At 37.6% G+C, this 136,544-nt stretch overlaps 6 protein-coding genes across 18 annotated transcripts; 2 read left to right on the forward strand and 4 right to left on the reverse strand.

The window, feature by feature from the left end:
* Positions 1-3,165: 3,165 nt before the first annotated feature.
* On the reverse strand, positions 3,166-14,296 carry LOC306853873 (zinc finger FYVE domain-containing protein 1-like). Its single transcript, XM_079391537.1, has 11 exons — positions 14,078-14,296; positions 12,152-12,656; positions 10,560-10,777; positions 9,230-9,336; positions 8,743-8,851; positions 7,718-7,815; positions 7,518-7,635; positions 7,266-7,436; positions 6,932-7,121; positions 3,693-3,791; positions 3,166-3,587 (listed from the first exon to the last, which is right to left on the reverse strand). The coding sequence occupies exons 1-11, from the start codon at positions 14,192-14,194 to the stop codon at positions 3,355-3,357; spliced, it is 1,965 nt and encodes a 654-aa protein (XP_079247663.1). The 5' UTR covers positions 14,195-14,296; the 3' UTR covers positions 3,166-3,354.
* Positions 14,297-15,503: 1,207 nt separating this feature from the next.
* Positions 15,504-70,833, forward strand: dpf1 (double PHD fingers 1). The gene is made up of 12 exons (XM_079392031.1): positions 15,504-15,622; positions 34,473-34,502; positions 40,890-41,050; positions 41,154-41,261; positions 42,690-42,817; positions 45,424-45,513; positions 47,006-47,084; positions 48,761-48,892; positions 64,843-64,962; positions 65,048-65,160; positions 65,295-65,376; positions 65,834-70,833. Exons 1-12 carry the CDS (start codon positions 15,513-15,515, stop codon positions 65,902-65,904), a joined length of 1,224 nt encoding a protein of 407 aa, XP_079248157.1. The 5' UTR covers positions 15,504-15,512; the 3' UTR covers positions 65,905-70,833.
* A 3,703-nt stretch (positions 70,834-74,536) lies between these two features.
* On the reverse strand, positions 74,537-82,670 carry LOC306853741 (TRPM8 channel-associated factor homolog). 3 transcript variants are annotated; one of them, XM_079391380.1, is made up of 8 exons: positions 82,125-82,615; positions 79,203-79,951; positions 78,127-79,118; positions 77,948-78,042; positions 77,596-77,809; positions 77,259-77,498; positions 76,783-77,120; positions 74,537-76,435 (listed from the first exon to the last, which is right to left on the reverse strand). In XM_079391380.1, the coding sequence occupies exons 2-8, from the start codon at positions 79,823-79,825 to the stop codon at positions 76,193-76,195; spliced, it is 2,745 nt and encodes a 914-aa protein (XP_079247506.1). In that variant the 5' UTR covers positions 79,826-79,951; positions 82,125-82,615; the 3' UTR covers positions 74,537-76,192. The 3 variants fall into 3 exon arrangements, with proteins under 3 accessions (XP_079247506.1, XP_079247505.1, XP_079247507.1); XM_079391379.1 differs by having other exon boundaries at positions 74,544-76,435; positions 82,553-82,670; XM_079391381.1 differs by having other exon boundaries at positions 74,544-76,435; positions 79,203-79,837; positions 82,553-82,650.
* Positions 81,652-93,216, forward strand: LOC306853744 (bifunctional polynucleotide phosphatase/kinase-like). 7 transcript variants are annotated; one of them, XR_013782769.1, is made up of 20 exons: positions 81,661-81,792; positions 82,136-82,278; positions 82,384-82,430; positions 82,571-82,834; positions 84,521-84,787; positions 84,887-84,966; positions 85,069-85,126; positions 85,227-85,334; positions 85,877-85,948; positions 86,096-86,144; positions 86,527-86,597; positions 86,856-86,948; positions 87,557-87,653; positions 87,748-87,809; positions 87,912-88,021; positions 88,098-88,185; positions 88,353-88,420; positions 88,543-88,730; positions 91,773-91,859; positions 92,069-92,938. XR_013782769.1 is itself a non-coding variant. In XM_079391387.1 (18 exons), the coding sequence occupies exons 2-18, from the start codon at positions 82,152-82,154 to the stop codon at positions 88,661-88,663; spliced, it is 1,782 nt and encodes a 593-aa protein (XP_079247513.1). In that variant the 5' UTR covers positions 81,652-82,001; positions 82,136-82,151; the 3' UTR covers positions 88,664-89,999. The 7 variants fall into 7 exon arrangements, 2 of the variants coding, with proteins under 2 accessions (XP_079247513.1, XP_079247512.1); XR_013782766.1 differs by having other exon boundaries at positions 81,652-82,001; positions 91,773-92,939; XR_013782767.1 differs by lacking the exons at positions 91,773-91,859; positions 92,069-92,938 and adding an exon at positions 89,734-90,806 and having other exon boundaries at positions 81,652-82,001; positions 88,543-89,396.
* On the reverse strand, positions 91,109-96,414 carry LOC306853742 (calcium-activated chloride channel regulator 4-like). The gene is made up of 14 exons (XM_079391382.1): positions 96,187-96,414; positions 95,865-96,002; positions 95,615-95,765; positions 95,420-95,525; positions 95,175-95,334; positions 94,836-95,063; positions 94,471-94,695; positions 94,180-94,360; positions 93,275-93,381; positions 92,967-93,182; positions 92,616-92,880; positions 92,365-92,529; positions 92,053-92,277; positions 91,109-91,952 (listed from the first exon to the last, which is right to left on the reverse strand). The coding sequence occupies exons 1-14, from the start codon at positions 96,334-96,336 to the stop codon at positions 91,570-91,572; spliced, it is 2,700 nt and encodes an 899-aa protein (XP_079247508.1). The 5' UTR covers positions 96,337-96,414; the 3' UTR covers positions 91,109-91,569.
* An 11,937-nt stretch (positions 96,415-108,351) lies between these two features.
* LOC306853917 (calcium-activated chloride channel regulator 1-like) lies at positions 108,352-125,119 on the reverse strand. 5 transcript variants are annotated; one of them, XM_079391614.1, is made up of 16 exons: positions 125,046-125,119; positions 124,879-124,940; positions 121,964-122,115; positions 121,586-121,723; positions 121,338-121,488; positions 121,111-121,216; positions 120,859-121,027; positions 112,640-112,870; positions 112,265-112,489; positions 111,993-112,173; positions 111,788-111,894; positions 111,469-111,684; positions 110,971-111,235; positions 110,703-110,867; positions 109,391-109,612; positions 108,352-109,250 (listed from the first exon to the last, which is right to left on the reverse strand). In XM_079391614.1, the coding sequence occupies exons 2-16, from the start codon at positions 124,892-124,894 to the stop codon at positions 108,865-108,867; spliced, it is 2,730 nt and encodes a 909-aa protein (XP_079247740.1). In that variant the 5' UTR covers positions 124,895-124,940; positions 125,046-125,119; the 3' UTR covers positions 108,352-108,864. The 5 variants fall into 5 exon arrangements, with proteins under 5 accessions (XP_079247740.1, XP_079247741.1, XP_079247742.1 ...); XM_079391615.1 differs by having other exon boundaries at positions 112,640-112,729; positions 125,027-125,116; XM_079391616.1 differs by having other exon boundaries at positions 109,391-109,468; positions 125,027-125,116.
* Positions 125,120-136,544: the final 11,425 nt, after the last annotated feature.

The raw sequence follows: 136,544 nt of genomic DNA on the forward strand, positions 1-136,544 counted from the left end.
TAACTGCATCAAGCCTGTGACCCAATGACATCACCAAACTTTTGCATTCTTCTTTTGTGATGCTTTTCCAGGCTTTCACCGCAGCCTCTTTCAGTTTTGGGGGGTTACTCCCTTCAGTTTCTTCTTTAGCAGGTAAAATGCATAATCTACAGGGTTTAAGTGTGGAGATTGACTTCTTGACTTCACTTCTTGCCCCTGATGAACTCCTTTGTTGTTTTGGCACTATGTTCTGGGTCATTATCTTGCTGCATGATGAAGGATCTCCCAATCAGTTTGGTTGCATATTTCTGTAAATTGTCAGACAAAATATTTCTGTAGACTTCTGAGTTAATTTTGCTGCTGCCATCATGTGTTACATCATTAATGAAGATTAATGAGCCTGTCCCAGAAGAAGCGATGAAAACCCAAGCCATTATTACTTGTGTAATGTGTACTATAATGTACACCTGTGTACACTGTGTTCAGATGAGCTTGTATGTTTGGGATCATGAGCAGATCCTTTCTTTCTCCAAACTTTAGCCTTTCCATATAAAATCAGTCCATAAAACCTTGTCCCAGAATGTTTGAGGCTCGTCTCCTATTCTTCTTGCTAATGAGTGGTTTGCATCTTCTGATGTAGCCTCTGTACTTTTGTTCATGAAGTCTTCTGCGAAGAGTAGATTGTGTTACCTTCACTCCTGCCCTCTGGAGGTTGTTGCTGATGTCACTAACAGTTGTTTTAGGGTCTTTCTTTACAGCTGTCACAATGTTTCTGTCATCAACTGCAGATGTTTTCCTTGATCTACCCGTTTGAGGTGTTACTTAGTACACCAGTGGTTTCTTTCTTCCTCAGGAGATTCCATATGGTTGTACTTGCTATTACCAGTGTTTGTGCAATGGTTTGATTGATTTTTCATCTTCTCTCAGCTTAACAATTGCTAATTTTTCACCCATAGACACCGGTTTTCATGTTGGTTACACGTCTAACTAACTATAAATGCAGTCTGCACGGATCTGAAACTGAGTGCAGACATTCAGTGCTATTTATTGTTTGAGGACACACCAGGGCAACAAAACACACCTGTCAGTCACATGTTCCAATACTTTTGGTAACATGAAAAATGGGTGGGTTCATAAAGGTGCTAGGATGTTAGCAGCCCTGCACTCTAGATACCAGTATCAGCAACTTAAAAACGCATGTTGTTGATCCCTAAAAGGACTGACATAAGAGAACTAGGCCAGTTATTGGGTATTATCACAGTCCCAACAGTTACCTGACCCCATTAGCAGCCCTGTTTTACAGTGTGTGTGATGTTCTTAATGACATTCACACAAGTGCTGACATTACAATCAGTAAATCTCTCAAGACAGTTTCCTGTAGCTGTTTGCCAGACAGTAATGTTATAATGGAGGAAATGTGAGTACAACCTCCATGATTTAAATCAGATTTTGGGTCCCTTTCATCTATTTAAGGCCCTTGAGCAGGAAATCTAGACCTCTACCTCCAGATGACCTCGAGTTTGTTCACTTACAGAGCTAGAGCCCATTATTTTCCATAGATGTCTGTTATCTTGTGAATCAAGAGGGCACGCTGTTTTGAAATAACTTTAATGTTCTGATGAGAAGCCTAAAAAACAGTACCGGCCAATCAAAACAAAGATTGCAGGATTGTCAAATGCAGGTTCAATTATATAAAATTAAAACCATTGCTTTGGTTAAATCCCTTCATAGAAGACTACAATGTTCTATTCCAGATAAAAATACAAAGAGTAGAAGCAGAATAGTAAAAAAAAAAAAAGTATAGTTCATCCAAATATGAAAATTCTGTCATTATTTACTCATAGAAGATATTTTGAAGAAAGTTGGTAACCCAACAGCTGACGGTAGCCATTGACTTCCATAACATGAAAAAAATTACTATGGATATAAGGGTGAGTAAATGATAGATTCGTCATTTTTGGGTGAATTATCCCTTTAAGAAATTCCACATGGATTCTCTCCAATCAAATATGAATAAAGTGCCTTATTAAGCCATTTTCTAAACTGTACACATGTTAGGAAACTACAGAGAGATCCTGTTGTGATGGCTCAACATTCAGTCATCTGCATTGAGTTTAGTGTGAGCCTGTATTAAACGTCAAACACCCACACTGTGAAATCATCCTGTTTTATGCGAGATAGTGGTTGAGGTCCATTAGGCACTGTAAATGCTGTAGAATAATTCCATTTTCATTAAATATGTACAGATTGCATCTTATGTATTAGATTATATGCTCTCAACTGAAGTTGACCATGATAGTAAATATTTGATAAAGCGCAGTCGTTATTTCAGAAAAGAACAATGCTGATAAAAAATACAATGAGATATGAACTGACAAGATCAACTGCATTGCCTGAACTGGAATGTGTATTCTAGGCTTAACTTGTCTACTTCTGTTGCTGGAATAAAATATAAAACTGTACCAATAAAGGTAAGGCTGCAAATGTTTCTTAATTAGATATCTGAGAACCTACATATCTCTAAGTGATAATTTACTGTGTATTAGATATGTTAATATTTACTGTTCTTGCTCTCTCTGTTTTAGACTGTTATGGAGATTACATCTTTGGGATAGAAACATTAAGATGTTTAATCAACAAATTATTTACAGAAATGCACTTTTAGAAGGAAATTCATTTCAGTGCCAGCACTATAGTCAATAGCTAGAATCTATCAAAATCTATTAAAATTAGTATTTTCTATTTTCCTCTTTTTAATTTCCGTAGCAAAACTCACAAAGAATAGAAAATTTCTGGGTTGTTTATTCATCCCAAAGTCAAAAGAAGAAAAATAAATGTGTGTATATATATATATGCACATGCACACACATATTTTCGTGCTGTCAAACTATTAATCTTAATTAATCACATTCAAAATAAAAGGTTTTGTTTACATAGTATGTGTGTGTACTGTGTATATTTATTATGCATTTATATATACGTAATAAATATACACAGTACACACAGATATATTATGTAAATAAAACTTTATTTTGGATGCGATTAATAGTTTGACAGCACTAATAAATTATATATATATATATATATATATATATATATATATATATATATATATATATATATATCCACAAATTAACAAATTATTTTCATTATGCAACATATCTAGTCTTTTTCTCTTTTGATTTTGAGATGAATTATAACCCAGATATCATAACTCTCTAATGCTTTGAAGAGGCCTGAGTGTTTGTCTACGCAACTGCAGTGGGTTTCATCTTCCTCCCAGACCCGATTACACCGGCTAAGGATGAAAACTGCCAACAACCTGCATCTGAGCACGAAGCTGTATTGGAGCGGCACTACAGAGGCACAGCAAGTTCACAGGGAATCCCTGCTGTCAGCGCAGCCGTCACACACTCGCACAGGGTGGTCCCAGCCACGAGAGGGCACTGGCCTGGTCTTCATCGAGCAGTTCCCGCACACTCCCTGACCACACGCCCGGCAGTGGTGCTTGGACATGCTGGGGGTGAAGGGTTTAGTGCAGCTGTGGCACTGGGTGATCTCATGGTCTGGGATCCAATAGTCTGGTTTCGCAACTCCCTTTACGAAACCTGAAGAGAGGACAAGATGTTTTAAAAAAACCTGACTCGCTCTGCATAAACAATATAATTCTCTAGTGTAAGTTCAGACACTACGAGTGTTTTGGTAACACTCACATAGGGGGTAGTCCACTGCGGTGGAGACCATATCCAGAGTGGACTGAGCCACTTCTGTCATTCTGCGGGCGACTAGTGTCCGGGGTTCTGTAACAGCCACTGCAGGGGAGAGAATGTAATGTCTCAGCTCAGCAAACCAGTCAACATCCCACACTGAGACCATTAAAAACTGTTTTGGAAAACACAACTGAACTCAATAACCCTGGAGAATATTGCTTATGTTTTAGGCCAAATATTCTGTACAATGCATTATATAAGTAAGCACATGCAGAAAAAGTGAAAATATGTGGACAATAGCACAATTTGTACCGTAAAAGTATCAAATCCCACAGAAATGAATACTTCAAGACTTATCTTCTGAATAATCAGAAGAAAAAAAAAAATCACAGTTTCATCAACTAGTTTTAACTGATCTAATAAGATTTCACAGTCAAAAAAATCTCCCAAAGTTATTTTTGGTTGTTAGTATTTTGGATCTAAATAACTAGACATTCCGTTGTCTGACAACAGAAACAGTGAAATATACCAATGAAAACAGTTTTATTGAGAATTTAGGGCACAGAGAGGCAAACAAATCTAATAATAAATAATAAATGTATTATTAGATTTGCATGATTTAAATTTTGCATGTTCAGAAGAAGTGAGCTGCCCTGTCCTGCAAAAATGTAAACAGGTTTGTGTAAGTAAATTGCTCAGTGCAAAGATAGAGAAGTAATGGGAACCTGGTATTTCTTTTTTCATGTGTCTAACAGACATGAACAAGTTCTTTGAAAAACATCTATGATCTTTAAACATGTCTAGTCTTCATGCTCTATGTTGACTTGTTTCAATAATAATAACCATACATTTGCATAAAGCATCCATATTTGTCCATGCCCATGTTGATTAGAGTATTAAAAACTGAAAAGTATTAATTTAATGTACATTTAGAAAAAATAAAAATGTGCTATTAAGTTGCAATTATTCACAATTAAATATTTTAATGGATTGACAACACAAATATATATATATAGTTAGATGTATTTTTTTTTGTTATTTTGTACCTAATCAAAATAACCCAACTGCAGTTTGATTGAGATTAATTGAAATGCACAAAAAAAACGGAGGTTTCTGTTATATATACAGTGCCCTCCAAAAGTATTGGAACAGTAAAGACAAAATTGCTCTGTTGTCTGTGGAGTCAAGACTTTTACAAATATGATTAAAAGATGAATATGAGACAAAACTACAGAATGTCACATTTTATTATTGGGTGACTCAACACATAGATGTTTTACCAAATAAAAAGAACAGCACTTTTAGAGTTCATCCCTCTATCTGATGTGAGCAGAAGTATTGGAACAGTTGCCTCACAGGTCTTTCTAAGTGATCAGCTGTGTCCTGTTGCATTAATTCTTCAGATATTAAAATCAGGGAATGTGTCGTATCAGTTATATCCATTACTTCTGCATTCTGAATCTTGCATTCGATGATGACACACACAAACCAGGATGAAGATGAGGGAGCTAACTTTGAGAGAAAAGCAAGCAATTTGGATGCTAAAAGAAAAGAGGAAGTCAGTTAGAGCTCTAGCAAAAACAAAGGGCATGGAGAAATCAAGAGTTTAGAAACCACCAGCAACGACCTGATTGGCTGAGAAAACAACAGTAGTTGATGACAGACAAATCATAAAAGCTGTGAAAATGAACCCTAAAAGACGTGTCTGTAAAATCACCAACAACTTCCAGAAAGCTGGGGTGATGCTCTGACAATCTACTGTCCTCAGGAGATTTTGACACAGAATTACAGATGCTACACAGCAAGATGAAAACCTCTGACCAGCACCAAAAATAGAAAGGCAAGATTACAGTTGGCAAAAAAGCACAAAGGTGAGCCAGAAGAGTTTTGGAACTGTGTTTATGGACCAATGAGACAAAGATGAACCTTTATCTAAGTGATGGGGAAACAAAAATGTGGAGAAAAAAAGGGAACTGCAATGATCCCAAGCATACAGCCTCATCTGTAAAGCATGGTGGAGGTGGTGTCATGGCATGGGCATGCATGGCTGCCTCTGGAACAGGCCCTCTCAACTTTACTAATGACTTAATGTATGATGACAGTAGCAGAATTAATTTAGAAGGGTACAAAGCCATCTTGCACCAATATTCAAGAAAATGCCACCAGATTCATTGGGAAGTGCTTCATATTGCATCAGGACAATGACCCAAAACACCCTGCCAGTTCAGTCAAGGAATTTATAAGGGCAAAGAAATGGAAAGTCTTAGCTTGCTCAAGTCAATCTCCAGATTTAAATCCGACTGAAGATGAATTTCACCAGCTGGAGAGGAGAGTAAAGGCAGAAACTCCCCAAAACAAGCAACAATTGGAATTGGCTGCATTAAAGGCTGGGAAAAGTATTTCAAAGGATGAGAGCAAGAGTCTGGTGATGTCTATGGGTCACAGACTCACTGCTGTGATTGTGTGCAAGGGATCTGCAACTAAATAATAGCTTTTAATCTTTTATATCTGCCTTATGTTCAACTGTCCCAATACTTATGCTCACATCAATGAGTGGGATGAACTCTAAAAGTGCTGCTCTTTTTATTTGGTAAAACATGTGTTGAAACAGCTAATAATAAAATGTGACATTCTGTAGTTTGGTCTCATATTCTGTAGTTTTGTCTTTTAATCATATTTGTAAATGTCTTGAATCCACAGCCAACAGAGCAATTTTGTCTTTACTGTTCCAATACTTATGGAGGGCACTGTATATATATCACACAATAAAATACTAAAAATAGAGGGGAATTATAATTTCTTACATATTCTGTATTTAGTATCTGACAATCTGATATTTTTTAGTTTTTTTTTACACAAATTTCTAGTATTTTTTCAAAAGTGCGATTTTTGGCAAATTGCATGGATAATAATAAATGCACCAAATCAGCATATTAGAATAATTTCTGAAGGATCACGTGACAACTGATTGATGCTGAAAATTCAGCTTTGTAAATTATATTTGAAAATATAATTAAATGGAAAAAAAAACTCAATTGTAATAGTATTCCACAATATTACTGTTTTACTGTATTTTTGATCAAATAAATACAGCCTTAGTGAGCTAGGAGACTTTTTTTTTTATATACATATAGTAAATCTGACCGAACCCAAACTTTTGAATGGTAATGTAAACTTTGCAAGTGTAAGAATTACTTGGTGCACAATTACAGTGTGTTTTTAAAAGAGAACGATGTCCTCACCCTGTCCAGTGTGCTGGGGTGCTCCCTGCCGGTAACAGGCATCACACACTCGTACAGGGGTGCCGCCCCAGCCCCTCTCGGGCACTGGCATGCTGTGAGTAGAGCAGGCCTGACAGAAACCCTCCCCACATGCCCGACAGTGGTGTTTCCTCTCCGCCTCCTCAAACACTCTCTTACAACCATGACATTCCTGAACAGACAAACATGATATTTTTACATAATAAAACAATAGATTTGTTTCAGATTTTCTTTTGCATGCTATGAAATTCATACAAGTATTCGTAAGTGTCGTCTGAGATTCTTTCACCTATTCCTACATGGCATATAAACTCACCATGATTTCAGAGTTGGGTTTCCAGTAGGGTGGAGCCACCTGGTCTGTGAGCCAGGCAGTGACGGCTTTAGTTGGGCCTGAGCTGTATTCCGTCACTGACTGGATTATGAAATTCATTCCATCCAAAACCCGCTGAGCTGCATTCTGATGGTCTGTCTGGAAGGCATCGGTCTACAAGCAGAAAAACAACATTAACCACTGTGAGCATCAATGGAATCAGCACATGGATGGGAACACAGAAAAACAACTCACCCCCTGCCAGACATGCTTGACCTCTGGCCGCACCACACTGCTCTCTGGATCCTGGTTGCTCATCCAGTACTGTCTACTCCGGTAGATGATGCCACAACTGGCACACTCTAAAACATAGCTGTAGAACAAGACCAGGGTTCAGAGCATGGATGAGGACCAGCTTCAGAGGTTAATTTCAGTAAGAAAATCATTTTACGCACCCTGACCACGCGTACTTGGCCAGACCAAACCATGGGTTATCTGTGGAGGCAGATGTTTTCGGTATGACGATCACTTCTCTTCCGCTCTCATAGCACCTCTGCATGGGTAAAAGAAATTATTTATCATCCTTTCATTTCAAATTGAGAAATCTTATCCATATAGGACAGTTTTTGCAAACCGATTAATCTAAAACCTCAGTAAATCTAAGCACTAAGTCTTAATCAATTTTAATTGAATTTAGTGTGATTTTTTTTTTTACCTGAAAAACAGAATATTGGCACCGTCAAAGTGAATATCAATACTACAACAAAAAGTAAAATGAATAAAACAAACTAAACACTGAAGTAAAAAAAAAAAAAAAAAAAAAAAAAAGACTAAAAATGAAAACTCAAAAATAACAAAGTTAAAAAATCATGAAACAAGAAAAAAAACTAACTAAAAGAAATGAAAACAAAAAAAAATTAAAAACACAAAAATAAAACAAACAAATAAAAAACAAATAATAAAAAGTAAAAACACAATAAAACTTATAACAATAAAACAATAAAATACAATAAAACACAATAATAAGTAAAAAAATAAGTAAAAACTCACACAAAATAAATAAATAATAAAAAACAAAATAAAACTAAACTAATCAAAATAAAAATGCAAATTTACACAAAACAAATAACTGAATAAAACAAAAATAAAATTATATATATATATATATATATATATATATATATATATATAACAGCTAACTCCATTTTTAACAATTTTCAAAAATCAAGTTTTTTTCATTGTGCATTTCAATTCATTTCAATCAAACTGCAGTTGGGTTATTTTGATTAGGTACATAATTACTAAAAAATACTAACTAACTAACACAATAAAACATAATAAAACATGATAGCATAATAAAAAACATGATTTTTGAAAATAAAAATAAAAAAGTCATATGTTTTTGCAAATAAACTCTTATATAAAAAAGAAAACACATTAATCATGACCTTGAGAACTAGCCATGACAGTGAGTTCTTACCTTACAAATGAGAACTTTATTGTTGTATTGGTGGGCATACTGGCATAATCCATCGGCCATGTGTGAGACCCCATCTTTCTGGTGGTTCATGCCATTCTTACACCGAACACTAAAGCCGTGGAATTTTGGAGAGGTTAGTTATGATTCGCTAGTTCTTAAGTACTCTTGAAGAGTACTGCTCTATTAATTCACGCACAATCAAAAACAATATCAAACGACTCAACAAACGATCTAATTACATTCATGCGCAACTCATTTCCATATATTAGTTTTGCATGCTGAATAGAGATCCTAGTTCTTTATAACTGCAAATCATCAAATTATGAAGTGGCATGATGAAATTAGAGTCTGATGTGTGACAATGCAACAATTTTCTTGATTTATTATGCGTCAAACACAATGCATCAGTGCATTCAACACAATCTGTATGTAAAAAAACAAAAAAAAACAACATTCAATGTACAGCTCGAAGCATGTGTGGACTTACTTGCAGCTGAGACAGACTGATGGGCAAGTGAAATATTCATCAGGAAAGAAGGAGCATATGCTGATTTTGTCATCTGAGATCTCACCACAGAACCTGTTGCTCAAGGCCTGAGAGAGCAGAGCAGTGAAGTCCAGTGAAGCACATTTTCAGAAACATGCTCAGTGGGCAAAGGTGAACACATACATGCATACATTGACCCCGAAAAGTAGTTTAGGACACTTGAGTCACTCACTACCGTTCAAAAGATTGGCAAGATGTCTTTGAATGAAGTCACCATGTTCACCAAGGCTGCATTTATTTGATTTAAAATATGGTAGAAAGAGTAATATTGTAAAATATTATTACAATTTTAAAAAATAATTTCTATTTTAATATAGTTTAAAGTATAATTTATTCCTGTGATGGAAAAGTTGAATTTTTAGCAACCATTACATCGGGCCTTAGTGTCACATGACCCTTCAAAAATCATTTTAATATGCTGATTTGGTGTTTTTATTAATATTTTAAATTAGTTTTTATTTTTATATTTTGTTTTCATTTTAAATTTAAAGTTTTTTACCTTAGTATAATTATTGTTGTCAAGATACGCTAAATGAAAATGAGAATTGTTTGGCTTGGCAAAATGTTGAAATAAAAGAAGATTTTTTTATATTTTATTGCATTTTACTTCAAATTTATTTTATTTCAACTAACAATAATTATTTTATGGCTTTACTTTTAATTAACAATAATAAACCTGGTGCTCAAGAAACATTTTTTATTATTATCATCAATGTTGAAAACAATCATGCTGCTTAATATTATTGTGGAAACTGATACATTTATTTCTTTCAACAGAAAGATACATTTATAATATTTCAATATTAAAAGCCAGTATTTTGTTACTATTTTAAAGTTAAACAATGTAATGCAATCTTAGATGTGTATAAATGCCATGTAATGTAATACATTTAAACATAAAAAAAGAAAAAAGATATTAACCCAAACTTTTGAATGGTTGTGTATGTAATGTATATTTAAAGGTACAGAGTCAAATTAACCACTTTTATGTTGCTTTTATATTAGTCACTTTTGGAACTTGAAATTCCTTGGTCACCCTTTACTTTCAATGTATGGAAAAGAGCATTGTGAACATTCTGCTAAACTTCCTCTTTTGTGATTATGAAATTTTCATTTTTTTGGTTGAACTACTCCTTTAAATACATGAATTTACTGTAACTGAGTTCAATACGAAATATCGAACCAAATATGAAAGCTTTTAGTGTCTAAATTCTTTTTAGGGTCGCTTTACACACATATACACAAAGAAATGTTTGAGGAGCTGCTGTACCTGCAATGCACTGAACACAATGGCAGGCTGGCGCGGGGCTCGCTGGGATGTGTTCCTCACCTGCTGATTGACTATCTGCAGTAACTGTGAGTAGTCTGTGGGGGGAGTGATGGTTTGGGTACCCACGTACTGAACGGAGCTGAAGGCGTCTGTGCTCTGGCCCAAGTCGTGGAAGCGCTTTTGCAGAAGTGTGTCTGCTTGCCCCGGAACAGAGACATCTGGATAAAGAAAACCAAACCCATATTGCTCTAGCCTGACACACTTCATTGGATGGCACTAATTTAATCGTTTCAAAATAACAAAAAGATGAAAGAAGTTTTACAGGCATTTAAAGATTTTTATGCATTTTATACGACCGTGATTTACAGCATGCTGAAAACCTGGAGTTTCCCCAAGGGCATAATTATAACTGAGCAGTATTGTGATCTTTGTAACACTTGACACCTGAGTCACCCTGTCTTGGGATTTTCCTGCAATCTGTGTTAGATAACTAGTTGCTTAACCGTTAAGTTACCTCCAATGTTTAGATTTTTCTTTTGGACAAATGATGAAAAAAAAAAAAAAACATTTATTTGAAAATGTGTCCTAATAAAACATTTTATATTGCGTAGCAACCTTTTATAGAAGCAAAATAAAGCACCTGAAGATGTAATATTGTATTGTATCTTTATTACTGTACGTAATATCTTTATCTTTTTGTATTCATCTTGGTTCCATAAGATAAAAAAATACCATATTCAAGAAAACTAAACATTTAATTACAAAACTTAAAAATGTCATGTGATCTAACCAGTAAGTAACCAGTAAACACATTTTCCTCACACATGCGAGTGTACAAAATATTTGTTAAAAGTTTTTAAATATTTAACAGTATATTTTGTATAAAATAAAATAAATATGAAGAATATAAATGAATATTAAGTTTTATTTATTGACACTGTCATGAAGCTATATATATAGCTTTTTTTGTTAAGTTGAAAGCATCACATGACTTATTAAATCAGTAAAAAAATTAGTCAAAAATGTTTTTCTTTATGAGGAATTTTTCTTCATTATGACCTCAGGACAGTTAAAAATTTATTTTAATTTAAAAATGTAAAAAACATGCTCATCATGCATTTAAGTCTGTGTATGCATTACATTTGATGTATTTTTGATTAAAATAATAAATAAAAATGAGCATTACGGCCCATGTATTACTGACTCAAATGCAATCGCTCTAAAGATTTGTCATGTGACTACAGAGAAACAATGAAACAAATTGAAATTCTCATCACTAAGCAGACAGAAATAAAAGCAGGAACGATGAAACAATTGAGTTTGAAATAGAGCTTTTGGTTTGACTGACAACTTGTGTTTTTCCTGTGGGATTCTCCTCTAGTCTGAAATTCAGGACTTTTTCAAAGACCCCCCTGGCTATGTGTTTAGGTCCCATGAGGGTGTGCAGACCCAAGTTTAAACAGCAATCCCTTTGCCCCCAGGCTAGTCGTACAACAGCCTTTGGCAACAACATGTATCAGAAAAATGCTGTATTCATACTGATAAACACTGCAGGCCTTGTAAACAGCGAAAGTCTGCTTGCTCTGACTTACCCTGGCCTAGCAGCTGAGTGCGCAAAGTCTCTTGGAAAGCTATAACAGCAGGTCCCAGGCTGGAGAGAGGCACGTCCAGCCCGCAGCGGCTAGACAGAGCGCGGAGCTCAGGTGTGAAGTGCTTCAGGTAAGCGGCCGATGCGCTGCCGAGGAACTGGAACATGTCATTGTGCAGCCTCTCGGCCCGTGTGCGGTAGATGACCACGTCTGATACGGCCAGAACCTTCAGCAGCAGACGCATCCGGCGGTTCTGCTGACTGGCAGCCCCGAGCAGGCCCTCTGTGTCCAGCACGATCAGGTTCAGGTGCGGCTCGTAAGCGGCCCATACGCCCACCGTGCATGAGGACGGAGAAGGAGACGTGGCAAACACCTCCTCGCCATTGAAAAGCACGTGATTGAGAGTATGGGACTTGCCGTCGCCCGTGTTACCGAAGATAGAAAGCACTTTGACTCCTTGAGCAGCGCTGCAGCCCAACTTCTGCAAAAACTCTGCTTCACTCTTCACCTGGAAGAAAGAAAGAGTATCAGAGAGATCAAGTTTACAGCAATCGTCACACTATCTATCTATCTATCTATCTATCTATCTATCTATCTATCTATCTATCTATCTATCTATCTATCTATCTGCCTATCTCTGTCCGTCCATCCATCCATCCATCCATCCATCCATCTATTTATCTTTTTGCCTATCATCCATCCATCCATCTATCTATCTATTTATCTTGTTGCCTATCATCTTTCTATCTATCTATCTATCTATCTATCTATCTATCTATCTATCTATCTATCTATCTATCTATCTATCTGTCTGTCTGTCTGTCTATCATCTATCTATCTATCTATCTATCTATCTATCTATCATTTACCAATTCAGTTCATTTCAATTTTCCATTCCATATTGCCAAAGCAATATATGCAAATAGAACAATATAATATTACATGATTTAGACAAATGTAACCAATTAAAACAAAACAACAAATTCAACAATTTGCGAATAGTTGGAGATCACAATGTTTAACAGAAGACCTCTAACACGTATAGACCCTGCATACCTACACAAACACATATAATAATGATGGTCCAGTTCTTAATGCTTTCAAATGTAGCAGTTATGTGAGATTCTGTTTTAGATGCATGCAGAATTTTAATTCTAACTCGGCCTATTGGATGTTTTCTGCTGTAATTTCACAATGAGTTTGCAGAATTCTGCCCCACCTATCTGTGTGTCTGATTATCACCATTTGTAAGAATCTTAAAGAGACAGTTCACCTAAAATGATAATTATGTCATCATGAATGATGAATGAGTCATTCTGCCTTTTGTGCGCCACTAAACAAAGTCGTATGGGTTTGAAACAACAAGAGAAAGTACATAATGAAGTTTTATTTTTGGGTCTCTAAACAGTAACAATCTCTCAAAGTGACAGCATTTGATCACTTTTAGGCTGGTTCCTGAAAACACTATAAACTAGCCTATGAAACGACACTGTCATTGCTGGTGTCTAGCTCATAGATCACAGCGATCAGCTGTTACATTAGTATAACATGGCATTACCAAAGTACATCAGAATATCATGTTAGAGCCATAACCATAACATAACAGCAGTATACAGCACTGAGATTAGTGTAAATCACACTATGTTGACAGATGTATCATCAGCTGTAACAAATCCTTGATATAATCAATAATGATCAATGGCTAAAGATCACAGTGAGAACCCTAAATGTGGTCAAAAGACAGCAATCACACTGACAGTTTAGGGTTAGCTAATCTGTTTATTATTTAAATTACACATACTATAATTAGTTATTAGCGTGCTCGTGAATCGACCTATTAAAGTGTATAAAAACAACTAAGACCCTGCATGTGCTGTTTACCTAGTAACGTTAGCTTGATGGCTAACACAGAAGCTAACAAAAACAAACCTGCAAGCTTTCGTTTTCGTCCACCAGGAGAAAACTGCGTCCATTTTCCTTCTGCTCATCCATTTTAACAGGCCCGAGAGATATCTCTTCCATATCCTTCAGCAGCATTTCAGACATCGTGAACGATTTAAAACCATCACAACTCTCTAGTTAGCTAGTTGGACTACAACTGTCCCAGGACTGCTAGCTGCTGCTGCTGCTGGCGCTAGTTGTTGCTCTATAGCTGGACTCAAGAGGGCGCTGTTGCTACTCTATCAGCCGTGGATTATTGAGTACTTTGACGGCCTCTAGTGGCTGTTCTGATCAACTGTCTCATAGCAGTCTGTGTGCAGAATACAGAGGTTTATACTGTAGTATCCATAAAAACAAGTCTCCATGAAAAAGCTCTCACATGAGCTCATTATTGTATGATTAGGTTTTTTAAAATTAGTACAAATTTTGTTGGTAGGTGCAAATAGACTAGTTTTAGAATTTATTGCAGTGCGATAACTTAAATTGAAGATGAGCTCAACACTAAAATCCCCCCCAAAATGCACCAGTAATCCCTTATGAATCAACAGGACATTTTTGTTCAGTCATTCCATAGAGCTTGCTAAGGTTCATTAAATATTTGTTAGCAGGGATCTATAAATATCACATGTCACAGAATGCCTTCAAAGTGGCGCCACTGCAGTTAACTGGACTGAAGAGCCCTTTACAGTCATTGCATCTCTATTAGGGGTCAGCCTGGATGATAATATTCACAATATTTAGATGTGCATGTTTCTCAATGCATAAGCAGAATAAAAACTTATTTTACTGTTATTGTCCATTAATATTACTCGTGTTTAGCATGTTTTAAGGCCAGCCTGTAGAGGTATTATTATTTATTTTATTTAAATAAGAAATTAATGAAAATGTAAAAATGCAGAAAAGTTAGTTTGAGGTTTAGATTTCAAGATGAAAACTATTATTAGCTCACAACAGAAGTCAGTGGAATTGTGTTAGTGATATATACACATATAGAGCACATATATAGCAGGATCAAGCTGTGCAATAATGATATTGATCAGTGCCTACAGAGATTTGCTCGGAATATCTCTAATAGATATAATACAAGCATACTAAGAAAATAAAATTGACTTCCTCGCTCTTCATAGCTGCCCATCGCTCACTAAAAATACTTCTAATTATAAGAAGCTACCAACATGAGAGCAAAAATACTGACAGCAGTCCAGCAATGCAACCTTGAATTTACAGTAGATGTTGTGGCTTGCCCATCCAAAATCAAGGCGGGACTAGTATACAGTTAACCGCGGTGCATTGTGGTATTTGTAGTACACGCACCGCTGCCTCCTGAAGCCATCAGGGAATAAAAACTACATTTCCCAGCAGCGACAGTCAGCCAGTCGTGCTCCTATTGGCTGGCCGATCCAGCCGCAGCCCCAGAGAATGAATGAAATTGAAATTGCTGCTATATTACATGTACAATACCGGGGATCTGCAGTCTTACATTGTATCATTCTATATCAAAATGGCCACAGTGGTCCAAAATCCTCTGAAATCGTAAGTAAAAATATTTATATTTTTATGCGTTATGGGATACATGTCATGCAACAAACAGCGTTCGTTCTAATTCACAAATATACAAACATCTTTAAAAGTATAAAATGCCGGCGAGGTTTAAACTACGAACGCATGGTGAAATGCAATAAATCATAACGACATTTTGTCATCTGGGCAAATATGGCATGTTTTAAAGTGCAGAGTCTCGGGTGTCATTTCTGCATATGCACAGTTATATGGAGGAATGTTGACCCCTGGTCAGTATCGATCACTAGGAACTTACAGTTGTTGGTATTGGAATCGGAGGGTCTCACGATAAACGAATGATAGCCTACTTGAACGTTTTTGCTTTTGCGTAATATGACGACAAACAAAATGAACTGGTGTGCTGTCTGTCAGAGGATAACATTTAGGTGCAAACTGCCAGAACCGGAAAATGTTACTGTTTATCACACTGAGGGTTTTCTGTGGTTTCATTGCACGCGCTGATCGCACACATTACCTTGTACAAATTACGTGCATCGTGAATATGATTTCGAAGTGTTGTTTCTGAAGCAAATGCATGCTTAAACATGACATTTTAGTGGCGTGCAACATCTGATATCTCTTATGCGCCGTTGCATCAGTGCACATTCTGTGAAGTTTCCATTAGATTCCTTTGTGCACACCGACACATTTTTTCGGCGTGCGGCACGCAGACGCCACACGGGCTCAGTGCCAAACATTGCTTTACATTCGTCTGCTAGAGACGGGGACCTTTCGAATGGGGAGACGTGTTTGTTTTTGGCGTGGATATGTGAGTGTAGCTTTTAGGTATCTGATAAAGAGGAAACTGCACTTGTGCCGGGTTTTAACCTGGGAGGTTGCATTTCTCTCTCCAGCAACTACCAAGATTGCCTACCTGGACCCAGCAAGCTTAAAACGTCTCCACAACGTTGTATTTTGGTTGCTGTTTGACAACACCACAGTAGCCTACGGGTTAAAACGTTACCCAAACCAAAAATTATAAGGATATTTAATTAGCCTAAATTATACGTTTACAAAAACTAAAATGTGTTACGTTTGAAAAAAAAAAAAAAAAAAAACGCAACCAGGCCAAATTTCAGAGCTTGTGGAATGTTATTTGTCTATTTTTAACTTAAAAACACAACTTAAGTGTCTGCTCTGTGGCAACATTGAGCACTGCCAAACATATGACTACGTAAATTATTAACGTTATTGTTCATACTATACATATTACGACTTTATGCATGATCGCACGAGACTTAAATTCTCACTCGTTCAGTAGACAGGATGCAAGGTTTTATGAAGTAACTCTTACCTTATGACAAATTATAGCATTTCAATAACTTACAATGTGTATATATATAAAAAATAATAACAAGCGAGGGTAATACACGTGAAATAACATTCGGGTGTTTGTTACTATTGTGCTACAATACCGGTTACGCAAATGTTAATAGTTTTGACATAATTTGAATTCAGACAAATGTTTTGTAAATAAATATGCATTCAGACTTGACAAATTAAGTGTGTATATACATATGTGCTTCAAATAGGCCTAGAGCTTATGCCCTATCCTCACATGACTTTTCTGAACGGAAGCCATTGGCGTAAACAATACCAATGTTAGATTAAGCATTTACTAATTACATTATTTAAGCCAAAAGTTGTATCTATTATTAGTCTTTTTTAATGAACCTGGAATAACATGAACTCATAATGAACATAATTTGTTTTTACTAATACTGTAACAAATGTATTATTATTCATTAATGTTAGTCAATGCATTAGCTGATGGTAATTTTTTGTAAAGTGTTATATGATGTTGCATGAATATCATTCAGTACCTTGATTAACTTCAGTGGCTCTATCTAATACTTTTCTGTAAAAGAATAAAACTGCTGAATTTTGTAAATCCGCAGTTTTGATTCGGTGACTCATGTAAGTAACTCATACATGACAAATTTTGCAGTATCTTACTGGGTTCTCCTCGGTTCGATCAGTTTCCCTGAGCGGTGAACTTTGCTGTTGACTGAGGACGGATGTTTTTAGTCATGTACAAGGTCAGGTGTGCGTCTTGGTGCATTTGAGATATTTGCATGAGAAACATGAATGAACTGAAAGAGGGGCTGCAATCAGCATCTGAATTACTGTGATGTTTCGCTCTTCAATAACCCTCTTCAAAGAACCCAGTTAAAGTGCAGTACTTCTGGAGCCATGAGGAGATATCAGTTGAGGAGCCAATCTAATTTACATTACTGGCTTTTATAAATAACTCATTTTTAAGAGATGGTGATTAAATTATGCTTGCCTTGATTGCTGATTATCTGCTAACTGGCATGCCTTCACCAAAAGGATGGCATTTCATTGGGAATCTTTGGAATAGTTTCCCACTCTTCTCGAGGCGTATTTCTCTTTGTTCAGTCTCTCTTCCTCCACTGGTCCTGACATTTCTCTAGTAATTACTCAGGTTCGCTTACTATCTTCCACTATCTCTCTCAGTCTCCTAAAGTGATGGTGTCCTGTCTCTTCCAGTCATCTCGTAGGATGCGGAATGCGGACTTCTTGGATAGTTATTCCGCTTTGCCTCACTGATCTGAGAAAAATGAGATCTATATAATTCTTCACACTGTCGCTCTTAAGCTGAAGACTGTCTCCCGGTTCTAGATCCTTCCTCCCCTGTACTCAGGCCCTTTTTAATGTTTGTTTGCAATTCTATAAGGGCATTTTTCTTCTTCTGAGACTGGTGGGCTGTTCTCTTCCTTTCACTCACTCACTTTTTTTTTCCAGAGAGACTCTCTTTGTCTTCAAGAGGAGAGAGAGAGAGACACAGATAGGTATTTTTAGCTCTATGACCTATTTCTCCAAAGCTACCTAACTCACTGTCAGTCATCACACTGTTGCTCAGGGATCTTATAGTGCACTGCTAGCATCTATAGTCTATATGTAGTGTACTGTGGTGTTGCACTTGAACTTAGGAGATGTTTAGAAGGTTAGAGAAGCGTGGTGTGCTCACTTTCACTCTTTTGCGGGAGGTGAGATACCTTGTGGGAAGATCATCAGGTGTGGACTGAGGAAGACCGAGGGAGGGTGTCGCTTCCTGATGACTCAGTCTTGTCAGTGTGAACATCCGAGTAAAGTAGTTTGGAGAATAGAAGCTATTGCAAAAATGCCTTGACATTAGAATTCCTATCAAACTTACATGGCAAGTCATGATACTATTGATATACCATGAATCATTATTGTGTATTTTTATAATACATTTTTTAAAGACCAGCAAAAAGCTGAGAGACGTTTGCACCTAAATTTGTAAATAGACAATCCTTTGGTTTGTAAGCTCAAATGGAAATAATTGTTGGAGCCGATAGCATCGTGGGCTGTGCTCCAGCATGTTGTATATTGGGCGACCTGAGTTTGAGTCCTGACTTGAGGACCTTTCCTAATCCCATCCCCTTCCTGTTTGTCTCTATGGTCCTATAGCAAAAAAAAACAACAAAAAAAAGGAAGCTTGCACACATGATCGTAGAGCAATTTAGTAATAAAATGCTTTTATTGTATTACAATTTTATATTTTTTGGGGGGAAAATTAGATCAAATCTGTGAGTATACAAAAACTTTTGCTTATTATTATTTTTTTTTTATTCATTTAGAATCCAAACTCAATATACAACAATTTTGGATAACTGCAAAATAAATTTAACAAATCACAATATTATTATTTATTAATATGGCCCAGATAGTGAGATATACCATTGATTAATAGGCCAGTATTTGTGAATTTTGAGATTATTGCCATTGATATTATCCATGTCACCAGTTAACAAGTGTTTATCTTGTTTTTTGTCAGTTCCAGATTCAATCGACAGATTCATCAATGGATAGTAAACTATTTATGTTATTTATGTTGAATTTTGAGTAAATGCCAAAAAACTCTTTTTGTAACTCTTTATGTATGATCTCATTATGTTTCTGCACAATCTGTTTATGTCAAACTGGCGGTTAAATTTATGGGTAAATGTGGCACATTCATTTTATTTATTTATTTTTTTTTTCCTGAAAATTATGTTTCCATATAACTTTAAAAAAATTTTTTGTGAATTCTGAGTATATATTTAAAACACTATATTTAAATATTTACCTAGAATTAATATTTAAAACATGAAAATTCACAACTATTTTATGTTTTGGCTAATTGCTGACTAATTCAGATGAATTCGTATGATCTTTTTTTGACGAAAAGCTTATGCCCAACTGACGATTCAATTTGGGGCATAGGTTTGGACTTTCATAGATACTTTTTTTATTGCAAAAAATGATGCAAATGATTGCATTTATACAAACATGATATGCATCTATATGAATTAAGAAAATAATTACATTTTCTCATGAGATTGGGTTGGTGAATGCTGTGTACAGTAAAAATACAATTTCTTTTCATCATTCAAAAGTTTGATCCACTATATTGATACATTATAACTTATTTCCACCCCGAGTTTCTAGAATGTTTTTGTTGGTTTCTTATAAGCTCAAGTCAGAAATGCACTCTCTCAAACCTCTATAATATTCTGGACTTTAGGTATTGTTTGTGTCCTTCCATCAGTGTAAGTCTATGGGTTTTTTCACCCAATTTATCATCTGCCAGATGAAAATTGTAAGTCCTATGACTTCAAAAAGTAATATCACACTTCTCCTCAACAAAGCCACATAATTTGAGGTATCTACTTCTTACAAAAGCATTGTTTGATTGAGAATGACTTTGTTTTCGATCTCACTGATATGCTGAGCCGGTGGTCTGCAGTGGTTTTACTGCATAACGCAATCAGAGGCTGGCCTGAAGTGAGATCGCCTATAGGGCATCGCTTTAAACAAATAATGATTGTGCCATGCATGTTCATGAGCATCTTCAGCCTCGTGAGACTGTGTGTACTTTGTGCTGAGCGCTAGTGTGTGTGTCAGTATGAATCAGAACATTCATTTGGAGCAGAAGACCAGTGCATGGCATAGTCCATTGCTAAATGTGGGTCCATGAGAGGAGAATTATAGCTGTTCTTCTTTAGAATAGATAGATCCTCTCCCTAGATTTCAGATATTATTAAAGTGCAGAGGGTCGAAATATTCATCTCACTACCAGACAAACTGTCCCAATAGCCATTTTCACTGGAGATCCATAGAAATACTCGTTTAAAGGAAACTATAGATGGTCCAAGAGGGAAACATAAAGGCTTAAATACAATCTGCGAAGAGCATCACGCAAGATGTGCAAGGTGGAGGGCAAGTTCCAGTGTGTGAATGCTCACAAATCAGTTGATAGGTCCCCAAATATGAATTTTGTGCAGTGCGAATGTGATATGTAATATAAAGAATAATAAGTAATGGGATTTACCCTACTAAATTAACCGTACAAGTGCACCTGTAAGCATCCCCTGCAGTCTTTTCAAGCAGTGGAACATGCGGCAGGAGATCAGGTCCATGTTACACCACAGGCAACGATTTATGTGAACACATAACCTGTGCCAGCAAACACAGCAGGGCAATTCAATATAGCAGACAAATGCCTCTGAGGATATATGGTTCTCTACACCAAAGGATCCTGGGTATTCCATTTGAGCGAGGGTGTTTGCGAGCATCGCGGTCCACGGCGAACGCAGGTGTCTTAAGCAGACAATCTCTGAAAATTCATTGAGCATCTTCAGCATTAACACTTTTGGCGAGTACATCTCAAATAGCTCATTTGGTTCTGCATACAAATGAGATATTTTGACACATTTTAAAACTGAAACTCCTCTCCAAGGTGATGCTGATGAATATGGAACTAATTTCATGCTGCTTTGTGCATCCTTTGGCTTTGTGCTTGGTGAACTAGGATGAATTTTCCACTGATAATAGTTGAGGGTAAAACCATAGACTTACAATTCATATGAGAAAAAAAATAATTTAAGCTGGTATTTTAAATGAACTTACCTAAATACCAACATTTTGCAGCATTTGGTGACATTTTAACGCAAAGCAAACAACTAGTGCTTCATATGTCATGTGCAGCTTGTTGTCTAATAAATGTAATTTTGTCCTCCTAACTATTATTTCTCCATCTCTGGAGAAAAAATGAATTCGGGAACATTAGTTAAGAAAAAGGGCTTTAATACAAATAAAGAGGCACCTTTATTGTCCTTATCCTCTCTTTTCGGCTACTGTATAAAATATGAATAGATTTAACACATCCTTGAACATTAACGAAAAACAGCACTTTAAAGTTGCTTTGAAACAGAAATAGTGACAGATGATTTTTTTCTTATTGTGACATACATCCCGAGTATAACAGATTATCAGGAAAGCAAAACATTTAGGACAGGAACTATTCATCAGTTGTTTACTGGATTTTGAGATGTGAAATATTTAAATGGTAAAACACTCTAATTGCAGTTTGTAACTAGGGGTGTGCGATATTGATAAAAAAATTTCTGGGATTTTTGTTGATAACCATAATTAGACTATATTTTGCTGAGTGTGTTATTGCGCTGGTATCCTAAGGACTACCATGGACAGCTGACTCCTAAATTTTTTGATATTCTTCATATTCTGTGTGGTGGTGAGTTCACACTGATAGAAATTCATCTTTTTCAATAAGTTAAAATTTTCATGGGCATTTTAACCTTTAAAACGCCATTTGTTCTTAAAGTGTGCATTATCTTTTGAGTCAAATTCTTACACTGAATCAGTGAATTAGAATAATAAGACATTTGGGCTGTTACCAAGTGAATGAAATCAGTATCAACAACATTCATCTTTACAATGCAGAAGAAACACAGAAGCTGCATCTGAAGTGGCATTTAGATGTATTTACACACACTGTTAATACAGTTCATGAATGCATTTAACCTGTAGTTACAAATGCATAAATAATGTTTTGATGTATTAAACGTAATTTAAACATTGATACTGATATTTGAAGTTATTGAAATAATAAAAAGTTATTTTAAACGTGGAATTAAAACCGCTATGTTAAGTGAGTCATTGCAATTGAACCGAATCATTTAAACGGTTGATTCATTTAAACACCGTCATGTTGCTCAGAGACGCAAAACAGTGCTGTGGCTGTGCTTGGAATGATTTTTGTAGCAAAAACAGGAAATATGCTGTCTAAAACGTAAATTAATAATAATATATATTTAATAATAATAATATTTTCTAATTTGAGTGGTACGGGTAAGTTTTCGCAGGAAATTCGAGCATGGCACTGCGTCATTACGTCACGTCTGTAAACGTAAAGAAGTTGTCCCGGCTAGAAGGCTATCGCATGTGAGGATCCTGCAGGAGCCGGATCGTTTATAGCCGTTTCTCACAGCAGCTAGAATAATTAATGTATAATTTTGATGGCAGATTGTATTCCAGAAAGTATTATGTGTTTGTGAAACACATGTGAATGAAATTATATTCCAGTTTTAAATGTGCTTCTGATTACAGATAGCCTTATTACACAAGATTTGTATTTTAAAGAAAACCAGTTCGAAGGGAGCATAGTTTGCTTGTTGGGTTAAAATAATTTCTTAATATGAAATTCGAATGGTATGACAATTAGAGATTAGACTGTACAGAAATTGAAATTTACATTCTAATGCACACTATACTCATAGTCACGTAATGCCGATGTTGTTAACATTAATAATTTGAGAATAAAGTATAACAATAATAATAATTTGCACGGTTTGATGTGATATGAACTAATCAATCTTTAGATTAAATCACCATTGGTAGCGTGATTTATGGTAATGCTTTTTTCCTCAGTTGGGCAGAACAAATGTGGCAGACATGTTACTTACTTGTTCAGATGACAATATACGGTGCAAAATTCTTATTTTGGTCATATATTCCAAGTTGTAGGCTAGAATCTGTAATTGCGAAGTACAGTGAATATGCGAATATGACTGCCACACATTCACCTCAAAACATTAGATCCATCCGCGCTGGAGCCGTGACGGAGCACAACCCACGCACGGAAGATAATTCCGCAAGAAACTGCAATTCCAGGTTTTCAAACAGAGATGGCGACAAAGAGGCAAAACTTACGGACTGCAGCTTTAACGCAAATTGATGATATTCACAGAGTTAAACTACTTGGCACAAGCTGATTGGTTCATGTTGCATACAAAGCCAATGAACTTGCTTGACATTTAAATGACTGGTTAGCATTCACACGTTTTTAAACGTGCTTTCAGATTTCCTCTGAAGCCCTTCACCTTCCCCAGCTCCACCTGTATAGATCTGCAATGGGTCCTGCACTTGCTTTGTAGCAGCAGCAGCAGCAACAGCAGCAATAATCTACAACAACAGCAATAACCAACAGCAGCAGCGTAGCAGATCTATTCTAACACAAAAACATCGTCATATCCATTTACATGCTAAAATCTTCCAAGAGTTGTCATGATAGAACTTATCCCACACTAGTTTTGAGAAACGTAGTCCTGGTTGGTAAATTCTGTGTAAAAAATCTGATTTATTTTATTTAAAGCTTTACACTGCATTTGCTATCCTTTAGTGATATGATGTCAGCAACCATCAAGCCTCTATGTATGTGTTATGACATTTCCATTAAACATTACATAAAAAAACCCCAAAATACATGCATAATGGATGAATTATGCATTTACAAAATAAATAAGGTGTATTTTCATTTCATTCCGAGCATACGAATGCGGAAGTATTGCTACAGAATTTATGCACTAAAGTTAAACGAAAAAAGATTGTGTCGGCACTTGCGATATTTTAATGATAATTAGCATACATCATCTGTATGGTTAAACATTGTAATGCGCTAAACCTTTTTTCGGAAGACAATCCTTGGATGGAAACTTGGCTAGTGACAGAACAGTTGGAACAACAGACATGACAAGTTCGATTTATATTGATATTACTATTCATTTCTTGCTGTTCCGATACCTTTCTTTTCTTAAATGTTAAGGGGGCGTTTACACAACAAAAAAATAAATAAATATTTTTGAATGCATTTTGGCTTTTTTTTTTTTCAAACCCCCATTTGCACAAGAACGGCGTTTTGGGGTCCTGATATAACGTTTGAAATGAGTTTCAGTATGTACGTTTTTAAAAATGATAAGTAAACGTCTCCATGTAAACTTCAAAAATGCAAATCTGTGAAAACGGTGACGTCATCCGAATGCGTATTATGTGATCAATCTATAGGAATGTGTATGTGCGCAGACATATAGTTTTTCTTTACAAAGTGACATTGCCAACTACTGGCCTGTCATGCACAATTCAGCGTTTTTAGTCGTTTTCACAAGTACACATTACAATTCGCTATACACAAGACTTTTTAAAAAACGCTAAAGTATAACATTTCTGTATTTATTACGATCATTGTTGTGTAAACCTACTCTTAGTCCTAGAATACTGGTTATCCACTGTCCAACATAATCAACATGCACTTTCTTTTAAGTCGATGAGATTTATAAATGTTTATGTAACATTTGGCCTCGGCTAATGCAGGGCTGAGTTTTGACTATGCATCTGTTTAAGTGCTGCAGTTCTTCCAGTCCTCAATAAGCTAGTCTTCAGCAGGCTGGAGGAAATGCACCAGCACATCTGTAGAGGCAGAGAGGCAGATGAAGAAAGAAATGAGATAAATCATTTGACTGGGTAGTCTAGTGAAAGAGAAGAGGGAGGGGTAGTGGGGCGGATGACGAAAAGGGAGAGGTGCTCGAGGAGGTTGCTATTGCGAAGTGTAATCTACAGTACTGGTGGGGGATGGGCGTGCCAATATCCTCTCTTAACAGTCCTAAGCTCATGGAAATACTGTGGGCCACATCAACATATTAGTCAACCTCCACCATCAGTGGCACTAGCCACAGCAATTCAACATGGCTACAAGTCCTTTACACCCACATGCGACGCTAAGATCCACTTATAAAAGAAGTACCATAGCATTCTTTGAAGTACCCTGGACTGCTGGTTTGAATATGGAAATCATTCAGTCTATGGTACTACCATCTGGTACTGCTGCAGTGGGTTTTTTTTTTTTTTTTTTGTGGAGTTTATGCTTATGTAAAGATAGCAGATTTGAATTATTATCTGGCACATTCCATGAAGACTGTGCACTTTATGGTTTTTTAAAAAGGCTTAAAAGGCCCAAATCCCATGTTTTTAAGAACTATTATCCATGTTAGATAAACTATTATCTGACATAAAATTAACCTAATATGAAAGAACTAGCTTAACACATATCAAATGTCTTTAAAATTATTTTTCCGTTCCATGTCAGCTGACCCAACCACGTTACCTATATCCAACAATTAAAATTAAATAAAAATGTCATAGTTGTAGCATAATGTGTTGACTTGATATTCAGTTCTTTGTTATAAAATGACTAATTTAGTAATAAAATGATTACTAATTTTATGACAAAAAAATCATTTAAGTACAAGAACCAAATTATTTTGCATGCTACTTTAAGTATAATCTATTCCTTGTTACAAGAAATGTTAAACTCTTTAATATTAATATAAGATCTTTTTTTACTGTAGGCCTAAATAATCTCCTTTTTTTCAATATTTACACACATTGTAATTGACTACATTCGATAAGCTCAACCCTGTTGTGCAAATGATTTCTTTTTCTTCAATTATTCTGTTTGATACCTATGACTGACTTTAATATTCTGAGTTGTAATATTAATGGGCTAAATGGCCCTCACAAACATACAGGTTTTCTGGATTTTTTGCAAAGAAGAAAGATTGATATAGTGTTAGTTCAAGAATCCCATTTGAAAGAGGAGGATATACACCGGTGTAATAATAAGTTTTATGAAGTGGTATCTCACTCATCTTCGGATACTAAAACCAAGGTTGTCCCAATATTGGTCCTGAGGACTTTAAATATTACTATTTTAGACAAAGGTTGAGATGGTAGAATAACACATATAAAAACAATAGTGGAGAATAGGAATATTGTATTTCTCTCAGTTTATGCCCCTTGAACACCTGACTCTACTTTTTTCTCAGTTTTGTCAACCTATCATCTCGAAGTTTTCAGATTTTGAAATTGTATTGGGTGCAGATATGAATTCTGTAATGTCGCATATCCTAGATAGATCTGGACTAAAGGAATCACACTCTCAAGCTTTGTGTTCTGACAAACTTCGGCAATGTGTAACTTCATCCTCGTGATGCCGATATCTGTTCCTTATCTCTGTCGGATCATGATGGAAATTTGTGCAGATTATCTCTGATCCCTCGGCCATCTCGTGCCACTAGATGGCGATTTAACCCTAAATTGTTACAGGATGAAAACTTTTGCAGTCAATTCAGAAATAAATTTGCTGAGTTTATTGAAATTAACCAAGGTTCAGTGGATGATCCTCGAACACTTTGGAATGCAGTTAAAGGATTTATAAGGAATAACTCATATGCCTCTTTCCTTCAGAAAAACCGACACAAAAAGATAGTTGAACTGGAATCACAGCTCCAGAATCTGACTAGAGATAATCAGCGTTGTTTCTCAGACAATACACTCAGTAAAATCATGGCGGTTAGGTCCAAACTCAATTCATTACTGAGATCCAGGCAGAATTCCTGATCCAAAGATCCAGGCAGAATTATTATTTTCAAGAGAGTAGACCAAGCCACTTTTTAGCCCTAAGATTACACAACAGTGAAACGTTTCTGACCCTTTTGCATCTTTTCTGTCCAGCCTTGATTTACCCAGGCTGTCAGATTCGGATTCGGAATACCTGGCTGAACCGATCTCTCTTCAGGAGCTGGAGTCAGCAATTCGATCTATGAACAAGGGGAAATCCCCAGGCATAGATGGCATTCCAGTCGAATTGTATACTACTTTTTGGTCGGATTTAGGCCCCCTCATGTTAGATATGATACATTTTTCAGTCACTCAAGGCTCATTTCACCCATCTATTAATATAGCTGTTATTTCTCTCTTGTTAAAAAAAGATAAAGATCTGACTTCCTGTTCTAGTTACCGGCCACTTTCTTTGATAGGAACTGATGTTAAATTATATGCTAAAGTACTATCTCGTATAGTAGTGAATAGGCTAGTTCATCATGACCAAACAAGATTCATTAACTCGCTCAGCTTCGGATAATTTATGCAAGTTATATCATATTATTAATTCAAATAATAGTTTGTCCTCTCCTTGTGCAGTATTATCTCAAGATGCGATGAAAGCTTTTGACCAGCTAGAATGGAACTATTTATGGGCGGTTCTACAGCATCTGGGTCTGGGATCGAGTTTCATAAATATGATAAAAGTTCTGTATGCCAATCCAGCAGCCACTGTTCTCACCGGTGCTGTTCGCTCTAACCCTTTCTTTATACATCGAGGTACTCGTCAGGGTTGCCCACGTTCTCCTCTGTTATTTGCCCTATCCTTGGAACCCTTAGCTCAAGCGGTCCGGCGATCTGAAACTATTTCTCCCATAAATATACGGAATACTCACCATCATATTTCTTTGTTTTTGGAGAAGCCGTCACATTCTATTCCTCATGTGTTGAATTTATTTGACCATTTTGGATCTCTCTCAGGGTTTAAAATGAATTGGAGTAAGTCATGTTTACTTCCCCCCTCAATTCTAAAATTGATTCCATGTCCCTTTCTACATCTATTCCATTGGTTCAAAACTTTAAGTACTTGGGGATAGATGTTTTTCCTTCCCTGCCGGAAATCGCCTCACAAAACTATAATGGTATTATAGCCAAAGTATCCTCAGATTTGGAAAATTGGTCTCGTCTTCCTACTTCTCTTCAGGCCCATATATATCGGGGATTAAAATGAATGTTCTCCCACATATTAATTTCTTTTCTTCCATGATTCCTCTCGCTCCACCGGTTGGCTACTGGAATAAACTAGATGCATGTATTTCACGGTATATATGGGATGGGAAACGTCCTCGTATTAAACTGACTACCTTACAATGATGTAGATTACATGGAGGTCTTTCTTTCCCTAATTTTAGACTGTATGCTCAAGCCTTTTCCCTCCACCCTTCATCAGTTTGGTTTGATCCTGACGCTTCTGTGTCTTGGAGAGCAATTGAGGAATCTATCATTTATCCGTATAAATTGAAGCATCTTGTTTTTTCGGGAGTTCTGCTTAGGCAGTGTAAATCTCGGTTTGGTCCCATTGTAACCCATCTCCTCTCCACATGGAGGGATGTTGAAAGACGTTCACAACTAGTTACAAAATGGCATAGGCATTCACCTATTTTCCACAATAATAACCTTTTGTCAGGCAGTACTCCATTGCATTGTCCGCAATGGACTCAAAGTAAAGTAAACACTCTGGGAGATATGTATGATGATATATATGATGATAGTGGTTTAAAATCATTCCAGAATCTTAAAACTCAATATAATCTGCCAGGCACCTTATGTATTTGCGCATTAGATCGGCCCTACGTATATGGGGTGCCTTGGAACTCTCAACTGCCTGTTCAACCTTTGTGCAAACTAATCCTTCCTTCTGAGGAATCTCCCTCCTCTGCTTCAGTCATCTACCTCTTTCTTCTTGAGCATTCATACAAACCTGTATCTATTACAACTGTTTGGGCTAAGGACCTTAATGAGGATGTGCATGTTTTATTTTCCGATCAGGTATGGGGTATGTTTAAATTGTCTTCTAAAAACCACCAAATAATTCATTGGAAATTGCTGTATAGGGTTTACTTGACTCCAATGAAACGTTTTTATATGAATCTGTCGTCTTCTCCTAAGTGTAATCTCTGTTCCCAAGGAGTTTTAGGCACGTTTTTGTATTTATTTTGGGAGTGCCCCTCTCTCTCACCTTTTTGGACTCCGCTCTCACAGGACCTATCATATTTGTTGGGTACTGAGATACATTTGACTCCGCGCCATTTTTTCATGAATGACTTTTGGGACTTCAGCTTGTCCGTCCAACAAAGATCTTTACTGTTAGCTGCTCTCACAGCAGCAAAAAAAAAAATGCTGGTCAACCGTTGGAATCCTCCTCACACAATGGACAGACGAACCTGGACGGTGTATTTGTTGGACATTATCTCAATGTAACTCTCTACTTCTCGTATGCATGGATCTAATGTGAAAACTGTAAATTCATGACATTCAGCTTTTAATGTTGTGTCTTTTCTAAAATCTTTGTAAAAATTATTTATTGTTATTTGTTTATCTATTAATATTAATTAATATATTTTTATTATTATTATTATTTATTTATTTATTTTTTAAGTCTACCAAGAGGTAGGATGGGTTGGGGTGGGTTCGAAATTTGTACAGCTGCTTTTTGTTTTGTACTACTGTTCCACAGAATAAAAATCAATAAACAGATGTTAACAAAAAAAAAACATTGTTTCTTCAATTAATGGGACGTTTACGTTTATTTGGAACTACATTATTTAATGTTTATTGTTAGAAGATATGATTAAACACCTACTTTTACTGACCAATTGTTGAAAACGTAATACAAATACTTAAATACTTTATAATAAACAAAATACAGGTGTTTTTAGCTATTTTGTATCTTTAAAACATATTGTTAGTATAAAAATGATGGTGTTCAACTTTTTTCCGTGACTCTGGAGTATATACATCTTTTTTAATCCATAAAGAATATTGCATATGATAGTTTCACTATATATAATTGCTTGCTACTAAGTTGTGTTAAAATTAATAGGCTATATTGTGGTTGATTTTTCAAGCGTGTGTGTGTGTTTGCATTCAATAACTTCAGAGTTCTCTGGTCTCTCCAACAGGAGTTTGGTATTTTACTGACACAGTGCAGCCTCTAGAGGGAGCTCTCTGTTACTTTTCAGAAGGACAACTGCTAATTGAGACTAATTGGCACTGTAGGGAGTTTTCTGGTAGTGTAGTGGGCATAATGAGGAATACACAAATAAGTTTTAAGATAGATTTGGACAACATCTCCCTCTGCCTCCTCACTGGTTTCAATTAAATAGGCTACAGAAGAAGAGCTAATTTTGGAGGTTGTTCTATTTTTGAGGGTCATAGTTGAGCTTTGCACAGGAGTGACAGTGTGGATGCTAGAAGCTATGCGCTCCTCTCCAATCATCTTTCTCTTTTGGTTTGTGGAAAAGGCACCCTGCTCTTGAGGTTCTTGTTTTCCTTTGTTTAGCGAGTGTGTGTGTGTGTGTGTGTCAGCCTGGCTTTCTTTGTGTAAATTGTTAGTGGTTATTACATGCATGCATTCATAACGTATCAAGTATGCGTTATCAATGCCGAACACATTTTATTACATGTTGACAAAAGGCTTTAGATGCAAAAAGGGCTCTTAAGTGGGCAGCATCTACTAAAAAAGTAAGCTCTAAGAAAGTAGATTATAATTTGGATGCTTTCTTTCATTAGCCTTTGCTTTGATATATGCTGCCAATATAGCAACACTGTGCACCAAATTCAAATGTAATGAAAATACAAGAGTAATTGCCTCAGATGTATCTGATTAGATCTGTGCTCCATTTGTCACTGATGCTGATAAATTCAAGTCTGGCCTGAAAGGTTTTGTCCAAATTCCCCCTCACAATAAACATGGACCCTCGCTTCTATTAAAGAAATCCATAGGTGGTCATCCACAATCGAACATTGGTCACCTCTGATACGAGGAGCTGTGATTAAATTACAGAGAGACCTGCAGGGAACAGTGTTGATCGAGAGAATTGAAATGCACAGAGTTTGGCCTACTTTCAGACTGCATTCCATATGGCCGGCTTTAGCTCGTCTTCCAGCAAGACACGTTTCACGGCTTTCAAGGCCATCGCCACAGTATAATATAATGAGATTGTGTAAAAAAAAAGCAAACAAACTGAGAGCGGCCATTTTCTACAGCTGTCAACTTATTACTGAAAGCCAGACTTGTTCCACTAGCAGCACACACAGGAGTGAGGTGATGGAATGGGGAAGGGGGCTTGACGGCTCTGTGCTCAGACTAGAAAGAGGCAGAGGGGGGAGGAGGCATCGGGTTGAACCTCAGGGGTGAGTTGCTTTGCATTTGTGTCTTTTTCGCTACCCATTTCCTTCCAAAGCTTTCAAGTCTGGGCCCAAGTCTGCATCGCAGACACTCACTTTTAATTTAAATTATTGGGAAGAAATTGTTTGCATTCTGTCTGCGTGTGTCAAGTTTTGCCGAATTTGTGGTGACAAGTCAACAGTTATATATGGAGGACAAGAACTGGCAAAAAAAAAAAGAAACAAGGAATCAATTACTTACTCATTAATCATATTATATTATATTATGTTACAAAGCTGATAATTGATTCCTTCTATATATATATATATATATATATATATGTATATATAGTTTAGAAAAAATATTGAATTAATGTAAATTAGTAATGCGAACATAATGCGAAGAAATCAATTATAAATGTATTAATTACAAATGTACATACAACTACAAATATTATATGATATTATATTATATATTTAGATTTCTATATTATGTTTTATAGTTTTATAATTCTAGTTTATAAAACTATTTAATTTATGTAAAACAATTACATTAATAAATCACTTTTCAGATTAAATAATGTTTAACTGTTTATTTAAATGTCAAAAGCTCATTTGCTGCTCTCTTGTGTGAGCTGTTTAATCACATTTTTAACTTGACTAGCAATTAAAGAAAAACAAGTTGTTATACACACACACACACACACACACACACACACACACACACGCACACACAACACACACACACACACACACACACACACACGTTTGGTTTTGTGAAAAGTGGGGACATCCCATAGGCATAATTGTTTTTATACTGTACAAACTGTATGTGCTATTGACCTACACCTAAACTTAGCCCTCAGAGGAGACTGTGCATTTCTACACACCCCCCCAAACTAAAATCACTCTGTATGATTTATAGGCGTATTGAAAAGTGGGGATATGGGGCACTGTCTTCATAAGTCACCTTCACCTTGTAATGCCTATGTCATACCTGTGTCATTATGTAAATGTATGTCCTCATTTGTCACAAAAACGCACACACACACACACACACACACACACACACACACACCAGTTTCATATAAATATATCAACTACTAAGTTTATTTTTACATTTTTAAGTGGCATAGTTCATTCCTACAAGGAAATTGGCTTAAGAAATCATGCCCAAATTAAAAAATGTTTATGTACATATGAAATGTAGGCTATTAATGTAAAAATGAAGAAAGGTTTCTGTCAAAAGTAGGGGTAATGTAAGGGGATGAATGGTCATATAATGTATTATCTGTATACATAAAAAAACAACAACAATAAATTGATGAAAAATGCCCACCATAAAAAGTATCTGCACATTCTAAACTGTATAGTTGTTAAAAAAAAAAAAAAATCACGGTGCTACCATGGTACATATTCAACAATCGCTGTATTTCTGTACCATTATATCCCAGAGTGTATTGTATGAATCAGAAATGGGCACCAAACTATGTGTATTTTTCCTCCTGCAATGCTGTCTCATTGGTCAGTTAGATCAAAGTGAGATCATAACACTCAGCATCAACTATCTGAAGGCTAAAATCGAATTCACACACACAAACGCATACACACACACACACACACACACACAGGTCAGAACCTTTCACTCCCTTTAAGCATAGTTTTACACACAAAGAAGTGAGAGCGCTTCCTCATGGCACACTGGCATACACACTTTTCCCCATGGATGCCATTCCTGGCTGGCTCTGCCCGCACACAAGCCAAACTCTGGTTGGGTTGCTTCAGGCTTTTGCTTCCTCTTATTGATTTTTCTTATATTAGCTAACCTCACCCATTACTCCATTCTGTCAGCCTTCCTCCAAGATACCTAATGTTTTTGGAGCTCTCGTATAGCGTGAATACAATGACTGCAAATAATGCATCTCTCGGTAATGCAGTTAAAGAGGCAATAAGACGTGTTTTCCGTTTGCTATTCTTGTAACTGCTTTTCCTTTCAGCTGTAAAACTGCAGCACGCTGCTGCCTCATGCTGTTCGTGTGGCAAATCAGAAAACACAGTCAAGGTATCCAGATCCTAGTTTAAGACCCAGATATCAGCCAGGCCAATTAATCAGCTGGTATTTGGTCTTTTCGAAATTATCACCATCGGCATGCTTGGTCAATTAACAGAAGTGTGTCTGTTCTAAAGTCTTCCGAAAGCCTTGTCAGTAGATAATAAACATATTCTGTTTTTTAAAATTTTGTAATAACATTTGAGTAATTATTCTGTTTATTTTATCTACATTTATTTTTGTTTATTCTGTCTCCTTTGCTGTTATTAAAGGGGTAATTCATCCAAAATTTAAAATTCAGTAATGCACTCATGGTGTTCCAAACCTGTATTCATGATTTTCTTCTTTTTTTTTCATAAGAAGATATTATAATTAATATTATAATGATTATTTATTTTATTTAAATTTTTTTGTTCATATAATGAAAGTAAATAGGATCCAGAGTTGCTTTGGGGAAAAACATCAGAAATATTCTTCAAAATATTCCCATTTGTGTTCCACCATAAGAAAAAAGTTAGGTAAAGAGGTTTTGAATGACATGAGAATTTAATTTTTTTTGGTTGTACTATCCCTTTAAATGGTATTATGTATATATCAGCATTATATTGCTCTACTTTAGGTCATCTTGTTCTTAAATATTGACATCGGAAAAACATGTATTGCTTGACCACGGTTAAGAGGCTTTGTCTGTTCTTCATAATTAATTTTTCTGTTAATTTATAATAATTTGAATGGAAATCCATCTCATCAACCCCCCCCCCCAAAAAAAAACCCTTCATAGGAATCAGATATTGTCTGCATCTGCTCATGTCTGTTTCTGTCTTTTTCTTCTCTTCTTAGGCAATCAAGTGGAACTGTCATAAAGAACAGGTATGCTTGTTAAATCCAATACATAGATCTTCCTACTCCTCACTGGTGCATATCATACACCCAAAGCACAGATGCAGTAACATTTAGCATTTACCAAAATCCAGTCGTTTCAATAGGAATCCATGCAATCTGGAGTGAGGGCGCAACATTTCTCCCGAATTAGCCACATTGTCCAACATAAAGCTGCTTTGTTTAAAAGTGACCTTTGTGTGAGATTTCTACAATGCATTGACAATAGACCTTTTTTGCCTATGAAATTTTTCTGAAATTTAAAACACTAGCAGGCTCAATGTATAGGGATATTGAGGCATCATGACTTGAGGAACCTATTGAGGAACACTTTGACAGTTTAAGTAACTGTAACTTACTCACTCTTCAAACGGTTGCTCAACCATGATGTCCTAACTCTCTGTGGTCATTAAAAATCCCAGGATGTCCTTCGAAAAAGAGTAGGAGTGTAACCCCTGCATCCTGGCCAAATTCGCCCATTGGCCTCTGTCCATAATCATGACCTCCTAATCATCCCGTATACTGATTGGCCGGTGTGTGCTGGGCATTCTGGCGCAATATGGCTGCCGTTGCATCATCCAGGTGGATGCTGCACATTGGTGGTGGTTGAGCAGATTGTAAAGTGCTTTAAGTACCCAAAAAATTATATATATATATATATATATATATATATATGTAGCAAATTAATTAATAATTTTTGATAATGCATGCTAGTGCCCCTTGAGGCAGGGTTGACTATGCGGCATGCATTTGACATTCACAAATTCGCATGCAAATTCGCAAATATATTTTCAAGATACAGATTTAAAGATATTATGGCCACAAATTTAGAATTCCTTGTTTTAGTTAAATCATGGACAAAATTATCACTAATTGTGGCCACTATTTAACTAAATTACAACTTGGCTACAAAACCAATTAGAGGAAAAGTCCACCTCAAAATGAAATTTCTGTTATCATTTGCTCACCCTCATGTAAATCCATCCTCTATGACTTTGTTTCTTCTTCATAACAAAAAAGAAAAGTGTTGGTAACCAAACAGTTTTGGTTTCCATTGACTTACATTGTATGGTCGAAAAATATAATGGAAATCAATGGGAACCAAAACTATTTGTTTACCAACATTCTTCAAAATATCTTCTTTTGTGACAAAGAAAGTCTTATAGGTTTGAAGTGACATAAGGGTAAATGATGACAGAATTTACATTTTTGTGTGAACTGTTCATTTAAATAAACCAAACAAATTAAATACAAAGCAATAAGTCATGGGAACAAATTCTTAATTTGTGGCCACAATATCTTTTTTTTTTTCTTCCACGTCATGTGCAAGGCTTCGTATTTTTCCGATCTAATTGATTGCTTTTTCATTGTGCTCGTGGGATATGAATACCACAAGCTTTGCCATACAGAGAAGCCACCTTATCTCACCAATTCAGGAAGTCGGTGAGGAAACTGCTGTTTTGCCCTCAACTCTTTTTTCGCCTGTTGGAGAGGCCCATTATGGAGTATTCCGTTTAAAACATTCAAACTCCAATCAAAAAGCCTTTTAGAAAGTGCTCAAAAACAGAAGTCTTGAAAGTTCATTTGACAAGGACTTTCTATGAAGAACAATTTCTCACATAATCACAGAGACGTCAAACTTTGTTTTTCACTCGCTCACTGACCTTTAGATATTGCCTGGTCCATTGTGTGAGATTGAGCACAGCTGAGTATCTGCTGAGTGTAGAGGTGTTTAAATGGAGCCCACAGCACTTCACCACAGGACTTAATATTTCCCCTCTGGTGGACCTGAGCACATGACATTCGATGCACTGTAATTTACTGCCCCTGCACACTTAGTGATTTTTCAACCCACATGTTGAGGATTGATTCCTGCCCGCACTGAATGACCAGGATGTGGCCCCCAAAATCAAACATGGACTAAATTAGGTAGAAAATGTGTTGTTTTGCTCTGGCCGCCATTTTGTTTGGAGAAATGAGGATTATTTATTTCAGCCTGACTGCGTTGTTAGTCTTGAGCCACAGGGCTCTTCATCATTCCTCCTCAAGGAGAAATGGATGAGTTCACCAATCACAATGGTTTTACTCTTACATCATCAGCATAACCTCAAGCCTCTGTCAATTTGTTATCAGGCTTGTTTCAGGGATGCGGTCATTGTTGCATGATGCAATTTTCCTTCATTTCTCCGGTTTGCAGACCGGTGCTTTTGATTACAATGAAACAAACGATGACGCATCAGAAACCGGGGACTGTGTCCCAGAACTCATCAGTACTTCCATGGGGCTAATTTTACAATAGCTTATAACATCGCAGGGAGTTTATTCAGCCGGTTTGCACAAAGAAGGACAGAAGAAAAGGCGACCGCGGGAGAGCAGGGTTAAGCAGAGTATTTTCAGGACTTTTTAAGTGTCTCCCAATTATTTCTGCACTTTTGATCTTTCCTTGTGTTAACAGTGGGAGAGAAAATACAGACAAACTCCAATACTGAATAAACTAGAGCAGAATCAAAAGAATATCTGGACTAAATTCAATAACCCTGATTTATGACATTGCCAAACATTATTACATGACTCACTCTGAAATACTTGCGTTTGATTGGTCAGTTGGCATTTTGCACTGTTAAATAATGATTGCTAAACTCTGTAATTGCAATGTTTCCAACATAACTGTGTTTGCAGTGGAGACCTTGCGAAGAAGAATATACTTTTGCATAATTTTAAAAAGAGTAATTATTATGGAAACATGTGAGCTGAATAAAATGTTTTCAGACACTTAATTGGATGTTAATTGCAATGAAATGAAATGTATTATAGTTTAAATTTATATTTAATGCAATTAGTTTAACTTTTTGATCCACTTACATCTTTATATATAAGTTCATAATTACTTTTACTGTCCTTGAATTCTGGTTAAAATGTACTGCCTGAATGTACTAACAACCATTTATGATAAACTTAAATAAAATATTTAAACATAATGACTTAAAATGTACTTTAAAGCAAAACCTTTCATTTGAAATTATTAATGTACAAAACACTTTTTAGAACGTGTACTCTCTTTAAGTACAATTAAGTGGCCATTTGTTTCATTAATATTATACGCAATTACTGTTTTCTTTTTAAATAACTTTTAAGATTTGAAGTACACCAGTACTCGTATATGACTCAGTCAAGTGCATTTCTTTTTTCACAAGACAGCCTCCCATCCACCCCTGCAATAGTTTAAAAAATCTCATTAAACTTTGAGTCATATGTTTTCATATATTCAAATTTGAATACTGACTTATTCATGAGTGTTTTCCTGATATTAAAATTGTTTTACAAATACAGCAGTTTGCTGAGTGCAGCCTCAGCAATAAAGTCACTTTTCGGTACTTTTGTCCTGACCAGTTTCGAGCATGCACACATACTCTTGAGGACAGAACTGTTGAGTGTGCTCTTTTTTGCCACATGAACCATTAATGCACACCACTGTTCTAATGCTGCAGTGTTTTTAAACAGCAGTTCCTAACACCTGAGCTCTTTACCCTTAAGTGAGATTCTGTACAGTATTTAACAGAGCTGGAAATGAGATTTATATTTCCCAATTAGATGCCAGCCAATAATTTAATTTACCTCCTGCATGACAACACAAAGAGTTCTCTGCATAGATGAATGAAAATTTCAACACCCTTTGAAGTTACGTTTTGCCCCTTCTTGTTTTTTTTATTCTTTGGATATTTGTCACACTTGAATGATTCAGATCATCAAACAAATTTTAATATTAAAAAGTAATTGCCGCCTAAATATAATAACTGGTTGTGCCACCCTTTGCAGCAACAACTGCAATCAAGCGTTTGCGATAACTGGCAATGAGTCTTTCACATCGCTGTGGATGAATTTTGGCCCACTCTTCTTTGCAGAATTGTTTTAATTCAGCCACATTGGAGGGTTTTCAAGCATGAAGGGACTGTTTAAGGTCATGCCACAGCATCTCAACTGGATTTAAGTCCGGACTTTGACTTGGCCCCTCCAAAACCTTAATCTTGTTTTTCTTGAGTCATTCAGAGGTGGACTTTCTGGAGTGTTTGGGATCATTTTCCTGCTGCATAATCCAAGTGCGCTTGAGCTTGAGGTCACAAACTGATGGCCGGACATTCTCCTTCAGCATTTTCTGATGGAGTGCAGAATTCATGGTTCCATCTATTATGGCAAGTCATCCAGGTCGTGAAGCTGCAAAGCAGCCCCAGACCATCACACTACCACCACCGTGTTTGACTGTTGGTATGATGGTCTTTTTATGAAATTCTGTGTTGGTTTTATGCCAGATTTAACGGGACACACACCTTCCAAAAAGATAAACTTTTGTCTCATCAGTCCACAGAATATTTGTCCAGAAGTCTTGGGGGTAATCAAGATATTTTTTGGCAAATGTGAGACGAGCCTTTGTGTTCTTTTTGTTCAGCAGTGGCTTTTGCCTTGGAACTCTTCCATGGTCTCTTTCTTATTGTTGAACAAAACGTCATGAACACTTACCTTAATTGAGGCAAGTTAGGTCCTGCAGTTCTTTAGATGTTGTTCTGGGTTCTTTTATGACCCCATGGATGAGTAGTCATTGTGCTCTTGGAGTAATTTTGGTATGCCAGCCACTCCTGGGAAGGTTCACCACTGTTACAAGTTTTCTCCATTTGTGGGTAATGGCTCTGACCGTGGTTCGCTGGAGTGCCAAAGCCTTAGAAATAGCTTTATAACCCTTTCCAGACTGATACATGTCAACTATTTGGTTTCTCATCTGTTCTTGAATTTCTTTAGATCGCGGCATGATGTGTTGCTCTTTAAGCATGCTTCACTTTGTCAAACAGGTTCTATTTAAGTTACTTCTTGATTCAACAGATCTGGCTGTAATCAGGCTTGGGTTTGGCTAGTGAAATTTAACTCAGCTTTCTAAAATAATGTGGTTAATCACAGTTCTTTCATGATTTAAGAGGAGGGGGCAGTTCATTTTTCATGTAGGACCAGGTAGGTTTGGACAGCTTTTTTCCCTTAATAAATGAAATCATCATTTAAAAACTGCATTTTGTATTTAATTCGCATATATATGCTGCCACAAATAGTGTAAGTTTGTGGGACTATGGTATAAATAAATTCAACTGGAAGGGAAAAAAAAGGAAAGGAAAGGACGTGACATGTGGCAAAGTATGGTGTCCCATACTTGGAATTTGTGCTCTGCATTTAACCAATCCAAGTGCACACACACAGCAGTGAGAAGTGAACACACACACACACATACACACTGTGAACACACACCCGGAGCAGTGGGCAGCCAATGCTGCGGCGCACGGGGAGCAGTTGGGGGATCGGTGACTTGCTCAAGGATCTCACCTCAGTCGTGGTATTGAGGGTGGAGAGAGCGCTGGACATTCACTCCCCCACCTACAATCCCTGCCAGACCTGAGACTCAAACCCGCAACCTTTGTATTACAAGTTTGACAAGTTACGACTCTGTAACCATTAGGCCACGACTGCCCCCGTTTCACTGCAATTCATGTTATAATGTTAATTGACGAACAATAAACATAATACATATTACTGTTGCACATATCTGTACATAGTAAATACAGTTATTTTTAAGCTGTTGTTGACATCCTATCTAAAACATGATTTAGCCAAAAAACAACAACAACAACAATAACGTTATCGCTTTAATATGTCTTGCAATATCCGTGCGTGCAAAGGTTCTGCGTGATCCTCTTGGTCAATATTCTCGGGGTCTTAATTGACCAATTATTGACCAACTTTCTGCTTTGGAAAGGGGCGAGGCAGTACTGAAACGCCATCTAAGGTGTTTCTATTTAACAGGTTCTATTTAAGTTATTTCTTGATTCAACAGATCTGGCAGTAATCAGGCTTGGGTTTGGCTAGTGAAATTTAACTCAGCTTTCTAAAATAATGTGGTTAATCACAGTTCTTTCATGATTTAAGAGGAGGGGGCAATTCATTTTTCATGTAGGACCAGGTAGGCGTTGTGCACCAATCACAACGCACTAGGATAGCTAACCAATCACAACACATTTAGTTTTTTGGAAGGCGGGCCTTCATCAAACCCGGAACTAATCGAGCTGTTTGTGCTAGGCTGGGGAGAGAGGTATTGTAATAACTTAAACTATGTGAAAAATAATGTGATTTTTGAACCACCAAGCATGAGAGCATGTCCTAGTCCCCCCCCCCCAAAAACTAAATCAAGACTTTGAAAAAGAGCATAATAGGACCCCTTTTAAAAAACCTTTTCACGGCACTGTAGATGGCTTCAAACACATGGATTAAACACAAATGTCAATTTTTTTGAGTACTAAAATCAAACATACTTGTAAGACATTCCCCCTTTTTTATTGTTTACAGCCTTGGTGAGGAGTTTTACCGCGAGGCCATCGAGCACTGCCGCAGTTATAATGCTCGACTTTGTGCTGAACGCTCCATGCGCCTGCCCTTTCTTGACTCCCAAACAGGCGTAGCACAGAGTAACTGCTACATATGGATGGAGAAAACCCATCGTGGGCCAGGTGTGTGCCTATGTGTACAGTGCATCACACTACATTGGTGATTTTGTTGTTTGGTCAAGGTTTTGGGTGTTTAAACCATGGCTCTGGTTCTTTTTTAACCTAGGTGTGGCTCCAGGGCAGCTTTATACCTATCCTGCACGCTGCTGGAGAAAGAAGAGACGGTTAAACATCTTAGAAGATCCACGTCTTGGACCAATCGAGTTTAAAATCGGTGAGAGTTGGCATTGAGAAAGACGAACATAAATCCTTGATCCATTTTCATTGTTTTTTTTTTTTTGGAGGGGGGGGGGGGGGTCCTAATAAAGCAAATAAAACAAATAGTTTATAAAAATTAAATTCTAGTCAGTTACATGAAAACAGAAACTTTTGGTATTTATTTGGTCTGTATTTTTAAACACAAATGAACCAAAAATAAGTTTGGGATCAGAAAGTTTTTTTTTATTATTTGATGAAAGAAGTCTTTTATGCTCACCAAGCCTGTATTTTTTTTTTAAATTAAAAATACAGTAAAAGAGTAATTTTGTGAAACATTATCACAATTTCTGTTTTCTACTTTAATATATTTTAAACATGTCATATGATCCTTCAGAAATTATTCTAATATGCTGACTCATTTTTATCAATGTTGTAAACAGCTGTGCACAATGTTCCCTCTAATTTTTTTTTTTTTTTGCTGAGCAAAACTGTTCTCTATTGGGCCACATTTTTGGCCACCTTAGCAAAAACATTCTTTACCAGACCTGTACAGTGCACACACAAAAAAAGTGCATAATTTGATTTGACCCTTAATGTAGCTAAATGATGCACATTTTAGGTTACCTGAGAAAACATTTTTACAGTGCTCTGTTACTAAGAAATTCTATAAAAAGAAAAAAGAATTGAATAGAATAGAATAGAATAGAAAACAAACTGAAGCATTTAAACTGAGATCTGTAAGCTAAATATATATAAAAAAACATGAACATGTGAATTATTATCTAAACATCCCTATGTAGTTGAGTTTGCACGCATATACGTTGGCTTTCATGTTGAGCTATTTCGTCTGGCAACATTAAAGTATTCGATTTCTACAGCGCCTCATTTCGTGCACATCTTTCTCTTTCTATGAAATCTATGTATACTGCATTTACTTGTTCTAACTCTATAGTGACACATATTCTATAGCGTTTTGGCAGAGAATTGCAATTATTTTGCATTTACTAGAATTCAATCAAATGGCTTTTTGGTTGTGCTGTGATCTGATTATAAGCTGGTCCTGAGCAGGAGCTAGTTGCTTATGACCAGCTTAGGACCAGCTCTTAACCAGCTGCCATGCTTTAAAACATACCTAACCAGCATATGCTGTTTTTTTTCAACAGTGTAATCTTGTAAATATACAGTTTGAACAGAAATACATGAGATACATTGTTTTTTTTTCAAGAGTGGTTTTTATTGGATTCATTGCTTTGCTATATGGCTTCTACAAGTGTGTAATTTCTCATCACATTACAGGTTTTGTGTGAGACTGTTTATGGCTTATCTTCGTACGTTTTCTCTACTTTAAGACTTTAAACAAATGACAGAAACACTGTCTGGCCTAGTCTTTTATGGGTTGCCTAGAAATGCCTTGGTGTGACAATTGTTTGCGGTGTGTGTCCAGATTATGAAGCAGCACTAAAGAAGGAAGGGGGTGTTCCTGAGGGTCCTGTTCTGGAGTCACTCCTGAGTGGAGAACTGCTGGATAAGAAGGTTGAAACAAAGGAGGAGGAACCCATGAGTGAATGCCAGGTAAGAAAGATTCCTCAACTGTGGTTTGCTCCCCATAGGATGGTTTTGAAGACGTAACACACTCAGTAGTTAACTAAATTAAGAGTGGTTTTACACACTCTGCCCTGAAGTACACATTAAAGTACACACTAAGACACTGTCGCCATGCTTTGTTTTTGGTACCCAAAACGCTCTTCCCACCACTCCATTCAACATGTCTTTCTGCTTTCTATTGCCGTCTTCCTCTCCCTTCCTGTCTCTCCCCTTCTGATTTCTCTGTAGTACTTGTGTCTGTTTTTGGCAGTAACACAATTCCCTCCAGGGCTGACACGCCCCTACTGGCAGACTTCCTTGTTAAGCACAAAGTGTGTATGTTTGTGAGTGTATTTTTATTGCTTATTTTATTGCTTGTGTGTCTATGTCAGTGCGTTTGACAAAATTGTTGTATTGATTTTGTGGAGTGCGGTTACACATTTTCAACGTCTCGGGGTTTACAGGTACTTACATTTGACCGTGTTGACGTGTGAATGCTTATAGATCCTAATGAACCCGCCTGTCAGTCGATGGAGCTGTCACTAGTGTCACCACCCTCACTGTTTTGCAAACTACATGACATCTATCCTAGGGGTGGACAGTTAACCAATTAGCACTTCAATTAAGAGTCACTCTTGAGAGCGCTTTGTCCCCTGGGAGCGGACCTGTGATCCTGCTGCTTGCTTTGCCTCAGGCCCCAGCAGGAGTTAAAAAGCTGTGCGCCTCCCTGCTACCGCTGTTCACTTCCCACAGCCACATATTATGAGTGCGCTTACAGTTGTGCACTTGCTAGGCAATCATCACAGTTAAGACCCCGATAAACTTCAGGTGAAATCAAAGAATAAACTGATGTGACATTATTTTGAACAAAAACCAACCTGGTCTCATAAAAATACATACCTCTGGGTACTTTTCTGCAAGACTGTTTTTACGTACCTTACTGCACTCTTCGCCACAGTTTCAAAGAGAAATGTCCACTGAGTGGTGCTAAAACACGGGTTCAATACGTGAATCCTGGCACGTTTTTATAACATTGGTTCAGGTACGTATTGCGGCGGTTCAGAATTCAAATATCCGGTGACCGTCGCTAAAAGTTAACGCTCTATCATGTTGGAAATATGCCCTACACCAAACCCAACCCTAAACCTACCCGATAGTGTTAACAAATGCAAAACTGATACACATTTGTTGATGCAACCGTGCTATTTGAACGTCCTTATATGCAGATTTGTTTTGTCTGTTTTGTCAAATCGTAGTTACACGGGATTCGAACTGGAGCTCCTCACCTCTCAAGTACGTCTCCGTACTCCATGAGCTACCTAACAAACCTACTGTCTATGAAAACCCATAGATATGAAGCTAGATATTTGTGATGCTAACAGTGTTAATTTTGGCAGGCATTTTTGATTTAGTCTTAAGTCTTTATCTTGAGACGAAAATGCTTAATAGTCTTAGTCACATTTTAGTCATTCATAGTTTTAGTCTAGTTTTGGTCGACGGAAAGTCATTGCATTTTTGTCAACTTTTAGTCATTTTAATCAAACTGCAGTTACCAACATTTATTTTGGTAGCTATTTTATATGTAGTATTCAAACAAAAATTGACATGAGTGTGAGCAATTAATGACAGAATTGTCATTTTTGGGTGAACTATCCCTATAAAGAAAGAAACAGTATGACATCATTTTGAACAAAATAGCTAAGGCTCCGATATACTTCAAGCAAAATTGAAGAACGAACTGGTGTGATGTCATTTGGGGAAAAAAATGCCAAAGCCACAAACTAACTGATGTGACCTAATTTCTAACAAAAACAGCTAACAGCTAAAAGCTCTGTTAAACTTCAAGCCAAATCAAAGAATGAACTGGTGTGATGTCATTTCGAACAAAAACAAGACCCCTGCATACTTAAAATTGAAATCAAAAAATTTAATACTTTGATGTCACAACCTGAATTCCGGAAATGTTGGGACGTGAAACACAGTGGATTACTTTTGTTTTTGAAAGGAACGCGCCCCCCAATCTGCCTAAATGCGTTTATGTTCGCGCAAATCATTTGTGATCCAGCCTCACCTACAGAAGAAGTGAGTATTCACTTAAAAGGTTCTTTTATCAATCTTTGCAAATCGCCTTTCCTAATAATGTGCTAGTTAACAAGTTCCGTGGCTGAAGTAAACAGTCTCATGATAACGGGCTCATCACCCCACAGAAGAGAGGGGCGAGGTGAGGAGAGCTCATTAGCATTTAAAGGAATATGGACTAAAACGGCTTGCTGTGAACAGAGCTGTTTTTGACAAGGTAAAAAGGGTGTTGTTTTACACTATCATTGAGACATTTTAACCAAAGTATGTTATAGACTTTTCATTAAGACCCTAAAGAATCATATCAATTTGTGGAAAATGGGCATCCGATGACCCCTTTAATACCATTACAAGCTAATGTTTACTGTGAATTAATATGCAGCATATTTTCCATATGGCTTCTTAGGGTCTTTTATTCTCCCACTCATCTTTCCTGCACCAGCTTGTTTGACATTCTAGTGTTGTTCATACAGTACAGCTGACTCATACGTGCTGGTCTTTCCGTGTGGTCACAGAAGCTGCTGGTGGGAGATTTTCCTCACGAGCTGGACATGGATGAGATGGAGGAGGATGTTCCCAAACGCAAGAATCGCACCAAAGGACGGGTAAAACACATGCAGCAATAACATGTTCTGCAGTCACTAATTAATTAGTATGAATCATACTAATACTAGAGTGAATCATACAGTTTTGTAGGCTGATTACTCAACTGGGTTTGCTTCAAAACTCATTTCAACATTGGCAATCAAGTGCTGAGCCAAATGTATACGGGTTTGGGTCGTAATTTTGTTTGCCTTTAATGGTTTCGATACGATTACATGGATTTTCTAGAGTTTGACTAAATGTATTTCTGCTAATCTTTTAGAAGTTGATCAGTGATTTTGCTCTCATATGTATTATTATATGTCAATGTCAGAAACATTTTATTATTCACGTTCAATATTGTTTTGTTTCCTGGTGCCAAAACAAACATGTTAAAGGTTTTTGGGTTGCAACTGACCAGTTGAGAACCTCTGCTCTTGGTAGCAATTAGACCCGCAACCCAAGGTTTTGTATTAATATATCAGGTTTGCAGTGAGCCCTGCACGTTCTTTGTTTAATCTAGGATTCCTGTTTCTTCAAGGCTGCTGTCTGAACAAAGCAGGCCATTGTAGCTCATCAGCCATTGATCCATTATGGCTGTTTAGCACATCTCCAGGTTTGATCCCTGCGTAGCTTTCATCATTGCGTTCCACTGGTTTTGTGTTGATTCAAAGCAGCTCCTTCCGAACAGCCGTGAAAAACCTCCTTTAATACCACTTTAAAGACAACACCTGATGTGTGATAGCACACTGAAAACATGGCTAAGTTCATCTGTAATTATAACCCCACATACATGAAAGGCTGGAATCGTTAAGTGGTTCTGTACAGAAATGCATCCAAGGCATGAAATAACCACAGCCTGAAGAAAGAAGACTTTACAAAATTGCTATTTTTGTTGAGACACAAGGTTCACATGATGAGGCATGTGGATTTAAATATTGCATATGATGAATTTTACACAAATTTACATGATGATACAATACATCGATGCAGAAACTGGAGGCAAAATTCTTAAACTTAGTTAAAATAGAAATGTGTACTTGTTGATGGTAAAATTGAATTATTTTAGTTTTTTTTTTATTCTACCTACATGTGAAATCAAATGTCATGTACAGGACAATGTATGATGCACAACCCTGACAGAAATGCATGCAAGTTTCAGTAGTCAAGTCTAGCAGAAATACAAACAAGGATAACAAACAGAATGTCTTCGATTCAGTCCCTAGAATCTCTCACCTTCTGTGCTGTTAATTGGGGCACACTACTTCCTCTAAGATCTCTCACACCCCACATAGTTATCCGGCAGTGTGTGGAAGAGATGCTGTGATAATTGTGTGCTAGGTGTAATTAATGCTGTGTAAGAGGATTTGCTTAAAGCTTGAAGGAGGAAGTGGGATGGGGGCTCCGCCAGGCCAAAATAACAATGCTTCTCTACCCGCACCTGTGTGAAATAGACTGGTTGCCAACTGTAAATGAATCTGTGTGTGTTTACAAGCGATTTTTTGATGTGTCCAGGCATGTGGTGTTGGGGGAATGAGAAAGAGACAGGAACCAGCATCCCTAGAGGATCGAGACAAGCCATATGTGTGTGACAGTGAGTATCATGCGCAAATAAACAAAAGAACGCAGAATAGATCTCTACATTCATTATTAAACACAGCATGGGGAAAGGAATAGTAGAACTAGTAACAGAGGACCATATAGCCATATAAACATGCAGTTCTCCTGATAATGGGATGTTTAATGTCAAGTTTCATTATGTCGAGTTATCCTGCATAGTGTGACAACATTCCCTGCTGTTCTCATGGGCAATAATGGTGGAAATGTTTATAAACATGAATGCGAATAGATAAAATATTTATTATACAAATATATGTTTAATTATACATTAATTAGATTTAATTAATTTTACTACTACTAGTACCACTACTACTACTACTATGTATATATACAGGTACATCTCAAAAAATTAGAATATCGTGAAAAAGTTCATTTTTGCTTGTAACTTATTTTAAAAAGTGAAACTTTCATATATTTTAGATTCATTACATGTAAAGTAAAACATTTCAAAAGTTTTTTTTGTTTTAATTTTGATGATTAGAGCTTACAGCTCATGAAAGTCAAAAATCAGTATCTCAAAATATTAGAATATTTATATTTGTGTTTCATTTAATGACCATCTCTACAGTATAAATTCTGGGTATCTCTTGTTCTTTGAAACCACAATAATGGAGAAGACTGCTGACTTGGCAATGATCCAGAAGATGAATATTGACGCCCTCCACAAAGAGGGTAAGTCACAGAGGGTCATTACTGAAAGCTGTGGCTGTTTACAGAGTGCTGTATCAAAGCATATTAAATGCAAAGTTGACTGGAAGGAAGAATCTGGGTAGGAAAAGGTGCACAAGCAACAGGGATGACCGCAAGCTTGAGAATACTGTCAAGAAAAGCTGATTCAAACACTTGAGAGAGCTTCACAGGGAGTGGACTGAAGCTGGAGTCAGTGCATCAAGAGTCACCACGCTCAGACGTCTTCAGGAAAAGGGCTACCAAGCCACTTCTGAACTAGAGACAACTTCTATGAGAATCTATGGGGTATTTTCAAGAGGAAGATTAGAGACACCAGACCCAACAATGCAGATGAGCTGAAGGCCGCTATCAAAGCAACCTGGTCTTCCATTACACCTGAGCAGTGCCACAGGCTGATTGCCTCCATGCCACGCCGCATTGATGCAGTAATTCATGCAAAAGGAGGCCCAACCAAGTATAGAAATGAACATTTCAGAAGCCTGACATTTCTGTTTAAAATATCCTTTTTTTAATGATCTTATGTAATATTCTAATTTTCTGAGACACTGAATTTTGGGGTTTCATTATCTGTAAGCAATAATCATCAAAATTTTAATAAATAAAGGCTTGAAATATTTCACTCTTGTAATGAATCTATTTAATATATGGGGTTCACTTTCTGAAATGAGTGACAAAAAATATTGACCCTTTTCACGATATTCAAATTTTTTAAGATGTACCTATAAACTAGTATTATACAAATACAATACTGTATATATAATGATATAATGAACTAATAATTCTTGAATTAAAATAAAATTAACTGTATTTATTCTATTGTAAAATTAATCTTAATTATTGATGGTAAATTAAATAATAATAATTATTATTTTATTTTCTTTTTTTAATGACCAGATTAACCTAACTGCAAACTAAACAATTCAACTCTTTTTATTTCCTTGTGTGCTTCTTTGTGTTTAGTTTGTGGGAAGCGCTACAAGAACCGTCCAGGTTTGAGTTACCATTACACTCACACACACCTGGCAGACGAGGAAGGTGAGGAAGACTCCGAACGGCACACACTGCCCTTCCAGCGCAAGAACAACCACAAACGTGAGCCCAGCATCAGCCTCAGCCATGGATTGCACACTCATACCACAACCCATAGAGTACCACTATTCTAACACAACTCACCCACTCTCATATCCCTTTTCCACTGACCCCGGTGCTGGTGCTGGAGCCGCTGTCCAATCTAGCCCTGTTCCACGCATTTCCAATGAATTAAAGGTGCTTCTGGCCTGGACCAAATTGACTCGGCCTCATAATCCTGCTGGTCTTAAACCAGGCACCGTTATCGTCAGGAACCAGGGGCAGCATTCACTTAAAGTTTACAAAACTACTCATGACCGAACTAGATCGTTCATTCTAATCAACAGAGCTGACTGGAAGTGTGCAATGCAGCAGTTGACTCCCTGTTTTGTCCTCTTGTTCCTACTTTTGTTGTGCTGCACAGCTACTCCAGCCACTTTATTTTCCCCAACTGTCTGAAATAAAAGATTTTATTTACAAATATGTGTGAATTGATTACTATGAATTTTATTATTTATATACTCAACTCCTATAATATTAACAGTTTTCTTCTTTCTTTGTTCTTGTGTTGAATTAACATCGTTACTAAGTCTTTTGTCAACAACAACACCTGGATCCATTTGGCATTATATTCTGTGGGTTTCCATTTACACATAGAAATGGTTCTTAAGACGTTAACACAGTAGATTCTGCGACTCGTCTTCTTGTAATTATGGTAATTACCACAAGCAAAAGACTTCTAAACAAACTTGTGTTCACACTGCACACAAATCTGATTTTGATTCGGTGATCGGTCATTTTGATGAATTTGGATCCGTTTGTGGAGACACTGTTGTCAATATCCATGTCCACATCAGCTGTTATAGTTATGATATAATGAGTCAGCGTGATGCCAAGAGACCTTCTTATAGAACAATGAAGAATAGCTGGCAATGTGGAAAAACACGATGGAAAATTGAACTTTTTACTTCTGTTCATGTCTTCACATCTCACCACGGTGCTAAAGTCACAAGGCATGTTTTACACATTCATGCATATACTGTGTCCAAAACGGCTGACTCGTATGTAAAAATGTTACATGCACAGAATTGCCAATGACAAAAACAACAATGATTTGAAATCCAATGGACTGAGATGCATTTGAAAAACATTGGATTTAATGTGTGTTTTTTGCCTCTGTAAAATGGATTTGAATGCGCTATGCCAAAATCTGTCTGAAAAAAGACTTGGGTATGTAGTAACAGTTATTGCATCATTTGGCTCTGAAGTAAAAATGTGGTACAGTTCTGAGCAACGTCCCTGAGCACCAGCACCATTTTGGTAGAAAAGGGTATTAATCATCTCACACATGCATTACTATAAGGAGCCACACTGCAGTTTTTGTAATCAGTATTTTGTCATTTTCCAGTACAAATGTCCAGACAACAAGATACAGTTACCTTATGTTTCATATACAGCATTTCTTAAATTATTATTATTATTTTATTTTTTTTACCTCATTGGCAATAACAGAATTCAGTCAGATTTACACACTCAAAGTTTGGGGTCAGTAAGAATTTCATTTCATTTCTTTTTTTCTTTTTTTTTTGTCTCGTTTGCTCACCAAAGTGAAATTTATTTGATCAACATCATATTTTACTATAATTAAAAACAACTTTTCTATTTTCAATCATATTGAAATATATGAAAAGTCTTATATTGAAATGTTATACTATAATATAAAAATAATAATCATCACAATATTTTATATACACTACTGTTCTAAAGGTTTTTTTTGTTTTATGTTTCTGAAATATGTCTCTTATGTTCCCAATACTGCATTTACTTGATCAAAAAATAAAAGTAAAAACAGTAATATTGTGAAATATTTCAATTCTTTTGAATATATATATATTAAAATATAATTTATTCCTGAATTTTCAGCATCATTACTCCAATCTTCAGTGTCACATGATCTTTCAGAAATCATTTTAATATGCTGATTTGCTGCTGAAGAAGCATTTATTATTATCAATGTTGAAAACGGCTGTGCTTCTTAATATTGTTGTGGAAATGGTAATACATAATTTTTTAAAGATTCTTTGATGAATAGAAAGATTTTACTATCACTTTTGATCAGTTTAATGTGTTCTTTCTGAATGAAAGTTTATTTCCTTTAAAAAAATTGTATTGACCCCAAACTTCTGAATGTTAGTTTATGCTTAACACATTAATTATTCTTTGAAAATAAGTCTTACAGTTTTGCTGCATAAGTAAAATTGATCTTCTTTCATGAATTTTTAGTTTTGATATTTTTACTGGTACAAAAAGACAAATATACTGATTTTGCGCTGCAGTGCACACTGTATCATGTTAAAGTCATGTATCAGTATCAAGATCTTCCACTCCTTGTTTATGGCTTAATTGTGTTCAGTCTATATCCTTTTTTTCCTGACAAAGACAAGGTAACAGTGACCTCATTGCAGTGTCCTTGTGAAATCATGCCCATTTGCCTCCCAGAGTTATCTGGCTGAGTGCTTGGCTGAAATGGCCTGCCCATCGCTCTGTTTACCTCTTACCGCCACTGGCTTTTTGATTGCAAATCTGGTTAGCGCTGAATATTAGTGGTTAAATTTTGCAGGATTTTCAGGCAGAATGCAAACGTGAACGCAAACACACACACCATCGTATTCCCCTACTCCACCACAAGCAATATTATTAATAAGAGAGGTTTTAATGAAACCTAGGTCCATGCATTATTCATGCAATATTTAGACCAAAAGAGAAAGATGTAGATCCAGGCATGATAGCTAGAGCCGTCCAACTCAAGATGGAGAATTGGAGCCAGACCAAATCCGAAATTCCCATCCTCTGCCTTTATTTGGTTTTACGGCTGTTCTACCTCTCTCTGTTCTATCAGTTTGATGAATGATAGATTATTCAGCCAAGAGATGAGATTTCTTTCTCCATTCTACTCCTTTGCCATCCCTTTCTCGCTTTCTCTCTTTTTCCCCCCATCACCCTTGTCTTTCTGCCTATGCTTTTCGCTCTATCTCCTTTTGATTCAAGATTCATCTATCAGTTCTCTGTATTTTTCCCCCTCTTTATTTATTTCCACTGCAGAAGTGAGGCTGCTTGGCTGAGATGAGCGACTGCATTCAAATTCATGCCTGTTCGTATTCTTTTTCATATAGTGTTCTGGTGGGACGGAGGGGGTTTTGGGGGCTGTCCAGCAGGGTCTGGGGGGGAGGGGTGCTATCTGGTGTCAATGTGAAGGGAAAAGGGTAGAGGGCTAGATGGTGGGGGGATCGCTGTTTGCATTTGAGGTCGACCCTCTAGATGTGCACCTGAAAATTGGATTTGGGAGTTCTAGTTAAAATCCTCCCCCACATGCTCGCACACACACATACACACTCTCTGCACCCACACTCTCAAAAAACGTCAGGAGTTTACAAGATTTATCCTTCATTTTCTGAATTTTAAAGTCAAATCATTGCCATTTTCTGTCCTAACACGACAAAATACTGTCGAAAAAAAGATAACTGCGCTGCATTGTGAGATAATAGTATAAATAGTTGTGTTCTTTTTTCATTATGATAATTAACATTCCCTTTAGCCGGGAAGTTCTTAACTTTTAATTAATTTTCTCCCATCCAGTGTAATTGTGTTACAGAATACAATGCGTTGCATTGCTTTACATAGAGACAAGAAGCCAGACATTATGATTAGCTCTTGAATCTCGCAGTTTATATTATATTTGGCTATATGGAATGTTAAAGTACAGAAATAACACAATCTTGTATGAACAGAAAGGGAAATAATGAGTTTTGAGAAATACTGTTGCACATGGTGACAATCAAAATAAACTGTCAACATTACAAAACAAGTAACCCAAAGTGAATACAATGACAGCAACAGCCGAATCGCCCAACGAATAGTTAAAAATTCAACAACATCATTTATTTATGCCCTAGTGCATACTGGGAAGCTAAAGCCAGCATAGCACTGTGGACATCTCAGTATAACAGTTGTTCTGTATAGATTTAGAAGAGATTACTGTTAAAAAAACAAGTGATCATTGTGGTTCTACAGAATCTCTGGTTCTGTTCACTGTAAAGTCACAGTAATTGGAATAAATGATACCAGTAATACTGTGTACAATTAAAATGAAAGTACAGCAAATATTATCCACGATTATACTGTAAATTGACACAACACATAGACATGTTTATGTGTTTCATCGTATTTTATATCAGTGTTATATATGTGCTTTTATTAATATTTTAGAATAGCCTTTTACATTTTCAGTTTTCATTTTAATTTTAGTTTCATGTTTAGAAATGTTATTTTCATGACTTTTTTCTATTCTTTTTTCTTAAGACTCTAATAATTTTTTATTTCCATTTAGTTCAGTTTTAGTATTTACTTATTTCCTTTTTAGTGCTTAAACTTATATTTGAACATGTTTGATCTAATGTTTTATTTTATTAATTTAACAACATTTTTTAGTCGATTCAGTTTTATTTTTAGCTACTTTTGTGAGACAAAAAAGATTGGGACATTTAATTCAGGAAATGATATTTCCATCACCATTATTAAACAAAATACATCATTTAAGATGTAGTGAAAATGTTTATGAATAAATTGGACAAAATAACCGAATTCTGAACAAAGAAACTAGTTAGAGTGTACATTGAGATCCAGAGGTTTATGAAGATACGTGGTCAGCAGGAGGACAGCTGGAAGGGTAGCAGTTTTTTTTGTTTGTATGGTGGTGGGGGGTTGATGTTTTTCATTGCGTTGAAGGTCAGATTTGATCTGTCTTTCTGTCTGTTTGTTTGCTTTCTGCATTCATTCCTAAATTTTAATTTTTTCCACTCTCTTCCCCACTCCCTGCTTTTTCTCCTCTACCTGTAACACATACACAAGCACCTGAGTAATCACACACTCTTTTTTATGAACAATTGCGGTGATTATGGCTGGTAAGCAAACTGCTCTGAAAGCTCGGAATGACTCCCTTCTTCAGATGAATTTCCTCATGCTGTTTGTACGAGAGGAATCGTGATTTTGAGGCTGAATCACGGCACAAATAACAATGGCATATCAGCACACCTGGGAATGAGAGGAGGCTGAACTTATCAACAGCAGCGCGACAGTCAATTGCAATAAACAGATGGCAAAAATCATGCTTTCATGGTTAAAACAAAGCAATAATCAATAGCATTATGCCTCAAAGAGCCTTTAAATAATACTAGGTAATGCTTTATTGTGTGCATTATGATGCATTATGAATACTTTGGTAATGCGTTACATAAAAATGACTCAAGAAAAGTCTAATTATACACTAGACTAAAAAGTATACTTGTCTGTGTGAGTTTACCTGTCTGCACTCCACGCTCCGCTAGGCCTCGGCTGTACCTGCCTCAGCTGCACTCCTGTCTGCTCTGGAACAAAGCAGGAAGAGCAGTGGCCGTTGCCTAGCGATGGTGTTGCCATGGAGACTGGCCACCCAGACTCCCGCTATAAAGAATAGGTTTTTATATACACATCGAGAGCAGGGAGGGAGAGAGAGAGGCAGTGGAGTTTGGAGTTTCTCTAGGTTTGAGGATGGAGGGGAGGGAGGTTCATTAAATCAGAGAGTGAGAGAGAGAGATGGAAAGAAAGAGAGAGACTTGCTGAATTCTCTTTATGATTTGGCATATATATGAGGGCAGACAGTGTTGAGTTATACTGCGTTCTGCCTCATTTGCTATTCTGTATTAAGAAGAGGACCGAGGGCTGTTTGGCTAGACTGCCTCCTTAGGATAATTTCACCACACCATCCTTTCTCTCATTTTCTTTGCTCTTTCTTTTCTTCACTTTCTTTGCAAACATGCGTAGATAAAAAGTTTAGTGCCAGAAAAAAAAAAAATACGTCTTCTAGTTAATCATTTTACTTTTAATGAATTAATTTTTTTTTTTTGTAATTTAACACACACATACACACACACACACACATATATATATATATATATATATATATATATATATATATATAGAGGCTGAATAAAACTATTTGGAGTCTGAGGGTGCAAAAAAATCTAAATATTGAGAAAATCGCCTTTAAAGTTGTCCAAATGAAGTCCAATGTATATTACTAATCAAAATATCTTCATGGAACATGATCTTTACTTAATATCCTAATGATTTTTGGCATAAAATAAAAATAGATAATTTTGACCCATACTATGTATTTTTGGCTATTGCTACAAACATACCCGTGCTACTTATGACTGGTTTTGTGGTCCAGGGTCACATATTATTATTCATATTATTTAAAAAAATCACCACATGCATTATTATTTTCATTTTATTTAATTTTATTATTTTAATTTTCATTTAATAATTAAAAACAAAATATATATATAATAAAAACATGACATTTTGTATTATGCATGGGAAATATTTTATGCATGCATTTACTTCTTGTAACTGACCTAGCCTTGCAAATAACATGCGCATATACAGTACATATCAGTTGTTATTATGGCACTGCAATATCCTCAGTTTAACCAGATGGGAGGCACAGAGTCAAATTCTGCATACGCTCCCTAAAAAGAGCTTATTGCACCCCTGATCTCTCATTCACATTCTTTATAAACATACATATATCTAAGCACATGTATAATATATATATATATATATATATATATAAGGACAGAGAGTACAAAAATAATTTAGCATCAGGGGTATCATGGACTATCATAAGTATAATATATATTGCATGAGGTTATTCTGAATTCACAACTGCAGAGTTGTGCAGTGGAAATATTGATTTTCAAATGTTTATAGTTTCCATCTGTTCTATGAAAGTTGGAGAGTGGAAAAGTCTCACTGGAGTGTGCTTTTCCCGCTTGCATATACAGTACATTTCTGTGAATGTTGTCTTGTGAAGGATTGCGGTGTAAAGGTTCATTATGCTGGTGCTTGTGTTATTTCATTCCTTTTTGTGCTGGAGAGTAGTTTTGCTTTTGTGAACACATTGAAAGAATAGTGTGATCGTGGCATTAATTCAGTGTTTTGGGCTGCAGGAAACTCTGTGTGTATCTGCTGTTCCATGCTCCATACTAGAGCTCTGTGTCACCATGGCTCTCACAGCATTGGGTTGTGTGTGTGTGTGTGTGTGTGTGTGTACACGTCAGACTGACTGTACCGCAACCATAGATCAGGTTTTATTATGCACCAAAAGCTGATCCTCCTCTCCTTTCACAATGTCATTCTGTTTAAGGTCTGTTATGCAACTCAGCCACTGACTGGACAAACAATGGAGGCCTATACAACACTAAAATGCCTTCTATATATACATTTTGAGCTGAAATACAGATAGAAAACAGTTATTTTAAATTGTGATAATATTTCACAATATTCCCTAAAATATTGTACACATTGGTTACAGAAAAACATAGTTAACTAACAGCGGTAACATCTAAATGAACTAAATTTAACATCAGCTGAATACATTCATTTATACCAACAAAACTAATTTTATGTCATTTGATGGTAATAATCTCAAAATGGCCAAATATCAACAAATTAATTGTTTTGGCCAATGTATTGAGTTTATGATTGCTACTTGTCTGGTTGTGTTCCTAACCCAATTATACAAATGCTGTTTGTTTATGTGTAAGCATACATGGACGTTTGTATGTGTGTGTCTGTGGTAGTATGATGAAGGGGGTTATTAAAAGCAGAAGTCTGCCCCATTTGTCATGGTCAAGAAGTGGGGTGCAGCATGCGGGCAACCTCAAAAACTGATTAGGCAAAGATGTAGCAGTAATAAAGCTGAGCTCAGGAAGGGGTTTGTATGAGGAATGTGTCATTTGTTTGTGTAAAATCCATCCACACTGCAGCAAAACTTAATGAGGTGCCTCTTATGTCCTATTTTAGAGCTAGTTTGGTTCAGGAGACGCTATTGTGTGAGGTTTTCTGCAGTATAAAGCACATGATAAAGGAGTATTTTGGGTAAATATGACTGTCATTACAACAGAAAACAATTTAGTATATGATATATGAGCAGTATCACATGAGTAGCAGTGTGATATGGCTGTTTATCAGCACGTCTGTGATTTGGCTGTAGGTAATCACAGTGTGCTGATATTCAGCCATATTGCATGGCTATGATTGTGATATTGCATTTATACAACAGTTTGATGGCACAAGTGTCTAAATAGATATAACAACGGAATGTATTTAAAAACCTCCTTTTTATTGAGAACTACTTCCTTCCGCCATGGTTTCAGATCCCAGTTTGACAGTTTAACAGCTGAGCCCAAACCTCTGTTGCTAATTATAAAATGTCACGTCAAAACTAGTAATGAAGGAACGTTGAGTTACTTCATTAAAAGCTTATTGTATTGACTGAGCGAGTGTGCATCTGATACAGCATTCATTTTTCAGATCAATATATATATCTCATATTCACAATAAAACATTTGTTTTTATGTCCCCTGAGGAAAGCAATATCTTTGTCGTACTATCTTTCAAGGGTGATTTCAGATGACAGTACTGCTCAGTGCATTTGTCCGATGCATCTTACAAGCTACTGTTTAGTAAAAATAACTTTCTTGTTTACAACCTTTTCAGTCTCATTCAATAAAAAAAGTCTTTACTGCTGACAGTCTGTTGTCGCCATCTAATGGCAGAACAATGTAACTTAAATCACCATCATGAACCTCACACAGTTTCTCAATACTAAATAGTATTATTAAATACTACTATTATTTGTATAAAATATTATTTATTGAATAATAATATTTAATAAGCAACAACAGCCATCATAAAAAAATATTTAATTTATTCCCGTGCAAGCTGAATCGTTGTAAGATGCTTTTGTGCTCAATACACTTTTATTATAATTATCAATGTGACAAAAGATGTGAAATTCAAAATAAATGCTGTTCTTTTAACACGTTTATGTATTTATGTATTTTGTTAGAAACTGAAGGACAAATCAAAAATGGTGTATTGCGCTCCATCAGTGACTCATGCGCTGCTTGACTTCCTAAATGTGCGTCTGTCTTTCTCCTCAAGCTTTAATCTACCCCTTATTTCACAGTCACAGCAAAGTACACGTCAGATCAGGCATATGGAATCATCTTTATCAGTGTGAGAGATGCTGCTAAAATGCTTTTGTGTGATTCTAGTTTGATTGTCTCAAGTTTTTTGGGACGTGTGACCATGGAACGGTTTGTGCCTACAGGTGCTTGCGAGAACTTTCTGTGGCGCTGTTGCTTTGAGCTGCTTTCTCTCCCAGCCAATTGTGTCCTAATTAGAGATGTGTGATCTTGCTAAAATAGAATGGTGTCACTATAATATCATTTGGAGAAGTGAGGGGTGCGGAGAGAGCAAGAAATGATAAGGGAGGGAGGTATTTGAGGATTCCTCTTCCTATCTCTGTCATTGGATTCCCATGGGGCTGCAGACACACTTGAAAGCTGTGAAGTGTGCTGTTCTGCCTGCATTCTCCTCGTAATTGGCCAAATGCTGCATTGGGAAAGATTTAGGGAGGTAGGAAGGCATGACAAAGAAACTCCTGCGTCTGTCTCTAAAACTATCTATCAATGTTTTTCTTTTGGCTTGAATTATCTCTCTGTTCGTCATATTTTCTTTTTTGTGTTAATATAGGGCTTTGTTCCAATACCTAGTGTGATGCCTCGCTGTTTGCATAGACATATGTCTTCTAGAAAAGCAGCTTCTTAACTGTCATGGAAACTCAAAAGTGACTGATTTGGAAAACTCTTCATAGGCAGCAGCTCTGCATGGGAGACTCGACTCAACTTCAGTAGAGTTTGGCGTTAGCATGATATTAAGCTAATGAAATGAGACTATTAATACAAATCTATTATTATTATTATAAAGTATATATAAATACTAAGGTGTTATTGTTTTTTAATGAAACATATATTTTATATAGAAAGAAATTTAAATTCCTATATATAAATACAATGTGCAATTATTATATTATATTATACTATATTAACATAATAATAATAATAGCAATAATAGCAATAAAGCATATTTACAAGTACAAAGTATTATTATTATTATTATTATTGAATTAAAAATATAAGTTTCATATGGAATGGAATTTATCATCCTAAATTTTATCACCTAAATGAATGAATGAATGAAAGAATGAATAAATAAACACACACACACACACACATATAAATTAACTGTTTAATAATAATTATATTATGCTAACAATATATAACACATATTGCATTATTAATATGAAGCATATTATAAAATGTATGTAAAAAATAAGGTGTTATTGAAATTTAAAATTGTATATATAAATACAATGTATAATTATTATATTAATAACAACAATAATGATAATTCTAAGTATATTTAAATACAAAATAAATTATTATTATTATCATTATTACTATTATTATTATTATTACTGAATTAAATATTTTTACATAATAATTTTTATATGGAATTAAATGTATTTTAGATCAATCATCTCTTGAGATCTAAAAACATATATTTTTTTATTTTAGATATCACAATAGACAACAGTTACTTTAGTGGTAGTACATATGGTAAATTATTTTGATTAAATGTAGTTAATTGTATATTGATATATTTAATCAATATATATTTATAGATTAATATATTTTTTATACTTCATAATAATTACACAAGGTTTTTTTGACATTCTAAATTAGTGAATTTTGTCTTAAGTGAAGTGAGCTCTCATTCTGGGATTTCCTTTTCCACAAAGGAAACATGTGGCAGAAATGAGGTATGAGGTATCTTAGAGGGCATCATAATTAAGCTTCCTACCTTTTGGAACAGGCTTTGTGTGGGGATCACACCTTATGATGCCTTAACATGCTGCCTATGGAGTCAGCTCACTAGATTTTGGAACAGAGCATCTGTCTGCTTTTCTCTCTCCTCCCATATTTCTTTTTTTGTGCGTATGTGTGTGTGTGCGTGTGTGCATGTGTGTGTGTGTGTGTGTGCGTGTGTGTGTGCATGTGTGTGTGTGTGTGTGTGTGTGTGTGTGTGTGCGTGCGTGTGTGTGTGTGTGTGTGTGTGTGAGTGTGTGTGTGTGTGCGTGTGTGTGTGTGTGGCTTTTAATCATTGATAGGCTTTTGCTGGAGTAGGCACAGGCAGGCTACGGCACTGCACTCATGCCAGAAACTGCTGATTCACTCTCTGCTCTTTCTGGTCATTTATTCGTGTCTTTATTTTATACATATATGCTGTTTGTGTTTAGTATATGTGAGACAGCAGGAGAGTGTGCTTAGACGGAGATGTGTGTTTGTGTTTGCGTGCGCTCCTCTGGGACTTTGAGACGGAGGGACAAAAGAATAGATTTATTCTCATACATTTTTAAAACTGTAAGAAATCAAAATGCACTTAAAAATTGTAAAGTCTAAAATAACAGTTTTTATTCAAGCCACAAATATTATTTAACATCACTCAACTAACTGAAAACTCATTTAATAGGTTAAATTCCATTAGAAATAGTTTTAAGGTAATATCCACAGGTTACTACTTTTTTTTACAGTATATATTAGTCAATACTTGCACGTTTTTCATAACTTTTCACTGAATAATCTTTGCCACAGTACTTATTATTATGATTATTAAATGAAATATAAAAATGAAATATAATTGAATGTTTCATTAAAACTTATCAATTGTCTAAACATGAGATTTGAAATATATATCCAAATATTATTTTATTGTAGACATCACAACATCACTAAATGTAGAGATTTATAGTTTTCATTTTTATTTATATTGTTAAATTGCAGTGAAATATATTATATTATATTATAATTACTAAACAGAATTACTAAAACTTTAACTACAATTATAACGAAAATATAAAGATACAAAGTCATTCAAAATATTAGGATAAAATGTAATAGTATCTTAGCAATACTAAACACTGCTGTCAAGTACCTCCTTTTGTAGTCTTCTATAAAAACAACTCTTCAGCATTCTTTAAAGGAGCAGTTTACAGTCATTGTTTATTCACCCTCATGTCATATTCTGCAGCCAATATTTGTGTAGAACAGATTGTACGCTGCTTTCTGGCGTGTAGTTCACTCCTTCACCAGTTTTTATGCTCTAATTATGCATGTGAATGTGAAGCTAACCTTTGAGTCTTTGGTTCCTTATTTTCGGTGAACTGCCCAGCTTTCAGTAATTATCCTTATAATTTGCATTCCAACCTCTTGTTCTCTCTTTAAACTAGCTTTTACTATTTTTACCCACTGATTAATTAAAGTGAGTGGCATGGCAAGTGTGAACTGGTTGCTCGCTGTATGCTAGTCTCAGCTTCAGGCCAATGAACCATCGACTGACCATCTGGTTACACACAAAAACAGCAAGCTCCAGTCTTGATTTCAGATCAGTTCACAGGGAAATAGCAACTGTGGAAAGATATTGAACTGTGCTCAAGTGTCGTAGATGTGCTAGATTTACACCAGATTTGAACACATGAATATTAGCAGCACCTCTCAGTATTATTCATGAGACAGGTGCTTGTTCAGCCGTTTTAAAGAACTGGCTGCAAATACAAATTTGCATGATCCAAAAGTCCAGGGGCTTTTAATGTTTCCTAAGATGCAGACAGACTGACAGCCCTTCTTTAAAGACCAACACCTCTGATTTGTTTTCAATGAAGAAATTAGTTTGTGAAACTGTGTTATATTAATTGACTAAGACCAAGAGGAGGAGGATGATGATAACTATTATTAATGTTGTTGTTTACTTTTTATTACTGTAATAATAAAAATAATATTAATAATTATAATTCTTATTATTCTTCTTCTTATTATTATTAGTAGTAGTATATGTTTTAAAAACAACAAAACAATAACAACAACAACAATAAATAGATAAAAAAGTTTGTCAAGACAAACTTTAGGTTGGCTTGAGAAAGCCTAGCCTGAAAGTTTAAAGCAGTTTAACATTTAGATAGATTAGATACTGTAGATGTTGATGATGTTTCTAGCATGATTAGCATGTTTTTAGTATGATTAGCTGGTTACTAGCATGTTGGTATCATGATTAATAGCATGACTAGCAAGTGACTAGCATGTGGCTAACATGTTTCTAGCATGATTAGCATGTTACTACCATGTTGCTAGCATAATTAGCAAGTGACTAACATGTCACTAACATTTTTCAAGCATGATTGGTATGTTACTAGCATGATTAGCATGATTAGTAAAGTTACTAGCATGTCGCTAGCATATTTCTAGCATGATTAGCAAGTGACTAACATGTTGCTAGCATGATTAGCAAGATACTAGCATGTAGCATGTCGCTAGCATGTTTCTAGCATGATTACCATGTTGCTAGGATAGATAGATAGATAGATAGATAGATAGATAGATAGATAGATAGATAGATAGATAGATAGATAGATTATATAAACTATTTAAAAAATGTGCCACAAAAACATTTGTTACCTTGTCCATATATTTTAACAACAACAGTATTTATCAATAATAATAATTATAATAATTATTATTATTATCATCATCATTATCATAAAACAGAGTTAAGCGCCCAGGGCTTGTTTGTGACACAGTTTATTTGAATTGATTATGAGTTTAATAATAATGATAATATTATTAATAATAATAATTATTATTATTATACTGGCCATATATTAACAAATTATTATGATCATAAAACATAAAGACAAGCGACCAGGGCTTGTTTGTGACATAGTTTATTTGAATTGTTTTAATAATAATAATAAAAATAGTTTGACAAATGAACTTATAAAAGTGAAACGCTTCCAAAAGTAAATCTGAAACAAGATTTTGCCAGTTTTGAAAGTATTAATTTGATTCCCCCCACAAATTCATAAACCTGTATTTTGCAAATACAAAGATTTATTTGTAAAATGAGAAACAACAGATAAAATGAATGTATTTTTGGATTGTATATATTTATTTGCACTATTTTGAATCGCCCCATGTATTAGTGAGAATTTCTGATACGGTATGAAACACATAAGAGTGAAAGAGTGGACTGCAGACCGTCAAAGCTTTCTTTCCCCCACTATTCAAACTGTGCAGAGACCTGACCTGTGCTGAAACGTGCAGCGTTTGGCTTTAAGCACCCTGGACAGCTCCCGAGCACACAGTGCTGCTGATATCCACACAACACAAGCTCTTCTGTACATCCTAATGCATCCTGATTTAGAAACCGCTTCGGTCCAGTTCCTGCCCCGCTCAACTTTGCATGGGTAATTTGTGGAGTTATTTGCGTATGATTTCACACAGAGGTTTGGACGGCGCACACTTTTTCATCTGCACTGGGTTTTTTAATACTTTTTCTGTCTCTTATCTTATCCTCGTCCTTTCTCTCTCTTCTCTCTAGAGATTAGGGAAGAAAACAGCCCAGATTCCCCCGTTCTCTCTCTCTCTAACACACACATGCTCCCTCCCCCACTGATAGGATCTCTAGAGGATGGAGTGGATTAATGACCTCGCTGGAGAGGGCCAGAGCTCTCCAAATCACCCGCTCATTATCACTGTGTGTGTGTGTGTTGTGTTTTACACTGCCACATATGCTTATTTCTACTATATATATATGCAAGCAAAACCAGTCGCACTAAATTCAACCGGCTGAAAGCCAGACCTGTTCAGCCATGAATTCAAGGCGATCTGAGCGCTGCACAGAGCTGTCCTTGTCTTCCTTGTTAATTATATACACCAGTCTCCTGCTGTGTATTTGTTTGTCTCCACAGCAGTTTCCTCTCTTCCTGTGACAATATTTAACAGACCTCCAGTTCTCCCAGTGGAGAGCCTGTCCCCCTCCATCCGCTCCGACTGCAGGCTTCAGCAGGCCTATATACCACTGTGATAGGAAACATATGGACAGAAACACACTACACAATCCTGCGGGCTTCATATGAGCAGCTTTAGTTAGTGCTGCTTGCACTATTGCTGATATTTAGGGGTGGGATTTGAAGAAAGCTCTCAGTATTACAATGTGTTTGTGCTACATGAATGATATTTATCTGTTTAGTTATCAGAAATGTTATTATACACTTCTGGCGAATAATAAAATGGGCAAAAAGTATATACTAAAAATTACACAGAAAACCTTGTGACTGCATAGCAACTATTCTCAACATCTTAACTTCCTACATCTAACATCATTTTCTTCTTCTTAAAAAAAAATCATTATATTCATGATGTCTTTGTTTTTTTTCTTGTAACATTTGACAATAAGGTTCAAATGATTAACATTACTGTTTAAAAGTTTGCAGTCAGTATTGAAAAAAAACTCTTATGCTTACCAAGGCTGCATTTATTTGATCAAAACTACAATAAAACAGTAATATTGTGAAATATTATTATATATGCAGTAAATATAATTTTCTTTTTTAATATATTTTTAATCTCTATCTGTGATGTCAAAGTGAAATTGTCAGCAGCAGAAATCATTCTAAAATGCTGATTTGCCGCTCTTATTTAATTTATTTGTTTGTTTATTGATTGATTGATTGATTGTGTTGAAGACTGTGAAAACAATGCTGCTTAATATTTGTGGAAACCGTAATACAATTTTTCTGCATTTCTGATAAATAGACATTTCAAAAGAACAGCATTTATTTGACATAACATTTTTTTTGCAACATAATATATTTACTATGACTTTAGATCAATTTAATGCATTCTTGCTGAATAAAAGTATTAATTTCTTCAAATTTAATTTAATTTAATTTAATTTAATTTAAAATCTTACAGACCCCAAACTTTTGAATGGTACAGTAATTTGATGTTTGAACAATTGTTAATTACAGATGAACAATATTATATTTGTAAATTACCATACACCTAGAATAATAATGGTGTAAAACATGTTAATTGTAAGTCTTTGATAACTTATGCCATTTAACAATAACATATTTTTAACTTCTTTCTTTTCATTAAAATTTGTGCGCTTTTCTCTTCTCTTTGCAGCCAAAAAAGCAGCCGATGGTTCTGTCATCCCGAACGGCTACTGTGACTTCTGTCTAGGAGGCTCGAAGAAAACAGGCTGTCCTGAAGATCTCATTTCCTGTGCGGACTGCGGCCGATCAGGTGCGACCAAACCCATGTAAGCTCCGCTCAGAAATGGGATTTATTAATTTTCTCAACATATTACCTTCTTCTCGGGCTCTTGCAGGTCATCCGTCGTGCCTGCAGTTCACTGTCAACATGACGGCGGCGGTGAGGACCTACCGCTGGCAGTGCATCGAGTGCAAATCCTGCAGCTTGTGTGGAACATCAGAGAACGATGTAAGTCAACTGAACCGAGCAACTTGCTTTTCCAGTGCACTCTTTGTTGTGCTTCTGAACTGTTTAATCCAGGGCCCCAGCGCTGGTGTTTGGGGACATGTGCATACAAGGATCAACTTGCATTATTTTTACAGGAACAGCTTTTATTCTGTGATGATTGTGACAGAGGGTATCACATGTATTGTCTAAGCCCCCCTATGTCGGAGCCTCCAGAGGGTATGTGTTTAAAATTGATGTGTTTAAAAATGAAATAAAAAAGAATTATATTCTTAATCACTATTTTTGTATTTGTAAAAGTGCATAAAATAATATAGAGCCCTTTGAGTTTTTTTCATATATGTTCAAATACAATAAATATTATACACATATTTAAGTATATAGTTATTTTCATATAAAATTGTATAAATATACAAAAAAGTATATATATCCACACATACATATATAATATTAAGAAATTAGATAGATAGATAGATAGATAGATAGATAGATAGATAGATAGATAGATAGATAGATAGATAGATAGATAGATGAACCTAAATTCAAGATATATTCTCTCAAAACAAAAATACTGATAAACAATACATTTTGCAGTGTACAAGAACTGCTATTTCTAACTTTGGCCAAATACTACACGCCTCAATATTATACAACATTTGTGGCTCTTCCATTGCAGGGAGCTGGAGTTGCCATCTGTGTCTGCGCCAGCTAAAGGAAAAAGCGTCCGCCTACATCACACTAACCTAATCTCCGTGCCCTACTTCACCCTAGCAGTCTCATCCTACTCTATCCCATCATCACAGATCCAAAGAGACTCCCCCAGCATCCACCAGAAGAGAACATGTTTCATCTGCCCATTGCCTGTATGGTGACTGCAAGGAAAACGTAGGGTGCGACTAACATTTTTGTATGTCAGTTGGGACTCGAGCAGACCTTTCCTCAACAGTCCCTCCAAAGAGTTCCTTCATGGATCAGAGAGGTCTTCTTCTTGTTTGACTCCATCTTATGGTGGTTAGACAAGTAGTGCCAAACGGTTTGTCGCTGAGGAGACATTTTGCACGAGTCTGAGGGGGGCGTGTCAGTGGGAGGAGTCTCTGTGACATCATTACATGACACACCAACTGCAAAAGAGACGAGTGCCACATAATCTCACCGCAGCTTTCGGTTGGTTTAGCTCTGGTGAAAGATGGTATCAGCGTGCCATTGATTCTTAGCAGTATATTCTTCAGGAGCAGACACCAGCACGTAATGAGATCATGTTTAGTTATTCAATTTGGCCTTATCCTAGCTCTAATTAGACTTCTGTTGTAGAGATGAATGAATTCTTCAATAATTAATATCCCTTGAAGGTACAACTTTTGGTTCTTGCAACACATCACAGTAAATTAAAAAAAGGTGATATATTGCATAGTTTGGTTTAAAAGGAATATTCCTGGTTCGATACAAGTTAAGCGACAGCCTTTTTGGAATAATGTTGATTACCACAATACCGGTCCCTTATTTTCTTTCAAAAATCAGAAAATCGTAGTTAGAGTGAGGTAGAGGTTGGGATCTGCAGGACCCAATGCAGTCTTATTAAAGAAAACATATTTGTGACTTTTATCTCACAACCCAGTCTTTCTTTTCTCAGAATTTCGAGTTTATATCTCACGATTCAGAGTTTATATCTTACAGTTCTGACTCACATCTGTCCCGCAATTCTTAATGTCATTGCTCCCTGAGTACGAAATTTCCACGGGCGTTTTTCCGTTTATTATTATTCCTAATCGTTTCCTATCAAAATGCATGCTACGAATGCGAAAATGCAGAAAATCGAACCTGATCTCAATTTTTTTATGACGGACGAAAGTTTGAGGCAGTGTGTAAATGTGATTGACACAACGTGAGGTCGTATTTATCTTTTAACGTGCAAAAATTTCGGACGAAAATTTCGGAATCAGTGTGCAATGACCTTTACTCAAAAAAGTCTGAAATTGTGAAATATAAAGTCGCAATTACTATTTAAATTTTTTTATTCCGTGGTGGAAATGAGATTCCATAAATATAAGCATCGTCCCACCCACACCTGCTCTTAGCAATCAAAACTCTAAATAAAATCACTTTTTTTTTTATTTTGTGGCAGAAATAAACTTTTATAGATATGTGCATGAAAAGCGGGAGAAAGAAATGACTCGTGGGGCAAAATATAAACATCTAGTTAATCAATTTTTTTAGTGTTTATGAAATAGGAACAACAAAAAATAAACGATTTACAGCTGCAGGGTTGATATTCTAAAGTTTTTCTTTTTTATGCGACAGTATACAGTAAATTACATTACCTGCTGCGACAATTGCAACAACTTGTTAACATACAACACACACAAGTCTGGCACTTGAGATCGGAGAGCGCTGTGTGTGTGGGAATTGGAAAAAATAGGCTTTGACACTGGAACGAGAACCAAAAATCTGCGTAGACCTCTTACTGCGGTCTTTTGCGGACACGAGCGGGACAAAACGTTAAGTTGTAGGCGTTAACAGGACAAAATATAACATATTTCTGTGGGAGCAGGACTGAACAATCCATCCCACCCAGGCCTCTTCAGTTCACAAGCACTACATTTTGTCTTGAATCTACTTGATTTCAGATTATGGAAGATATGTTTATAAGAACCTTAAATGCTTCAATCTGAGTCACATCATTTGTTTCCATGTGCGTTATATACCTACATTCCAAACAAAAATTCAGGACATATGTGAGGCCCAGTTGCTGCGTATGAGAGAGCCACTGTGTTAATGTCCTTTCAATCCGATTGAAATTTCACTTAGATTGATGGAGTTGTTTACATGAAGGCTTTTCAGTCTGATTGAGCCATCAATCTGTTTTTAAACGGATTACTTGAGTACATTTAAACGTAGCGAGGCACTTACAATGGCCAAACTGTATTAAAATACTTACTTTTTATAAAGTATAGAAGACACAAACAGTATGTGTTAACATGATTTCAGTGTGAAAAACACTTACTGACCTTTTCTGTGAAGTTATGTCTAATTTTGTAACTTTGTTGCCATGACAACATCATCCTAAAACAACCATAAAATTATGAGAACAACAGTTTTAACTGGAAAATTAATGTAAGTGCTTTTATAATAATGTAAGTTTCACATTCGTGCATTTAAAGTCTCCAAAAATAGTCCCCATTATATGCCTCTTCATTCTTGCACTTTTTTTAAAGAAAACAGAGACCAGTAGAAATAATTGTTGTGGTAATCAACGTAATCTGGAAAATTCTAGAATATCAGTTACTTTTAGGGAAGTCCTATGCTGCAAATTGTTTTCATAAATATAGATCCCTTTATTAGGAAGGTCTGAGGTGCATGTCTACCAGCCAGAGTCAAATTTGCTCTGTGTGAAAAAAAGAAAATAAAGAAAAAGTAGATTTCAAAAATCTGCTGATTTATTCTGTACTTCCAACATGATCCCCACCTTCTCTTCTTATTCTGAACAAGCCAACGTAAGATTCCCTCTCAGCCAGGGTGTGTTTCTAAGAGTGTATAATTATCGGGCAATGTCTGTCCTTGTTTTAAAAACAGGGCGTTAAATGTTCGATTGTTCTCTTTTTTATGATGACTTGCTTGCATGTTGTAATAGTATTGTTTTTAAATCATTTAAGGACAAAAAATCGAAGAAAGCACACTTAATCTGCAATAATGTTTTTGTGTTTGTGACCCTCTCTGGGGAAGTTGCGTCTGTATGTATGTGCGCTTTAAAACTCTCGTGGAACCTTGAACCTGTAAACGGCAGAATGCAAGCGGGCGTAGACTGCAGTGGGCAGGGTGTTTGGAAAAAGGGGACGGAGTTTGAGACATTCTGACGATTTCAGATGCCATCGATTTTGATTTCCTGGACAAACTGTAGACCAGCTTTGGAGACTGTTTTTTCCCGGTCTCTTTGGAGGGGCATTTTTCCTTTTTTTGTGACAAGAAAATTGTGCGCCTCTTTTGTAGAATGAGCTCTTTACTATCTGTAAGTCTGCTTTGTGTTCTGAGACTTGCTACTGCAGCCTGCTTAAAAGAAGAAAAAATATCAAGCTAAATCTAGAGGAGTGTTACGGGGACGGCAGCATGTGTGTGTGTGTGTGCGATTGTGCTGAGGTGACTGTTTTGAACCCAAAGTCCCCTCTTATCCGTGGCCTAACTGAAAAGACTGCCTGCCATTTCCTCTACACCGAGTCCCTGAGCTTTAAGTTGCGAGACGTTTGCTGTAAATAGATAAGTGCTCTGTCTTTCCAGAATCAGTCCATGTTATAGACTCAAGTGAAATGTTCCATGTGCTGTAATGCGTCAAAATGTGAAAACAGCCTTTTCTACGCTGTCAGTGGAATATTAATCCATGTTATTGGGTTATTTCTATTTTTGTATCATTTTCCAGTTTATGGTTTTAATGAGCACTACGCCATTGGTAACTCTGATGCCAGATATGTAAATCTTTTCGATTCTTTTTAAAAGAGTTGTAGAAATGTTTCGTCTTCAGTAGTCTTGATTTCACATTTTGATATATCAACTTCTCTGTTCAGCCAACCCCTCGTTGTTCATTTTTGTATTTATGACTATTTTGCACAGTCTGTGTGATTTTATTGGAGGAGGGCACTATTAGAGAGTTTTGATAATAAAATCAAAGCAATTACACCCGAGATGAAATGACAGACACATTTTGCATGTGCTGATATCGATTACACACAATAATTACACATGGAATGTGTTGATTCTTTCCCTCTCAGTTCCTGAAGCCAAAACACTGTGGCTCTGTGGCATTTTCAAAACATTGCTATGTTTTTTGGAGCGGCCCAGCATAGCAACACTGGCTCAACCAATAGCAAGAGTTTGGAGGCGGAGCTGTCTGTATGTGTGACCAATGGCAGATGGAAGGGCTGGTAAAAGTGTTTTGAAAATCTTTTTGTATTTTTGCAGTTCTATTCATTGCCGCCAGTGGTGCAGAAATTACACATTTCACTTTTAACAGTATTAAGGGGGAAAATGATTTGTCTGCCTTGTTGAGATTTTTGGTTAGAAAATAACATGTTCTGTAGTATTTTCAAACGATTATCAAGCTAATAGAGGGGCTGTGATTGGTTTGTATGAAAATACATTTTAGTCCGCAGACCTTTATTGATGAGGGGCGGAGTCATAATGATGTGATTGTATTCTTAGTAATGTGAGAGTATGAGTGGCATGATGAGGGATTATGGGTAGACAATGCTTAACCAGATTGTTAAAAGGGTGGGCGATTTCCGTTTCAACATGGACCACTGTGTCCTCTCCCTGTCCAGCTTTGGTTGAGATCTGTGCTCTTTTGGTCTTTATTCTGTCTCACTGATTTTGCAGGGCCTTCTCTACCTGTGTATTGTCGTGCTGTGATTTTCGCTTGCAGTTTCCCCCCCAAACACACACACACACAAAAGATACTCTTGTGCGAGAGGATGCGTGAGTGTTTTCCTTTCTTGTAACTGTCCATAGAAAAATAAAACAGACGTATGGAGAAAAGAAGCGTGTTCTGACTCAGGACTGAGTTGTACATTTGTTTTCATTGAACTTGAAATGGGTGCTCCTCGTGGAACTGAGTGGCTCTGATGACTGCTGCTCAGTGATCCATTTTAAAGAATGTCCTTTCTTTTATTTCTGTCCATTTTGACAAGCAGGAAATAAAAAAAAAATGTACCATTATCCGATTTTGTCTTCTGTGATGTTTCCAGTGAAGCAGCGCTGAAATATAAAATTTAGCAACAGAGGATCTATGTGGCTTTTTTTTGGTTGTGTTTTAAATTAAAAAAAAATATTTTATTTGAATCTTTTGGAACAATTACAAAAGTAGTTCAGCTAATAATGAAAACAATCATTTTGACGAATGCACTTGTTGCAATTTTTCATCCATTTACAATGAATAGGAACTGGAGCTTTCAAGCTTCAAAAGGGACAAATGTACCACAAAAGTGTCATAAAAGTATGATTAGGCCATGTGATTAGTGCAATAGTCTCCTGCACTTCTCAGACAAGGGCATACTGTCAATGGGGCGCTTAAAGCTAAAAGGTACATCTTTTTTGCTCCTAAATTGTGGGCCTATATTTTAGCCTACATGTACATATTAATTAATACTTTAAAAGTACATATCAAAGTACTATTATCCTCTGTTTACAAAACTTGTAGGCATGTTGCAGAGATTATTTCATTATTTCACAATTAATTTATAATGAAATTAATTAACAACGAATGTGATTATCGATTAATCGAGCCTGTACTTCCCATTTACCGTAGTAAATAACGCTTCTATGGAAAAATAAAGCATATCTGTAAAATGAGTAAAGAGAACTTCTCAAGGAAAAGTACATGAAACTAAACATGAGGATACTTGAAGAGTTCAGATGCAAAAGCCTCTACTGTATGTGCCATCTAATATTTTCATCTAAAATGAGCATTTTTATCAGGCTCCTATGTTTAGGTTCAGTAATTTTAATTGAATGTCAATATATAGGTCCTTTTCTATGCAATTAAAGTGAAATAACTAAACATAAATATAGGAGCCTAATAAAAATGCTCATTTTAGAAGAAAATTTCTGATGGCACTTAGAGGCTTTTGCATCTGAACTCTTCACTTTATACTAGATAAAAGAAAAATATTGCTGTTTACTATGTTTTTCTCAGCACATAACTTACACTTTACTGTTGTATCCTTATCTGTACGTTAGAAAATCACACAGTTATTTCCATTTTGTATAAAGGCGGCAAGGAATCACTGTTAGACTTCACATGACTTTATTGCACACATCAAACACAAGGTGCGCAAATATTCTGACTAAAATATAAATTTGCTAAATATTTCTTGTTAAATATTAATGATGTGTAATTGTACACGTAACATAAGTAACTGTATTTTATGAGAGCAGTAACAGTAAAGGGTTATATAATGAAGTATAAATGTATTACAATTACAGATGTGTTCCTTCTGCCAGCAGGGGCGCCACTATGGTTTCCGGGCCCCCTGAACATCATTGACTCGGTCCCCCCAATGCCTTGGTCCCCTTTGGTAAAAAAACCCCTCTCCCTCGCCGGGCCCTTGAAATCACCCCCCCCCCCCCTCTACATGGTACGCAATCAACTTTTTTTTTTTTGCATACATACATTGATTATTTGTTTTCATAACCATCAAATTGCAATCATTATTGTTTCAAATAATATTTATTAGATTTCTTTTGTAAGATTAATTGAATAAATATTTGACAGATTAATCGATTATAAAAATACTCGTTGGTTGCAGCCCCAATTTTATGAATAATTCAACGATATTATTGCTGCAAGCTTGTCTCAGGCCTAAAAGAAACCCCACAGCCCTTAAAAAAGTGCAGAAAAGAGCTGTTACTCATTTCACATGTGAAGAGAGTGTGCAACTAGATGTCTTAAAGGCACAGCAGCAAAAAACGGCCCTGTTAAATTCTAAAAGGGACATAAAAGCGGTGAAAATGAAACATATGTTTTGGTGCAAAATAGCCTTGACTAAATTTCAGACCTTAGGTTGAAAAAGTGTAGCACTTCTAATACTGACAAACAAACTGGTCAACATATGCTTCCTCCGCTGGTGCAAGAAAACTGACTGGCTGCAACCATTTTAAAACTGTTTATGGGATAAAATAAGGCTCCTTTTCTCTCTCTCTCTCCTACAGCTAGAACATTACATCTTGATAAATGACATGCAATCTAGCTGCACTGTAAAGCTGTGCTTTTAATTGGAAGAGTGAATTGTAAAACAGATATTTGCACCTTCTGCCTGCCTGTTGTGGAGAAACACAATTAACTAACCAGTAATTGTCTATTTGTGCCACACTATTTTAATTTTGTTTTAATTATTTAATCTCGATCCAGAGTTAAAAAAGGGGGAAAAAAATAAGTAAAGCAAAAACGAATGCTCACTTTCCTTTTTCAAACACAATTGGAATTCCAATATGCCTGTCATTTCCATGCTAGCTTGACTTTTACCAAACCACAAAATTTAAACCCGTTTGCACTAAAATCAGAATTCTGTCCATAACATTCAGTTCTAAATAAAAAATGTGTTTGTGTTCTGCTGCATTATTTGTGCATATGTGTTTGAGTTTGTGTGTGTATGTGCATGTGTGTGTGTGTGTGTGTTTTGGAGGTGGGTGGGGGGGGGGGGGGGTGATTGGAGACTCCAAGCCAATTACCACATCCACCAGACAGCCTCAGACTGCCTGAGCTTTCCTTCCAATAAGAGCACGGCTGCAAAAAGCTGGGGCCTGAGGTGGTTGCCATGGCAACTCAGGGGCTGCTTGCATGGCGGATGATGCTGGGGTGATGGATTACAGTAATGGGATGGGGTGTGCATGCAGGGAGGGGTGAGTGGAGAGAACTCATGCATAAATATATTGGAAATGCATGAATAAATCTGAAATGCATAGACTTAAAGGACACAGAGGAGGAGAGTGAATGGAGAATGTTTGAATTTGGCCCGTTTCACACCTTTGCACTGCCATGGGTCTGAAAATCACAGATTTGTAGCTTTTTAAAGGTACATTGTATCAAAGAGTTTCTTTTGAAACCATTTCATAAAGGTATCTGGACTTAAACCAACTTGTGTGATGGTAATATGTACGATTTAACTGTTTAAAACATCTATTTAAATAATTGGCAATAATATACTTTATTTGTAACTCACACATTTCTTCAGATGGCTTTACTGAATGTTGAACCATTAATGTTTCAGCATGACTGTCAGATGTATGATCAATTTTTTTTTTTTTCATGGTAGCCTAATTATTTTTAGATTTACTTTAGTAGCGTTATATCATAGAATCAATAGGTTAAGATAATTGAAGTACAAATATATATAGGATGAGGAAAATATGAATACAAATCTTAATAAAAAATATACAATTCTACAGCTGTTCTTATTTTTCTAGCTTGTTATATATTCTGTAAGAATCTGAGGTCTAGAGACCTGCCGAGTTCTAATGGCACATGAATTCTGTCACTATTCTGCCATCTAGTGTTAGTTAACTCTAGAAAGATGACTCAGACAATTTGTTTATCAGAAAATATGCAAATATGTTTTGGACAATAGTATGCCAGTATGGCAGCTGATCTTAACAGACTTCTTAATAAACCCAACAAAACCTAATGCTTTACTGAACAAAAAGCCAAAGAAAATCACTATTTTGACAAGCACTAAGTAGCATAAACCTGAGATGAATGCTGGATTTAGCTTAAGGGTTTATATTTATATATATATATATATAATTTATACTGTATCTAAGTATCTACAGTAGAGAAAAATGTATTTGATCCCCTGCTGATTTTGTATGTTTGCCCACTGACAAAGAAATGATCAGTCTATCATTTTAATGGTAGGTTTATTTTAACAGTGAGAGACAGAATAACAACAACAAAAAATCAGGAAAACGCATTTAAAAAAAGTTATAAATTGATTTGCATTTTAATGAGTGAAATAAGTATTTGACCCCTTCGCAAAACATGACTTAGTACTTTGCAGCAAAACCCTTGTTGGCAATCACAGAGATCAGATGTTTCTTGTAGTTGGCCACCAGGTTTGCACACATCTCAGGAGGGATTTTGTCCCACTCCTCTTTGCAGATTCTCTCCAAGTCATTAAGGTTTCGAGGCTGACGTTTGGCAACTCAAACCTTCAGCTCCCTCCACAGATTTTCTATGGGATTAAGGTCTGGAGACTGGCTAGGCCACTCCAGGAACTTAATGTGCTTCTTCTTGAGCCACTCCTTTGTTGTCTTGATCATGTGTTTTGGGTCATTGTCATGCTGGAATACCCATTCACGACCCATTTTCAATGCCCTGGCTAGCTTTAATGCCAAGGAAATGCCCCCTCCATCGTCCCTTTGATGTGGTGCAGTTGTCCTGTCCCTTAGCAGAAAAACACCCCCACAGCATAATGTTTCCACCTCCATGTTTGACAGTGGGGATGGTGTTCTTGGGGTCATAGGCAGAATTCCTCCTCCACCAAAGACAGCGAGTTGAGCTGATGCCAAAGACCTGGATTTTGGTCTCATCTCACTTTGACCCAGTTCTCCTCTGAATCATTGGCAAACTTCAGACGAGCCTGTACATGTGTTTTCTTGAGCAGGGGGACCTTGCGGGCGCTGCAGGATTTCAGTCCTTCACGGTGTAGTGATTTACCAATAGTTTTCTTGGTGACTATGGTCCCAGCTGCCTTGAGATAATTGACAAGATCCTCCCGTGTAGTTCTGGGCTGATTCCTCACCGTTCTCATGATCACTGAAACTCCACGAGGTGAGATCTTGCATGGAGCCCCAGTCCGAGGGACATTGACAGTTATTTTGTGCTTCTTCCATTTGCGAATAATCGCACCAACTGTTGTCACCTTCTCACCAAGCTGATCTATCCAACGCTATCTCACAGAACGCACCTTAGATGAGATGGTCAACTTCCTTCAGCAGTTCTCTGATGCACCGGTGAATGAGCTGTTCAGCAGCCAATGCAAATCTTAGGCTAACACATTCACATGAATTTATTAAATCTCTTGAGCATTAGCAACAGGGCTTAATTCTGTATTTTCAAATCACATTAGCATTATGCACCATTCAGTCTTTTAAAATGATATATATGATTTATTCTCTTGGATAAGAAAGGGAAATGCACCAATACAAAATACCATGCCATACTGTTAATTGCAGTACATAATTTATTCAGTTTTTAATATTTATGAAAAGTATATTTCTTGCATGTAAAACGCATGCTTTTTACATGCATGTTCTTATTTTATTTAACCTAAGCCCACTAGCCTATAGCCACCTTAATTAATAGCAAGTGCTCTGAATATTTAAAATGAAAGCCACTTTCTATGCTTTACACTGACATGAATAAATTGCCCATCTATGTACTTGTTAGTAAAATAAAATGAGAAATGTTAATTTCCATGACAATCCAGGTAAGCATATATCATTTTTTTTTACTTAATCTTACCCTGGCACTGTATATTTTAAAAGCAATCTGTTCTTATGCATACTGGACCATAGGATGGTCACTCCATTCAGGGAGATGAGAGATTTTCTCTTGTGTGCTGGGCTGGATGGGCCAACCCCACGCTTTGAAGAAAGGGCAAAGATTCAGGTTGACCACCTTGGAGAAGGTCTCAGCATATAGATTCATCTTGCCTGCATTGTCCTTTGGCACTCCATTCATATCATTGTAGGCAGTAAAAACTTTCTTGAAAGCGTCCCAGCCAAATTTTTCCTGAAGCTGGAAAAAAAAAAGAGATGTGATGATGGGAAGATGAGAGAAAAAAATAGGTGTAATAAATATATACTTTTATATTTATGTAATTATATTTGTTATAATAATTATATAAACTTATATAAGCTTTTTTTATTACAAATTTATATTTCTTATTTACTTTGGAGAAAAAAAATTAATTATTACTTCCAAGGTTTACGTATAATGCATTATTGCCTCAAACTCTCTTAAAAAAAAAATCACAATACTATCAATAATGATATAACCAAATATGTACATTATCAAACAATACTTTATTTGAAAAACATGTTTTTAATTGATTAATAATTTATTAAATTATATGAAGTTCGCACCTGCATGTATGTCTCGAGTGCTGTCCACATACTCCAGCTTTTTAAATCCTTACCGCCACTGCAATACATCTTGGTACGAGTCTGACGGTTTTCTAGAGACATGGCTGGATGAGCATTTGACCTATTCAAACCCAGCACTTCCTCATGTACGTACACTGACCACAGGTTGCAAGTGCACTCAGTGGTGTGTGGAGGAAACTCCCAAACTCCACGCTGCTGGTTATGACCCAGCTCGTGAATGGATCCCCAAATACCACTTTTAAAGGCTTCCTGTACATTTACTAGAGATGAGGCAGAGGTGGAGTGCATCATGATGGGATATCCAGCATGCATGAAACCTGCAAAGTTAAAAGGGGGAACAGTGTTATCACCAGGACAATGTGAGTGCAGTTAATATTAAAAGCATGGTTCTGTTGTAATAGTGATGCTTCTTTATTCTAAGAAAGATACTGAGAGTATTTTACAGTATCACCAACCGTGAGAGATCTGAACATCTGCAACAAACCGCTCCTTGCGGGGGAACTTGGCAGGCCTTGCTGCCAGGTCAGCTATGCTTCTCATTATGGTGTCCCAAAGTTTAGCCACCTCGTCAGGGCGGTCCAGATTCCTTATATATTCTGATTCTAGTGTCATGATGATGTTTTCAAACTCAAGCTCTGCCCAGGGGGCGGGTGCCTGACGGATCCTGTTTACCCAGTCATCTACACTGGTCTCTCCTAAGGGACGAAACAAGTTAGTGTTGAAAAGTTTTACAATAAAACTTTAAATGTTCTGAATAGAAACCTCACTGTGATGCTCACTCAGAATTCTTACCAGACTTGAAGTATGGAGCCTGTACTGAGACCTGCATAACAATTTCCACCCCATCCACTTTGCTTTGAGGAGGTGCTATTAAGTAGATGAGCCCTCCCCATAGATTGCAGACTTGGACCATCTCTGTGTCCAAAGGGTATCGCTCATGGACCACAGGAGCCCGTTTCAGAACGTTTGCTCCACCAATATGATCTGTTTGGCAACCAAGCTGCACCTGCATAAAGTGTTATTCCCTCATGTTAATAACATGCTCCCGATGCCTATGAGCAATAGAGTTGTATATATCATGACAAGTATACTATATGCAGTAACTATTCCTTGATTGGATACATGTATAGACTTGATTCATCACCTGCCAATTTTTCCCAACAATCTCTGGAGGTACTGCTATGTACGTCTTCATACCAGGAGAAAGATATAACCCTGTGCTTATCCATTCTTCACAAGCTGAAACAAGTAATTGCATTCTTATTTTATAGTGTTCAAGTATTTTGAAACAAGAAATAATATTTGGTGGGAAAACATTTGTACCTCCAGTGTTGGCACTGATCCGAACTCTTGCATTAGATACAGTTGGCAAGTTAGGTCTGTCCTTAATGATGTATGGAAGAAGGGCATCAGGATCAGGTGACACCTTGTATACCTCAGACCCAACGTGGAGCATCAGGTGGTCTTTGGCACTTTGAACAGGGCAGTTACTACACACTTGTGGAACACCCACTTTCTTCACTATGTCACTAAGAAGCCCTACCATTGAGGTATAGGCGGCACTGTCATGGGATCGCATGCGAAGGTAACTGGCACAGTCGTTGCCCAGCTGTTTCAAGCAGCTCTGTTCTTGATTATTCAATTCTTTCCCCAGGCTTACATGTTCAGCAAAGCGATGTAGCATACTACGAAAGTGGTACCCCTCTTTACAACAATGCTCAACTTCTGGGGCTTTGTATAACCCTCCACCCAAGGTGCTGCCCAAGAGACACAATCCCATCTTATTAAGAATGCGATTTCCTGGATAATCAGTCATCACATTGCAGCCACAGTGGGTCTGGGCCCAATACCAGGCATGACCCCCAATCATAAGGCCTCCGCCTTCAGCAACAAATTCTTGGATCTCTGCACACTGGGCATCACTGTATGAAGTGCAAACGTAGACGCTTAGATCTTCTCTGAAACCAGTCAACTGGCAATCTAAACCAGATTTGCTCAGTACTGTGTGGGCTGCCTTTAGGCTGGGTAGGATCCCAATAACACCCTTGCGGCCCTCGTCAAGCCACTTGATAGCGTTGATCAGGAAAGTGGACAGAGAGTCCCGGCCCATGTAGCCTTCATGTGATACCAGGATTACTCGACCTTGCCCATAATAGGCACCAGCAATGAATGCTTTTTCAGCTGGAGTGACTGCAATGGGAAATGCTAATGGTCCGTGCACCATCACCTCAGATGCTATTGCCCCACCTTGGACGTCAAACTCAGACACACCTTCTAGCAGGAACTGTAGGTCATCTTTAAAGTCCTTGCCTATACTGAAAAGTAACAATTGAAAACAATTGGTGAAATGTATGTTTCTGAAAGAATAGGTAAAAAGTAAGAATGTCTGCTGAACTTACGATACAGCAAGCCAACTAGAAGGGATGTTTCTTGGAACAGGAAAGATGCCAACTTCTCCTTGGTGTTCCGAGAAGTAAATTCCTGCAACACTGCACACCTTGTTTCCTGGGAAGTTCTTTATAGTGTTTTCTTGAGGGTGGGCTGCAGCCCAACTCCAGGCCTGGCCAGCAATGATTAAGCCACCCCCAGCTTTGATGAAAGCGATCAGATCCTTTGCACAGTTCTCAACACTGTAAGCATCTGTGATATATATAGCTAATCCATTCCGAAAGTCTCCTAGTTCTGTCTTGATAGGGCAGTAATTCAAGTTTTCAGCTACTGAACGTAAACTCTTCTGAATCCCTATAATGCCAGCATCAGCATCAGCAGTACATGGCATGAGCCACATAAGGACATTCTCTATCAGACCAGGGAAGCGTGTTAGGTATTGCTCATGTCCCAACACCACCACACGTCCCTGACCATAATGAGATGCAGCCATCAGCACCTGACCTCTTGGATTCATGACAAGTGGAAAGGCATTTTCACCTATTAGTACAAGATCACTGGGCACTGTTCTCCCTTCACAATCAAGCTCCTGCAGCCCATACATGATAGTGGAGTAGTCCTGTTCACGTGCCATGGTGGATTAGCTCTGTTTAGCAAGTCAATTCAAAACAATCACTCTCAGTCAGTTTTACAGGGTAAAAGCACTGGGTTTGTTCAACCAGAGCTTGTGAAGTAAATTGATACTGACTGGTTTTCAGTCCTATACAAAGACAGAAAAAGAGATAAAAAAGTTGCATAAATTTATAAACATGTAATTTTGCAAATGTCACTCTTCACAGTTGCAAAATTACATGTTTATAAATGAACATTAGCTGAACGTGAATGACATTTCTTGACATATTATACAAAAATCTGAAATGATTCAAATCACAATTTCAACCTTATTCTTTCCCATTTATGACTACATATGTAAAAATTGCAAATTCATATCTCACAATTGAAACTTGGTGCCTCATAATTTCAACTTTATTCTAAATAGGACATTCGTTACATACTTGCCTTCATCTCGAGATACAAAACCGCTCAGATGACTTCCTCGCTTAGTTATGTGTAACGACTGTGAGAATGTGTTTGTGGCTATGCCTATAGCTCAGCTATTAGGAGCACACCCAACGAGCACGCCTATAAATACACCTTTTTCATTTTGTTTGTTCATCCAGAAACCACCATCAACCACTGATGGTATGGAGGGAAGAAAATTCTGTGGCTGCAAATGAAGAATTTGTTGCCATGACTAATTGTGTTCTCATTTTATTTAAAGCCTGGAATACAATGCATAACCTTTGCCCTGATTTAAAGTCTAGAGGAGTCAATGCCAGCTCTCAATAGTGGGAACCATTCAGCAGTAATCATTGCTTGTGTAGCATTGTTTCACAGAAAACAGCATATTGTGTGATAGACAAAGATTCTTTTAGCTTTAAACAATGAATCTGTCCAATGAATTAGTACAATATGGCCATGATTTAACTAAAACAATGGAATGAATGAATGAATCGTGGTCATGAAGTTGTGGGAATGTAATCTTGATTCATGACCAAGATATGGGCCATTCCAACGAATGGATGCCATTTCTGTCCCCAGGACATTATAGGTACAAAATAGCTTGAGGTTAGAGAAAAAAATGGGTTTGTGTACTTTAGAAAAATACACCTTGTGTAGATAAATAGTGATTTTTTTTATACAAATAATCTTATTTGACCATGAAACCAACAATTTATTTAACATAAACACCTCCCTGAGGGGGAAACGAAGGAATTTGTTGACATTTTTAAACATGCTTTTTAAAAGTTTTGGTAACAGGACTGAGAAAATGCATCCATCTTCCACTTAATAATTGTGTAAAAAAATTAATAAAATTACATGAGATGGACCAATACAGATTTTGAATAGTTAAATATGTGTATTACTATATTCAGTCTTTAAAAACGGTAGAAAATGATTTATTTATTTTTATATATATAAAGCCCATATCTATTTTTTTTGTTCTGGATGTCATGTGTGGGGCTCCATAACTTTGAGACAAAAACAAATACCAATTTAAACTAAACTGTTGGTACTGCATTATACAGAGTAAATAAACTATGTTTACCAAGCAGGATATCCTATTGCATGATAATACTTATGCAAACTGAAGATTTGTCAACTAACAGACATAAACAAAAACCGAATAGACATACAATTCTTTTGTCTGTACACTTTGTACTGATTTTCAGGGATTAGGCCTACACAAAGTTTTAAAAGCCTTTTTTTCAACATAGAAACTGTTTAGGGAAAATGCTAAGCTTAAAGTTTCTATCTGTCTGTCTGCATGTAGTTTTCCGCTGATTGTGCCTTGTAATAAATTAATAAGTGCAGTAACTGTGGCATGGAAGAAAATACAGTTACCTAGTAACAAATGACGACGAGGCCGAGGGTGACTTCCAATGTGGGAACCAAACAATGGATGTCGTTGTCCCGCATCGGAGATATTTACGTGTCGGACCAGAAAAGCGTTTACAATAATTGAAACTCAAGAAGTTAATGTAACGTTTTAGACAAGTGGTAAGCGCTGTTTAGATTGTGTATTAGTAAAATCATGGTACTTTGATTGACATATAATGTTGACGGAGTCTGTCGATATACGCAGGTTGTAGAGATAGTTTGAGCCTGTATTATGAGATCCTCCGGTTTCAGCGTCCGACTGAGTTCATTGTCTTTATAAAATAAACAATAAAAAACGTGTTGAAACTTACAGAGCTAATGAGTTGCAGGTCAGTTATTTGCTTAAATACTCGTAATTAGCTCATTATATATATATATAGCAAATGTACGGAAGAATGGTAACTTAGCATTTAGTCAGGCTATTTGAATCTGAATTGTATTATATTTCTTACTGTAACTCCAGCTGTTGTCGTCTGTGAATGGAGATGCAGTGCACACTAGTAAGTGTGAGTGGAGCTCGGGTAGAGCTGGCAGATGGTCGAGCTTTAATGTTAGGACGAGGCCCAGAAACCAGAATTACAGACAAGAAGTGCTCAAGGCATCAGGGTGGGTTTTTAGATCACATCACACCCATCCCAGTAATGCAAAAGTTGTACGTGTCGCGTTTTTTCTGTTCATAAAGAATAACGAAAGTGCGTCTCTTCTTGACAGTCAAACTCGTGGCCAACTATGCCAAACAGGAAGTTCTGGTTACACAGGTAAAACACAACACAACAACGATGTATGTTACAGTTTACTGAGAGAGTCAGTTTTACTAACACCAATGTTTTGAAATAATTTTCTAATACTTGAATAAACAGAAGCATAAGTGAGTACAAACCATCCTATGTTTCCACAGCTCGGGCCCAACCCTTCTTCCCTGGACGGTCAGTGTTTGGGACGTGGCGAGTCTGGATGTTTGACAGCTGGTTGCACACTGTACCTGGTCAACCAGTCCCACCCATTTACTGTGGAATTTGTTGGAAATTCAAATGAAAAGTCTTCCTCTCCTCAGAAGAAAGGAAAAGCAGCAAGTGAAAGCAGAGACAGGCCGAAAAGCTCAAATGATGGGTCGGGCCCCAAAAGGAGCATCCAGGATTATTTTTCTAAATCCCCTACAAAGGTATTAAGATCTAGACTAGTGGAACTGTTTGGGAAAATATTTTAAACAATTTTACACTAGTGTTCAGAAGTTTGGGGTTAATAATACATTTATTCTGCAAGAACACATTCAATTTATTAAAAGCAACAGTAAAGAGATTACCAAAAATTTCAAAAGATTTCTATTTTAAATAAATGCTGTTCTTCTGAGCTTTCTGTTAATCAGAATCAATCGGTTCACTCTTCCAAATTGAACTTGTAAACACGTTTCTTTGACATCAACATTTTTGGCTCCATTATTTATAAGTTAAGTGGAGTTTGATGATAATAGATAAACTTTACATCATAAAGTTTTACAAAAGAAAATCTAAATGTTGTCACATGGCATTTCTGTCCCACAAAGGAATGACAGTAATGCATTTTCTCATTCTGAGTCTTTATAGGTGTCATTTTATGGGTGTATTACTGCAGTTATATATTTTTATCGTGAAAAAGTAGATTTTTTCTTGTAAGTTATTTCAAAAAGTGAAACTTTCATATATTTTTGATTCATTACATGTAAAGTACAACATTTAAAAAGTTTTTTTTGGTTTAATTTTGATGATTAGAGCTTACAGCTCATGAAAGCCAAAAAATATTAGAATATTTACATTTGAGTATCAATTAATGACCATCCCTACAGTATAAATTCAGAGTATCTCTTGTTCTTTGAAACCACAATAATGGAGAAGACTGCTGACTTAGCAATGATCCAGAAGACGAATATTGACGCCCTCCACAAAGAGGGTAAGTCACAGAGGGTCATTACTGAAAGCTGTGGCTGTTTACAGAGTGCTGTATCAAAGCATATTAAATGCAAAGTTGACTGGAAGGAAGAATTTGGGTAGGAAAAGGTGCACAAACAACAGGGATGACCGCAAGCTTGAGAATACTGTCAAGAAAAGCTGATTCAAACACTTGGGAGAGATTCACAAGCAGTGGACTGAAGCTGGAGTCAGTGCATCAAGAGTCACCACGCTCAGACGTCTTCAGGAAAAGGGCTACCAAGCCACTTCTGAACCAAAGACAACGTCAGAAGCATCTTACCTGAGCTGTGGAGAAAAAGAACTGGACTGTTGCTCAGTGGTCCAAAGTCCTCTTTTCAGATGAAAGTATATTTTTCATTTCATTTGTAAATCAAGGTCCCAGAGTCTGGAGGAAGAGTGGAGAGGCACAGAATCCATGTTGCTTGAAGTCCAGTGTGAAGTTTCCACAGTCAGTGATGATTTGGGCTGCCATGTCATCTGCTGGTGTTGGTCCACTGTGTTTTCTGAAGTCCACAGTCAACACAGCCATCTACCAGGAAATTTTAGAGCACTTCATGCTTCCTTCTGCTGACAAGCTTTATGGAGATGCTGATTTCATTTTCCAGCAGGACTTGGCACCTGCCCACACTGCCAAAGCTACCAAAAGCTGGTTCAATGACCATGGAGTTACTGTGCTTGATTGGCCAGCAAACTCGCCTGACCTGAATCTATGGGGTATTGTTAAAAGGAAGATGAGAGACACCAGACCCAACAATGCAGATGACCTGAAGCCCGCTATCAAAGCAACCTGGGCTTCCATACCACCTCAGCAGTGCCACAGACTGATTGCCTCCATGACAAAAAAAAAAAAAAAAAAAAAAAAATATATATATATTACTAAAATAACTGTGCTTGATTTTTAGGCGACAAAACGACCTCACAGCCCAGAGGATGATGTTCCTCCCACGAAGCGAGAGCGTGGTGGTGATTGTGATGAAGAAGATGAGGAGATCTCAGCTGAAGAAAAGCTTAAGCAGTTACAAACACTTGCACAGAAAGAGAGTGATAACAAGCTAAACTCACCATCAGTCAAAGCCAATGCTCCATCTTCCACTTGCTCTCAAAGTCACTGGCAACAAATCGGCAGCCTTCTGCTGTTCACTGCGGCAGGGGTTCCAGACAGCTCCAAAGTAAGACATGAACTTTCTTACAGGAATTGCATATTTTTTGTGTTTAATCAGTACAACATTACACGTCTATGATGTTTTATCCTTTAATGTCTGATTCAGATCGCAGGGTTTGACATTGATGGCTGCATTATCACAACAAAGTCTGGGAAAGTATTTCCAACAAGTCCAGATGACTGGAGGTGAGTCTTGTTGAAGAACTTACTATACACTGCAGCTGTTTGTTGTGTCTCGTGTGATTTTTTTTTTTTATTTTATTTTTTTTTTTATTTTTTTTTGTATAGGATTCTCTTCCCAGAGATTCAGCCAAGACTGGCCAGTCTTTTGAAGAAAGAATACAAGGTGCTTCTTCAATGTTGAACTTAAGTTGGAGCATCAATAAATGTTTAGTTGTTTTTGCTTTTGTAGCACAAGCATCTTCATCATATTTGTTTCTTTTTAGGTGGTGTTTTTCACCAATCAGATGGGTATTTCTAGAGGCAAACTCAGACCGGAGGTGTTCAAGTCAAAAGTTGAGGATATTCTGCAGACACTGCAGTTGCCCATCCAGGTGAATGACACATTTACTATTTTACATACAGTACTGTTTATAAATCTGGGGTCTGTAAGATTTTTAATGCTCACCAAGGTTGCATTTATTATAATGTAAAATAACTTTTCTATTTGAATATATTTTAAACTTATTCCTGTGATGCAAAGCTGAATTTTCAGCACCATTACTCCAGTCTTCAGTGTCACATGATCATTCAGAAATCATTCAATATGCTGCTCAAAAAACATATTATTATATATGTTGAAAACAGTAATTTTTGTGGAAACCATGTGTAAACTTTTTTTTTTTTTTTTCTGTGAATAGAAAATTCGAACGAACAGCATTTATTTGACAATTTTATTTTGTAACAATAAAAATGTCTTTACTGTGTCTTTTGATTAATTTAATGTGTTCTTGCTGAACAAAAGTATTATTTCTTTCCAAAAATAAATTTTACTGACCCCAAACTTTTAAACGGCATTTTTAATTTTGTAATTTTGTGTAGATAAAATTCCTCAAACTTAAATACTTACGAATGTGAATATATTGTCTTTTTTCAGGTATTTGCTTCCACAGCCCCTGGTATATACAGGAAGCCTGTTATGGGGATGTGGGAACATCTATGTGAGAAGGTGAATCACTCTTGTGGTTGTGGTTATTGGTGCAATTAAGCATAATTGCATAATTGAGTTGTATGATTTGTTTTACATTACATAGAGCAAGCAGCAGGTTTGGTTAGAGTATCCTGTGTATATAAAGGCATTGTTGTGTTTTTGCAGGCGAATGGAGGAGTGACTGTAGATGTGTCACAGAGCTTCTATGTTGGAGGTGAGCTCAGTCAAATTCTTTCAAGTGGTTGTGATTAGCATTCTTGAGACATTTGAGATTTAACTAAAAAGTATTATTTTGTAAGTATTATATTTTTTTCTTCAAAGATTCATAATCTATTGACTAGCACTGAATCTTCAAACAAAATATATAGGAGTTTGATTATTATATATAAATTATATTAATATAACAGTACATTTCATGTTCTGTTGACAATAACAGTTTATCTAAATACACTTTTTTATATGCATATTAAAATAATATTTAGTCAAAAACCTTGTTTTAAAATAATTGTATTATTTTTAATTTACAGCACATGGTGCAAAATGACCCCATAATATGCCAGATTTCTATGCTCAGTCGGGTTTTCTTTTGTATACAGATGCAGCAGGACGTCCTGCTAACTGGGCACCAGGAAAAAAGAAGAAAGACTTCTCCTGCAGTGACAGACTGGTAATGAAATTAACTGCAGTCTTCATTACACATTATACAGAATGACTTACTGTCGGTAAGAGTTAGTGATTTTATATTCTTTTGTATTTAAGTGAAACATGTGCAATATCTTTACTCTGTTTTCGCCACAAGAGGGCACAGTAGTGCTTTCTTGCTCCATTTTAGGATAACAAAAAAGGGATGTTTTACAGGCTTTTGAAAAAATACATATATATATTTCATCTGCTGTTTTTCTCTATATGTTTCTTCTCTCTACAGTTTGCCCTCAACATTGGTCTTCAGTTTCAGACACCAGAGGAATACTTCTTGGGCTGGAAATCCGCTCAGTTCAGCTTGCCAGAATTTGATCCTGTAAACATTCGGTCTTTTTGTTTTGTTTTTTTCACTTACATGTTTTATACCTTTTCACTTCCATTTATAGTTTGAGGTCAAAGTTTGAGCTTTTTTTAAGAAATTAATACTTTTATTCAGCAAAGATGCAGTAAAGGCAGTAAAGACATATATAATGTTACACATTTTTTTTTACTTTGTATACTTTTCAACTTTCTATTCAACAAGAAATCCTAAAGACATCATGGTCTCTGCAAAAATATGAAGCAGCACAGCTGTTTTCGGTATAGATTTATTTATAAGAAATGTTTCTTGTGCAATAAATCAGCATATTAGAATGATTTCTGACGGATGATGTGACACTGAAGACACTGGAGTAATGATGCTGCAAATTCAGTTTTGCATCACAGGAGTAAACTACTTTTAAAATATGATAAATTAGAAAACTGCTATTTGAAAATGTAACCGTATTGAACAATATTACTGTTTTTACTGCATTTTTGATTGAATAAATGCAGACTTGGTGCGACTTCTTTCAAAAAAAAAAAAAGCTTAGTAACCTCAGACTTTTGAACAATAGTGCACCAAGCATCTGTAATAATTTGTTGTGTTTTTATCTCCTTGTCCAGAGGAAATTAGATTCTAAAAGACGTCTTTACGATCCTCCAGATGCCTCCCTCACATCCACCAAGCAGGAAGTCATTGTAGCAGTGGGATTTCCTGGATGTAAGCATTTTTTCAGTGTTTGTTTTATTTTCTTACTCCTTCCAGGTGACAAGTTTTTTTTTTTTATGACCTAACCCTCTTTTGAATTTTGCAGCGGGCAAATCAACGTTCTTCCAGACACACATAATTCCAAAGGGCTACGTGTATGTGAACAGGGTGAGTTGAGATATCTACCACAACTGAGAACCCTAGATCTCCAAGATCAGATATTAATGTGTATAATGATTTGTTTGAACTGTCTGTGCCTATGAACTCTAGGACATACTTGGCTCCTGGCAGCAGTGTGTTTCAGCCTGTGAACGTGCTCTAAAGGAAGGGCGAAGTGTTGCAGTGGACAACACTAACCCTGACCCCGAGTCTAGAAAAAGGTGCTTGCCTCTGATTCCAAAAAAAGTATCTTTGTCTTTTTGATTAAAACAGTACCAGCAATGATTTTCTCCACAGATATATAGATGCCAGTCAAAGTGCTGGAGTTCCCTGCAGGTGTTTCAACTTCACAGCGAGTCTGGAACAAGCAAAGCATAACAACAGGGTATTTGGGTCTTCACTGCAGTTAATTTTCAGTATGAAATATGTACATTAAATATGAAATTCTATATAATGTTAATGCTACTAATATATATATATATATATATATATATATATATATATATATATATATATATATATCATTTTAACACCGAAAAAATCTGGTTTTAGTTTCGTGAGATGGTTCCTTCTGCCATCAAGCATGTTCCTGTCAATGACATGGTGATTCACAGCTACAAGTGAGTCAACAGCAGCAAGCTAAGCTTTTTCTATTGAACCAGATAATTTAGCAGGGAAATCACCATCTTTTTTAGCTAACTCACACAAGCTCATTGGTTTCTGACTGTCTTGTTCTCTATAGGAAAAAGTTTGTGGCACCTAGTTTGTCTGAGGGCTTCTCTGAAATCCTGCAGATAAATTTTGTGCCGAATTTCAGTGAAAAAAGATCAGAGTTCCTCTTCAGGCAGTTCTCTGAGGGCTAAGCATGAAGTTGAGTGAAAAATGAAGAACGAAAAAAAGACCTGCCGACTTAAGTCTTTTTGCCTTGCAGTAAGTGCAAATCAGAAGAATTCTAGAACAATTGACAATACAACACTAATTTATATAATATTGTGTTATACTGTCTCTTCCACTTAATTATACAGCTGTCTTTAATTTGTTACTTTTTAAAAGTGTTGTTGGGGAAACTTATTCATAGCTGCTAAAATTGACCCGTTTGATCGAATTGATCTCGTTAAACAGGTTTTATAAATTGAGGAAACAGTTGCTTGTTTCAGTTTGTGTCATACTGATTAAATACAATTAACAATGTGCTGCATTATCTTTGATTTTCTTGTCTGTAAAATAAGACTTTATCCCCCAGTTTCACAGACAAGGCTTAAAACTTAGTCCCAGACTAAAATGTAATTCTGAGCTGTTTCAACTGAAATAAACTTGCACTGACCGATATTAAAACATATCAGGGCCTTTGTTTTGTCTCAAGATGCACACCAGTAATGTTTTTTCTAAGGCATGTTAATAAAAATGACTTAAATGTCCTAATTGAACTATGGCCTAATCCTGGCTTAGTCTAAGACCTGTCTGTGAAACCGGGCCTAAAGCTTAAATTCATAGGCTCATAGATTTATTCTGAATGTTGTGCTTGTTTGCTTTATTTCTGGCGTCCCAGCTTAATTCTGTCTTTCTTTGGTGATCAGCACACACAAACAAAAGTGGGTCCCACTTTATATTAGGTGGCCTTAACTACCATGTACTTACATTTAATAATTTGATACAATGCACTTAGTGTACATACATGTTCTTACATTGTACTTATATTTTTAAAAATGCCTATATGTAGTTACATCTGTAATTAATTTCTGTAATTACATTTATAATTACACTGTTGACCCATCCCTTACACCTTAGCCCACCCTTAAACCTACCCAGACCACCAAACCTGTCCCTGACCTTACCCATATCCCACCTCAGTGGCAGCAAAAGTGTTGCAAAACAATATGACCACAATAAGTACATTGTACTTATTTTTTGATGTAAGTGCATAGTAGTTAAGGCCACTTAATATAAAGTGTGACCAAAAAGTGAACTTGAAAAAGTTACAAAGTGTGGCAATTGATAGGTCCTTATCAGTTTTTCCGTTACAAAGTTTCTTAAACATTATTAAGTAATTATGAGTCGACATTATCAGGCATGAGTTCACTGATAAGTGGATGTAATACTGCAGTTCATAAACCAACACAAATGTCTCCTTCACTGTAAGATTCAAAAGCTTAAAAAACCCAAATATTTCAATAAATTGCAAATTACATACAAACCCAGCAGGTGCAGCCAATGTTTGAATTTTTTTCTGCAGCTTTTACATTTTATGGTTTATTTTAGGCTGATGGGATTTTTTCATGTTTATTGTTATTGAATAAGGCTGTATCTTGGCAATACGTTTGGAAATTACAGCACAACTTCTATTTGAGCTTTGAGCAATGCCCTAAAAGCCACTGTTACATTTTAAAACAATATATAATAAAAATAAGATTAATGCATTCATAACATTTGAAGTGTTTAGCATAAAAGCCTAGTTATTTATGCTGTCCTTTTCAGTATTATGCATATGGTGCACATTGTCCTCATCGTGTTTTCATTGCACAACTTGTTTTATACTACTAACTGTGGGGTTTATTGTGTCTAATAACTTTATGGCTGAAAATCTAGTCATAAAGTCATTTCGCACTAGTTTAATTTTCTCATTTAGACCATGATTTTCTTTGTACAAGATTATTGCCCCATCATCTAACTAGACATTTTAGAATAGTTGCCATATAATTATAATCTCAGGCAGAAAGTGAATGATCATAATTAGTTCTAATGACACCATAAAGTCCTCGTAAACAATGCCATGACTAAACCCAAATGGGCCATATGATTTAACAACATGCCAGAGTCGGCCCATCCATAAAGACATGCAGGGAATTTTCTACAAACCCATATCCTTAAACATTTATATGTTTATATCTGCATAAATTTAGAAGTGGTTTTACTAGTGTAACACAGGATCTTACGAAATGTATTGAGCAACTCTCAACGACATCAGACATGACTAGTCAAAGGGAAGATGGTGAAACTCTTTGTGAGAAACAAAAAACAAAAAGTTCAAAAAACGATAAGAATGGGTCTTAAAACTAATGTGTTTTAATAATATGGCAAATGTATGCCTTCATGACAGAGGGCAGAATCATCCCATTCAAGTTTAAAGAATAAATAAAATATAAAAAATCAAATGGATTATTTTAATTATATATTTTATTATAACAAAATATTAATGTGTATAGACTATAGAAAATGTAAAAACAATTTTCACTCAAAAATTGCTAGGAAATGTCACAGTTACAAACATCGAATAAGACTGAATTAAATGTGAAAATGCATTTTCTTGTAAAATGTGCTCCAGTAATCTTTGCTTTATTTACATCTTCAAAGAAATCATTTTTTGCAGTGTACAACTATGCTAAAAATATTAATGATGTCTTGTTTTTTTTAATGCAAGTTTTCTACTGAGTAATAGGATAAAACTATTTGTTTCTTCATTCATTCAATCAATTATTTCATCATGGGAGACATATTTTAGTAAATACGGTTGTAATTTGTACTTTATAATGTTTTAATCAGGTTATACAAGCTTGTATTTATTTATTAATTACCAGTGCACATAATAACAGCTAGGCAAAAACACACACACACAAATAATTCCAATATAAACAAATTTCAAGTTTTACCAAACTGTATTTTGCATTTTATATTTTTGCAAAGCATAAGGTGTACAAATAAAGACAACTCAGTAAAATAACTTTGTAATGTAAAGATTTTCTTTGTATCAGATGTTAATGTTGGTTGTGGTCTAAGAAGGTTTACGTCGTTTCAACGCCCATGTTGTTATCGCAATAATGCCCATAATCACCACAGTGGCCAAACAAACAGAAATTGCAATAAACATCAAATTCAGGTCTAACGTTAATATTTCTGTGGGTTTTAGACGAGGGATGATCTTTGAAGCTTGAGCAATGTTGGAGATTTCAGATTTGACATGTTCTTTGTCCTCAGACTGAACAGCAAAGAAGAGTGTGGTGCCATTTTGGATTGAGATATTGAGATTGAATGAATGTTGTTCAACTGATCCAGCCTCCTGAGGTGAAATGCCAGATATGTTGACTTCATCAGCATTGGTGAAGTTGAATCGAAGTATTTTAAAGTCAAAGCTCCACATGATCTTGTAGGATTTAGCTTAAACAAAAAGAAATACCTTGTAAGGCCTATGAAAGCTACAGTATTTTGTGATCTAGCTTTGAAATAAGTTCTATTTGGTATTAATTATTTGATTTACCTGTCCCTTGGTCGAGGTCCTCACCAGGAGCTGTCCAGTTGAGAAGCACTGTGTCCTCCTGGATCTCAGCACTCAGATCCGTGATTCTGTTTGGAGGGAAATTTGGTGGAGTAGTGCTTTTAAGAACAACTTCAAAACTCTCTCCGGTGGCTATTCTGGTGAAGCTTCCGATTACAAGTGATTCTTCTGAAACTGGAGGTTTTGATGGGTTCAGCTCAACCACACCTGAAATTAGAAGAACCACCTGAATACATGTTCAGGAACTGGTTAAGGAAATGTTTGAGCCGTTTGCTTTCAGAGTCTCATAGTTACCGTTCACCACATATCCAGATACGTATGGAGCACCACCTCTTTTTTGGAGAGTAAATCTGGCTTGTCCATGTTGATTCTTCACTCTTACGTTCAAGCTGCTTCTCCCGTTTTTCATCTTTGTGAAATATCTGGAATAGACTCCATCATCTTTGAAAGCATCAGCCCCTGTAAAATAATGCTAGATTTATTTGAGCACTTTTGGCTATGCAGAGTAAATCTGAAGTAGAATGCAAGAATTATGGGTAATTTACCTGCTCCATTGTCCAGGAGTTGTAATGTTTGTGCAGGCCCAGTGTCTGACTCCAGTGTAGCCCACACTTCAGCATTTATTACAGGCCTGTAATTCTGACTAACCTCAGCAAACACTATCATGGGTTTAGTGCCATCGCTGAACTTCTGGTTCATGTTGGCTTTGACAATGATAGGAGGAACATCAGCTCTTGCCGCTCGACTCGTTGCTGTTACAGTCAGAGACTGAAGTGTTGGACTATGGATACTGTACTTCCAGTCCCCATGCTACCAAACACATGATAGTATCATTAAATGGATAATTCATTAAACGTTTTAGAAAACTTAATGAAGTCTTGTGTAAGTTTTCATACTTGTGCAGTTCCTGGAATTTTTAAAGTCACTGTTTTTGTTGATTCATCATGACGCATCTGCATCTGATTGTAGACTGAGCCACTCGGTGACTGTATGTGAACTTTAGGTACAGTTGTTTCATAGGTTATTGTAAAGCTGGTTTTGGTACCAATTGTCTGATCTACTGATACTGTCCCATTGAACCAATCAGATGTTTTTGCTCCCACACTGTCTACCTAAAGGGGTGATAAAAATGAAATATTAGAATATTCATAATAGACAAGTCTTGAGTAATTTACCATGGGCACTGAACAATTACTTGCCAAACCTGAACTGGGTCTTTTGTTTGATCTCCTGTTGGTACAGTTAGTGTAGAAAATCCATTCAGTAGCTGATTAGAGAGAATGTCATCATTGGCTGTGATAAATTTCCCCCCTGTTTTCAATATAGAACATATGAGAAATTTGCATTGGATAATATAAAGGCACTGAATATCATGATTTACTCAGATACATTTGCTGCAAAAGCAGGATTTGGACACGGAATACTTATTTATGAAATGTAGCCTATGAAGTTTATGAAAGTAAGAATTTTGAATGATTTTTAACCAAAAATTATTATTATGACTCAAAAAGGTGAAGTTAGTTGTGAGTTCATTTGTGCATAATTTGTTTGTAACCTGCCACTTTCATGCTAAGATCGATCTAGAAGTCAGAGACCAACCAAAATGGATTTAGAACTTGCAGTTCAGTCGAGTGAATCATGTATTGATTCAGAAGCAGTGTCCGGCAGTAATTAATAACTAGTAATTTAGTTACTGTAATAATATTACTTTTGAAAGGAGTAACTAGTAATAAGTAATATATTACATTATTTGAGTAACTAGCCCAACACTGTTCAGTAGCTGCTCTGTCGAGTTCATTCAGTGAAGGATTCTACACATTGGTTCAAACTGGGTTTTGTGAAATTGTGTGTAATGTCAGAAATATGTAAATACGCAATATGCACCATTGAACGAATAGGTTAATTTAACTTCACTTAATTTGAACTTAATATATATATATTTGATCTTTTCTCATGCCATATGAACACACCACCTTGCACATCCCACAGTTTGAAATCTGCCCATCTAAAGTAGTGAAATTCATACATTTTAATTGCGACATAAATGCCCACTTAGGCCTACAGTGCTTCTTTGGGACACGTGTTAGTCAACATGTGACTGTTACTTACCAGTTTTATCCGACATTTCCCTCAGTGCTTTATCTGCTTTATCACCCAAAGCAATTGTGTGTATAATGGCACCACTATTAATTGCATTGGGAACACAACTATTAAGGTCATCTGTGGCTTCACCATCTGTCAGAAAAATTATTTCATCTCCTATTACATCTCCGTTGTCCTTTTTAAGTACCTTTACGTTTTTAAGACAGAGAACACTGACATATAACAAACAGCATATACTTCACGCATTATATATTATAAACATACACAATACATGGATATATACAAATAATATGGCACCTGTAAGCCTAGATTGAGGCCTTTACACATGTTTGTCCATCCACTTGCTACATTTGGCAACAATTTGATAAGTTTCTCTCGTGAGGACTCATTGTCAATAATACTCAGTTGACTCAGAGTAGATGCATCAGTACTAAAGGATACAATTCCAACGCTGGATTGATCCTCAATGATATTCTGCAGGAAATGTGTGGCAGCCTGTTGCAGTCGAAGAATTCTAGAGCCCTAGAAAGTGGGTGCAATAAAAACAAATAGCAATTTTATGCTCCCTTGGGTTTCAAAATGATTGGGCTCATATCAGAGCATTGACGGTTATAATAATGGAAGTATTTTTATTTCAAAGTGAAGTTAGTGTATTTGCATACTTTCATGCTTCCTGAGACATCAAGTACGAGACAAACGACCCGATTCATTCGCTGCACAACTTTGAAAGATGGTGCTGGTGGAGAAGACTGCAGCGGTTTTAAAGAACGAAGTGCATCTTTATCCACAGAATCCTCAAATATTACGGTCAATGTTGCTTTGCCACATTTTTTATTTTGCAGGTTTGGGGCTTCATAGTTGTGCTCGTTTTCACGACAAAATGTGCTTACCTGAAACCAAATATTTTGAATGTTTAGTTTTTCGGTATAATTCTGTATAATAAGTTTTTCTGTATATTGCATACAACAAACAAATGATCAACATGTAAAATCTATACTTACAGAATCCAGGCTAGGTAGGAACATTATGGAACTGTGTGTGTTTTGATATTTGTTTGGAAAAAACTTGCAATCCTTAGTCGGTAGTGAGGTTCGTGGATCAGTGCGGCATGTAGATCCAGCAATAACATCAAAAAGCTGACCTTCAATATTTTTGCTACACCTAAATATAAGCAGGAAATCAGTGGTTGAGATAATTTCCAATGAAATTTTAATCATATGCTTTCTTTTTGTTGAAGGTTTATAACCTTGTAGCTTCAACACGGCCATTAGAGTAGTAGAATGGGTTTTCTTCACTGTATTCATCATAAACGCCCCATCTCAGATGAGCCCATTCATGCACCAAGACCCTTCCTGCAAACAAACAAACATTATTGCTAATAAAACAAACAAATTACTGAATTAACCTGAATAAATGTTGAAGCACAACAAGAGATGTTCACCTTTTGCCCCGTATAGATTAATGAGTGTGTTGTCTCTGAGGTAGTCTGGGGTTAAATGAATGTACTGACCCTCAGCTCCACATTCTCCATACTGATTAGTGTAGGGTTCATCGCCATATATTGGATTAGGATTATCAATTATTATTTTGGCCTGTGTTTGACATAGAAATTGTGTCAGCAATATCAAATGTGATTGAAATGATTGAAGGTAAATATTTGACGGATAATATAAAATGGCATAATTCTCTACCTTCTCAAAGGACTCTGTTCTTGCTTTGGTAAAATGTGTATTATTCCACTGAGGTGGGACTAGTATTGTAGCTTCTTTGAAATATACCTTTTTATCCAATGCTTCATAAAGATAACGTGACCCTTCAGTGACCATGTCCTGTCACAATAAAGTTGAAAAGATAAAATGAAAAGAACTCAAAATGTGTATGTATTAAAAAAAAAAAAAAAAAAGTAATACAACTTTTTTTTCTAACTGGGCCAAGATATTATCTTTCACAAAAGCCATTAAACGATTAATGTACATAAAGTTTGTTAAATAGACAAAAAAAACAAACATTCACCTTGATTTTATCAACGAGCGTGTCATCCTGTGGTACTCTTGAACTGATTGCAATAACAACGTCAACGTAACCATTTCCATCTAGTTTGATTCCAGTGGAGGTGGACGACAGCAACATCCATAAAAAGACAAACATCATTCTTGAGTCCATAGCTGCAGAGTTTAGAGCAACAGTAACTCCTGAACCCCGTTTTGAACAGTGTCACTGGTGATCTCGAATGGTCTGATCAGAGATAAGTGGGTGGGTGCTTTAATGTCAGGGGCGTGACTAGATTCTGCCAACATCAGGGGCTCTATTATGACATCTAGGGGTCAGCAGCAGCAGAAAGAGAGAACAGAGTCTCAACACCAGAGAGGTCAAATGAAAGAAAAAAAAAAATCTCTTCGATCTGGATTATCTTCAGGGGCAGACAAGATCAAAACAAAAAAAATCAAACTTCCTTTAACTTCCTTTAACTTCCCTAACTCCCTTAACAAAGTGAAATGAAATCTGATTAAAACGATGAAATCAGATTTTGTTAATTTCTGTAAATATTGTCATACGTATCAATTATCCGGCAAGCCCAATCAAGTTATTCCCTCGGCCCCACAGAAGTCGATACCAGTTACTGGTAAACGAAATGATGGGGGAAGTCGTGGCCTAATGGTTAGAGAGTCGGACTTGTAATCCGAAGGTTGCGGGTTCGAGTCTCGGGCCGGCAGGGATTGTAGGTGCGGGGAGTGAATGTCCAGCGCTCTCTCCACCCTCAATACCACGACTGAGGTGCCCTTGAGCAAGGCACCGAACCCCCAACTGCTCCCCGGGCGCTGCAGCATAAATGGCTGCCCACTGCTCCGGGTGTGTGTTCACGGTGTGTGTGTGCTCACTGCTGTGTGTGTGCACGTTGGATGGGTTAAATGCAGAGCACGAATTCCGAGTATGGGTCACCATACTTGGCTGAATGTCACTTCACTAAACCATTTGAGCATATTTTGATTGTGTCGGGCCATTACCCAAAACTACATCCAGAAATGACTGATTGATCAGGTATTTTAGATTAGATTAGATTCAACTTTGTCATTGCACATGTAAGGTACAAGGCAACGAAATGCAGTTAGCATCTAACCAGAAGTGCAATATGCAGAGATACAGGATATACAGTGCCTACAATGTTACATATGTACAGAAATATACAGATAAGGCAGTACTATGGACATAATTTACAAATATTTAAATACTATCAGTATGATATACAGATGGGTGATATGAACATACTATACAAATGGATTGTGCAGTAAATGTACACTATGAGCAAAAACTATGAACACAATTACAAATGGATATGAATAAGCTATACATTAAGATATATAAACACTAGTGCAATGAACACTGAAAGTGCATAGAAAATAAAAATTTCAGTACATAGTACTCAGTGTGTAGATGGATTTTAATTTTAATTTATTTTTTTAAACCGATTTAGTGATGGGGAGGGTTGAAGCGTTTGTAGTGGTGTGTGAGGGGGTATCATTGGGCAGAGTTCAGTAGGGAAGTTCAGTATTCTGGAGCGATACAACTGCATTCACTTGAAGCTCAAGCAATTGTTAAAGCGATCACCAAATTCTGCACCACTTTTGGAGTGCCGAAATATATTCAGTCTGATCAACGAACTAATTTCATGTCTAAAGTGCTCACCAAAGTAATAAACTTAATATGAAACATTAGACTAACAATTTCATCAAACTCTCAAGTCAATGCTCCAAGTTTTCTGTGTTGAAGATTTATACAAAAAATTAGCGACAAACCCCCTACATCCCTTAATTTGGAAAAGTGTATTTACAAAATCTCATGCTGAACACAAATCAGAATCAGTATCCAAGTCATAGTCAAACACGCAATGGTCAGGTAAAATATATAGTCAGAAGTTAGGTTTACAATAACAGACACACTCACAGTTTCACTATACTCCAAATATATCCCTGGCATGACACTCTTTCACAGTCAAACAATGATGAAATGAACAATTGTGGAGAACAACACATTTAGTCAGGGCGAAGGTGAAACCCAATGGCATGAAGTTAGAAAGGTATGAAGGCAGATGACGAGTGTTTGGGGTGGTCCTTATATCAGGGTAAGGTGCTTAGCAGGACCGATCACATTCTTCAACTGGTAAACAGAGGCAACACCCATCTGGAACACAAAAATGTCTATATATATACACACATAGGGTCTTAGTCGTGTCTTAGAGTCCGACTCTCTAACCATTAGGGAAGTCGTGGCCTAATGGTTAGAGAGTCGGACTTGTAATCCAAACGTTGCGGGTTCGAGTCTCCGGCCGGCAGGGATTGTAGGTGGGGGAGTGAATGTCCAGCGCTCTCTCCACCCTCAATACCACGACTGAGGTGCCCTTGAGCAAGGCACCGAACCCCCAACTGCTCCCCGGGCGCTGCAGCATAAATGGCTGCCCACTGCTCCGGGTGTATGTTCACGGTGTGTGTGTGTTCACTGCTGTGTGTGTGTGAGCACGTTGGATGGGTTAAATGCAGAGCACGAATTCCGAGTATGGGTCACCATACTTGGCTGAATGTCACTTCACTCACTTATCATACACCTGGCGCAATGCGGCACCAGGCGTGACGCAAGTGTTTTTTACTAGTTTCAACCCAACGCAGTTATTATTTTCACGCCCTGCACCACGTCGCTTATAAATAGCAAATGCATTTGTGCTCATTTTTGTGCTCATCGGTGTGCTGGTCTGAAAACCAGGTGTGTTCAGGCGCATTGTTGGCACTTTGCTATTTTGAGGCAACTGAAATAGATTGCACCATTGACCAATGAAAATCTGGGCCCGTATGTATAACATTTCTCAGAAATGCTCTTAAGAATAGTCTTAAGCTTGGACTTAAATGTAAAAAAAAATTCTTAGTAATAAGTAGGACTTAGGAATAAGTAGACACACTGCACGATTTACGGCCGTCCCAGATGAAAGATGGACAATCGCGGTGATTTCTGATTCGCCACGATTGTTTCACGATGCCAATCTTTCATCTGGGACAGCCGAAAATTGTGCAATGTGTTTAGGGCTTAAGACTGATTCTTAAGTGTTGACTGAGGTGACACTTAAGTGTTGTGAAATAAAGACTACAATGTTGTCAACACAGAATGGCTGACTTCGACCTCTGAATCAGCCAATAGTGAGCCTGCTCATATAAAGACACAGCTGCACAACATTCATTTAATGCAAGTACAATAAAATACTTTAATTAAGACACTGAAATATTTTAACAGTTAAATGTATTTTTTTTAATGCTTTGCATTGTGCAAATTTATCACAAATTATTACTGATGCATTATTGGTATGTCTCCTCGTTTACAGTTGAAGCAATGATGTGAACATGAGTTCCATCAATGGCTCCAACAACTCCAGGAAAGCCCACAATCCTCAAAAAAAGTGGCTTGTTTTTGTAATATGGTTTGACGGTCGGGTTGGAGAGTCAATCAACTGCCATATAGTAGAGGCCAAAAGTGATGTCTGGCCTAGGAAATTGGACATCTTCATCCTTAATTGAAAAAAAAAAAAAGTGCATAGTTGCTCAGAGTCAGTTGTTTTATTTGTGATAATAATGCAATGAAACATGCCAAATTGTGCGCTCATCATTTTTGGCCATGCTGTCATACAAAGAAATTAAGAACACATGCGAAAACAAGAGAATTAATGAAACATTAATAACTTACTTCGTAGGCCTAGTCAATGTTGCCAATGACGACTTCACCCCTTTAGAGATAAGCTTTATTTGTAAAGCAACTTTATGATTTGAAATTATTTATTTCAGTCTTGTTTTGAATGGAAGTTCCCCAAACCGGAAGTGTCACCCATAAATCAAAATGCAGTAGGCTCGTCAGGAATAAGGTGGATACAAACATGGAAAGTATTGACATAAACACACTTAACATCTCAGGACAGGGAGTCAGCAATAAAATTTTCAATACTTTTTTTGGGGGTTGTTGGCTTGACAGATCAGAGACCATTGGATTAAATGATGACTGGCATTAGACATTTGTTGGAGAAATGTAAGAAGATAATGATCAGTAAAAATAGTAGTGTTCATTCCAACCAATATACACTTCAGTGTTGCAAGGCAAGAATTAATGTGAAAGCCTCTTTCCCTATAATACTGTGATTAATTTTATGTTTGAGGAACTTTTTCAAAAAGAAACTAATTGGATGATTCAAACCATCTTCACCGGTCTTCAGTAAAACAGCACAGACAGCAGTACCATTGACATCAACTTCTAACAAGAACGGTTTTCCAAAATGAGGTGCAACAACTATGGGCTCACTATAGAGCAAAGGTTTAGAGCTTCAAAACTGGATTGACACTCAGAAGCCCACTCAAATGAAACTGCTTTACAAAGTAATCCAGGGAGAGGGCTAGCAACATCAGAAAAATTCTTTAAAAAACATTGATAACCAGTCATTCCGAAAAATTGATGGAGCTCTCTACTAGTCTTAGGGACAGTGTTGGGTAAGTTACTTTCAAAAAGTAATTAATTACAGTTACTAATTACTTCATCAATATTGTATTTAAATTACTTTACTAATTACTCTATCTGAAAAGTAACTTAGTTACTCAATAAGTAACTTAATTATTCAAATCGCTAATTAGGCTACATCTTAAAATCCCTATAAACCTTAATATAAATTAAACTCTATATTCTTTCAATTCGAGTCAAACATAGAATAGTTTAGCCTTTTAGCTTTAAAACAACTGTAAGACTTAAACATTTTTATGAAAAAAATTTAACCACCTTTGGTTAACAAATAGAAATACTCTGCAAAATATCTGAATAACAAAAAGGCTTAAAAGTTAAACAATACATTTCAGTTTGGCAAGAGGTTCAGGAAAAGCCCAACTAGTAAAATCTGTACAGGTTTATGTCAAAATAACACGTTAACTAATGTAGGAAAGAATAAATTACAGAAATGATCTTCTCTGCTGAATAATGTCAGATCGCGCTGTTCTTATGAGGTAAATTTCTCATAGCAGGTCTTCTTTCAAAAATGATGAATATTAGATGATGATTTTTGTATCTAGGTGAGGGCATATGCGCGCAGGTGACTGCATATAATGAGCTCAGACACGGGAAAGAGTGTACCTTGCTTAAGTTTCATACGGATTGCATAATCAGAAACATTAGTTTTTAATTTGAATTCGTTCAAGTGTCAAGTAGACACTTCAAGATTTTTAGATTCTATTGATTTTAGTCTTATATGTATCTGAGTCAGAGCCGGCGCCAGGGCACCTCCATCAGAGGGGCATTTGAATTTCTGGGGGGGGCACAAATCACGTTTTGTGTGTGTGTGTGTGGTTAAGCGTGCAATCTGTGATTGCGTGCAGTTTCTGACGCTCGCTAAAGCGTGCAATCGCTTTCTTATGTGCGCTGTTTTACCGGTTTCACTTTCGCTTTCGAAACGATCACGTTCAGCATGAAGGGGAGAGGATGGAAAGTGGGGGGCACCGTAACTCTGCCCGCGAATGCCCCCTCTTGGTGCCGGCCCTGATTTGAGTATTTAAGGTTTCTCTGTGAATCAGGAAAATCTGAAAGTGAACGCACCCGCACGCGGAGGGTTAAAGCCGCTGCATTCAATATCTTTAGACGGTAAATTTAGATTTCAAATTCAATATTGCTTTTAGAACTGTTGAAATTATTTACTGTATGTAACGCAAGTACTTTATAAGTAACTGTAATTAAATTACCTAAAAATGAACAGTAATCCCTTACTTTACTTTTTCAGTGGATAAGTAATTTAATTACAGTAACGCGTTACTTACACCCAACACTGCTTAGGGACTACAACATTAAGGATAGTCTGCATCTTTGAGTTCAGGGCAATTAAATATTTTTGTAATCTGTACAGAACCTTGAAGTACTGTACGGTTTGGGGACAAGAAGGCATGGTGAACACCATGGACCACTAGGGACTGCTGAGTTATGTTCAAGTAAATACTGAGTTTCTTGCCTTATCAGTTCTCTCTTAAAGTCTGTGTGAACCAGAAGTTGCTGCTGACTTTATTATACAGTTGAGCCAACTTAAAATTTTAGGGCAACCAGCTTCAGCAGATTTTTGAGTTTTCTCAACTTGTTGTTTTAAGTTTATGCAATAAAAAGTTGAGAATCTCCTACAAAATAAATTGAGAGAACTCAAAAATCTGCTGAAGCTGGTTGCCTTAAAATTTTAAGTTGGCTCAACTTTTTTTTTTTTTTTTCACAGTGTAGCTGGGGATTACTTTCAGGCGCTGCGTAATATCATTGCGCCTGCTGAAGAGTCAAGCTTTAAATAGGAAAATTATCGAAACTATTTGGTAATTTCTGAGCGAGATGCTAATGGTCTAATCTGATTCAATGAACACTCTCAGCGTAATAAATGTATCATGGACAATGTGCAATCACTTGACAAACCTGAACTGGTTCATTTGTGTAATCTCCAGTTGATAATGTAATTGAAGCAAACGCATCCATTAACTGGTTAGATGTGAAATTATCATTGGGTGATAAAAATAGTCCCTCTGTTTTCAACATGGAGCACTTTTGAATTAGGTACTAAACTGCCATGTATGTAATATGATTTACTCAGATATACTGTAGATACTATGTTTTATATTTACTTACCAGTTTTGTTTGCCATTTTAATGAGTTCATCATCTGCTTTAGGACCTAAAGCTAGTGTGTGTATAATGGCACCACTGCCTATTGCAGCTTGACTACAGCCTTTAATGTCATCCGTCGACTCACCATCTGTCAGAAAAATGATTTCATCTCCTATTGCATCCCCATTGTCCTGTTGAAGTACCTGATGGTTTTGAAGAAAAAAAGAAAGTACTGGCATGGATCAAACCGTACATACTACATGCATTACAAATGTAAAACTATAAATACAGCACCTGTAAGCCTAAACTGAGGCCTTTACACACGTATGTCCATCCTTTGGTTACTTTTGGTAACAGTTTTATAAGATTCTCTCTTGTGGTGTCATTGCGAATAGTAGACAATTGACTCAGAACAGAAGCCTCAGTACTGAAGGATACAATTCCAACACTGGCTTGATCCTCAATGATGTACCGCAGGAAATGTGTGGCAGCCTGTTGCAGTCGAAGCAGTCTTTAATCCTAGAGAATGAAACAAGTTATATTTATATATTTCATGTTTCTTTACATTCCTAATTCATCAAACTTGTTTCATAGAGTTGGTATTCAGGCATTTTCAATACAAGTAAAGTTAATGTTTTTTTGTTTTTTTATGTTTACATACTGTTGTCATGCTTGTTGAGACATCAAGGATGAGGCAAACGACCCGTTGCATTCGCTGCACAACTTTGAAAGATGGTGGTAGTGGAGGGGACTGCAGTGAATTTAGAGAAGAAAGAATATCTTTATCCATAGAATCCTCAAATATTACTGTCCACGTTGCTTTTCCACATTTTTTATTTTGCAGGTTTGGGGCTTCATAGTTGTGCTCATTTTCACGACAACATGTGTTCACCTAAAAAAAAAAAAAAAGTAAATAAAATACTTCAGCAAACACACAGGGACAGGTTATGGCACGTAAATGAATATGGAATATTCTTTCTGATAGATAAGAAAGAAAGAAAGAAAGAAAGAAAGAAAGAAAGAAAGAAAGAAAGTGTAGCAGTCCCTTTGACCCAAGACATAAATTCATTGACTACAACTCATGTATGTACTATGATTATGTTTTTAAGTAATTAGCCTTTAATCTGGAATGTGTATAAACATGTAAAATCTACATTTACAGAATCCAGGCTTGGTAGGGACATTAAGGAGCTGTTTGTGTTTTGATTTTTATCTGGAAAAAATGTGCAATTCCCAGCAGGTAGTGACGTTTGTGGATCTATACGGCATGGTTGACGAGATCCTCCAGCCGTAACATCATAAAACTGACCTTCAATGTTTTTGCTACACCTAAGGATAAGCAAGAAAATAATCACAGTGATCCTACTTTCCAAGGACATTTGAATAATGTTGTCGTATTGACTGTTCATAACCTTGTAGCTTCAATACGGCCATTAGAATAGTAGAATGGCTTTTCTCTATTGTATTCATCGTAGACACCCCATCTCAGATGAGCCCATTCATGCACAAAAACCTTTCCTGCAAGTAAATAACCAAACTGTTAATAAAGCAAACAGGCTACGGCATTAAAAGACCTTTTAACCCCAGAATTTTTACTTTAGAGGACGTAACAGTACATCTGTCTAGTTGCAAATTGTAATCCAAGAGATTCTGTGTACAGTTTTTTGGTCCAATAAGCAATTTGGTTTATCTGAGTTTAATAGGAGGAAATTATTGGTCATCCAATCTTTTACATTTTTTACACAATCTATTAGCTTAGATAGTTTAGAAGAATAGGGCTACTTCCATACTGTATGTGTAAAAAGTATGTAAAAAGAGTGGCATGTCTGAATTCCTAGTATTCGAAAAACAGAAGGTGAAAAGTACCCGGATGACCTACTATTGCTCTGAAATTCTGAAATACATATTTGATAGACATTTTACTATCCCATGAGGCCATAGATTTGTGAATGGCAGTGAATCGACACAGCTGACGCTGGTAAGTCAAATGACAGTAACAACATGGTGGCATCCAAATGTCATTCCTGCACGCATTCTTACTATATAGAACATACCTTTTAACAGTAACAATGCAATTCTAACCAAATATAGTACCTAGACAGTATGGAATGACTTGTGAGGGTCTTATTTTATTGTATTATTTCATTGGCTGGGAGCAGCACTGTAGGTGTGCAATGCCAGTCATGTGAAGTGAAATAAACAGCTGTTAACTGTCACCAATATGCTGCCCCACGACACTGTAATAATGTGTTTACCAAGCCCCGTTTTATTGGTATCATTCAGTCCATTCCAGTCAGACATTCTATGTGTGATCAGGCATTTTAAGTTAATTGGGAGTTGTTGTTCATCTAAAACCTGCAGCTATGGACTCAAGAACGATGTTTGTCTTATTATGGATGTTGCTGTCGTCCACCTCCACTGGAATCAAACTAGATGGAAATGGTTATGTTGACGTTATAATCAAGTTCAAGTTTATTTGTATAGCGTTCTTTACGATACAAATTGTTGCAAAGCAGCTCTACAGGAAATTGAGTTTCCACAATATATTTATATATTGCAGAAACTTAATATATTTAACTTATGGCAAAATTTGTTAATTCTGTATGTTTTCTGAGCATTGGCATCCTCTGAGGTCCTCTGAGGGGTTGGCATCATCTCTTCTCAGGTGTTTGGTCATCTCAGATCATTTAAGGGTTGGATCCAGACTGAAGCTTCTGTAATTCCTAGTTACCACGTGATGTTAATCCCGTGGCAGAAACAGAGAAACAAATAGAGACATAATATTTTATAACTGATACGGAACTTAATAGGTAGCCAGTGCAGAGACTGTAAAATTGGGCGAATATGATCATATTTTCTTGAACTGGTAAGGACTCTAGCCGCTGCATTTTGGACTATCTGTAGCTTGTTTATTGAAGATGCAGGACAACCACCTAGCAGTGCATTACAATAGTCCAGTCTAGAGGTCATGAATGCATGAAATGTAACAGGTTGGATTAGAGATTATTTAATTATGTTTCAATGTGCGCATTGAAATAGACACTGAATGATATTTAATGTCAAATGTTTGTAAAGTCATTTAGCCTACACCCATGAACCTTTCATGCTTAAAGCTTTACCTTGATTGAATTGTGTTTTTATACTTCATTTTCAGCTGCTGCTACGTCCTTGTTCCTTGTCTTTTTCCTTTTTTTGGCCATGGGATAAAATTAAAATGAATTTTAGTTAAATAATTTACCGTTTTCACCTCTGATATTATAACAGTTATTAAGGTATTGACAGTTATTAAGAATCAAAGTTATGCATTGACTCAGAAGTGCGCAAACGTCTTTTTGGCAGGAGCTGTTGCCATGGTGAATCATAATTTCAGAGCTCCACTGATCATGACTTTTCATAGTCGTGGTGCATGCGCTAAACTCAGAGTCAACCTACTCAGAGTTGAATAAAATAACACAATTCAGCTGTTTCCCATCTTAAGGTAAGTCAACGCAGAGACAATGAATTCATGACAATGAACTTTTTTGTTTTAAATTGTTGCATGTTCCATATACCACTATTATAATGAATAATAATGTTTGAGGGTTAAACTGACCCAAAATGTGTCACAACTCAACTTTAATTAAAAACGGCAGCAGCAGCAGACAGATCAGAACAGTATTAAAACAAAACTATAACTTTACAAAGCCATATTACAAAAATGAATATATTATACAGAATAATTACAACTTTTGTAATGTAATTTGTGTTTGTGCTTTCAGAAATGGATCACTGGATGAATAGACTTCTACTTTGTGAAGATTGTTCAGAAACTATTTATGTCGTACATATAAACAGTGTTACTTTACTTTAACACGAATAGTTATTATGTGCTTACCTAAAATGGATAAGGGTGTCTCCTTTGATAATTAATGAAAATAATGCTCCACTTTAGTTCAGGTTAAGTTCTTCATGGCTATAGTAGTGGTGCAAGACCAGGGGCCCATTTCAATAAGGAGGTTCAACCAACTCTGAGTTTAAACTTGAACTCTGAGTTGACTTACTCTGAGATGGGAAACTCTGAGTTTTCTGTTACAGAACAGCTGAACTGAGTTAGTTTACTCAACTCTAAGTAGGTTGACTCTGAGTTAAGCACGTGCACCACGACTATGAAAAGTCATGATCAGCGGAGCGCCCAAATTGCGATTCACCATGGCAACAGCTCCTGCCAAAAAGACGTCAGCGCGCGTACTTCCATCAATGCGTAACATTAATTCTTAATAACTGTCTATAACTTAATAACTGTTATAATATCTGAGGTGAAAACTGTAAATTATTGAACTAATATTCATTTTAATGGTATCTCATGGCCACAAAAAAAAGAAAGAAAAAGAAACAAGAACGTGGCAGCAGCTAAGAATGAAGTATAAAAACACAATTCAATCAAGGTAAAGCTTTAAACATGAAAGGTTCATGGGTGTGGGCTAAATGACTTTACAGACATTTGACATTAAATATCATTCAGTGTCTATTTCAATGCGCTGCAGCTTTTGTATTAGGAAAAAAAATGACAAAAAAATTGTAACAATTTGCTTATTTAACTGCTGTAGTGGTGGTTATGGCTCGTATACCCCTCTATCTGGCATCCTTCCATTTCATACAGTAATCATGCTTGTCATCAATGCATCCAACCACACTGGAAATCCTGAAGGAAATTCTGATTATTTCAGGTTACTTCCACAGGTCACAGAAAGATGTTATCAAGTGAACATCATTTATCAGATTAGCCTCATTTAAACCCATTGCTACACCACTGACCTACAGTCCTGTGATACTCCTCTTTGACGGATTTGTGCCCAGGAAAAAATTCACAGAACGAGCGTGAGAGCGATGCACACTTTACTTAAAATCTGCAAATCTTATAATGTGCTCTGCATCTCCGATGTTTAAAAGAAAACTACCATTTCTTAAACATGCATGGTACCGCTCAAATAAATATGCACATGAATACGGTGTAAAAAAATTATAATAACATAAATAATAGGCTATAAGGTATTTAGTCTTATTTCCATGAAGGAAAAATAAATATTAAAATATTATTTTATTTTCCAAATTTTGCGGCGTGAATGAATGAATGAGGTATTAAAACATCGCTTACACTTTAAAAAGGGGGAGGAGACCGAAAGAAACTCTGGGTTTACTAAAGAAAACCTGCTCCCGACCAGGTTAGGTTCACAGAGTAAGTTACCACGGTAACTGACTCTGAGTATAAGTTACCTCTCTTCCAGAAACGGGCTTGACTTACCCTGCTTTCCCGGGTTTGACAAACCTCCCATTTTGAAACGGAAAACCCAGAGTTTCCCTGATTTCAGGGTTAACATACTCAGAGTTTTCACTTAACCTCTTTTCTGAAACGGGCCCCAAGTAAACAGATATCTTGCAGCCCGCTCTGCTGGTGAAACACAATCAATACATGATTGCTCTGCTAACTAGCTGGCTGTTTGTCAATCGTAGAGCCACTGTCACGGTGCACACAGTGTGGAGGAACGAGGAACACGAAGATAAACTCAAAATAACAGTCTTTAATGAAATCCAACAGGGTAAGATAAGGCAGACACACATAAGTAACGAGTAGACCAGACAAAAACTAACTGAACAGACAGGAACTAAATACACAAGATAATTACAGATAATGACTAAAATACAGCTGACAAGAATTAACTAATAATCACACTCAACCAGGACAGGAAACAAACTAAATATGGAAACATGAGGCGGGAACACATGACAGAGGACTGACAGCCACAGACAGCTCAGGATTGTTTTTTCTATTAAAGTCGACTATTGTATGCCTGAATAGTATGGTGGACTATTACAAACCGAATAATTAGGAGATTACATTCAGTCCACAGATTCTGATAAACAAAACAGAAGTATGTTTTAATAATTTTATAAGATTAAACATGCTACTAAGAAATGTTGTTTGGTATTGTTTTAAGAAATGTTCTAAAGCTGTTGGATGTACATATGGATTGATTTGACATTCGTTTGCATCAGATTGTTAATTCCACTTTACTTACAGCAGAGAGTTTTTTTTGCGTTTCACTGCCCATGTGGATACAGCAATAAAGCAAATGGCCATAGTTACCACACACAGAGAAATAACAAGAACTGTCAAATTAATTCCTGGCTTTGATATTCCTGGAGGTTGTGGAGCAGGGAGGATCCTTGAAGCTTGAGCAATGTTGGAAGTTTCAGATTTGGCATTTTGTTCATCCTCTGACTGAACTGCAAAGAAGAGTGTGGTGCCATTTTGGATTGCGAAACTGAAATTGAATGAATATTGTTCAACTGATCCAGCCTCCTGAGGTGAGACGGCAGTAGTGTTGACTACATGACCGTTGCTGAAGCTGTCTCGAAGAATTTCAAGGTCAAAGCTCCACCTGATCTCATAGGATTTAGCTTACAGAGAAAGAAATGTACCATGCAAGGCAAATAAAGATACATTACTCCATGATTATTTAGAACAACATTTTTGTCAGTGACAATGTTAAAGAATTGATAGACCTTTTAAATACTGGTATAGTAATTGTATATTTTACCTGTGCCTTGGTCGAGGTCCTCACCAGGAGCTGTCCAGCTGAGAAGCGCAGTGTCCTCCTGGATATCAGCACTCAGATCTGTGATTTTGTTAGGAGGGAAATTAGGAGTTATACCCGAAAGTTTCACCTCAAAACTCTCTCCGGTGGCTGTTCTGGTGAAGCTTCCAACCTCAAGTGGTTCCTCAGAAACTGGAGGCTTTGGAGGGTTCAACTGCACTACACCTGAAATTAGAGGAACCACCTAAATCTGCTTGATTGTGTCTTAATTCCTTTCCTTCAAGGTGCTTTATAGCTAATTATATTTCCATTAATACAAACGTTAGTCCAGTGTGTGCTTTAATTCAGTGACTCTTTCTGCAGGTTACATCGATACAGTCTTTATGAGCGAGTGACTGAATCATTCACACAATTTGTTCAAAACACTGATGCATATAATACATCCAAGTGTATTTATAAAAATTCATTATTAATTTAATTATTTTAAATGGTCATGTTTAAAAGCACTAAACTGAGTAATAAATACCTGTTGTGATGTTTATTATGAAAGTATTTTGGTTATATTAGATTATGTCCTTCATTTGATTTAATTCTTATCATGATATTTGCATTGTGGCTTTTGCATCTCATGCACCTGTAATAGCCACATACAGTGTCAAATATTAGCATCCTTGGTAAATATGAGCAAATAAGGCTGTGAAAAAATGTCTGAGCTTTTGCTCAAAATATTAACCTCTCATTTAAAACAAACAATTGCAAACAAAACACAGTTTTATCAAAAATGAAATATCTTTGTTAAATATATGTGTGCTACAATTAAATATTTTTGAAGTATATTCCTATTGATATTTTATAGTTTTTTTAACCTGGTCTCATAAAAATACGTACCTCTGTGCACTTTCTGTGCGACACCGATTTACGTACCTTACTGCATGTTTCGCCACTGTTTCAAAGAGAAATGTCCACTGAGTGGTGCTAAAACACGGGTTAAATACGCGAACCCTGGCACGTTTTTATTACGTAGATATAGGTACCTATTGCTGTGTTTATATTACGTTGCTACAGGTGCGTATTGCGGTGGTTCAAAAAGTTAATGCTCTATCGTGTTGGAAATATGCCCTACACCAAACCCAACCCTAAACCTACCTGATAGTGTTAACAAATGCAAAACTGATATAAAAACATATGTTGATACAATCGTGCCATTTCAACTTCCTTATATGCAGATTTGAACTGTTTTGTCGAACCGTAGTTACATGGGATTCGAACCAGTTTAAACGTTAGAAACAAACTAAATATTGTTCTGATAGTTTACCATTTACCACATATCCAGGTACATATGGTGCACCACTCTTTTTTTGGAGAGTAAATCTGGCTTGTCCATCTTGATTCTTCACTCTTACTTTCAAGCTGTTTCTTCCATCTGCCATCTTTGTGGAATATCTGGAATAGATTCCATCACCTTGAGAAGCATCAGCTCCTGTAAAATTTCAGATTTATTTGACATGGTTGAAAATGTACCTTACACTTTATTTATTTATATTTTAAGTTGTGCACACACTTAGAACAAGTGGGTAATTTACCTGCTCCATTGTCCAGGAGTTGTAATTTATGTGCGGACCCAGAGTCGGACTCCAGCGTAGCCCAAATGTCAGCATTTATTACAGGCCTGTAATTCTGACTAACCTCAGCAAACACTATCATGGGTTTAGTGCCGTCACTGGACTGTCGGTCTATGTGGGTTTTGACAATGATAGGAGGAACATCAGCTTTTGATGCTTGACTTGTTACTGTTATAGTGAAGGCCTGATTTGCAGTAGTTTGGATGCTGTACTTCCAGTCACCAGGCTTCAAAACATAAAAAAGTAAAAGCAGATCAATAAGGGTTTGCTGTGAGTGTATCAGCTGAATCATTAGTAATAAATTCCTTCTTTGTCTGGTGTTGTAGAACATATTTGATAACATTTATACAAAAGGATTCTAGGACAAGATGCCTTTTATTGTTTTACAATAATATGTTTACATGTTTATGGTTTGAACTATAACCTTTATACATAACTGGTTGATAAAGGTTGTCTTACCTCTGCAGTTTCTGGAACTTTTAAAGTGACAGTATTCAGTGATACATCATGATTCATATTTGTCCGTGTGTAGATTAAGCCACTTGGTGACTGTATGTAAATACTAGGACAACTTTTTTCATAGATTATTACACAGCTGGTTTTGTTCCCAACAGTCTGATCCACTGATACTGTCCCATTGAACCAATCAGATGTTCTTGCTCCAACACTCTCTAGCTAAAGGAGTGATAAAAATAATTATGATTAAAATATTCAATATATTGATAACACTCTCAGCGTAATAAATGTATCATGGACAATGTGCAATCACTTGACAAACCTGAACTGGTTCATTTGTGTAATCTCCAGTTGATAATGTAATTGAAGCAAACGCATCCATTAACTGGTTAGATGTGAAATTATCATTGGGTGATAAAAATAGTCCCTCTGTTTTCAACATGGAGCACTTTTGAATTAGGTACTAAACTGCCATGTATGTAATATGATTTACTCAGATATAGATACTATGTTTTTTATTTACTTACCAGTTTTGTTTGCCATTTGAATGAGTTCATTATCTGCTTTAGGACCTAAAGCTACTGTGTGTATAATGGCACCACTGCCTATTGCAGCCTGACTACAGCCTTTAATGTCATCCGTCGCCTCACCATCTGTCAGAAAAATTATTTCATCTCCTATTGCATCCCCATTGTCCTGTTGAAGTACCTGATGGTTTTGAAGAAAAAAAGAAAGTACTGGCATGGATCAAACCGTACATACTACATGCATTACAAATGTAAAGCTATAAATACAGCACCTGTAAGCCTAAACTGAGGCCTTTACACATGTATGTCCATCCTTTGGTTACTTTTGGTAACAGTTTTATAAGATTCTCTCTTGTGGTGTCATTGCGAATAGTAGACAATTGACTCAGAACAGAAGCCTCAGTACTGAAGGATACAATTCCAACACTGGCTTGATCCTCAATGATGTACCGCAGGAAATGTGTGGCAGCCTGTTGCAGTCGAAGCAGTCTAGAATCCTAGAGAATGGTTAAACAAGTTATATTTATATATTTCATGTTTCTTTACATTCCTAATTCATCAAACTTGTTTCATAGAGTTGGTATTCAGGCATTTTCAATACAAGTAAAGTTAATGTTTTTTTTGTTTGTTTTTTTATGTTTGCATACTGTTGACATGCTTGCTGAGACATCAAGGATGAGGCAAACAACCCGTTGCATTCGCTGCACAACTTTGAAAGATGGTGGTAGTGGAGGGGACTGCAGTGAATTTAGAGAAGAAAGAATATCTTTATCCATAGAATCCTCAAATATTACTGTCCACGTTGCTTTTCCACATTTTTTATTTTGCAGGTTTGGGGCTTCATAGTTGTGCTCATTTTCACGACAAAATGTGTTCACCTAAAAATAAAACAAAAAAAAGGTCATTTAAATAAAATACTTCAGCAAACACTCAGGGACAGGTTATGGCATGTAAATGAATATGGAATATTCTTTCTGATAGCCAAGAAAGAAAGATAGAACGAAAGAACCCGATTATGTTTAATTTAATTGTCCTCAGATCACTTAATTTAAATGAATCTCAAAATAATATATAATAATTATTATTAACTTCTTTTAATTAAAACTTTGTATTCTGTAAATATGACTTGTCAAGCAGCTGTTAAAAACTGAAATTGATCTATATTGATTGTAGGATGATTAATTACCAAATTACTTCACAAACAGGAAAGAAAGAAAGAAAGAAAGAAAGAAAGAAAGAAAGAAAGAAAGAAAAAGAAAAATAAAGAAAGTGTAGCAGTCCCTTTGACCCAAGACATAAATTCATTGACTACAACTCATGCAGTGTTGGGCAAGCTACTTGGAAAATGTAGTAAGCTAAGCTGTATCCACAGCCATATCACCCTGCAGCCCAAGACCGGTTGCCCACTGAAGCTAAGCAGGGTTGAGCCTGGTCAGTACCTGGATGGGAGACCTCCTGGGAAAACTAGGTTGCTGTTGGAAGAGGTGTTAGTGAGGCCAGCAGGGGGTGCTCACCCTGCGGTCTGTGTGGGTCCTAACGCCCCAGTATAGTGACGGGGACACTATACTGTCAAAAAGCACCGTCTTTCGGATGAGACGTTAAACCGAGGTCCTGACTCTCTGTGGTCATAAAAAATCCCAGGATGTCTTTCGAAAAGAGTAGAGGTGTGACCTCGGCATCCTGGCCAAATTTCCCCATTGGTCTCTGACCATCATGGCCTCCTAATCATCCCCTTACACTGATTGGCTTCATCACTCTGTCTCCTCTCCACCAGTAAGCTGGTGTGTGGTGGGCGTTCTGGCGCACTATGGCTGCCATCGCATCATCCAGGTGGATGCTGCACACTGGTGGTGGACGAGGAGAGACCACCCCTCATAATGTAGAGCGCTTTGAGTGCTTAGAAAAAGCAGAAAAGCGCTATATAAATGTAATGAATTATTATTATTATTATTAAGCTAACAGTTACTCTTCTTTAAATGAATCTTCACTATACTAAAGCTACAGCCCTGGGAAATATAGCAAGCCAAGCTACAGCAACATGGCAAAAGTAGTTTACTACATCCAAGCTATTAAAAAAAATTAATTAAAAAAATAAATAAATAAATATATATTGAACCAACATCATACCAAGTCAATGCTGTCTCAGTGATCAATAAAACTGTCAGTCAAGCAGATAGATAGGCATGTTCAGTTTAATTGTTTATTCAACAACTGTTCCAAACCAATTTGGCAACATAATCAGTATCAAATACGGCGGTGTACCCAAAATAAATTTTTGCTGTTGGCTTGAAACCTCCTATTGGTAGCTGGTATTGTGGCTTTATTGTATACAGATACATTTATATAAATGGTAACACTTCACAATAAGGTTCAGTAGTTAGCATTAGTTAACTAGTGTAGTTAACATGAACTAAGAATGAACAATACTTCTGCAGTATTTATCTATCCATCCATCTTCTTCCGCTTATCCGGGGCCGGGTCACGGGGGCAGCAGTCTAAGCAGAGATGCCCAGACTTCCCTCTCCCTAGACACTTCCTCCAGCTCTTCCGGGGGGACACCGAGGCGTACCCAGGCCAGCCGGGAGACATAGTCTCTCCAGCGTGTCCTAGGTCTTCCCCGGGGTCTCCTCCCAGTGGGACACGCCCGGAACACCTCCCCGGGAAGGCGTCCAGGAGGCATCCGGAACAGATGCCCGAGCCACCTCAGCTGACCCCTCTCAATGTGAAGGAGCAGCGGCTCTACTCTGAGCTCCTCCCGAGTGACCGAGCTTCTCACCCTATCTCTAAGGGATCGCCCAGCCACCCTGCGGAGAAAGCTCATTTCAGCCGCCTGTATCCGGGATCTGGTCCTTTCGGTCATGACCCAAAGCTCATGACCATAGGTGAGAGTAGGAACGTAGATTGACCGGTAAATCGAGCGCTTCGCCTTGCGGCTCAGCTCTTTCTTCACCACGACAGACCGGTACATCGACCGCATTACTGCAGAAGATGCACCGATCCGTCTGTCAATCTCCTGTTCCATCCTTCCCTCACTCGTGAACAAAACCCCAAGATACTTAAACTACTCCACTTGAGGCAGGAACTCTCCACCAACCTGAAGTGGGCAAACCACCCTTTTCCGACTGAGGACCATGGCCTCGGATTTGGAGGTGCTGATTCTCATCCCAGCCGCTTCACACTCGGCTGCAAACCGTCCCAGTGCCTGCTGAAGGTCCTGGCTTGATGAAGCCAACACGACAACGTCATCTGCAAAAAGCAGAGACGAAATCGTGTGGTCACCAAACCTGACACCCTCCGGCCCCTGGCTGAGCCTAGAAATTCTGTCCATAAAACTTATGAACAGAACCGTTCAAAGGGCAGCCCTGCCGGAGTCCAACATGCACCGGGAACAAGTCTGACTTACTGCCGGCAATGCGAACCAAGCTCCTGCTTCGGTCATACAGGGACCGGACAGCCCTTAGTAAAGGACCCCGGACCCCATACTCCCGGAGCACCCTCCACAGGCCGTCGCGAGGGACACAGTCGAATGCCTTCTCCAAATCCACAAAACACATGTGGACTGGTTGGGCAAACTCCCATGAACCCTCCAGCACCCTGTAGAGGGTATAGAGCTGGTCCAGTGTTCCACGGCCCGGACGAAAACCACACTGTTCCTCCTGAATATGAGGTTCTACTATCGGCTGTATTCTCCTCTCCAGTACCCTGGCATAGACTTTCCCAGGGAGGCTGAGAAGTGTGATCCCCCTGTAGTTGGAACACACCCTCCGGTCCCCCTTCTTAAAAAGAGGGACCACCACCCCGGTCTGCCACCCCAGAGGCACTGTCCCCGACCGCCACGCGATGCTGCAGAGGCGTGTCAGCCAAGACAGCCCCACAACATCCAGAGACTTGAGGTACTCAGGGCGGATCTCATCCACCCCCGGTGCCCTGCCACCGAGGAGTTTCTTGACTACCTCGGTGACTTCAGCTTGGGTGATGGACGCTGCTTCCTCAATGGAAGACGTGACGGCGGGATTGAGGAGATCCTCGAAGTATTCCTTCCACCGTCCAACGATATCCCCAGTCGAGGTCAGCAGCTCCCCACCTCTACTGTAAACAGCGTTGGTAGGGCACTGCTTCCCTCTCCTGAGGCGCCGGACGGTTTGCCAGAATCTCTTCGAGGCCAGCCGATAGTCCTTTTCCATGGCCTCACCGAACTCCTCCCAGGCCCGAGTTTTTGCCTCCACAACCACCAGTAGAGGTGGGGCTGCAGTTCCATTGGCCTGTCGGTACCCGTCAGCTGCCTCAGGAGTCCCACAAGCCAGCCAGGCCCGATAGGACTCCTTCTTCAGCTTGACGGCATCCCTTACTTCCGGTGTCCACCACCTGGTTCGGGGATTGCCGCCTCGACAGGCACCGGAGACCTTACGGCCACAGCTCCGAGCGGCCGCTTCGTCAATGGAGGTGGAGAACATGGTCCACTCGGACTCAATATCTCCAGCCTCCCTCGGGATCCGGTCGAAGCTCCGCCGGAGGTGGGAGTTGAAGATCTCTCTGACAGGAGACTCGGCCAAACGTTCCCAGCAGACCCTCACAGTACGCTTGGGTCTGCCGAGTCTGTCCAGCTTCCTCCCCCGCCATCTGATCCAACTCACCACCAGATGGTGATCAGTTGACAGCTCCGCCCCTCTCTTTACCCGAGTGTCCAAGACATACGGCCGCAGGTCAGATGAAACGACCACAAAGTCGATCATCGACCTACGGCCTAGGGTGTCCTGGTGCCACGTGCACTGATGGACACCCTTATGCTTGAACATGGTGTTCGTTATGGACAAACTGTAACTAGCACAGAAGTCCAATAACTGAACACCACTCGGGTTCAGATCAGGGGGGCCGTTCCTCCCAATCACGCCCCTCCAGGTGTCACTGTCGCTACCCACGTGGGCATTGAAGTCCCCCAGTAGAACGACGGAGTCCCTGGTTGGAGCACTTTCCAGCACCCCCTCCCAGAGACCCCAAGAAGGCCGGGTACTCTGCACTGCCATTTGGCCCGTAGGCACACACGACAGTGAGAGACCTATCCCCTACCCGTAGGCGCAGGGAAACGACCCTCTCGTTCACCGGGGTGAACTCCAACACATGGCGGCTGAGCTGGGGGGCTATAAGCAAACCCACATCAGCCCGCCGCCTCTCACCATGGGCAACTCCAGAGTGGTGAAGAGTCCATCCTCTCTCGAGGAGTGTGGTTCCAGAGCCCAAGCCGTGCGTAGAGGTGATCCCGACTATCTCTAGTCGGAACCTCTCAACCTCACGCACAATCTCAGGCTCCTTCCCCGCCAGCGAGGTGACATTCCACGTCCCTAGAGCTAGCTTCTGTGTCCAGGGATCGGGTCGTCGAGGCCCCCGCCTTCGACTGCTGCCCGATCCTCTTTGCACCGGCCCCTTACGGTCCCTCCTGCAGGTGGTGAGCCCACGGGAAGGCGGCCCCACGTCGCTCCTTTGGGATGAGCCCGGCCGGACCCCATGGGGGGAGGCCCGGCCACCAGGCGCTCGCATACGAGCCCCAACCCCGGGCCTGGCTCCAGGGTGGGGCCCCGGCTGCGCCATACCGGGCGACGTCACGGTCCTCTGTTTGTTGTCCTTCATAAGGGGTTTTTGAACCGCTCTTAGTCTGACCCGTCGCCTAGGACCTGTTTGCCTTGAGAGACCCTACCAGGGGCATATAGCCCCGGACAACATAGCTCCTAGGTTCATTCGGGTACTCAAACCCCTCCACCACGTTAAGGTGGCAGTTCAAGGAGGCAGTTTAATTTAAACATTTACTAATGCATTATTAAAATCACAATGCACTGTGAACTAACATGAACGACTGTATTTTCATTAACTAACATTAACAAAGATGAATAAATACTGAAATAAATGTATTTTAATGTAATACTGAATGAATGTATTTTATACATTGTATGCTCATGTTAGATAATACATTAATGAAATCGTATTGTATATGTAACCGAATGAATGAGATGAGTGGTAGTAATTGACATTTGTGAGCACCTATCAGCGAGGAGTTCCTCTTATTTAAGAGCTGGTTGGCTATAGCTGGGGATGCGTCACGTCCGGCTACTCCCCTTTCTGTTGTTGGCAGTAGCTGCAGCTTGTCCTTTCTCCTCTTTGATTCCTTCGGCTTGCTTCATTAAGTGGAGTCTAAGACTGCTCACATCTCAGTGTCCAAGTTAAACGGCGGTTTATATGAATGCGGTGTACCCATGCTTGTGAAGGGATAATAGAGCACATTGCTCTTTTCCGGATTCTCCCTCTCATTCGTGGCGATCGTTTTCTCTGTCGCTATAGTTACAGCCTTGTCACTTCTCTGGTGCTACACTGCAAGAACGCCGCTATCTTTCAACTAATAGAGGAGATTGTTGCTGTCTGGTTTCCTTGATTTATAGTTTGTTTTTATTTTTGGGTTGACGCTCATTGATTCCTGGAACAGGAGCATGAAACTACGTGTTTGCTCCGTGCGAGTCTGTCTCCCCTGTTGTTCCAATTGAGTTAATTAGTTTGTTTCTTTTTTTGTTTTTTTTTATTGTTTGACTACTTGTATATATCGTTTGTGATTTGATTTGTGACCGTTTATTTATTATTATTGTCTCCTCTGACTATATTGTGACACCCTTAATTGTAGTTTATTGTAATTTATGTTTTGAAGTTGATCTATTTTTGATTTTCTTTCAGGCGCTGGGGTTCCACGGATGTCGGGTCTCTTGTGGTGGTGGTGCTCATCCAATGTTTGCCGTGTGACACTTTTGAAGTGTTTTGGTTGTGTGATCTGAGAGCACGGTGCTGTGTGTGAAAGTGTGCTTTTGGATAACTAGCTTGGTGATCGCTCCTGTGGTAAACCTCAGCCCTGTAAGTTTGTGTTTTTGTGAGTTGTGTAAATATTAGTTATGTAAAGTGTTGTGTATGTGTCTTTTGTTATTTGTTTATTTGAAACCGTTGTCAGCCATGCACCTCTAACAAGTCGTCAGACTGTCTTGTACAACGTATGCTATTTTTAATGTGATTTTGTTTTTCTTTCTTTAAATTGAACTTTGTATTAATAAAATTTTGTACTTTTTGTATGATACCCACGTTTCTGCCTACCTTTCTTAAGAGTCGAACCTGTGTGACCTAACAACAATCTTTTTAGGTGTCATTCATATTTCCCTGGGTGAAATTCCCAAGGTTGGCGTAGTCGAAATTCCTGGTGTCTAAAACCCATACCGCTCTGTCACATATAGTGTTACCTTATAGCTGTATTAGGCCTACAGATAGGCTACGTTTATTTGCATCGTTGCATGTGTCATTAGATATTAATATAAACATATGACCAAAATCAAGTTCAAATACGAAGCTTTTGATCAGCGAATGTTTTTTTTTTTTTTTCTGACTCGTGTCCCGTTTTCCCCAGTTTTCTGTCATTATCTGGGCGTTCAGTTTTTTTCTGTTATTTGGCCAAAGTATCACATTATGAAAGATTCAATGCTTCGCACAAGCGATTTGGCTGTGACTTGACAACAAATGCTAGACTTAGAAACTCTTCTCCGCTCCTCAAATACAAAAAAAAAAAAAACATTAGTCTTTATAAATAGTTTTTTTTGAGAAAAGAAACCACTGTACTTATTCAATCAACAGTTCTTTATTTACCTTCAGACAAGCAAACAAGCTGAGATGCTCTAAAATGCGCTCTGCACTTCTTTGACTAGAGTGGCGGGAGGAATAATGAGGTTTGACTGACAGTTTGAGGAGCAAGTGATGTTACGAGGTTTAGTGGCTGTGGCGTCACTTTTACTGATCCAGGATCAGTGATCCTTAGCAGTTATATTTCCGATTTGAGCTCAAGTTTCAGAGTGCTTTCTTTGGAAAATGTAACGCTAGCTTTTGTTGACGCTACCGCGCTACTTGATCCAAAAAATAACTTAGCTACTGAAAAGCTATTTGATTCAGAAAACAGCGACGCTACCACCACGCTACTGATAAATGTAGCGACGCTACTGCCCATCACTGAACTCATGTACAGTCAGGTCCATAAATATTGGGACATCGACACAATTCTAACATTTTTAGCTCTATACACCACCACAATGGATTTCAAATGAAACAAACAAGATGTGCTTTAACAGCAGACTGTCAGCTTTAATTTGAGGGTATTTACATCCAAATCAGGTGAACGGTGTAAGAATTACAACAGTTTGCATATGTGCCTCCCACTTGTTAAGGGACCAAAAGTAATGGGACAATTGGCTTCTCAGCTGTTCCATGGCCAGGTGTGTGTGTTATTCCCTCATTATCCCAATTACAATGAGCAGATAAAAGGTCCAGAGTTCATTTCAAGTGTGCTATTTTCATTTGGAATCTGTTGCGGTCAACTGTCAAGATGAGATCCAAAGAGCCGTCACTATCAGTAGAGGCCTGGCAGAGCATCACCAGGGATGAAACCCAGCGTCTGGTGAGGTCTATGCGTTCCAGACTTCAGGCTGTAATTGACTGCAAAGGATTTGCAACCAAGTATTAAAAAGTGAAAGTTTGATTTATGATTATTATTCTGTCCCATTACTTTTGGTCCCTTAACAAGTGGGAGGCACATATGCAAAATGTTGTAATTCCTACACCGTTCACCTGATTTAGATGTAAATACCTCAAATTAAAGCTGACAATCTGCAGTTAAAGCACATCTTGTTCGTTTCATTTGAAATCCATTGTGGTGGTGTATAGAGCCAAAAATGTTAGAATTGTGTCGATGTCCCAATATTTATGGACCTGACTGTATGTACTATCTCATGATTATGTTTTTAAGTAATTAGCCTTTAATCTGGAATGTGTATAAACATGTAAAATCTACACTTACAGAATCCAGGCTTGGTAGGGACATTAAGGAGCTGTTTGTATTTTGATTTTTATCTGGAAAAAATGTGCAATTCCCAGCAGGTAGTGAAGTTTGTGGATCTATACGGCATGGTTGACGAGATCCTCCAGCCATAACATCATAAAACTGACCTTCAATGTTTTTGCTACACCTAAGGATAAGCAAGAAAATAATCACAGTGATCCTACTTTCCAAGGACATTTGAATAATGTTGTCGTATTGACTGTTCATAACCTTGTAGCTTCAATACGGCCATTAGAATAGTAGAATGGCTTTTCTTTATTGTATTCATCGTAGACACCCCATCTCAGATGAGCCCATTCATGCACAAAAACCTTTCCTGCAAGTAAATAACCAAACTGTTAATAAAGCAAACAGGCTACGGCATTAAAAGACCTTTTAAATATATTATAATTTCATGATATATGAATAAACGTTAAAGGAAGATAAATGCCATTCACCTCTTGATCCATAAAGTTGGATGACTGTGTTATTCAAGAAGTAGTTTGGGGTGAAATGAATGTATTTTGCCATAGTTCCACATTCTCCATATTGATAAGTGTAGGGTTCATCACCGTATGCTGGATTAGCATTATCAATTCTTATTTTGGCCTGTGTTTGACATAGAAATTGTGTCAGCAACATCATATGTGAATGAAGTGACTGGAAATTAATATTTTACAAGTTTGAATGCTATAATGCTCCGTACTTTTTCAAAGGACTGAGTTCTTGCTTTGGAAAAATCCTTACTGCTCCAGTGTGATGGGACTAGTATTGTAGCTTCTTTGAAATAGACCTTTTTATCCAATGCTTCATAAAGATAATACGACCCTTCAGTGACCATCTCCTGTTAGAAAGAAAGTGCAAAAGATTAAATGAGCAAAAAACAAACAAACAAACAAAAAACTCAGTGTATTCATTAAATAAGAAATTTAATCCATAAATACTGTCAAGAAAAATGGATTATGTGCACTGTATATTTTTATTTATTTATTTTAAATTTGAACAGCAAACTCTTCTAAAGCCATTAGAACTATTTATGCACATAAAGTTTGTTAAATAGACAAAAATAAAGAAGCATATTCACCTTGATTTTATCAATAAGTCTGTCATCCTGTGGAACTTTTGAACCGATTGCAATTATAATGTCAACATAACCATTTCCATCTAGTTTGATTCCAGTGGAGGTGGACAACAGCAACATCCATAATAAGACAAACATCGTTCTTGAGTCCATAGCTGCAGGTTTTAGATGAACAACAGATGTGTCGTGGGGCAGCATATTGGTGACAGTTAACAGCTGTTTATTTCACTTCACATGACTGGCATTGCACACCTACAGTGCTGCTCCCAGCCAATGAAATAATACAATAAAATAAGACCCTCATAAGTCATTCCATACTGTCTAGGTACTATATTTGGTTAGAATTACATTGTTACTGTTAAAAGGTATGTTCTATAGTAAGAATGCGTGCAGGAATGACATTTGGATGCCACCATGTTGTTACTGTCATTTGACTTACCAGTGTCAGCTGTGTCGATTCACTGCCATTCACAAATCTATGGCCTCATGGGATAGTAAAATGTCTATCAAATATGTATTTCAGAATTTCAGAGCTATAGTAGGTCATCCGGGTGCTTTTCACCTTCTGTTTTTCGAATACTAGGAATTCAGACATGCCACTCTTTTTACATACTTTTTACACATACAGTATGGAAGTAGCCCTATTCTTCTAAACTAAGCGAATAGATTGTGTAAAAAATGTAAAAGATTGGATGACCAATAATGTCCTCCTATTAAACTCAGATAAGACAGAGAAATTACTTATTGGACCAAAAAACAGTACACAGAATCTCTTGGATTACAATTAGCAACTAGACGGATGTACTGTTACATCCTCTAAAGTAAAAAATTTGGGTTTTATATTAGACAGCAACTTGTCCTTTGAAAAATCATGTTTCCCATTTTACAAAAACAGCATTCTTCCATCTTAGAAACATTGCCAAGCTTCAAAACACGCTACCTGTTTCGGATGCAGAAAAGCTAGACCTTAATTAGAGAAATAAAATTAACTACTGACTTGTCGACAGCAAGAAGGCAGAGGGAGAACCTGCACTAGCACCACTGACAGATGAAGAGGAGATGGTCAAGTATTGGAAGAATTCTAAAATCCAAAAGTAAAAAGAATAACTTTTGCTTTTGTATTTGTAGGAAATAAAGATGACCAAAATATTGTGAATAATGTGTGTTGATTTAACAGCTGTGGTTAAGGCGTTATCTCGTAGCTACTACTCCTCCATCTGGCATCCTTCCATTCAATTAGTTTCATTTTCAGAAGGTGCAATGGTGGAGATATGCTTGCCATCAATGCATCCAACCACATTGGAAATCCTGAAGGATCTTCTGATTATTGGGTTACTTCCAGAGGTCACAGAAAGATGTTATCAAGTGAACGTCATTTATCAGATTAGCCTCATTTAAACCGATTTTTACACCACTGACTTACAGTCCTGTGAAACTCCTCTTTGATGGATTTGTGCCCAGGAAAAAATTCTCACAATGAGTGTGAGAGAGATGCACACTTTCCTTAAAATCTGCATACAACGGACTTATAATATGCTCTGCATCTCCAATGTTTTAAACTGCATTTTTCTTATTTTGCAAATTATCTGTCAATGGGGTAAGAAATTAAAAATATTCTTGTTTCAGTTTGCATTAAGATTATTTTTCTTTATTATTATTTAATAATATTTTATTTATTATTACCCTAACAGTCCAAGGTCAAAAACGAGAGATCAATAAACATGGAATAACCACTCAGTAGTGTAAGCCGGGGCAATACAAGACTTTGCGAAGGGTAAATGGTGAGGGCCGCTTATATGGGGAAACAGAGATGGGAAAGACCTGCGCAGCAATCAGTCTCAGGTACAGGGCATTGTGGGAAATGCAGTTCAAGTTAATACTCCGGTGACGGTGCCCTCCGGTGGTGTTCAGGGAGGGCCACAGAGACCGAGTTTGTGACACTATGCCAACATTGAATAATTACTATGTGAGTTATGTGGGTTTTTGGTTGGGTGTGTTTGGAATACCATACTTCTCATCCTATTTTCAAAGTACTGTACTGTATACAGTATATAGACAGATTTGGCAATTGTGCAGTATATAACCAGAGAACACTTCATATAAATAAATAAATGCAAAACAAGAATAAAAAGAATATTGTATTATATACGCTACACAATGATTACCTACGAAGATATACTGTATGCTGTGCTGGAATAGGGCTACTTCCATACTGTATGTGTAAAAAGTATGTAAAAAGAGTGGCATGTCTGAATTCGTATGTAACCGGGTGAACTATGAAGAACACACCGAAAAAACAAAACAGGTTTTTCTTGGGGTTTATTCTGACTGCTGTTTTGATTTAAATGACAGCCGTCGATGGGAGCAAAGTTTAATGTAAGAAATGTTTTAAAAAAAAACGATGTCTGACTTAAATGGGTTTTGGAACTTCACCCAAAAGGTGTTACAAAAAGAATCACAAAATAATCCTTGGTGTTACACACCAAGAGAATCTGACTCAGTGCACAGTAACTTCAAATTTGATACTGAATCATATACAACAAAATACGTCTTTAGACACAGTATATAGATGTTAAATCCAATTAACTCTAGGAGATACAGAATCTAAAACAAATTCTGTAACAATACGTGCACTGAACCACAGTGAAATACACTGAAACACACTCGGTTTAAAGTAATCACCAAGAGAAAAAAAAACAATAATAAAAAAAACTACAGTAGAAACAACTGGAATACGGCAGTGGCTAAGGCACAAGAGAATTGAAAGCACATTAACAAAGCCATTTTACCTTTGTTACACAGATTAACCATGAATTATCAGACATACAAATCAAATCACACGTTGGTAGTCATGTAACGTAGCTTGTCGAATTAACACAATGTAAACATTTATATGATATATCATGGAACTTACGTACCCAAATCTGTTACCATTAACCACGAGATCCAATCGTCACACACGGGTCACATCCACTTGCATCTAATGAAAGTTACACACCAAAAGTTTATCTGGACTCAGCTTCTTAACATCTTTGTGCATATTAAATGCATTAGAATGACATTTACCAAGAAAGATGATTTTTACCACATGGTATTTTAGATCGATGCGAGCACTATAGCGTGGAGCTCTGTTACACCATGAAAATGGCTTCTCTCACCACTGGAGCACACTCAAAGTACACAAACAATCTCACGAGAAGAGAAAGGGAATCTCTTAAGGGAGCCACGAACATTTTTGAAACATAATACAGAAACAGTACCTAGTTTTACAATCTGGCCACATCCTCCCCTGCTTAGAAATCATTGACCTCAATGACTTGGTACATATTCTTAACTTCCTTAACAGCTTATCTGAAGAACACAGTACCAAGGCTTGTCAAGACCTCGGAAAAAGTTGAGGAATGAGTGAAACAGAATTACATGTTGATCTTGGCTCATGAAACAGATTAGAATGCATACCGGCATTTGCTCGATTAGTCTTTCTGGGTGTGGGAACAGGCCTTTTAGACAAATGTTTGTTTACTACAGGGGCAGGGACGTGTTCCCTTGATTGTTCTGATTCAGATGCATGCTGTTCCCCACCATCTTGAACAAGATCAGATTCAACAGCTAACGGTTCCTCTACTGACCTGGAGACATCTACATTTCTTGCCTCTCCCAGACGAGAAGGCCAGGTGACCTCTTCCAATACCACACACTCTGGGTCAACATCTTCAATTTCGCCCTTCTCAGGGGGAATCTGAGCTGTTGGAGCTTCCAAACTACCCTCTGTTGCCACCGGCTCAACAACAGAATTCACACAAGGGCACAAGTCAACTCCGTGGACTCACCTACATGGACCTCCCTCCAGAGGCTCAGCTGTATACGTGGTGCCCTGTACTTCTACAACCCGATATACTGTAGGAGCCCACGCATCCTGTATTTTGTTTCTGCCCGCAGGCCGGTAACGCAAATACACTGTTTGAATGACAAGGTTTACTGTCCTACCATTAGTGTTGATCAAACAGTGTATTTGATACTGAATCATCAAATTTGATACTGAATCATATACAACAAAATACGTCTTTAGACACAGTATATAGATGTTAAATCCAATTAACTCTAGGAGATACAGAATCTAAAACAAATTCTGTAACAATACGTGCACTGAACCACAGTGAAATACACTGAAACACACTCGGTTTAAAGTAATCACCAAGAGAAAAAAAAACAATAATAAAAAAAACTACAGTAGAAACAACTGGAATACGGCAGTGGCTAAGGCACAAGAGAATTGAAAGCACATTAACAAAGCCATTTTACCTTTGTTACACAGATTAACCATGAATTATCAGACATACAAATCAAATCACACGTTGGTAGTCATGTAACGTAGCTTGTCGAATTAACACAATGTAAACATTTATATGATATATCATGGAACTTACGTACCCAAATCTGTTACCATTAACCACGAGATCCAATCGTCACACACGGGTCACATCCACTTGCATCTAATGAAAGTTACACACCAAAAGTTTATCTGGACTCAGCTTCTTAACATCTTTGTGCATATTAAATGCATTAGAATGACATTTACCAAGAAAGATGATTTTTACCACATGGTATTTTAGATCGATGCGAGCACTATAGCGTGGAGCTCTGTTACACCATGAAAATGGCTTCTCTCACCACTGGAGCACACTCAAAGTACACAAACAATCTCACGAGAAGAGAAAGGGAATCTCTTAAGGGAGCCACGAACATTTTTGAAACATAATACAGAAACAGTACCTAGTTTTACAATCTGGCCACATCCTCCCCTGCTTAGAAATCATTGACCTCAATGACTTAGTACATATTCTTAACTTCCTTAACAGCTTATCTGAAGAACACAGTACCAAGGCTTGTCAAGACCTCGGAAAAAGTTCAGGACTGAGTGAAACAGAATTACATGTTGATCTTGGCTCATGAAACAGATTAGAATGCATACCGGCATTTGCTCGATTAGTCTTTCTGGGTGTGGGAACAGGCCTTTTAGACAAATGTTTGTTTACTACAGGGGCAGGGACGTGTTCCCTTGATTGTTCTGATTCAGATGCATGCTGTTCCCCACCATCTTGAACAAGATCAGATTCAACAGCTAACGGTTCCTCTACTGACCTGGAGACATCTACATTTCTTGCCTCTCCCAGACGAGAAGGCCAGGTGACCTCTTCCAATACCACACACTCTGGGTCAACATCTTCAATTTCGCCCTTCTCAGGGGGAATCTGAGCTGTTGGAGCTTCCAAACTACCCTCTGTTGCCACCGGCTCAACAACAGAATTCACACAAGGGCACAAGTCAACTCCGTGGACTCACCTACATGGACCTCCCTCCAGAGGCTCAGCTGTATACGTGGTGCCCTGTACTTCTACAACCCGATATACTGTAGGAGCCCACGCATCCTGTATTTTGTTTCTGCCCGCAGGCCGGTAACGCAAATACACTGTTTGAATGACAAGGTTTACTGTCCTACCATTAGTGTTGATCAAACAGTGTATTCTAATCTGTTTCATGAGCCAAGATCAACATGTAATTCTGTTTCACTCAGTCCTGAACTTTTTCCAGGTCTTGACAAGCCTTGGTACTGTGTTCTTCAGATAAGCTGTTAAGGAAGTTAAGAATATGCACCAAGTCATTGAGGTCAATGATTTCTAAGCAGGGGAGGATGTGGCCAGATTGTAAAGGTACTGTTTCTGTATTATGTTTCAAAAATGTTCGTGCCTCCTAAGAGATTCCCTTTCTCTTCTCGTGAGATTGTTTGTGTACTTTGGGTGTGCTCCAGTGGTGAGAGAAGCCATTTTCATGGTGTAACAGAGCTCCACGCTATAGTGCTCGCATCGATCTAAAATACCATGTGGTAAAAATCATCTTTCTTGGTAAATATCATTCTAATGCATTTAATTTGCACAAAGATGTTACGAAGCTGAGTCAAGATAAACTTTTGGTGTGTAACCAGGGGTGTAGCCATTATTTCAAAAGTGGGGGGGACGGAATGTCTAGTGTTATACCTGTTTTTTTTTTCAGTTAACCCTTGTCTGATTGACAGGTTTTATTTTTAATCATACCTTTTTGCTTAATATGCTTTATGATTATATTATTATATATGATTATAAAACAGAATGAAAGAAAGAGAGAAAAAAGAAAAACAAAGAAAGAAATACAACAGCTTGTCACTGGGACAGTACCCTTAAAAGGACATCTTTGTACCTTATTTACCCCAAAAAGTTTCATAGTTGGACATTAGATTCAAGATTTTTATTCGTCACATACACCATTATACAGAGTATAACCAGCAGTGAAATATAAGTCAAACGGTACAAAAGTCATTACGGTACATATTGGTATTCTAAGGTACTAATGTGCACCTTTTTGAGTATAAGTTACAAAGATGTTCTTATAAGGGTACTATTGTTTACATATTTCAGATTGTATTTTGTGAGTGTTGTATGTACAGTACATGGCACACAGTAATGGATACTTGCACATTCACATACTCCTTTATTCTGTTCTGTTCTATTATACATTAGTCTGATTAGTCTGTTAAAAGAAATATCTTATCATAGACAATGCTGTAAATAATCTTTACCTCTGAAGCCTCACTGAAACTTTCTGCCTCATTCACTCTCAACTATGAATGCACTTTTGCCTCTGTCTGCAGCAAATAAAGTAGTGTTTGAAACATGTACATACAGGGAATAGTGACATACAGAAGAAAATAACTAATTAAGTACACTGCTGGACAATAACCAATCATTTTTATCCTAAATTATTTTTTAACACTTTAGAATGATAAACACATATTCACTATTAACTATGACTTTTGCCTCAATAAACTCTTCATTTACTGCTTATTAATAGCTTGTAAGGTAGCCGTTGTAGTTGTTAAGTTTAGGATTATGGGATGCAGAATATGGTCATGAAGAATACAGAATTAATATGTGCTTAAGTACTAATAAACAACCAATATGAAAGCTAATAATTGCATACTGTAGTTAAAAATGATAGCTGAGAAGTTGTTCATCATTGTCACAGAATGGCCCGTCTTCTCCGTCACTCATCACTGTCACCTGTTTGTCTTCAATCATCACCCGCACCTGCACCTCATCAATCTTCAATCACCACGCTCATAAAAGCACGTCCCTCTGCTCACTTGATCGTTCGATCTTGAAGTAACATGCTGCAAGCTGTTGTGACTACAAGGACTGACCTCGATCCAGCTCCTGGTGACCGCCGTCTTCCCCAAGCTCTCTGATACTCCAGTTATCCACGGACCTGCAAAGAAAGAAGGGACTGTTAGAATCCTGACGATCTATCACCAAACTCACGGAGAATCACCACTCACCTATTTCCACGTCGTCCACCTTAGTCCCCCGCGTAATCTATGCCCCTGATGTAAATGTTTACATTGTGTTAATTCGACAAGCTACGTATCTCTGTTAATGATTTTGTTGAAAATCTGTTACATGACTACCAACGTGTGATTTGATTTGTATGTCTGATAATTCATGGTTAATCTGTGTAACAAAGGTAAAATGGCTTTGTTAATGTGCTTTCAATTCTCTTGTGCCTGAGCCACTGCCGTTTTCCAGTTGTTTCTACTGTAGTTTTTTTTATTATTGTTTTTTTTTCTCTTGGTGATTAGTTTAAACCCAGTGTGTTTCAGTGTATTTCACTGTGGTTCAGTGCATGTATTGTTACAGATTTTTTTTTTAGATTCTGTATTTCCTAGAGTTAATTGGATTTAACATCTATATACTGTGTCTAAAGACGTATTTTGTTGTATATGATTCAGTATCAAATTTGAAGTTATTGTGCACTGAGTCAGATTCCCTTGGTGTGTAACACCAAGGATTATTTTGTGATTCTTTTTGTAACACCTTTTGAGTGAAGTTCCAAAACCCATTTAAGTCAGACATCGTTTTTTTTAAAACGTTTCTTACATTAAACTTTGCTCCCATCGACCGCTGTCATTTAAATCAAAACAGCAGTCAGAATAAACCCCAAGAAAAACCTGTTTTGTTTTCGGTGTGTTCTTCATAGTTCACCCGGTTACATTTTTGGTACCAGGAGTGGGGTATCTGACAGTTGGGAGCTCTTAGACATTTAGTGCGTTTTTTCTGGAATACGTGGTGGCAGGCACGTGTGCTGCAGGACCCGGACTGGAGGAGGCCAGCCGTGTTGAGAGTGTCCAGTAGGGCTGTATACCTTGGAGAACCTGGCGATACGATACATACCTTGATACACAGGTCACGATTCGATACGTACCTCGATACAGAGCTGTCTCGATACGATTTGATACAATGTGACACGATTCGATACGATTCAATAAAAATACATGGGCCAGAGCCAATTAGTTAATGCTGAACACATTTACTCAACAAACAGAACTCTGCATTTTTCTTCAATTTATTGAAGACAAAAGTGCATTATAACAAAGTACATTTTGCTTAAATATTTGCAACTTTAAGTGCTCTGACTAATTGTACACAAATTGTATTAATCTGGAAATTACCACAAGTCAACATTTAACTTTCCAAGGGTACAGTCTGAGCTCACACAAGCACAAATCTTCTTCTTATTATTCTTAACTTCTTATTAAATCTTCTTATAATTCTTTTTTGTGACACCATGTACTGCCATAACATATTTCACTATGAAATCACTTAAATGCTACATCTTGCTTTAACATTTTCCATGAATTTTTTGAAACTCGCGGGTGCCGCTGCGCCCCCTAATGGCTGGGCGGAGTATCGATACTAAGGGCTAGAATATCAATACTGTATCTATTTTTATTATATCGGTATGTATCTAAGAATCTATATTTTGAGCACACCCCTAGTGTCCAGGGTGACAACGTCGGCCGAGGGGTTTGTGGCTAAGGTACTGGATTGCTGGACAAGAAGGGGACATCGCCATCTGGGGCCAAAGCTCAAGAGCGTGCTTTCGACAAAGCCTGTTATGTATGCCCTGCAAGAAGAGGAAGAAGTGTTATACAGACATTCTCTGACACATATCCTTTGAACTGAGAAACAGAGAGCATTTAGCAAGGACTTTGTGGTGGTGAAAAAGACTGTGAAAAGACTTTTAAACTTTCATCAACATGTCACAACCGGAGAAAGAGGCTGCGGTAGTACAGGGTGTGGCTAGCGCACGGGGTATGGGTAATGTGCAAGAACAGATACAAGAGCTCATCAGACAGCATGCTGAAGCTATGGCAGCTATTGCCAACCTGAGTAGAGAACCAACTAGGTCCTATGTGTATGTGCCCAGAGAACGTAACATTCAGCCCTTTAGTGGCGATCTTGGCAAAGACAGTAGAAATGTGGATGAGTTTATTGAAGAGGTGGAAAGAGTACTGCTCGTAAGAAACCAGACACCTGAAGACCAAGCTGATTTTGTTCTTTCCATGCTAAAAGGTGCTGCTGTGGAAGAGGTTAGGTTAAGGAAGGAGGGTCAGTCTCCGTGAACCAAAGACATCTTTTTCTACCTAAGGGAGGCCTTTAGGGAAAAGTGTAGTCCTGCCCAGCTATTGCAGACATTCTATACCCACCAACAGTTGGAAGGCGAAGACCTCCGTGCATACTCCCATGCCTTGTCGCAAATATTGAACTCTGTGTTGAAGCAGTCCCCCAGTGCCATTGCAAATATGAATCTCACTCTCCGAGACCAGTTTATTGAGGGAGTAAGAGATGCTGCACTCAGGAGAGAGCTCCGTAAGTTGGTGAGGGACAAGCCACAGTCAACTTTGATTGAAGTGAGAGATGAAGCTTTAATGTGGTCTCTTGAAGACCCCAAATTGCGTGCTAGTAAAGTAACCCTTAACCACAGTGTAAACTCTGAAGCTACAGAAGCACAATGCGCAGCCATGGTAGTACCTGCAACGAGCTCTGTTACGCTTGACAACGTTTTAAAAGTAGTGGCGGAGCAAGGCAAAGCCATCGGGGAGTTAACTCAAGCTGTTCAGAAATTGACTCTTCACTGCACTCAGCCTGAATCAGTGAATCGGACTAGATCTAAGATGCAGCCACGTTTTACTGATGACGGCCAGCCTATCTGCTTTAAGTGTAATGGGGTGGGGCACATAGCCAAAAACTGTGTGAGAAAAAGCAAACTAGTCATCAAGGAGGATGGTTCACCCTCCATGCCACAGGGAAATGCACACCCTTGATCACTGTGAGCCAGGCGATGCGAGGGCAATCTATTGGCTCGACTCAGATCTCAGATCGTGACCAACTACTTAACCGTGCTGTTGGGAAGTGTCCTGTCATTGATTTGAAAATTGGGGGAGTGGGTGTTTCATGTTTACTTGACACCGGGAGCCAAGTCAGTACAATTACAGAACATTTCTTTAAAGAGCATTTAGCGGGTGAAGACAAAGATATGCTTTCCACATCTGGTGGCTCAAATTACAGCCGCCAATGGATTAGACATCCCATACCTTGGATGGGATCTTGAGTTAACTGTTGAAACAATGGGTATCACTTTGCCGGAGTGTGGTTTTCTAGTTGTCAGGGATGCTCAAAGCTCGTCTGCCGTGCCAGCACTCATAGGCATGAATATCATAGGCCGATGTAGACAGTTAGTTCATGCCGAGTTTGATACCACCTTAGGTGGGGAGTTACAGTCTGACTGGAGGGAAGTTTTCCAACAGATACAGAGTGCTAATAGAGTGGAGAAACGGGCTGTTGCACGGATAGCTGGGAAAGAGGCAGTGCACATACCTGCTTTATCAGTTTCAACTCTAATGGTCCGGGGAATGAAGAGTTTGTTACCCGAGTGCTCCTCAAACCTGTTGTTGGAGCCTGGGAAGTCACCTTTACCTGGGGGCTTGATCGTGGTACCTTCCCTTGTGTCCGCTGCAAAACTATTGTTCCCGGTTCAAGTCATAAATCTTTCCCCAGAAGATGTATGGTTGCAGCCCCGCACCCGGCTGGGTACTCTTTCTCCTGTTGAGGCTGTAAATCCAAATGAGTGTTGTGAAGTAAAGTTCCAGAGGATCTCGGCTGGAGTGGAGGAGGTCATTGTAAACAAAGAAGATAGACAGGGATTGGCGATTAACTTACCAGACTTTCTTAGCAAGTTGCACTTAGACGGTACTGCCGAGCAGCAAGCAGAGCTAAAAGCTTTGCTACTGAGGTATGTTGATGTGTTCGCGTTGAATGATGAGCACCTGGGGTTTTCTGACAGAGTGCAGCACGAGATCCATCTGGTTGATGATGTTCCAGTTTCTCAGCCTTATCGACGCATTCCGCCAACTCAGTATGGTGAAGTCAGGGAACATATCACAAAGCTACTTAAGAAGGGGGTTATCCAACCAAGTAATAGTGCATATGCATCACCAATAGTACTTGTAAGGAAGACAGATGGTAGTCTAAGACTATGTGTCGATTACAGACAATTAAACTCAAAGACTAAACGAGATGCCTTTCCTTTGCCTCGTATAGACAAGAGTTTTGATGCATTGAAAGGTGCAAAGTTCTTCTCAACCATTGACCTGGCTAGTGGGTATCATCAGGTAGCAGTACGTGAGCAAGACCAACCAAAGACTGCATTCACCACCCCGTTTGGTATATTTGAATACTCTTGTATGCCCTTCAGGGTCTGTAATGGACCATCTACGTTCCAGCATCTCATGCAAACTTATGGGAGACTTAATCTTCCAGATCATGCTCGTCTATCTGGACGATATTCTTGTATACTCATCTTCTTTCCAGGAACATCTCCAGAGACTAGAGGTCGTCTTCAGTAGATTGAAGGAAACAGGACTCAAGGTTAAGCTTGAGAAATGCTATTTTCTGCAGAAAGAGGTGAAGTTCTTGGGTCATCAAATATCAGCTCAAGGCATTGGTACCGACCCTGGAAAAGTCGAGGCAGTGAAACATTGAAAAATTCCTAGTACAGTAAAGGAGTTAAGATCGTTCTTATGTTTCTGTAGTTATTACAGAAAATTTATTGAAGGTTTCTCCAAAATCACCAGTCCTCTTCATGATCTAGTGAACTTGTGCTTGAGACAGCAGGGTATTGTGAGAAAGCTCGAGTTTTGTTCACTGTGGTCAACAGAGTGTCAGACAGCCTTTGAGCTGTTGAAGGAGAAGCTTACATCGGCCCCGATATTAGGCTATGCAGACTTCTCTCTTCCTTTTATAGTGGAGACTGATGCTAGTAGTGAAGGTCTGAAGGCAGTCCTCTGCCAGCAACAGGGTGACTGTAAGAGAGTGATTGCATATGCTAGTCGAAGGTTACGCAATGCTGAGAAGAATGACCGGAACTATAGTAGCATGAAACTTGAACTATTGGCTCTTAAATGGGCTGTTTCAGAGAAGTTCCGGGGGTATTTGCTTGGCTCCAGATTTGTAGTGTTCACAGATAACAATCCGTTATGTCATCTGAAAACTACAAAACTGGGTGATGTTGAGCAAAGATGGATGGCTCAGTTAGCGATTTTTGATTTTGAGGTTAAGTACCGACCCGGAAAACACAATGTTGTAGCAGACGCCCTCTCTAGGCAGCCATTAGCAGGGGAGCCTGCTAATCTGGCAGACCTAGAATATGACGATTGTATTGCCATTTGTAACGTGGTCTACAAGGGTACGCCCTTAGACCCAGAATTACTGTCAGCTGGGGATCAGTGCTGTAAAGTTAGACAGATCCGTGCTTTAGAGTGTGCAGCCAGAGAGGAAGGGACTAATACTCAGGGAGGTACATTCACTTTTACAGGCTTTACAAAAGCTCAGCTGCATGAGTTCCAGCTAAAAGATTCGATTCTCAGTTCGTTCAGGGAGTTTTGGGATAAAAAGCAAAAGCCCACAAGTAAGGAAAAACGCAGCCTATCTAAACCTGTGTTGTCCCTGTTAAAGCAGTGGAAATACATTAGAGAGATGGATGGGTTAATTTATCGAGTCGTGGATGATCCTCGTCTTGGTGGGTGTCAGCAGTTGCTCTTGCCGGCCTGTTTAAAAGATCAAGTCCTTGAGAGTGTCCATAATAAAATGGGACACCAGGGTATCGAACGCACACTCAACCTGTTGAGACAGAGATGCTTCTGGGTTGGCATGTATGAAGAGGTTGAGAGCTGGGTCAAAAAGTGTCAACGGTGTATTTTAACCAAGATGCCGCAACCGAAAATCCATCCCCCTATGAAGCCATTCCTAGCCTCAAGGCCTTTGGAGGTGGTGGCCGTGGATTATACAGTGCTTGAACCTGCCTCAGATGGTCGCGAGAATGTATTGATTGTAACCGATGTGTTTACTAAATTTACACAGGCATTCCCCACCAGAGATCAGCGGGCTGACACCACAGCCAAGATTTTACTTAAAGAGTGGTTCATGAAGTATGGGGTGCCAGAGAGGTTACATTCGGATCAGGGAAGAAATTTTGAACGCGAGGTGATAGCTGAGTTGTGTCGACTGTATGGAGTGAAGAAAACACGCACGACTCCTTACCGCCCACAAGGCAATGCACAGTGCGAACGATTTAATAGAACACTTCACAAGTTGTTAAGAACCCTTCCTCCCGAAAAGAAAAAACGTTGGCCAGAACATTTCCTGAGTTGATTTATGCATACAATGTAACCCCACATGCAACAACCGGGTACTCACCCTATTTCTTGCTGTTTGGTGCAGAACCACGTCTTCCCGTTGATGCTCTTCTAGGCCAGGAACAAGCCGTAGATAGAAGTCATTCACCAAAGCAGACTCAAAGAAGCTCATGAAAGAGCAAGAAAATACGCGAAGCAGAAGGCTGCTGAACGGCTTGGTCAAGAGTCTCTTATTGTCTCTTGGTCTCTTATTAACTTGGTCCCGTTTCATTTATTATTTTAGAAAACAATGACACATGCAAACAAAGAGCGTTCAGTGTGACGGCGCACTCGTGAAGGTTAACAGGTTAATGGACCAAGCCGTTCAGCAGCCTTCTGCTTCGCGTATTTTCTTGCTCTTTCATGAGCTTCTTTGAGTCTGCTTTGGTGAATGACTAACCAATCCTGTCTTCTATCTACAGCTTGTTCCTGGCCTAGAAGAGCATCAACGGGAAGACGTGGTTCTGCACCAAACAGCAAGAAATAGGGTGAGTACCCGGTTGTTGCATGTGGGGTTACATTGTATGCATAAATCAACTCAGGAAATGTTCTGGCCAACGTTTTTTCTTTTCGGGAGGAAGGGTTCTTAACAACTCGTGAAGTGTTCTATTAAATCGTTCGCACTGTGCATTGCCTTGTGGGCGGTAAGGAGTCGTGCGTGTTTTCTTCACTCCATACAGTCGACACAACTCAGCTATCACCTCGCGTTCAAAATTTTCTTCCCTGATCCGAATGTAACCTCTCTGGCACCCCATACTTCATGAACCACTCTTTAAGGTAAAATCTTGGCTGTGGTGTCAGCCCGCTGATCTCTGGTGGGGAATGCCTGTGTAAATTTAGTAAACACATCGGTTACAATCAATACATTCTCGCGACCATCTGAGGCAGGTTCAAGCACTGTATAATCCACGGCCACCACCTCCAAAGCTTGAGGCTAGGAATGGCTTCATAGGGGGATGGATTTTCGGTTGCGGCATCTTG

This window comes from Barbus barbus (assembly GCF_936440315.1).
Source record: "Barbus barbus genome assembly, chromosome: 34".
Taxonomy (NCBI): Eukaryota; Metazoa; Chordata; class Actinopteri; order Cypriniformes; family Cyprinidae; genus Barbus; species Barbus barbus.

Bases quoted from the DNA above. Each gene is read 5' to 3' on its own strand.
- LOC306853873 (XM_079391537.1), bottom strand. From the start codon at position 14,194: ATGTCTGAAATGCTGCTGAAGGATATGGAAGAGATATCTCTCGGGCCT. The intron at 12,657-14,077 runs GTTTGTTTTTGT...TCTTTCTTCCAG, and splicing joins ACGAAAACGAAAGCTTGCAG to GTGAAGAGTGAAGCAGAGTT. The intron at 8,852-9,229 runs GTAAGTCCACAC...CCACGGCTTTAG, and splicing joins TCAGTCTGTCTCAGCTGCAA to TGTTCGGTGTAAGAATGGCA.
- dpf1 (XM_079392031.1), top strand. From the start codon at position 15,513: ATGAAATTGAAATTGCTGCTATATTACATGTACAATACCGGGGATCTG. The intron at 42,818-45,423 runs GTAAGAAAGATT...GTGTGGTCACAG, and splicing joins AACCCATGAGTGAATGCCAG to AAGCTGCTGGTGGGAGATTT. The intron at 64,963-65,047 runs GTGCGACCAAAC...GGGCTCTTGCAG, and splicing joins TGCGGACTGCGGCCGATCAG to GTCATCCGTCGTGCCTGCAG.
- LOC306853741 (XM_079391380.1), bottom strand. From the start codon at position 79,825: ATGGCACGTGAACAGGACTACTCCACTATCATGTATGGGCTGCAGGAG. The intron at 79,119-79,202 runs GTAAGTTCAGCA...GTTACTTTTCAG, and splicing joins TCTAGTTGGCTTGCTGTATC to TATAGGCAAGGACTTTAAAG. The intron at 77,499-77,595 runs GTAAGAATTCTG...TTCGTCCCTTAG, and splicing joins GGCTCCATACTTCAAGTCTG to GAGAGACCAGTGTAGATGAC.
- LOC306853744 (XM_079391387.1), top strand. From the start codon at position 82,152: ATGGAGATGCAGTGCACACTAGTAAGTGTGAGTGGAGCTCGGGTAGAG. The intron at 82,431-82,570 runs GTAAAACACAAC...ATGTTTCCACAG, and splicing joins AGGAAGTTCTGGTTACACAG to CTCGGGCCCAACCCTTCTTC. The intron at 87,654-87,747 runs GTAAGCATTTTT...TGAATTTTGCAG, and splicing joins AGCAGTGGGATTTCCTGGAT to CGGGCAAATCAACGTTCTTC.
- LOC306853742 (XM_079391382.1), bottom strand. From the start codon at position 96,336: ATGGACTCAAGAATGATGTTTGTCTTTTTATGGATGTTGCTGTCGTCC. The intron at 95,335-95,419 runs GTTATAAACCTT...GCTTATATTTAG, and splicing joins GGCCGTGTTGAAGCTACAAG to GTGTAGCAAAAATATTGAAG. The intron at 93,382-94,179 runs GTAAGTAACAGT...TATTGAAAACAG, and splicing joins GGAAATGTCGGATAAAACTG to GGGGGAAATTTATCACAGCC.
- LOC306853917 (XM_079391614.1), bottom strand. The intron at 112,490-112,639 runs GTATGCAAACAT...ACCATTCTCTAG, and splicing joins TCTCAGCAAGCATGTCAACA to GATTCTAGACTGCTTCGACT. The intron at 110,868-110,970 runs GTAAATTACCCA...GAAATTTTACAG, and splicing joins ACTCCTGGACAATGGAGCAG to GAGCTGATGCTTCTCAAGGT.